We start from the raw sequence: 116,690 nt of genomic DNA on the forward strand, positions 1-116,690 counted from the left end.
TTCACCTTCTACATACTCTCCCGTTATTGACAAGAAGCTAAGACTTGGGGGAAGCACTAATTGTCAAGGGGAAGTAAAGAGGCTATAAGTCTGGCGTTGATAATGTCAGTAATAACTTAAAAATGAATTCTTACAAGCAGAGTTATTGATGAAAGAAGCTGAATATAATAATATATGCTATGCCTAGACTTAGATGCATACGAATAAGAGTTATATATACTTCTAACTGGAACATCCGAAAAAGTAATTTCAGGTTGCCCACTTTCACCATCTGCACGAATTGGTGTATATTTTGCAGCCAAGTAAAACCCAACAGCATCAAGCGGGATACGGAAAGCCTGAAGAAAGAAAACGAAAAACAAATGAAAGAAAGAAAATTTTCATCAGCTAGGAAATGCCAAATTACATGTGTTAGAAAGAGTAGCTATTCAGGATTCTTTGCTTTCCTTTCAGTGGTGGTCATGTGACCTTGGTGCACTTACATCTTCGTAATCTCTGATTCTATATACTTATCACACAGCACCTTTTTATGGAGAAAACAAAACACCAGATGCTATGCATATTTGTGTCTAGTTTTGCAGACCAAACCTTCGATATTTTCGATGTACTTATCGCTTCTAGGTTTGTATCATCTAGGAATTCATCTCGAATTTTGGTTTTGAACCATTGTACACGGCTAGCACTTTCCACTCCACCCGAAATGATAGCGCTGATCACAACTTTAGTACCTTCACATATGTCGCCCACAATTCTCAATTGAGAGACCTTTGGAGGGGCTGCCCTAGAAAACGTTATATCCATTTAGAAGATAGAAATGTACCGAAAATGCATAGGAAAGAGAGTAAATTATACCCAATGTAACTGGCATAGATATTGCTGAGGCAGTATCACCGTGATGCCCTAATGAGCAAGAAAAGAAAGCACTATTTTGTGAACTCTCTTATCATCGTGGTCACCGAAACCACAGCATATATTTATATTATGCACCTTCATGATTTACAGGAGTATATGTGAACATCATCCTCGAACCAGCATCCTCCTTGGATAAAGTGTACTCTTTAGTTCCTTCAGCCACAGAATTGAACTCCCTAATGAAGAAAAGAAGGAGATATACAAAAACCAATAAATCATCAGCACTTTGCAACATAGGAAAAGAAGAGATACAGATACTGAAGTGGCCAAACCACCATATTCTTGTGCACAAAACGATGAAGGTATCACATATTCCATCTAAAGGAGAATCGGTTTATAATAACATACCCTAACTTCTTGCCTTCACGTAGCCATTCAAATTTGCTCTGGCCCTCTTTACCTCCAAAATATGTTCCAACACCCTTGATAGTGTTACCTTCCACTACATCTCCAAGAATATACAGATTGCTAACAGAAGGACTGGCTGACAAAAAAAAGAGTAACACTATTCACTCTGGAGTTTTGAAATCAAAATATGCTTGAAGACCAGGAGTCTGAACTTTGGGAAGGTTGTAGGATTAGTTACATGTGGCTTGTTGCTACAATATGTTTGGACTACATAACGAAACATTCATATTCATCATGGTCATAATTTTACCACTACCTACAATATAATTAACTAGATACTTGCCCATGGAGCTAAAGAAAATACAAATGCATAATATCTTGAAAGTAAATCACCTCCATGTACCACCTCTGTCGTAGCAAAGTAAGTCTCTCCGTTTACACCTTCTTGAGTCACGGGTATGTACATCAAGAGTAGATTAGCTCCAACATCATCTAGTGAGAGTTGATATTCCAACTCCTCTGCTCCAACTACGACTGACGGGCTTTGATCATCATGTCGTCTCAGCCAACTGAATTATTAGAATTTTGTTAGCTCTAGTGAGTCTGTTTTCACACTACAAGGGAAGGAGAAATGATTTCATATAGATATCAATACCTTACAATCCCTTTACCAGGAGTTCCACCACACCATGCTATCTCCAGATGTCCTCTTATTACATGACCTTCTTCCAATTTACCATCCAACGTGAGGCTCAGAACTTTGGGGCAGCCACTACCTGGGTACCATTCTTGAACATCATGAGTGGTATTTACACATTAGAAACATTTGTCAGATTAGCATCAAGGAGTTGAAGAAAGTACCAGGTGACACGGGAAAAGAAACAACAAATATTGAAGGGTATTCTGTTTCTCCGAGCACAGGAGTACACTCCACCTTGAGGCAGAGGCCAACATCATCATGCTTTGGAATATAGACCTACCACAAACAAGACACATGCCGTACACCATTAATGTGACAATCAAGAATATACGAGTGTCTCCAACCAAAGACCAGAACAAGATGCTTGCATTGAGCAAAACTGTTATGGTGGAAAGTTCAGAAAACAAGAACAAATGGAAGCTCACCTCTTTTGTTGCATTTTCAATGGGTATAAAGTTTTCAGGTATTTTACCCCCGATAAACCACTGATATCTCAAAGTCAGTTCCTCCATCTCATTGTTTGTGTGCTTAACAAAAGTGAAGTGGCAACTACAAGGATATCCTTCAGATGGTTTTTCAATAAATGCTTGCTCAAAGTCATATCCAGGAGGGATCTTGTCAAACCATCGTGCTTTAAGGTATTTCATGGTTGATTCTAAATTCCATGGAACCAATTATAGGTGATAAAATCAACAAGTATAGTATTCATATCGCAGAAAAAACTATCAACATCGGCTCACCAAAAGCTTCATCGACATTGCTGAAAACCCATCCATCCCTAATGCATAATGCTGTATGTGCTGGATATAAACGAGCAAGCTCTACTTCCTCCAAAGGGAGATCTGTGAAAAAAGCAGATGTTTAAGTAGCCATCAATAACCAGGCATTGAGCCACATAGAAACGTTTGTATATTTCGTTATGTTATGATAAGCTGTATCAGCTATAAAAATGTTAACCGATTATAAATTTGACAATTTTTTTCATGTATTTATATAGGGCATTTTTTGTCAATTAAATGTTTGCGGTGATGATAGATCAAAGAAAGAGAACAGCTATAGCCCCCCAACTTCTCACCTTTATCATTAAACTTCTTTAAGGTTGGGCCGGCCAACAATATCACAGCTGCTTCCAGATGCTGCATTTCTGAAATGGGATTCTCTTCCAAACGCAAATGCTGTAAACAGCATTCATCAATCAAGAGCCTAAGTTTAGAATAGAACTTTATATGAATACACTTCGCAGGTTTCGTGAGGACCCTCAAATAAGGGTGAACACATTACATTAAATGATCATGCATTATTGTCTCCATGGCAAAAAAAAACTTTGAATGTGTATTAAGAACCTCAAGCGAAGGCAAATGAGGAAACCCTTTGAATGTTGAGACCTTGTTCTTGCTTGCAGTAAGAACCTTCATAGGAAATAGAAAAATAGAAGAAGAATAAAATCTATGCATTTTGTTTATGTTTACATGGTTCAAAAATTTCCTGCCATTGTGGTTACCTGGAGTCTAGGTTGCATTGCCATTGCTAATGATTTCAGCTTATTCTGGGAAACTGACAGAAACTGGGAAAAGCGATGAACAAACAATCCAATTCACTAAAAGAAGGGACATTAGAAAGAACATTCCCACACTTGCACCTGCACTTTGTTTTATACCTCTAGATTTGGAAGTTGTGGCAAGCCACTTAACGATGTGATCTGGTTACCAGCAAGGTAAAGTTGCTGCCAAAAAGAAACACGTATATTTTATATATAGTTATAAAAACAAAATATATAAGAAAATATAGCATCTTTTGCTTGTTTTGTTTTTTGAAGAAAAGAAAAGGAAACGCAAGATGAAAATCAATAACCTGAAAAAACAAAACACAAACTAACCTGGAGAGCTTTACAGTTTGCCAAAGGCTCTAACCCATAACCTTTCAGCTCATTGGAACTAAGATCCAAAACCTGTATGTAGAAGTCATGTTTCTTAGAAATATTTATCAATGAACTTTTTTTTGTTTAACATTCCTATTGTATTCACCCAATACGATATCAATGTTCACCTTGACATTCTTTAAAATCTCAATTCCTGCAAGGTTCGCAAGCTTGTTATCCCTGAGGTATACAAACTGCGAAGAACACACATTCAGATTTTTGCACCAGCTTGTTGCCTAGAGAAGTAATCAATCAGAAAATAAGAACACAAAACATTGTATGGAGATTGAATTCATCAATGGTCTCTGCGAATTAAGCTCAAACACCAAAGGAAGATGGATCTGAAATCACAAAGACATTGTCAACCTTCATCCCTAGCTAGACATCAAAATTCGACAAGGTAAACCTCATCACAATCATGAATTTTCTTTACTTTTTTGACCAGTTAACTCCATAATTTCCAAATTTATTGCACATATTTTTGAGCTTGCTGCATTAAAGACCTCCCATTCTTCTCTCATTGCAGCATCACAACACATATTGAAGTCGCTGTCCGATGAAAATGCCCTGACCAGCCATATTGACATAGCATTTGTCCTGGTTCTGGTTCTTGCCTCCAAAACAAACACTCCTCTTCCAATGGCAATATTAGAGGCAAAAATACCCACTAGCGATAAACTAAGGGTTTCACTGTAAATTCACCCAGCCAGCCATTTATCCCCTGCCAGGGACACTTCTTAACAGGGCCTCCCAAAACTTGGCAACTATGTCACCATGGAACCACATAGTTTACTAAGAGGCTCTGATCATGTTCTCTGAGACCGGAAAAACACAGTATCTAATTCGAAGAAATGGTGTTCCCAGTGGTTCCATAAAAATATGTCACCTATAGGGCAATCAAATTCGTACTCATCAAGCATGCACCAACTGTTTCAAGTTTTGGGTGTCTTTCCGTATTTATAAGGAAGGAAACATTCAGGAATATAGGCAGATTCATAAAAAAAGAAGAAGGGGAGAAGACTTTTATGAATAGGACGGTCCTCCCTATTTTGCTCTTTTTGTCTCAGTCACTTTGCCCATTCCCCCCCCATTTTTAAAGAGAGTAGTACATGGCCGTGGCCATCGCCTCTTGCATTTTCAAGAAACAACAAATCAGAGAGCTATTAGGAACGCATAATGATATATACCTCTAGCTTTGGAGTCAGATGTTCTAAGTTGAAATCCAAGCTCCGAATTTTCTGGCCGCGCAAATCCAATCTCTGCACCGCCAATTTAAAAGATGCACTAAAACTAAATGAATCATAATATTCGTTATGGAACTCAATGAGTATAGACTAAAAGGAATACACACTCTATTCTACTCTACTCTACTGAATGAAACACGCAGACAATGTAGTTAAATCCAGCTTCAAGGTCAGGGAACAAAAGTAGATATGCATGTATATATGTATTACCACCACATCATCCCCTGACGTCACATCTATGGGAGGAAGCTGTTCATCCTCGTCGTCAATAACCTCTGAATAACTGTTTTTTTCCGAATCGCTAGCATCTGACCATGTGGCCCGTGAGATTTTTAGAGCATTTGAGGGGCATCGAAGGTCTGATGCAGAAGAGATCGATTTTCTACTTAATATATGTTGATCGATGCCATTCACGTTTTCTGCCGAAGAGATTGATTTTCCACCTAACCTATATTGATTGATGCCATTCACGTTTTCTGCCAAAGAGCGCGATTTTCTACCTAGCATATTAGATCGATCGATGCCATTGGAGTTTTCTGCTGATCTGGATAGGTGTTGGGATCGAGTTATTACGACAGGGCGTATCACGCTCTTCGCCCAATTGGACGATGACATGGACAGAGTCATTGGGGAGGATGTCAATGTCGATCTTGAGCTAATCGGACGAGGTGGGATATGCCGTGATGACACAGTTTTGGGTTTCATGGAAGAATTCATTGGGGATGATGATGATGATGGGGATGGGGATGGGGATGATTCTCTTTTCAATCTTCCCACCATTGTGCTTGAATTACCTGCCGCAGTGCTTGAAAGAGATTTAGGATCTGAAGAGGAAGATTTGCCAAACCGAAACCCACGGATTGAAGCTGGTTTGGGCAAGACAGGTTTGCCTCGAGTTAACAAAGGAGGAGAGGGTAGTACTCTTCCAGAATTCGACTCTTTCGGATGAACATTGGGCGATGACGATGACGGCTTGGACTCCTGAGATGGAATGGAAGTAATCGGCCGGGTATATACAGTATCAGGGGGGGAAGTACATAATTCTTCTGCAGAAACACTACCCAAGCTATGACGGCGCTTTGACCTAAGTATTACCGAGGAAGGAGAAGGAGAAGGAGAAGGAGAAGGAGAGTGTTTTCTAGTTGTAATTGATCTGGCTATGGAAGCAGAGGGGGAAGACGACTTCTTCAAAAAGTTGTGGTGAATAACCATTGGATTGGGTGAGCTATGGCGGTGATCATGAGTAGGATGTAGAGAGCAAGGTATAAGGTGTCTGTTCGCAGGTGCAGATCTCAGCTTTCTGCTGACAGATGGTTTCAGAGATCGATTCCCGGGGATGGAGGCATTCGTACTATAATTATCTTTTCTTTTATCATTGTCATCTCCATCTCCATCTCCATCATTGCCATCATTAGCGTCGTCATCACCATCATCAATTGTGACAGTTCCGTCCCCTAATTCTGTGTTTCTTATGTGATCATAGTCTTCTTTATGCGTGTCATTATTGGTCAGGATCCTGATCGGATCGGAATGATCGCCATGGTCAGGGTTAATGAGTGAATTCCTATCTACATTGTTATATACGCTGGCTAGAGAATCCATGGCCAGAGACGAGTTTTTCCGAAATTTAAACAGGCACGTAAATGGAAAGAAAGAGCAGAGATTACACCATATGAATACAGGCAGCCATGTGACAGGAACTTAGAAGGAGAAGGAGATTAAAACTTCAGGATTTAAACAGATGATGCAACAGTCAGAGGTATGAGTGGATGGATTGGATTGGACGATGCAAATTATGGATTTGACGGGAAGAGATTGAAGAAGAGGATGCGCTGCTACAGTTTGTTGAATGCAGGGAAGTGGTCTTCTTATGCTGCGGATTAACGCAGGGGCGACGAAGCAGCCATTGCTAATTCAGGCAAATGGCTTTTCCTGAAGAAGAAGAAGAAGAAGAAAGAAGAAGAAGCCTGCAGACGAAGAAGAAGAAGACGACTATACAGAGAGAGCGAGCGAGAGAGAGAGAGAGGTCCCGCTGGCGTGGCGCTAATCAGCCGACGTGTCCGCCACGTCATCTGGCGTCGTCCTGCCACGTCATCAGGTGCCACGTCTCCTGCCACGTCGGCAGTTCCTGAAAGAGAGAGGGGTCCCGCTGGCGTGCCACTAATCAGCTGACGCTTCCGCCACTTCATCATGTGCCTGTCTTCCGCCACGTCAGAGTTCCCGGGAGAGAGAGGCCCCGCTGGCGTGCCACTAATCAACAGACGTGTCCGCTACGTCATCAGAGTTTAGGGAGCCGACGTGTCCGCCACGTCATCAGGTGCCCGTCTCCTGCCACGTCGGCAGTTCGTGAAAGAGAGAAAGAAAGAAAGAAAGATATATTAACGTCTTCTATGTCCAAAATTGGGCCATGCTAGCCAATTAATCAGCTGGCCTGCCACTAATCAGCTGACGTGTCCGCCACATCATCAGGTGCCTGCCTTCCGCCACGTCAGAGTTCCTGGGAGAGAGGCGCCACTAATATGCTCACGTGTCCGCCACGTCATCAGGCATCATCCTGCCACGTAATCAGGTGCCCGTCTTCTGCCACGGCAGTTCGTGAAAGAGGGAGAAAGAGAGGTTCCGCCGGGGTGCCACTAATCAGCTGACGTGTCTGGCACGTCTTCAGGTGCCTGTCTTCCGCCACGTAAGAGCTCCCGGGAGAGAGAGGTCCCGTTGGCGTGGCACTAATCAGCTGACGTGCCCGTCACGTCATCAGATCCCAGCCTTCTGCCACGTCGGCAGTTCCCGGGCCATACAAGAGAATATACATAAAATACATACGCAATGGAAGAAGAATAATAATATCATTATTTTATTTTATTTTTATTATGTGTTCGTGTGTTTTTGTTTTTAATTTAATTCTTGGTTTTGTTTTTTTGTTTTATTGATCATTTTTAATTGCTTTTTCTTTGAGCATCTATTCTTCCTTCCTTGTCCGGAAACGCAAACGCAAAAGCAAACTACTTACTACATAGTGCATAGTAGATACATAACATATTAGGTAGTAGGTACAATTAACTAACGAACACGAAATGATGCAATCTTTGGCCGGCCGGCTGGACACCGTCTGTTGTCCCCGATTCTCGACCGACACTCATTACTGTAGTCCCACATACCAGACACCCCCCGTGAATCGTGTTTGCCCTTCCAAGAACCTTTTGGACCTTTTGTTTTGTGCCCTTCCGAGGACGTAAAAAAAATCCACGCCCAAATGAAATTCTTTTAAAAATCCACGTCCAATGTAGTTATGCTATGTATGTATATGATATACCCCCCCACGGTGCTTTGCACGAGACGTCGATGATTGATTGTTCACCATTTTAAGTATTTGTTGAGTATTTACGTATTGATATTCCAACTTCCAAGTCTTCTTCTTCTCTTATGTGTGTCTTGAAGATGTCACTTCTTCGAGCTTTGAGTTATGAAATTCCTTTTGTACTAAGAGAACCCTCCGTTTTCATTGTTTTTCTTTTCTTTATGACCGCCCTAGAATTCCGTTTATGGAAATCAAACCCCTCTTATTTAAGAATGACAGATAAGATGCCCTGTACCATATATAGATAGCCCTTCTCTTATTTCCTCGATTCTCAAGGCGCAAGAGGAGATCAATATCGGGAGCCACGACCTCAATTATTTAAGGTTTATTATATCTTCAAACAACATTATAGAATGCTGTTTTTTATAGTCACCCTTGCTTATCGATCGAAGATTCCGTGGTCGCTCTCTAAAAAATCTTATTTTGTCATTTGATAAAACTTAGAGATATTATTTACATGCACGTCACTTTATGGTCACAACAGACCATTGGGTTTATAAGAAAATAGTTTTGCAATGCAAAGGTAGATGGGCAGTGCTGATTCAAGACTTTGATTTTATCAATCCTTAACATGGTTACGTGATTTACATTTTGATCTTGAGGAGAATATCTTGAAGAAAATTTCTTTAAAATATGTACATTGGACCAAATCTAAATGTAGTGAAGATACCATTAAAAACACCACACCCAAGAAAATCAACCTCTCACATTATTTAGTGGTCTACTATGCAAACACATGTATTGGAGAGGAACGTGTTAAAGCTCGCATTATATAAATGGATGGAGATACATTGTATTGAATGAAGTGATATCCCACTCGCTTTCCCCATCAATTTGTTTCGAGTCTAGACTTCTTTGCAAGTACACATAGAATGTATTATAAAAGCTATGGGCTCCCTTGTATCTTGTGTTGATTTATACTCAATATATAGTTAATCATTATTGGTTTGTTAAAATATGCCATACACAAGATTATTGACGCCTTATATATTAATATATTATCAATCCCTTAATAAAGTTTGCATACTCTATTGTAATGGGCGTTTCTATGTCTAGATATCCCAAAGGTCAAAAATTCGTTTGGAATACCATATGCACCTTTAGTTGGACACCTTGGAATATATTATATACTCATTCTAATCTCAAATGGTAAATTATGGCAATATTGTACAATATTGTGTAATCAAATGTTTTCAAGACCTCGTTGCCATAAGAACCAATCCTAATTGGATATACATGTAGCACATGATTTCAGAATTGTCCATGAAATTTAAGAATGTACACCGCATCCCTCCCGATATCCATGATGTCAACAGGAAGTGATCTAGTCTCAAGAGGAGCATGTGTTGTTCATGTATGTTAACGTTGAAGAAACTTCATAAAAAATAAGTTTTTTGTCCATCTATCCTCATGGACACATAGATGTTGTTATAACCCATGGTAAAGCATCGAAGACGCGCTATTTCTTGAGAATTTACCATTTCATTTCCCCTCCATTGCATATATTAGGATGAGCAAATTAAGAACTCTTTCACAGTTGGAAAAGGAGAGTCACATATTCATTCCATGCCCAATTGTTAGGAACCTTATGCATGTGGTATTTGAGGCTTTCTCACAATTGGCTCACTAATGTAAACCATGCATAATTTATCCTTATTAAGTGTCTTCACAACATGACATTAGTGTTAATGTTTTAGATAACACTAAGGATACAAAAGTTTACGAAGATTTTAATTGTGCAACTTTTAAAGATATCCTAAAAGCACCACATAATCTCTTAAAGATTTTCTTATTGTACGAACATGTCCACCATTTATTCTTGCTCAACACCAATAAAGCTAGAAAGAAGTTTGAAAATCTATTTCTCATACACATTGCAAAGCACATTCTCATAGATGTGAGAACTAACAAAGTATATATTTGATTGGTACTCCAAAGATGAACTTTGAAAATCTGTTTCTCATACACATATTGCAAAGCACATTCTCATAGATGTGAGAACTAATGAAGCATATATTTGATTGGTACTCCAAAGATGAAGTTTGAAAATCTGTTTCTCATACTCATATTGCAAAGCACATTCTCATAGATGTGAGAACTAACGAAGTCTATATTTGATTGGTACTCCAAAGATGCGCACGCACACAATATAGAAATATTTATTGAAGTCTAGGAAGCAACAATAAAAATACGCCTTTCAAATGACTTTTCTCCATAATGACTTGAAGATATATAACAATGTGATCGATGATTAACAATTGGCAACGGTTCGGTAGAAATTGTTTTTAAACAACTTTTCATTTTTAGACCTTATTCTCGCATTTTAGGAAAATCTTAAAATTTTTTAAAAAATGAAATATTATAAATTTTAAAAAATTAAAAATTTGACCTATGTTGAAAACTAAAACCGAACCACGAAACTGCGGTTTTACGATTTAATGGTTTGAAAAATGTTTAGCGATTCGGTTTAATGGTTTCGTGGTTCGGTTCGGTTCAGTTCAAGTTTCAAAAAAAATTTAATGGTTCGATTTGCTGCTGATTGTTATCTATAAATAATCAACAGATGGATTTTGTGCAGCGGAATAGATATGGACTGTGTGTGTGTATGAGAGAGAGAGTGTGTGTGTATGTGTGTGTGTGTGTGTGTGTGAGTGAGAGAGACAAGGAGTAAGACACAGAGAATACGCAAGGTAAAGTATATTAACAAAGGAGAAAGACTCAACACAATACAAGGTGGGAGGAGGGTGTTTTATATAGTCACCCTCTCTCTTCATTAACTACAAGACTCATGGAGCATGGGGAATGTGAAAGCTCATAAGTTATGTGTCATAGAATATGATTTTATGACTCATACTAAATGCTAGAATACAAAGTGGTGACATAATGGTGACTCTTGACCGTGGGAGTGTCTATTCACTCTCAAGGTGAGTTCACACACTAGACCAAGTTGAGCTTGATTCTCAACATTATCGATGATCTTATGATGGTTCCTAGAACCAACTCATCTACATGTTCTCTAATTTCCATTCTCTTCAACCCACAAACTTCGACTTGCTCCCATTACACATCCAAATAACTTTGTCATAAGAGGAAGTGCAACAAATGGAATGATACATCTTCTCCTAAGCCATGATACATTAGCGTTACAAAAAAGTCACATTCATAAATTAATTAATGTGTAAAACACCCAAATATGAATAGGTTTGGTGAGTCAGTTAGTTTAAAATTCGATTTATCTAAGATAAAAATAACTATTCTACATATTTTTACATGAGAACAAGATCTAACTTGATACATTTGGATTAGAAATGATGATGGTATGATGCTTGGCCAGAAAAAATACTTGCCATGGGGGCAAATGGTAGGGTACAATGTTAGTTCAGAAAGAGACTGGGAGAATTTCAAACGGAAAAGAACTGAGCGTCTAGTTGGTAGTCCTAGGTTTACTAACAGGCTGGAAAAGGTGATCCGTTTGATAGATAAGGTTGTTGATGGTCTAGCTAGGCTGAATGAAGAAGAGGGGGTCTGGTTTGGGTGGTTTGTAGGTGAGGGCGATGCACAAATTATCTGAGGCAGGTGCCCATCTAATGAGTATCATTTGTGGGGCAACCTAAGTGTTGTGGCAGACAATGGCCAATGGTTGGTAGTGTGAGTGGTAGTGTTGGAAGGTAAGAAGTGCCAAGTAAACCCGGACCCAGGGAAGTTGGAATCTTATTGTAAGCTTTGGATAGTTGACAACAAGCCCATATGTGATTTGGATTGGGATCCACTAGAGGTGTGGTGGCAGAAACCGGGAACGGACAAACTGGAACGGTTTTTCAAGTACACTACTAAGCTAGGAAGGCAAATCATTGGCTCCAAGTCGATGGGTGCTGCTCTAACTTGCAATAGTTGGAAGGATAAAGGCCTTTCTGATGACTTGTTGAAGTCGTTTTGGAGGAGGCTATGGGCGTTCGATATGCTAGAAAAAATAAAGCTTTGATTGTGGCTTCTTAGTCATAAAGCGGTACCGGTGGGGGAGTGGCTTAGGTGTTGTGGTGGTGAGGCTAGTTGCAAGATTTGTGGACACCCTTTTGAATCAATTCCTCATTTTTTTTGGAATTGCAGAGAGGCTATTAACATTTGGGGTAGAAGTCTCAGGATAGTGGCAGCATGCGGCGTGAATGGGAGAGTTGTATGGGGGTCCATACAAGGGCTAAAGTTAACAGGGGAAGGTTGGGTTGAACAGTTAAACACCCACGGTCATGGATTTATAGTGCAGGGTGGCAAGGTGTTTCAACGGGTTGGAGTTCAACCTGGCACTAACTCAGAATTTTTTGAAGAGATATGGACGATGGTGGCTTGTTTATCGGTCTGGCACATTTGTACCAGGCGTTGTAAGTTTGTTTTTCAACAACAAAAGATCCCTAGCGGTGAGGTGTTATTAAATATCTGGTTTGAGTTGGTATCTTGGATGCGGGGACGATACGACTCGATTAAGGGGGAATCAAATGCAACTGAAAGAACTTGATCAAAGTTCTTGTTGAAATGGGGTAGTTCTCCTATGGTGGGCAGATCATCATCAGGGCTTCAATGGAACTACCAAGCACCCCGATGGTTGTTTCCCCCAACGGTTTCCATCAGTGACTAGGTGATGTAAATATGTATAGATATGGTACAAATTACTAGGTTATAGGAGTTATTTGGATACTTTTGTTGAAAATGAGGTGGGGACTATGTCCACTTTGGTGGGAAGGCCAGAGTGAGGGTTGATGAGAGGAATTTTTGGTGATCTATGATGTAATTTGTTTGCTAACTAATGCGAAGTAGTGTTTTTTTTATAAAAAAAAACTTAATACATTTGAAATACAATCGAGTTTGTTTTGGGCACAAGATCATATTCCAACAAATAACTTACACATATGTGCTTTCTCCCTCATGTCACTTAAGAAGTCAAATGTGAAATAACTCCCCATTATATAGGATTTAATGTAGACTTTAGTATCTAAAAGGTTTATTATGTATATAATATATTATTGTACAAAGTTGAACTTTCATATGATTTTTAGGCCATTTGCCCATTTCACATGTCTATGTCATCTACTAGATCTTCTAATATGACGTGTTACACGCCACCTACAAGATCTTCTATTGTGTTAAATATTATGTTTCATGTTGCAAGAAAATTGACGTATTTACTCCATAGGAATCATACTCTCCATCTCCTCTCTCTATATCTATCACCAACACGTCATCATCAAGACAGTTCAAATTCCTCAAGTTATGTTGGTTAAATTTGTAGAATCCCATCCTTATTTATTGGTTCCATTGAAAAACATGTAAGAAAAGGAATGTTAAATAAAGTGAAATGCATTCCTAGGAATAAGGTACACATATCCACGAAGCCAAGTAGTAGGGAATTAGAGCAATTCTTATGGCAAATTTCACCCAAATATAGGGCAAACTTTGTATTTTGGTTCATTTGGCTTGATCCTTATAAAGTTTCATAAGATTTACATTCCAATTAGGTAGGTCACACATTCTTAAGGAGAGTTTCCATTCTTCACTCCCCATGAAACAAGAAGGTTGTTTAGCAAATACATGTTGGGGAGTAAGGTATATAATGGGAAACTTTTGTTGAGGTGGAAACATTTCTACTTTAACCAACAATAGCAATATGAAACTTTATTCATGATGGTTGTGTTGGTTTGCTATAAGTGTGACTATATATGTCCAATTTGGGAAATGATATAAAAACCTCTCTTTCTCTTTCTTTGGTTTTCTTTCTCTTATTTGTGTGCCATACTTTTTGCTTAGGAATGTAGTAAGTCTAAGCATGATATTTAAGGAGACAAGTGACAAACATGTGCATTCTCACATGTCTACCCAAGGTAATGAAACAAGCATGTATATTCCTTTTCCGCCTGACTTTTCGTTCTAAAGTCTAAGTTCATAAATTGCATGATTGTTTGGTGAAATCTGTTCGACCCTAGAAGTCCTATGTGTATTGTAAGTGTGAATTGATGTTTCTATCTTTTCTCATGAAATAGGGTAAATAGAAATGAAGGTCGCATGCATTGCAATCCTTAAAATATATGGAAACTAAATTAAAGGTATGTGTTTGTAAAAATAAATGAAGCCATACTAAATGAGAAAATGTTCAATATTGGTACCAAAGTTTGATGATAGGCCAAAGTAGTATAGGAAACTTGCAAACTAATTATTTTGTGTAAGGACGTATCTTACTAAGCAAGAGTGAAGTTGAAATGCTCATATTGGAGCATGTGTAGGAACAATCAATTTTATCCTAACAAGGAACGAGTCGTGCAATGCTTGTAAAAACTATTTGTGTCCTTCTCACCTGTTTCTAACGAAAAGTTATATTACACGATGATCCTCTCTTTATTCTGCGTTTACTTTCTCAACTATCCATTTGGATGAGAAATTGATCAAATAGAACCTATATAGGATTCTTTTCCTCCGAGAAGGTGCAGTAAATGATCATAGGTTGAGTCTAGATGAAAGACAAAAATGTTGATGCTTTCTCCAGCTAATGTTATTCAATAGTATAGTATTAGTATGGAGTAAGCTAAGCGATATTCATTGCAAGAGATGGATTGTTTTAGTGTGGGAGGCAATGAGGCATAAAAGAGAGAATTACATTGGCCATTAAATTTCTATCACAATATTGTAGCTTTGCATTTATAGAGAGGTTGTTCAGCACATGAGAGAGATTGCAACCAAGAAGAGAAACCATTATGCACTAAGAAAACCAATGTCTTAGCTTTTGTTGTGGCAAATATGTGTATGGTGAGCTTTTTTCTATACTTGATAATGCAAGTGAAATTTGTATTGGCTTGCACAAGAAAGGAAGTATTTCCCTTATAGCTAGGGTTGTTGGAAATGAACATGCGCCAAATTTTGAAGATCTAGACAAGAGGATATTGATGGAATTGATGAGGAACACAATGAAGCTAATGTTATTCCTAATGAGCTTAAGAAGTGGTGAGAGTTTTAGGGATGAAATATACAAAACCTATTTTGTTAAGTCTTGTCCTAAAATCTAAACCCTTAAATTTAAAATTTTGAATGTTATATGTTTCGTAATTTCATGTTCTTGTTCCCAAAACATTCTCCTTTCAAGTTAATGGGACCTACGCCACTCGTAAAAGCCACCTCTGATGAGGTATCCAGCCATTCCATAATTTCTTTGACTTTAACTACATCCAATTCAATATTGCAAATGGCTCAAAAAACATTTTCTCTTCAAAAAAATCACATATGGAAACGTTTCCACGCAATATGATGTGCCTAAAGCAAATCAAGGACGTTTTGAAGATGGTCCAAGAAGATATCTAGAAAGAACTATACACAAGAATATCCTCCTAAAACTTCTTTGGTGTCATAAAAATAGTTGGAGAATTAATGTCATATGGCATGACCAATAACTCTTAATGGCCAAAATGTATGTGTATACGAAACCTTATTTCAAGCGCATCTTCATCTTTTGTATAAATTTGTTTGTGGAGATAATTTTCCTAGTGTATGGTTATGGCATGATTGTTTCTTAAGTTTCATCATGTTTTGAGTTTATTGAAACAAATATTCAATGCACATAACTTTGATCTTTCTAATCAAACATACAGTTTCTACAAATGTCATGCAAGATTTAACAGCAATCATATCTGACCTTCTTAACATAAAAGATACCCACTATCTTCTTCAATCACATTCATGTAGTTAATTTTCCACTTATAATGTCAATATAATTGAACAGGCTCAAAGACCTTAGCTTGACAAAAAATCCAAACCAAGAAATATCTAAAATCTAGATTACGTTCCTAAATCTTGGGAGATGTTATGAGTTTGAGAAGGGACTTGAAAGCTAGGACCTTTTTCACCTTTTTCACCTTTTTGTATCATGCTACCTATTAGCGACACAACAGCAATGCTAGCCCGACAGTATTAACTATGTACTTCAAAAGTAATTTTCACAAACTCGGCAAATATTTAACTCGCTTTTGGGTGTCCATACAATTATCCATATTAGCATGAAGAGACATAATCGAAAATATGTAAAATAAATAGAAATTGAAACGAGTTTTTTATTTGTGGAAATAAAAGTTGGAGGATTTTGGAAATCATGAAATATGCCAAAATTGTACACATTCTCAATGAGAAAACATCTGTAATACATGGTGAACCACTCTCTTGAAATTCATTGCAGGAATTTCCAAATTAATATGAATGTTTCCAAAACTTTAAAACTTATTGATCGGGTTTTTTTCTTTGAACAAATTAAAATGCCTTCTTTTCGTATGAAACTAAATGGTGAACTCCCCCTTCCGCCTGAGCAGCACCAGTACGAACCTATACGTCCGGTTCATCAAGAAATCAATATATACAAAAACAAACAAACGCTCAAGAAACACACACATGCATTTATGTACCTCAAGCCTAATCTTGCCATTTGCAAGGGAGCTGTGCGCTTCATGTATAGACTTCACTCCAAGATCTTGGAATCCTTGTTTAACAGCATGCATTGTATATGGTAATATCTTGAGAATCGATCCTTTGTCAGCTACAGCACCTGAAACACCTTGGGCAATCTTGAGCTTCGACTTATCTCCCAAGTAACGAGAATCACTACCCTTTGTCATGGCCTCAAGAGACCCCATTCCTCTGTACTTCTTAACACGACACCCATTCTGTAACAGTTTTCAGGGCTTTTAATTGTGAGAATCATGTATGGTATCAACAATGAGTTTACCCAGAATTTGCTGAACACACACAATTTCAATATGCAATAGCACTGCTATTGCTTTAATTGGTTTTTTGGATTGCGGATCGCATATCCAACTTTCACATGGATTCCTCATTATAAAATGTCTCATAGTGGTTTGTGCTCATTACATACTAGATAATTAAAACTTGCAAAATCTTATCTCACCACATTAAATTTCATGAAATTCACAACAATAAATGCAAAGATGAAAGATGCCTGTAATCTGTTCACATGTATTGTTTCTCAAAGATTGGGGAGTCTTTCTTTCCAGTATGGGAAAGTGTCTATAAAACTCCTCATGAAACTTTACATAGGCTTTTCCGAGTGCATTAAGGCTCACCTGGTAAAAGTACTCACCGGGAGCTTCAGTTGTGCCAGCAAGGAAGCTTCCCATCATGACCGTCGATGCTCCTAGGACGAGGGCCTTAACAATATGCCCCGAGTAAGTGATGCCACCATCTGCAATGATTGGCACACCCAATTGCTTTGCAAGAGATGCTGTCTTGTACACAGCAGTAGCCTGGCGAAACAAATACAAAGGCTCTCCTTTCAAATCAATACATAAAAAGTATATAGCACATCATCTCTTCTCCTTTTCAAAGATGAATTAAAATGCATACAAAGGATTTTCCTTTCAAATCGATATTATAGAGCACATAACATTTCCACAAACCTAGCAGAAATGCAAGATCTATTATTCAAATTGTAGGATATGGCATACACATACATTCTTCACATCCCATTTCTCAATTCAAAACTAAATTAACATGAATAAAAGAACAATCCTGGCTAGAAAATGCATACATAGAACCTAAAAGGCATGGATACAACTAATGGAAAACACATGCAAGCTCTTCTTCAAAGGGTTAAAATTTAAGTAAAAATACATACAAACATATATGACACATTCTTTCGAATTAGACTTTAGCATTAATCACAATCACTAACCTGGCCTCTTCCGACAGCACAAACTTCTTGCGTGGTGCAAATAGATCCGGACCCCATGCCCACACGTAGAGCATCAGCACCTGCTTCAATAAGGTTTCTAGCTTGGTAGCTCGTGACAACATTTCCAGCTATGACATCTAACTGGGGGTAAGCTTTCTTTGAAAAGGCCAACATTTCCTTCTGATAGATAGAATCGCCTTGTGAACTATCAAGAACAACCACATCCACACCAGCTTCCACAAGCATGTGAAGTCTTTGTTTATCATTTTCTCGGGTCCCGATGGCCGCCCCAACAAGAGGCTTTCCATCAGACCCAAGTGAAGGTGGGCCTCCACATGGTGGGAAATCTCTTTGCTTCAAAAGATCATTTCTACACAGAAGACTTACTACTTCTCCACCCTCTGACACTATGGGCAATAAACTCTTTTTGCTTTGAATGAGTATTCTGGAAATTTCTTCAAAACTAGCCCCTTCCGGAGCCGTGACAAGATCAGTCACCATAACTTCTCGAAGTTCCGTGAATCTATCAGTTACAAAATCGATATCTCGATTCGTAACAATCCCCAAAAGTTTAGAATTAACATTCCCATCCTCGGTAATGAGAACCGAAGAGAACCCTCGATTCTTTTTTAGCACATCAATCTCAAATATTTTATCGCATGGCTTTAAGCAAACAGGGTCATTAACAAAGCCTACCTTTAAGGCCTTAGCTTTTTTCACCATGGAAGCTTGCTCATGGGGGCTGGTGTTGTAATGGAGAATGCCAATGCCACCAACATATGCCATGGATGAAGCCATAGAAGCTTCAGTAACAGTATCCATGGGAGAGGAGACACAAGGTGTTCTCAAGAGTATGTTTCTAGTCAAGCGGCTAGAGAGATCGACTGTGTCGACCGCAAAGTCGATGTGTTTAGGGTGGAAGATGATATCGTCGTAGGTGTAAGAGAAACCTTGGTTGAACATGGAGGAGGCTGTAAACCCATCATCCTCCTCTACTGATGCAGACAAGATGCCATAGCCATTCTCCATAGCCTCCTTCTCTAGGGGATTTATAGGAAGAAGAAGAAGAAGAAGAAGAAGAAGATTGGTATGGTCTGATTCTCTCTCACAAGGAAGGAAGGAAGGAAGGAAGGAGGTTTTACTGAATGACACAGAGCAGGGGATCTCTGGCTCTCCACTTTTCTACATATTTATATTTTTGTCTCCCCCCCCCCACAAGATTCCCTGCATATATGTATGTATTTAGGGTTTAACCTTATATCTTAGGGGTTTTTTTTTCCATTCTTCATTTGGATTCTCTTGAGTCTTAAATGTAATTATGTATGTATGTATGTGGGAGTTTCATCATGTGACATTAATCATGTGATCATGTGACAGAACACGATGTCATGCAACGAAACAGGATTATATAAAATCTTATGCCCCGCACACTCACCTCGATTTTAGACATTGCGTTCAATTGTTCACGTTCGTCCCATGTGTATGAATGTCTCATTGGATATAACTTTTCCTAGCCTAATGCCCCATAAATGACACTTGGAGAGAATTCGCACACTCGTATGATGGTGCTTTGCAAGGCTATTAGAATTAGAGATAGATAGACAAACTTTATTTTTTTCCTCATATATCATGTGTCATCCTATGGAACAATAGTGATACATTTTCAAGTAGTATACGGGGAGTGGAATAATGGCTCTCGATGCTCAAGAATTTTACTCAAGAATCTTGACATGAGGAAAGCAAACTCAAATGTACTTGAATGTGGAGTCACACAAAAACCTACTAATTTTTTTTTCATAACTAGGCTATCATGTATAATGTTGGCCATTTGGAAGCATCAATAATTGAGTTCCATGAATAACGAATCTTAAGTGGAAATTGGAAGACAGTCAAGAAGGCTATCATGTATAATGTTGGCCATTTGGAAGCATCAATAATTGAGTTCCATGAATAACGAATCTTAAGTGGAAATTGGAAGACAGTCAAGAAGGCTATCATGTATAATGTTGGCCATTTGGAAGCATCAATAATTGAGTTCCATGAATAACGAATCTTAAGTGGAAATTGGAAGACAGTCAAGAAGGCTATCATGTATAATGTTGGCCATTTGGAAGCATCAATAATTGAGTTCCATGAATAACGAATCTTAAGTGGAAATTGGAAGACAGTCAAGAAGGCTATCATGTATAATGTTGGCCATTTGGAAGCATCAATAATTGAGTTCCATGAATAACGAATCTTAAGTGGAAATTGGAAGACAGTCAAGAAGGCTATCATGTATAATGTTGGCCATTTGGAAGCATCAATAATTGAGTTCCATGAATAACGAATCTTAAGTGGAAATTGGAAGACAGTCAAGAAGGCTATCATGTATAATGTTGGCCATTTGGAAGCATCAATAATTGAGTTCCATGAATAACGAATCTTAAGTGGAAATTGGAAGATAGTCAAGAAGGGACATTGTGCAATGTTGAAGCATACACTAGGGTCCAATCTCTTCATAATCATTGTTGATGTTTCATTGAAGAACGATCAATGGCTTTGGAGAGGAGCCACATTAGTGTGATATTCTAGGTACCCATTGATGAGGACATTAGTTGCTCTATCTACATAAAAATAAGGGAAATCCTAACACATATCTTGAGGTCTTGACTGAATTGTAAAGGCAATTATATGCATTCTCCTGGATTTATATTATGGTTAAGTTTAGAAAATATGGCCACAAGCATTGTCAACTTTAAATGATCATGCATAGATGTTTATTACACAAAAAAATGGAGGCCTATGGGGAAATATGCTAAGAATTCAAGGATCTAGAACTAAATATGCTTTTTGGAAGGAGAATTTGAGGCATTGATGAGTAATTCTTTTTTAGATGAATTTGATCCATGGGGAGATATGCTAGAATTCAAGGATCTCGACCGAAATATGCTTTTTTTTCGAGGAGAATTTGAGGCCTTGATGAGTGACTCTCTTCGGGTTGTGTACATAATGGGCCTTCCTTACACTTCGACAACAGTGGATTGTTGTTTTTCATATTGCTGTTGCAATTCATATAACCTACTTTACGACAAATCAACATTGGCAATTAATATAAATCCACTTATTTATCACAAATAATGAGAAATGGCCAATTAATATATGACACACACTCATATATCAGGGGTTATATGCAAGATACATACCCTAGGTTTTCAGAATACTATTCTTTGGTTGGTTAACATGAAAAAGAATGATTGAACGATAAGCATGCTAAGTCATCTAAAAACCGAAAGACCTTGTCAGTTCTGCCAGCTAAAAAGGGCAAGCCATGAGACAAAATAAACAAACAAAATTTATAGTTGAATGGTCAGATAAATTGATAATTGTAACAAATCCAGGCATATATGCTCATTAAAGATTGCTTCCAAGGTGCCAAAAATTAACACCATTTGAGCTAGTAAACCTATGGTATGTGTACAATCAGGACATGTTTCACTGCTTGATATCAACCCCCAAAAAGACATTCAAATAGGCTTACAGTGCTTATTACTCATTGGAAGAGAGACAATACTTCTACTCATTGGATGAACACAGGATTGTCTGTATGCTTAGTTTATAAATTCAACATTAACAGAACAGGGCAAAACCTTTCTAAACACTTAGTTCACACGGAGATGCACTAAACAATGCAAAGTAAGGTTATCTGTTCACCCAGCTTTAGAACAGTTTTCACTTAACAACAGAAGACTCAAAGACAGCCCCTGTCAAAACCAAACACAGGTGTCAAGCATTTCTGAACTCATGGTTATCCAAGGGCAAGGGACATTCCTACAGTACTTCAAGGTACAACCCGGCAATGCCACAAAGCATGGAAGTTAAAGGTTAACCATAGACTCTTCAAATCATAAACAAATTTGCTATTTCATGAAGTATGGCTTCGCAGTAACAAACTAATCTAAAGGATGTAATGTTTGGGAAACTGTATCAGTGCACAAACTTAAGGTCCTCACTTTGTCATACTCAAATGTGGAGTGCATCAACATTTTCAGCATTAACATGAACGTACATGACAACACTGCTTTTGTGAAACCCAAATTACTGAAAAAATAGAAATAAAATATGGTGTTTTTAACACAGCCACAAATATTTGATGCATGTAGGTGTATTTACATGATTTTTATAAGGCAGAAATCCTCCAATTAAACCTATATTTTGTTCTCAAAATTGTACAACGGGTATTGGAATCTTAAACAGTTCAATTGTATGGAAATGGGCAAATAACATGACCTCGCAGATCTAATGAACTCTTTTGAATCTTTTATCCAACAAAAATGCATAAGAATCCCTGTTTTAAAGACAGCTTAAAACTAAGCTTGTTCAGGGTTTATGACTGCAAGTACCTGTATGATGTAGCAAAAGCAATAAAATGAATAAGTAGAAATTGTCTTATTATTGGATTTCCAATATAGGGAATTGCTAGCACAAAGTTCATTGTCACTATACAAGAGAAAAAACAGGGATCACAGACAGAAGCCAGATACCTTATCTCGAAATTCTCTAAACAATTCAACATCCAAGGCTTGGTTCAGATCCTGCACCATGTGATGATGAAAGAGTTAGCAGAATCAACAGAATAAAATAAGAAAGTACTGAACCAGTATTACTAACGAAATAAACCCATTTGCTCGTTTTGCATCATACATATGAGCATGATTGGTTAAAAAAATTCACATAACCTTCTCCGCATCCGATGAACTATCAATCATCCGAATGAGCTCTTGAAGTTTTGGTGCTTTCAACAATGTTCGAATCTCCTCTGATTCAGCTGTAGGAAAAGCCTCCAGTTCAATGTTCAAATATAACTATTCAGGGTGGTAAAGCCTCTTTGTATAGTCAATAATTACCAATAGATTCAAAATGACTTTGTTGTAACCTCCACTCATGTTCATCATCAATCTCGAAAGGCCTTGAAGGCTGCACATGCAGTAATGAAGACCCTGCAAAACCTTAATATCTCTTTGCACGTGCAATGATGTGAATAGTCACAACTGGTGTGAAACGCCCAGAGCACTTCAAAGACAAGAAACCTTTCAAACACCAACATGATTGACACCAAAATATGAAAATGGTACGACACAGGGCAATAATGCATAGAAGATCATCCGATGCTGTGGAAGTCAAGGATGCCTTGAGAATATCCTGAACTTGTCAACAAGAAGGGCAGGGTTTGGTGCAAGGAATCCATAGAACATCCTACAGCTTATGCTGCTGCCAAACCAGATCCCGATGAAATATATCCCATGTGCAAGCAAGCAATCCAGCAATAAAATCTACATGCTAAGCATGGGAACAAAACAAAGCAAGAGGAAGCGAGCCTGTGACTTTGACATAGAATCATTACATCAAGCACATGTGAGATCGTTACTCACACTGGTACCCACCGGTATTGCTTGAATACAGTGTGAATTGACCTAAAACATCCAGCTTGGTGACTGATGTCCAAAATGCAGAGATATGAGAAGAATCTACTGTGAAAGCAAAATTAATGGCACTACATAACCAGCATTATAGTTGTATTGAGGATAGCTGCTGGCCAATTTTGGATATGGATGTGTGGCCTGACCAAATACAATAGGAAAAAAAGGAGATGAAAGTATCATGCCATGTGTATAAAGGCCACATCCACTCATCTTTATTGAGACTAAGTAATGAAGCAAAAGGCCCCCGAAATCTGAAGTCACCAAAGAGATAATGCATGTGAAGTGACCTTTGGATCTACAGATTGCTGCTTCCTGAAGGAAGCTAATGCACAAATATGAATCCAAGATAGGATGATATCGTACTCTGAATGATCATCAGAGCTGAATGCACAAATATGAGTCCAAGATAGGATGATATCGTACTCTGAATGATCATTAGAGCTGTGAGAGAAGTGGATTCACATCTTGTTTCTAGCATCCACAATAAATATAAAATGTTGGGAACATGCTATCACATGATAAGGGCTTCGTAAAAAAATGTGTCATTATCCCAACGAGGAGTCTACAGGACAAAGGTTTGACTAAGTGCTTGGACACAAGGGAACAACACAGCATCTCAGGATTATCTTTCCCAAGAGACTAGGTAGATCATCACCAACTATAGATATGGGCCAGTCTCTGACCAAACATATCCATAAGCAGCAGTAACAAGTTGAAACCTTCATCAACACCAAATGTAGTGGTTCAGCAACACCAACAGAGAAACCAAAGCACTTGCCCAAGGCGTCCCAATTATATGCAGAGTGTCGTAGAAGAAATCCAGTTCCTGTCCACATCAGGCAGCTGACCCCAGATGGATGAATTCTGAATAGTGATATAGATTCCTCCATAAAAACAGGAGGAAGTAACGGGCTATAGTTGGGTGGCCTTGATGCACAGATCCTGTGAGAGGGATGCAGCACCCTACATGGCTACATATATGGTATTGGCACTCCATGTACAACGGTAAAGTTCCAATACACTAGTAATCCAAGGTTGGGGGAAGCTATAATGCATCTGAGAGCCGTCTAAGAAACCACAAATCACTCTTTCATACACATTATAAAGGCAAGATGCATGATCTCTATCGGATGGCCAATGTGTGTGCATGTTTCAATGCCCTCAATAATAGGAGATCATAATAAGATGCATCAAACAAGGCCTGGGGAGATGTTGCCACAACCTCTTGATGCAACCACCTTATAAAAGGTGGATGACAAAGTAATAACAGGAATTGTGACCCCAGTGGCAGGAAACACTCTTATGGGGAGGGACCAAACTGTCAAGAAATCCATCTCCGATATCAATGGTGATGGGTGTTTAAAACTATTATGCCCTAAGGCACTATAGTTGTCACATTAATCTATTGATTACCCTTGCCATGACAACCCATCATATACATTAGATAATAATGCGAAGAAAAAAAAGAGTAAGCAAATTATGTGATAATGAAAAACAAGCAGTTACCATCAGCTGGCATAGAAGACGGTTCTGATCTCGTACAGGGGGTTTCTGAAGAGCAACCAAATTCCTTCATTAATAAAATAAAAAGTAAAAGAAACCCAGCTTCTCCAATCCCACCAACACATAAAAAAAGAAAGTATTTAGAATAACTTAAACGTTTGTGGTAGTTCAGAAAGAAAATGTTATTATTACCTTTGTGTTGTTTATAACAAGGAATCGAGCAACTGCAGCAAAACAAAACAAACCAAAACAAAAACGAATGAGAGAAAGGTTTAGATCGTAATAGAAAGCTGGCTTCTATTACTTATATGTTTTTTGTGGTATGTTTCTCTTACTAAGGAAGGAAGCAGGAGGGGCACTTGTATTTGGAGGAGGCACTCTGACAGACCTTGCATTGCTGGGGCCCCACCATCTCTCTCTATCTGTTCTCTATCTCTGTACGTTTCTCTCTATCACTCTGCCTCTGTGTTTCAGTATATGTTAGTTAAGTTGATTGAAGCAAGTGGTGGAATAGGGAGGGAGCCTGTAATGATCGGCAACGGCTCGGTTCAAGCCTAAAACGAACCGCTAAACCGCTTAAACTGTTTGGCGGTTCGGTTCGGTTTAGGCTTGAGCTTCCTTAATCGGTTTGAAGTCGGCTTGGGATGGCTCAAGACGAACCGAACTGAGTTGGGCCAAACCAATTACCAAGCCGGTTAAGGCTTAATCAGCTTGGTTCCAATGGTTTAGGAACTGGTTTGGTTTAGGTTTGGAAACTCCCAAACTAGTTTAGGCTTAATAAGTTTGGTTTGGACAAGGCCAAACCAGGTTAAGCCTAACCTAACCGTTGCCGATTCCTAGAGGGAGGGAGGGAATGGTGAGAATGTGAAGAGGTGTTTGTGTGTGTGTGTGTGTGTATGTGTGTGTTAAGCAAGGCTCAAAAGTGTTGTAAAGAGGCAAGAGCTCACTAACAAGTTTCAGATTATCTCGTCCATAGACTTGCTCGAATACCACATACAATGACCCTTTGGGGAACTCATGAGAACCTAAAACCCCATGTATCAAGAAACTTATCTCCAATGGGGTTTTTTTGGAGCTTTTCCCTTTGGATCAATTTGTATACAATTTCACATGCAAAAATTACCCCTCGACAAAAAACTTCCATTATTTAGTGTTATAATCAGCTACGACTCTTGCCCAAGGTTATGATCACAAACAACATTGCTAGACATGTGCAGTTCAGTAGAAAATGCTTAGAGAGAAGAACTTGATGAAATAGTTGATTACACAATAGAAGATATAAACGATAGTTTTATTAGAGATTTGTAAAATTATTCCTTATAGCAAATAACTAAGTATATGCTACATCAATTCATAAAGAATTCATAACTTATAGAAATAGAGAAAACAACATAGTGTTTTACTTCTATAGAGAAAACAACATAGTGTTTTTACTTCTATAGAGAAAACAACATAGTGTTTTACTCAAAGTATTACCTTCGACGAGTAAAAGCCGCATTGGACGATATTTAGTAGGGGTTCTCTTATAAGAGACTAGTCAACAACCCAATTGTAAAGGATGTCATTATCTTCTTCTTCTTCTAGAATGTCAAGAGAATGCATTAAGAGTTTAGATGAGATAGATTGGGAAATGGAGATGGTGATAGCTCAAGGTTGTAAGGTGAGTCAAGCTCCTTAGAATGAAGTGTGACCTTAATTTCATGTCCCATTTCTTATGCTATCTCTCAAACACATTCAGCATTTATGATAATGATATCATATGATTGTTTATTTGAAACTTATTGGACTATTTCTATGTGATTGTAGTGCATATTTGTGGTTTTAAATATTTGTGATTTTGATAAGAGCTCATCTTGAAGGGGCCACATTACACCTTAACATGAGTTACCATACACTTATTTTGAACACACAAGGTGCAAGATAGGTGAGACATACCAACGCATGTAACTTCAACAAAATATGTACTAATTAATGAATGATCCGTTTCAATCATGTATGCATATGCTAATTGTGTTTTTTGAGGCAATTTTTGGATAAGATGAAATTAATGACATTGATCCTTTAGATGGCACTGATCAAATTCAATTAATTCCAGAGATATCAAATAATTCTAAAATTGATCCAGTTGCTGGTATCCGTAATATTGAAGATATTCTTGAATCTTCTCGAGTGAAATGTTAAAAATTGAAAGCTACAAGTTTTTTTCCAAGAAACTTTGTGATTATGTTCAGTTTTTTTCTATCCTCAAGAGAAGGTTAGATACTCTGTCATGCATGGCCAGTGCATTGAAGGTAATAGCAGCAGGAGCACATTAGCAATTAAATCCCATAATAATGGTGGTTTGATGAATCCATTAAGAAGCAATTTATTGCAGAGTAGTCATCAGGAGGTAATGAAAAGAAATTAAGAAGCAATTAACTATACAAATCGAGAGGATCAACAAGAAAGTAACTGAATATTAACAGAGGCAATTTCTTTACAAATGAATCAAGCTAATCACAGTTTCTATTTGTTGAGTTGTAATCCATGTCGCTTCCAGAGCTTGGACGGAGGCTAGCCTCCCCCTGTACACCGAGCCAAATCCTCCTTCCCCAAGCTTGCTCTCTTCACTGACAAAACGTTTAATTTTCTCTATGTTGTTTGTGGTTGAGGTCAATGGCAGTGAAATCTTCCCATCTCTTATGAGAGACTGGGCATGCACATCTCCAGATAATTAATTTATATCCAGAGTTGGGGTTTAATCTTCTCATTGTGCTCATTGCCTTTCACATGAACGGGTTTCAGAAGATGTTTCCTAGCAACTTACCATAGCTGTAATTTGAGAAGCTCTTGAGAGGCATAACTGAACCATGCAGGACTTGAGAAGCCATTCAAGGTATATGGGAAATGCTCTGCATTGTAATTGGATCATGTAGTTGAGGTTAACACCATTGATAAATGTCTTTGCTGATAATTTGATAATGTACATGCAAGACACAGAAACACTATGAGAAAATGTCTTCCCTTGCAGCAACAAAAACTGATGCAACAGAGTACCTTAGTAAGACGTTAGCAGCTTGCACCCTCAAAAAGTACCTTTGACAATTTGATAATGTACATGCAAGACACAGAAACAATATGAGAAAATGCCTTCCCTTGCAGCAACAAAAACTGATGCAACAGAGTACCTTTGGTAAGACGTTAGCAGCTTGCACCCTCAAAAAGTACCTTTGAAGCAATTGCTTGAAGGAGAATCATGGAATCACTCGAAAGGAAACAATGTAAAATTGACATTCCAAAAGAAGTTATTATTGCGGAAACTTGCAAAACACAACATATTATGAACATTATGCATTTTACTTCATAATTCTTGGCTCAGCTAGGGTGCCAATAGCAATAGCATTATTAAATGAAAAAAACATTTCCCCTGCCCTTTATTTGACCAAACTGAAAAGGCAGATGAATCACCGAATTTTAAATTGTGGATCAACTTCTAAATTACATGCGTTTGTTCCTTCCGAATCATGACATTTAGCATGTGTAAATTCCATATCTAATATAAAACCCAGAAAATGGAACTTTCAAATGCATATAAACAGATACAGCCTGAAACTTGTCTTGCAGTACACAATCATAGAAACTTACAAAAGTTTTACTGATTTATCCGAAACTTATCCACAGATTTTGAGCTGGTATATTAGCAGTAGAGAAGACTCCACTAATGAAACAAATTATCCTTCATGTGGAAAAGCATGAAGAATTTATCATGGTAATTAATTTGGAAGTGATTTCACATTGTGGTTCTAATATACAGTAAAGTTTAATGTACAAAGGAGGACATTTTATAACATCATGGACGATATAGATGAACAGATTTAGTGACAAGTTTCCGGCAAAATGGGCACCTGGTAACTGCAGAAGAGCAATTCTGGCACAAAACATGGCCACAAGGTAATAATAAGCTACTAACTTCCAAGTTCAAACATACACGACAAATCCATGAGGCCCGGGCAGCCTCTGCTTCTTTTGCTGCCTGATCTGCTCTTTCCTGCCAATCGAAGACATTGAAAAAAAAACCAATAATTACAAGCGGATGTTTCTAGACGCTAGGGCAGCAGAAAGAAAGAAAGATATATTAACGTCTTTTAAGAGGCCAAAATGGCCTATAAGACCAAACAAAAGATTACATCTTAAGTGTTGTCTTGCCTTTCAGAAAAACAAATCAAATTAAAATAAGTATTACTCCAGAAATATAAGAGTATGTAAGAATTTTATTTTATTTAAAACAGATGAGGGAATTTGGTTTTCAGCACATGTGAGATTTTTAAAGAAAATATTTATTATTTGAAAGTATAAACCTTCAATAGAATGCTGTCAGTGACAACTGTGAGCTCTGTGATCTAAGTAGAAAAATGACTGATTACATATCAAATATACTGACCTTTCGAACAGACAATAAATTCTTGACAGGGAAAGACATCAATATTGAACGTCATGTTTATTCATATACAGTAAAATGACATTACGTTAATTCTATAATAAGCATTTGTTTTATCAATGATGATTACAACACACATTCATTAATTGAAACCAAAAACACTAATTGGTCAAGTATCAACAGACCTTTTCCAAAGATAAGGCTGAATGTGCAACTGCCAAATCCTCCTGAAGTACGAGGGCTCTATTAAGAAGAGCTTGTTGATCAAATCCCATGGGAAGTCCAACCGAAGCCATCATATCATTTACTGCCTGCACCACAGCTGCTGCTTGCACATTCGTTGGGAATCTTTTTAAGCTTCCATTCTACAATTGTGGAACAAATCAATCACAGAAAGAGAAGCAAACCTTTAACTTTAAGCATGTCAATTTCGTCCTAAACCAGTGCTACTAAAAATGTGGATAATGCATCACATACTAGGTTTTCATTGCGTGAACTTTCTGATGATTTCCCATCCAGAGAAGAGTAATCGCTTTGAGATGATGACAAAGATAGCTTAGTTTGTGAGGAATTTAGCTCCTTCCCAAATATTATATTTTTAAAAGCAAAGACATTTGATGATAGAAGATGTTGAAGCTGACCAGGACCAGTCTCCACTTGAATATAATATAATGCCTGCCCTGAGGGAGCACGAACATCCTCCTTCACTATACCATATCTCATCTTAGTATTAGGTGAATAATCTACACACCAGGCTACAATCTCTTCTGCATAGTACGGCCTCAAAGGATGGACTTGCACTAGCGAAGAGTCAAGTGTCGAAAGCTCATTTCCAGGAACTATGCCTTGATCATGTTCATGTCTGCCTCTCTGAATTTGAGGGTAGGTAGCTCTTATTCGCAATCTTTCAACTTCATTGCCTTCAGAACCAACTGGTCCACCAAATAAACTAGCAATTGGAAGGCACACAGGACTGTTGAGGATCTTGCTGACAATAACAGACAATACACCTAACCCAGACACATAATCTGGAGGTTCTGCCAACAGTACTTTTCCACATTTCTTATCTATATATTCATAAACCTTGTTCCCATCATTCCCGATACTCCTTTTTGTAATGTCAATATTTCCTTCTACTAAGATGAACCTAGTGTAAATATGCTGAACACATTGTAAATGGTCAGCTGCTAAACGAAGCTTTTCTTCTATCTCAAATCTCGTCCATGCCTTCAAGTGAGGCATTTCCTGTGAAAAGTCTTGGACCAAAACCCAGGTAGCCAGTTGGAAAGAGCTACTCTGTAGTCTTTCAACAATATCAGTTTTGGTTATACTGCCAAAATTGTCAGTGTATTCCAAAGGCAGAGCATCACTAACAATCTGCAATACCAGAAAGTCAAACAGTGTCAGTCCTCACAAGATAATTAAACACATACAAAATTATTTAGTTATTACCTCCTCAACAATGTCTGAAAGTTTCCTTATTCCAAGCAAGATGCAATTGTTCTCCTTTAGAAGAGGATGAGCAAACCGCAATCTTGAAGTGTCAATCTTCTCCACCATTCGACTTCCAGCTCCATCTATATATACACAAGAGTGTGCATGCACTAATCTCCCAGCATCATCAGGAACAATTGAACTTTCAGCCAGATGATTAGACTGCTTATATGTATCAACCTCACACAGAAAATCCAAGATTTTGAACACAGCACGTAGCTCATTTGGATTTAGACGTTGATATCCACAGGCATTTTGCATCTCAAACAGTAGTTTTTGCATCCTTGAAAACGTTGGAGACTCTTGCATTCCAAGGTCAGTGAGAAGCTGAACAAAAGGAAGGTAAGAACTTGGAAGCTGGAAGGCAAAAGGTGCAAGGTTCATTTCAAGTCGTACAAAAATCCTTTTTGCAGAGCAAAGACGGGTACCATTGGAGACAGGAATGAAGGAAATCTTCTGAAGAGAGTTCTTGTCTGAAACCAGTGTCAAAATTCTGTTATATTAAAATTTCAACGAATACGCATTTCATTTATGCACACAGATAGACATTTGTTATTGTGACCTATTAACCTCATATCAATAAGATCCAACCATTAGCTACAGTGAGAAGAAACATACTAACCAGAGCTGGAGACATTTCCCCAGTTTCTGTCCAAGTATCTAAGCACTTCCAAGAAAGCATACTCAACTGTAACTGTACCATGTGCAGAAGGCCATCTTGCCAAGATATCCTCTCCATCATCATGTGCTACAATCTACAATAAAACACTAATTGAATGCATTCTTCAACACAGATTTCTTTATGTTTCTAAATAAGAAATAGAAAGAAGTATGACCTCAAGATGCTTAAGAACAGTTTGAAATTGGGGAGGACTCTGCAAGTGTAGCAAGCGCCATGAAAATTCGGGGGGTACCAAGCTGTTATTAGTAAGTATAGGAGAGCATGTCCATGCTAGAGGCCAATCCTTCATCAGAACTACCTCTTTGTAGGAGGCAAGTACTTTTCTTCGAGTACTTCCATTTGCAATAGGAAGTCCCATTTCAGCAGGCACAAAAGCGATATCACTCAAAGGTTGAAAAAAACTGCTTCCATAAATTGATGCAAAATTTGCTAAAATAGATTCTACTACCCTGCATGCAATGAGGAACACATCTTCTGAAACATTTCCCTCACCGTGTAAGTTTTCAGATGCATTCACATGCCTCATACTCTCTCTTCCCATCTCTTCTACTTCCTTTGCAACTTCTAATAGAGCTTTTGCATCCAATGTGCATTGTAGCCCAGCTTTCCTGAGTATGTCAAGCCACTTATCAGCAGTGAATCTCTCAGATGGAAATTTGAACAATTTATTCCTGTAAACTTCCCTAAAAACTGGCACTTTTGGGTCTAGAAGTTCTTGAGGCTGAAAAAATGTGTTTGGCATGCCATTCTCACTTGTTACAAATTTTGTCATTGCCAAGGAAGTTATTAGACGTTCATCAAGCTGCAAAGTCTCCCAATTTGAGTATATATAAAGTAATATGTGTTCTTGATCTTGTGCACATGAACTATTAAAGAACGGGAGACAAAATTGTAGGAGTATTTCTATATTAGATAACTCTGGGATACCAAGAACTTTGTAGTAAGTCCCACCCATTTGAGGTGGAAAAAACACTAAACACCGCTCAGTCTTAGGTTGGAAAAAGGCTTCTGGTGTAACAGTATAATGCGATGATAAACCAATGGATGTATAAGACCCAAGAGTAGTCTTGTATATGGGTAGGGATCTCAAAAGTTCCAGGTCTGTAGTACTATAAGCAGAATCCATTGAGGAATTTGCATGAAACTCGAGTGCGAAAAGTGAAAATAAAGCATCACAATCCAAGGATCTCAAACTAGTTTCCGGTGCAATCGCATGCCCACATTGTTGCGCTCTCAACAACTTCGACCTAATAAGTTCTCCAAGGGTTTCTCCTTGGGAAGGAAGACAGCATTTGACAACTTCACAGTCTAGAAAACTCTGATCAAACACAGGAACATTGCACTGGTTAAGAAATGGAAACAACCAGGGATAATATTCCTGGACATACGAAAAATCCTTATCATAACCATTGAACATATCATGAAGATCATCATCGTGGTAAGACCTATCCTCAATAACTGCTGCCTCACTGTGTGCTACAACCTCGTGTGTTGATTGTGCCAGTCTGGGAGGAAAAAATATAAGATCCCGACTTTGTACTTTCACCAGTACCGTTGAATAACCTACAGCAGGAACTAAAGGCCACTGCTTAAAGAAAGAAAGATTTTCATCCGACACTTCTACATTCCTCCAAAACATCCTCAGCCACTCAGATTCCATGTTTCTTGATTCAGTATTATCCCATGGTATCCAAGCAGCTGAATTTATTCTAATTAGCCATTGTTTAGGCAAAACAAATGAGAGATTTTGAGATAGAAGCTGTGATGTGAACGGCTTTATCTGCAGTGTTTGCTGCACAGAATGATCTTTAAATACTTTAGAAAGAACGGGTCTATCTAGACAGGTTGCGTGAATAAATCGTGCAGCTATTGGCATCAAAAGCTTTTGATGTTCAATACTTCCAACCCATAATTCTGTCTTTCCCAATTTAACAATATCAGCAGTTGCAGTTGGACATGGCAATCCTTTAAGCTCAAGGACCCATCTTTCAAAGTTCATAGCCTCTGAGCTTCTTCCAGATGAACTGGACTCTGTAATCTTCCAGCTTGCATCGGTGGCTAGGTCTCCTACAACGCCCTTTCCAAGCTGCACCAGAGTTCTTCCGATGTTCGTAACAATATCCAATGCATCCCCTGTAGCAGCTGGATATCCAACAGATATTTTTTCCTTTAAAGATTTCACTTCTTGCCTAGAATGAACATGCACACTAGAACTTCCAGTTGCATTTCCTTCATGTATCAAAGAGGCAGTTGTAGAATTGCTAGTTCCCTTAAAATCTGCATCAATTAGACTTTCATAGTCTGAGCAACTATATTCAAGCAATTCAACATATCCTTCCACGACAGGAATCTTAGGTGCCTTTACTAACATGCGCAGAAGGTTTCTGACCATTGATGGTGTTATGACTTTAATGCCAACTCCAGCATCTTCTAGCTCTTTCACAAGTTGAGAAGGCACTGCGAAAACTTTGTAATGCTGTTTAAGAAACTCACAAACTGCATCTGGTGGGTAATGGTTCTTTTCTCCTGTTCTTGGACTTGAAAGAAACATTCCGTCCATTGCCTTAGCAAGCAACCCCCCATGTAATTTCCACAGGGGAAGTTCTGCAAGTCTCAGGAACATTGGTTTGATTAATAACTCCACTAGCCATTTTCTATCTGACGCCCCATTATTTGACTCTTCAGCTGAAGTTTGTAGCAGCTTTTCTGAGATAGGCCACAGAGAGTAAAATTGATCGCAGAGCATTTTCCATGTTCCTTTTGGTATCGCAGAGTTGAAAGGCTGAGAGCTCTTAGAGGAAGAGTCCGCCCGTACAAGCATAGCTTCACATAGGAGATGTATATATGATTCCTGCACACAAGACATCAGCTCTTGGTTCCATGCCATGTGTGGCAAGAATTTTATTTCTTGTACATCCGAAGTGGAAGATCCTTGCATTGCCAAATCATTCACATGGGAGCCTGGAAACAGGTGACGAAAACCATCATTGGAGACAATGAAGCAGCCTAGTATTGAAACTGGAAGCTTAGAGCTGAAGGACAATGGCAATGGGCACAAAATGCTGCTTTCAATGAGCATTGAAGGAATGGAGCCATTACGTGATACATGTGTTGCTATACCAGCAATTGGGCTCAGGTTATACGACAAAAATTTCCTGCCAAATATTCCACAGTTTAAATATAAATATTTCTTACTGCCCAGCATGGTATGAAAGCAAACAGAATAAAAAGTAAGACTGCTGAACTGGCTATGGATTTGATTCAGAAAACGGTTGGCTAAAATAGCAGCATGGTGGAATTGCATTTTACTCTTTTAACCTTTAGTTCAGAAACCATGATTCAAAAAACATTCCTGCCAAATATTCCACAGTTTAAATATAAATATTTCTTACAGCCAAGCATGGTATGAAAGCAAACAGAATAAAAAGTAAGACTGCTGAACTGGCTACGGATTTTATTCAGAAAACAGTTGGCTAAAATAGCAACATGGTGGAATTGCATTTTACTCTTTTAACCTTTCGTTCAGAAAACATGATTAAAAAAAAAGGGGGAAATATGCATTACCTACTCGCTGTGTTCATAACCCCTACATGATAATCAAGCTCCTCCTTCACAGAACTAATACAAGGACTCAGAGAAGAGCCCTACTAAAAATTTATGTAATTTTATATCGATAAATGGAATAATTTCAAATGTTTGCTTCACAATCAAACATTTCCGAATACAAGGGCATAGTACAGATACCTAGTCACCACATTTCCAAATATACATGATATAGGTTTACTGAAGGAATCTATAGGTTGTTTGTTGTCCATAGGCAGGAGAATAAACATAAAGGTACAATAACTTTATTTGCTGAAGGAATCTATAGGTTGTTTGTTATCCATAGGCAGGAGAAAAAACATAAAGTTCCAACATACCTTGCTTGACAAAGCATTAAGCATAGGTCTTTGGAGAGAAGAAATTACCTATCAAGTGCAATATTCTTTGTTTGACCACAACCAAAGCTTAAGACGACGATCCATTTATCTATTATGCAGTTGCCTTCTTCATTAATAAAAACATCGACAGTATTAATCTTTGTCATATTAGTTGAACCATTGAAAATTGTTGAAAGCTGAAATTTCTTTGAGCTCTTCCCTTGAAATGGATTACGGGAAACAACACATGCTGGGTCTACTTTAACTGAGAAATACTCTCTTGATTTCTCTTCACTGGCTTGCCATGTTAACAGATTCACCTGAGTAAGAAAGGTGTTAAAAACTCTTTCAAAATATCTAATGTGCAAAAATAAAGGTTACTAACATTCACCATAGATGCGTACAGATTTGTCTCAAGCAGTGTCATCTACAGGGACATATAATATCACCACTACACTCAATTCTAACTCTGGGATTGAACCATATAGTTTAGCCAAGTAATGACCAATCATGAGAGTCCGATAATTTCTAGGTGGGATCTACTCTTGAAGATCCGTACACTGGTATGTTCAGTCCAGGTAGCGGCGAAAATCTACATATAGCTCTATAAGAGAAGAATATAGTTATCCAAACCAATTAAAAAGGATGTTACCTATCCAGAAGATGTTTCAATTATACTATATGAAACACAAAGGAATATTCATGACAGCAATGCACACAAATGGAGAAGACCACGTATCTTACAGCTTCAACTGAATTCAAGAACAATAGTGCTGTGGATGCATGTTTGATGAAGTTCTTGAGCGTGTTCTCAACAGCAACTTCACTTGATTGACTTCTGAATATTGTTTTCGTGTCATCAGAAGATGATTTTATGGCTAATGGCATGCGCAATATAGTTGTGTTTGATTTTTTCCACGAGAGATTTTGATTAATGGAAAATGGAAGAAACTGATCAGCAAACCTTTGAGGTATATCAGTACCTGTAGATGTGAAAGAATACAAACAAAAATAAAAATTGAACCGTATAATGGAAAAAAAATAGCCCTACAAAAAAAACTAGGAACTTCAAAACATGAAACCATTTATCGTCTCTCAAACTTCTAGCAAGACCAATTCTTGTGTCATATTTTAAACACTCTCATTCACATAAATGTTTTCTGTTAGTGGTCTCATTGTATGTAGAGAAAATGGAAGTACTCTATGGTAGACAAACCAAGCAATAAAAATCACAGCATACAGGAAAAGTAAGTTAGAGAAAGAGACCACATGGCAATTCTGGTTTTTCCATATATAAAGCATTGTTTTACAAAAAAAAAAGACAAGAAAGTTTCAGCCAGATGTTCCCACACCTAGTTTCAGAGCCTGAAGTATGATAGTTTAGGCAATGCATTATTTGGAGGATATTATATTGTTGCCTTCTGAATGATAGCAACACATTCAATAGAATCTCTGGAGAGTGAATTTACTAGATAATACAGGAAAAAGATGGTTCATAGATGGTTCATAGATGGTGAAGCATGCATCTAAAATTTTCAAAGTTTGTGTTAGGTTAATGACATTAGGTTGGCTTTCTAGTCGTAGATGGTTTTTATAAACGATATCTAATGTGAACCTCCACAACAAGGGTAATAGCATGCTCTCACTTGACACTAGAAGACCATATGGAGGTAGTTGTCCCATAAATGGCCACAAATTTGGTAAAAAACATTTGCGTATGATCCATTTTTGTGAATGCATGCCAATATGTGTCAACTCAGCATTTCATTTTCAGCATTTCAGCTGTATCATGTTTCACCTATAATTTATTAATTTCATGTTCAGCCGTTTCACTGTTTCACATTTCAGTTGTTTCGTGTTTCACTTGGACTGGTCAATTTGAGAAATGCTCCATGCTATTGAATGTTTCACATTTGAACTTACCCTGGAATGTATATGCTTTTCCTTTTGGTGATTTCATTGATGAAGAATCTTTGCCATTGCTGAAAGATGGTGCCAAAATCTCACCGGAAGGGTCAAAAAGATACAAGCATTCACTAGATATCAGGAACAGAACATCTGCAATATTGTAGCAGCTTAACAGGCCTCCTCCATAATTGCTGTTTTGTCCCCTGCGACTCCATGATGGAGACATCTGCAAATTACAGACTTCCTCTGTAGTGAGATCTGCCCCCTCCAGTACTATTGTCAATGCAGCTCCTTGGAATTGACCTGAGAGTTGTGAAAAGAAAAAATGTAGCATTCACATTCTTAACAAAAAAAGCAGTTTAAATGCATTTGTACTCACCTAAATTTGGCTGAAGAATAGAAGTTTGTGGATGAGTTCGCTTGTCATATATAACATGTACAGTGTGCGCTTTGCATTTATCAGCAATCTCAAGAATATCAAATAATACAGACTCTCCTTCCCCGTAATTTGCAATAATGTGGGAGATGTCATTCAATGAGAGACAGGGCAAGTCCTTGGTCATCTCTTTATCCACAAATGATAAATAACGCAATGACTTTGCTCCAAGTCTATCTGCGAGATCATTCTGCACACTTGGATGAACAAAATGTTTCATTTCTGCAAGCCCTGGTATGCTCTTTGCAAGCCAGGGAGCGTCGTTGTAGACAAGATCTTTGGCAGGAACAAGGACCGAATTTGCATCTGGAACCAGAATTGTCCTTAATAAATTCTCATCCAGCATGCGTTTATTAGAAACCAAAAACTCATCGATGGCTTCCAGCAGTCGAACAACAAAATCTAGTAGCTCATTGCTTAATGATTGCCCCCTCATGTCCATTGACACACGTTTCAGTGCATAAACAAAGTCCATGACATCAAATGACTCCCTAACTCCCAATGCTAAAAGTAAACTTCTATTTCCAGATAGATCTGAAGGAACCATGTGCAAATATGGCTGAAAATGTGACGGTGAAACAAAAGCTGCCTGTTTAGGATCCACAAAACCATCTCCCACCCACACCCAAGGAGCACTTTCAAGCATACTCTGCAACCTCGGTATATCCTCTGAATTAAGAGAATCTTCAATAAGGCTGTAGATTGCTGAAATTTTGTTACCAATAATTTGGTTAAAGTTCATATGTTTATCTGTAACATGTGATTTTGAACATAGTAGAGCATGGTGCTCTGATAGGTTGATTAGCTGCATAGCGAGTATGCTTAAATTTGGCTTTTCTAGCCAACCAAGCTTAGACATCATAAGCATTGAGTTGAAATCACCATCAAGAATGCGCATGGTAGCAGACACATGCCACATCTGAGATTGTGGCCTAACAATCTTCGGAGGAACTACCAATTGTTTCAACCCCTTTGGCCATGGAAGTTCTGGAATTGGAGCATTAAGCAAAGCTGGACACCAACTGATGCCATTTAATTCAATCCAAAATGGAGTATTGTCACTAAAAATAAAGGCATCGTCAACTGATGCAGAATTTTCCAAATAATTTGAATCTTTGGAATCAATTATAATATCTTTTTCCAACGTAACAGTGGTTTCATCCAGCAGCATTCTATTGTCAGAAGCTTTCATCTCCATCTCAAGACCCAATTTGTCAATGTGAGCTAGTAAGCATTTCCCCATATCAAAGGCTCTCTGCTCATTTTCTACAGCCACAGTTGCAATAGAATTTGCACTGTCAATCAGATCTTTTAGGCCCAATGATGATTTCAGACCAAAATGAATCAGAGAATCCAGCAAAATATCCTCTGAAAATGTTTGTGCAGGAAAAAATCGTCCATCTAATAATGAATGTAATTCATGTATGCGAGGATCATACAAACTGCCAAAAATAGGAAGCCAATGTATTGGTTTAAACATGACAATAACTTATCAAGAAACCCAAACACAAACAATGAATGTTGGATTATTATTTTAATGCACTAATTATTTGCTAATCATTGTCAGGTATGCTGCGTACTGTATCAAGAGATATTGGCTACATTTTTAGCTAGTAAAGAATGCAGAATAACAAGTTGAAAACTGTGAATCTTATGTGAAAACCAAAGAACACAGGGTTGAACACATCCTCCGTGAAAAATGCAACAATGGATATATCAACAGACAACAAACATTCAGACAAGAGGGCATACATATGCTCCTCAAAATCTTTTTGACACAGCATGAAACTGATAAGCGTAATAATCGCCTAAGCATTCAATATGTGTCAGAAATAGGTTGGCATAATGGATCTGGAAGTGAGATACCCATATGATCCACAAATGGGTATATGCATTTGAAATAGGTGGACATCATAGAGCTGGTGTCGCACCATGAGTATAAGTGCATGTATCTCATGGGACACATTTCAGGAATGGGGATGAGACCAAATAGGCATCCCTGCTAGGGTCAGAGCAGACTCAAGAAAAACACACAATAGGGAATGGTTTAGCCCTGTGGCTATGGTGTACAAGCAAGCACACAAGTGTATATCACATGCATGGGAATTGGTACATTGTCAAACATTTTCCTTGAGGCAAACTACGACAAGCATTTTCCCTATGGTCTCACAAGCCAATTTGTCCTCTTAAAATATGTTAGCATATTTTTCTTTCTTTCATCCGAAGCAATCTTTAACCCCATCTTCACAGCACATTGAAGAACATATTCTTCTTTGACGCTATAGCATTTTGTTCCAAGTATAGCATGGCCTTCATGTTAAAGTTCTCCACCACCAATTACATATAACCAAAAAAAAGGTTAGTTGGATAATGTAATGGTCACTTTCGGATAAATGAGAGGCCCAAAATTAGATATTTCATCAACTTTTCTTCAACTCTCTTTATTTGACCAAAGTTTCTCTATCTATATGGCAATAAGGCAATACATGATTGTTAACTTCCATCATTTCCAATGCAGAACATTGTGGAATCTATTCTTATAGACATGATTGTTGGATTGCTTTATAAAACTAATGCTACAATCTCTTAAAGTTTCACTTTCATTGGTTTTGATGCACTGATGGAACTACAGTTAACCCAGAACAAGTCATTCTCATCACTTGCAACCATTCTCCTTGCAGAAGTTCTTTTGCCTATTTGATTGCATGGACAACACTCTGCAATCACTAGATTTCTGTTCATTTTCCTCTTTGGCACAAAAATAGGGGTTATGATGACTGTATGTAAAGTTCATTAGAATCATTGTGTGGCCTGATTTTGAACCTAGCAACCTAGAAAACTCTAAAACGCAACCCAGAAAAAAACAGTTCCCAAAAGGGTTCAACCGTAAAAGAACAATTGGCAGAGGGTGAGGAGGGGCAGCTTAGAGGACCCATCAGAACTACATCTGGGCAAAAACAGATGCAATCATTTATCACAGATCAGATTTTTTGGATATACAAACATCATGGATGTTATACAACCATAATCCCTAGAGATCGATGCACTTACCAGACTCATATCCAACCTCAAAAGTTTAGTATACTGAAGGGCATATTTATGCAAATTGCTTTAATTGCTTTTGGTCAGAATTGTCATTGACCATATTGGTCATTGCAATGATTTTTGAGGGTTTTCAACTTTTATAATCGTATTATAATTGCAGTAATTCAAATAAAATATGACAAAAACAGAGAAGTATTTGTATTGTGTGTGTGTATGTGTGTGTTAGAATGCAAGGGACACATACTCTTTAGGTGCTTTCAATCTGCTGTCTGCATTCGGAATTATTGGCGCCTCAGATAGAATGCTTTTCAACGATGGAACTTCATTTTCCATGGGAAGGAAATTCTTAATTAAATTTAAAATTATCCTTTCATGCACAACCAGAGGAATTTTGTGCAAGTTCTTGAATGCAAAATGTTCATAATATTCTTGTTTTCCTATTTTCTTAACACCTAGAAACTCTGTGAGAATGCTTTCTTCCTTTTCTGACTCTGGCTGAACGAAGTCGTTGCCGAGGAGCTCTACATCTACATCATTCGGTGGTAAGATGAGAACATTATCAGATAAATTGACAAAAGAAGATTTTCTGAAGGACTTGAAGATTGAGAGATGCTTTAAAATTTCAATATGAACATCTTGTAAACAGCCATTTGCAAACCACTTTTTCTGAAGAAGAAAGCCCCTGAGTTCTTGCATTTCCATTCCTGTGATATCTTTTAATATTTTTGGCACATTTTTTAAACCACCAGCTGCTGAAAGGAAAGTCTCTAGAAGACCAGAAGCAGTTGCATCATGAACATACTCTCCCAACTGAGCATGTTCAATAATAAAGGATGAGCTAAGAATAAAACAATTAGCTTTTTGAAGCACGTTGACTAGGTTCTCACTCCATCTGTCACCCACTATTATACTTGAATCTTTAGTTAACTGAAATAAATGGTTCTCATCTGAGGTGGGGAGAAGAGGCCAACCTAAAAACAGAGATAAATCAGCTGAATTTATATTAAAGAAACTCCATAACAGGTCCATCCATTCTCGAGTAGGATGCACATTTTGGGCAGCATTCCAGTTAACTAGATGTTTTCCATGCCAATCTGAAGGAAGAATGGTGGGAAGAAGATCTCTTAACAGGATGGCAGAGAGAGGATAAATGTTTATGCTACCAATTTTGGCGATATCATGCAGATCCTTTAATAGATCAGGCTCAATTGTTGGATCCACAATTCTGTCTAATAATTTGTCTTTTAATAGCTTGAATCCAATTTCATCTGCAACAAAAATCTTCTCTGCTGTTCTGGATCCAGAGAAAGTTCCAAACTTTCCATTTGCAAGAGGGACCAGAGGCAATCCCTCCAGTTTTTCCACAGCTTCAGTCTTTTCAATGTCACTTAAACAGTATTTCAAAGCTGCAAGCATGGCGGTCCGATTGTTCAAAGCATGATTTCTCCTGGCCAAAGAGTTTCTCAACATCTGCGGTCGCATGAATCTTAACGATGGACAATTCTCCTCGAATTTTGATACTACAGATTTCGGTGCATTGATTATAGTTAATCCTGCATCAGCTAGTGCATGTCCAAGTTCAACAGCTTGCAAATAAGAGTAATCTGGAAAAACTGCTTTCTTTGGTGATATCCAGAGACCACCTCTTGCAGTAGTATAAAGAAGTGGAATATCCATTTCCACCGCTGACAAATAAACATTGTGCAAAAGGATGTTCCAAGGCTCAGGAGGTGAGCCTGTTGGCCAGAGTGAGAAATACTCCTCATATGGACCTAGCTCACAAGCCATTTTGGCAAGCAGATGAACATATGCACAAGAAGACACCTCTTTTAGGAGACAGCAGTTCCATTCAGAACGTAACTTACCTCCACCAGCCATATCATCACCATACCAAATATCTCTACGATTGGATGAGAGCTCAAAGTAAGCATTCACGTGAACTGGAAGACCCGTTTTGACAGGTAATGGTAGAAAACAAAAGGCACGCCCCTCCAATGATACACATTTCCCACCATAAACATCAGCACGCCTCAAGTTATTATCCATGTTAGCTTCATATTCTTCTCCTATTTTTGCGGCCACACCTGCCCATGGAACAAAACCATGTGTCTGATTTTCTTTTTTTGCAGCCATTTCTATGGCATGTTTTCCTCCAAGGTATTCACTAACCATCCAACGCTGGGAAAACTCTTTTTCAAATTCGTGTCTGGTGATACTAATCAGTTGGCAATCAGACGGTAACATTTTGTCTGGTGTATTTTGCAGTCGTTTGTAAAATTCATCTTTATCTTTCGCCTGAGTCTTAAGGCCACTAACAAATTTATATACTGATTGATCATGTGAACCATCTCTCTCAACTCGATAGATCATTTTCATGTCTTTATCCATCCCTTCACGGAAATACAAATTTATGCAAGTAACATTGTGCAAAAACAAAAGCACCTCAGAAGCAATATTCTGGAAATTCTTGAACAAGTTTAACACCATGTCAGGACTGTAGGCAGTCTGCTTGATCTGACTATAAGCTGCAGTTATATTATTTCTGAGAGGGAATCGAAAAAGTGTGCCATTGTAATTGTGTTGTAAGTCACACCCAAATAGGAAATATGGATAAAATTGATCAGGGAACTGCAAGGCTATGCCTTTACCTACAAACTTTATTTTCAAACCAGGATGAGATGGTGATATTCCTGGCAGATGACTGGCATGCGGATCGAATATCACAAAATTATCCCCAGATACAAAACTGGGCACATCTGTAAAATGGTAGACAGAATTAAAACCAAGCCCAAAACGACCAACAGAATGAGGTTTCTCAAGCTTGCTGTCTTGTCCAATCCTTGAAATAGCATGCAAATCCTTTGACGAGAAGACAGAGTTATTGTAACAGTACAAAGCTGGACCCTGCCACTCTGACATTTTAGGAGAAAGTATAGATGAGGCCCCATACTGGCTTTGATCAAGAAGAAAGCTGACTTCTGAAGCACCAGCATCATCTGAATTCTGTAAAAGCTCGCACAGAATTCCTGGACCATCAGCATACATATCCACAATGTGTTTCAGTCTAGTTGTCAATGCTTCATGTTGACCAAATGCTTCAGCTGATCCATGCAAAGTCATGTTCATAGAATCAGCACTTTCTGCAAGAAGTAATCTGCGCAATGATTTGACACCAAGCCTTTCTGCAACATCATTAGATATATTTGCATGCACAAATTTTGGCATGATCAAGTTACTGAACACTCCATTGAGAGAGACGGTTCCAGGTTCTGAATCACCTAAAAGCCAGGGAGCATCACCATAAGCAAGTTCTGAAGCTGATACAAGGATACCACGCACATCTGGAAGGAAAATTTCGCCACTAAAAGTTGAATCTGCTAAATGCTGGAGAATCCAAATGGTTGTTTTTAATTCATGAGAATCTAGGGGCATACCACCCTTTTGTTTGGAGATTTTTGACAAGATAGAGACAAAGTCTTGAATTGTTAAAGACTCCTTCACACCCAACTCTACCAGAAGTTCTTTAAAGACAGCAACATCTGCTGGTATGACCCACAAGTATGGAGCAAGATGAAGTGGCCCATCCAAAACAACATCCTGTACAGTCACAAATCTATCACCAACCCAGACCCACTGACATCCCTCTAAAATGGTCTTAACAACATCAAGGTCTTCAGTACCAATCTTTTCAGTCAAAATTGTGTACATTTTGGGAATGATGGTTGCAAGAGCTTGCTTTAATCCCTTACTCTCAGCATTCATTGTGTTCTTACCCAGTTCAAGAAGCTGTGCTGCAATTATATTTCCCCCTAATGGTTCAGTCCAGCCCAATTTCTGTGATAAAAATGTAGAACGGCAGTCCCCATTCAAAATGCGCATGCTGGCTGAGGCCAACCACAAATCTGAGGGTAGACGCACCAATCTTGGAGGAGCAACTGAAGTCGTTACTAATGGCCAAGGTAGGCCGGGATGAGTTGGTTTCACCAAAACAGGGCACCAACAAATGGAACACAACTCATTCCAGAACTTTTTGGAAATGTTTGTGTCAGACCTCTGATTCTGAAAGAAGTCAGACACTTTGAGAAACATGTTGATTCCATCACCTATAGTCGTTGGAAATAGTTTTGCTGCATTGTTCTCCAAATATGTTAAGAGTAAAAATCCACGAATGTTGGCTTCATCAGGGATTTGTTCCTGCAACATCTCAACCTGACGAGCACTTCGAAGAACAGTCTCAGGTGAAACCACTGTCTGCAGGCCGAGGGTTTGCAATGCATCGAGAATCTCGTCACTTCTAAATTCTTCTGATGGAAATGATTCTTCTTTATCCAGAAGAGATTTAAACTCCTCTATGCGAGGATCATATAGATTTTTTGGAAATTGAAGGTCACCATTTGATGTTGGAATAAAAGCTAGGTTCCTCAAAAGGTCTTTGAGAGAGGAATCTTGCAAGCACAAAAGAGGAAGTTCCTTCAAAATAGTTTTCATGGATTTGTTTCTAATATCTGACTTTAGCTCCCCAATCCGATTGATTACCCTGAATCTGAAAAAAGTGGCTCTTTTCATCTTTTCTACATTCAGAATCCTGGCTAGTATTTCAATTTCTTCAGTGGATTGAGTATAAAGAAAGTATTCTCCAATCAGAGATTCATCAACATTAGAGGGTGGAATAAACCACTTCCTGCTAACAAGGTCAACAAATGTTTTATCATTGCAACCAGACGGATCAAATAATTCAAAAATCGGCAGACTTTTAAGAATCTGCAAATTATTTTCTCGTAAGTGATGGCTTTCTCTGTACCACTTCATATCAAGAAAAAAATCATGAAGTTCAGACCTTTGCTTATTGCTGATATTTGAAAACATTTTATCATATGTATGACCTGAATAAACAGACAAAGATGAAATTGCCTCCAAGATGCCTTGTAGATTTGGCAAATGTACACAGTTTGGCAAGAATTCATGATTAATTTGAAGATCAGATCTCATAACACGGCAGCCAACTTCAACCAGAATCTTTTCTAAGGTTTGTGGCAAATTTCCATCACTTTTTACAATCCCCAAACTTTTTTTCGCTCTGCACATAAAGCCGCCAATGGTTGGAATAATGGGCCAATCATCAAATAAAGAAAATTCTGCAAAAGAATCTCTTAAATAATCCCAAAAAGTAGCCATCCAAACCTCCCTTGGATGAGCCTCAATAATTCCTGGCAACCACTTTACTTCATCCTGACCTTTCCATTCTACAGGTAGAATCTCAACTAGAAGCATCAGAAAGTCGGTATTACTCAAGAATTTTATGTTTGTACTGGAGACATCAGCAATCTGAGATAGCCTTTGGAAGAGGACAGGGGGGATTTTTCGCTCAATGAGCCTACTTTTAACCTTGTCCAGCAGGTAATGCTGTTTCTCAGAGCAAATAAAGTAAGATACCTTCGCACTTTTGTCTCCAAATACTCCATATCTTCCATTTGATAAGGGAATGAGCGCCAATTCAGAGAGACTGGCCAATGCTTCGCTATCAATAACATCACCGAGGCAATAGTCCAATAAATTGAATCCCAAATCCTGGGTTAAATGAAGACAATTGATGTCGACCTTTTGGAGGTATTGCCTTAGAAAACTTGGAGAAACCATTCTGAAGGTGTGGTTATCAGATATCATATCGAGTAAAGCCTTCGGAAGGCGCACAATTGGAAGCCCCACAGCAATAAGTGCAGAAGCTAAATCTTCCGAGTTCTGAGTATCTTCATCATGGATGACTGCTTGTGAAGGTGTAATCCATTTTCCCCCATCAAGATGTGAGTAGAGAAGAGGATATTCTGATATGCAATTGTATAATTGTGCCACCATACCCTGCCATGGCTCCATAAAAGTTCCAGTAGGCCAAAACGAGTAGCAAGCTCGATACACCTCAGGAGCACTTGAAAGCAGATGGCAATAAGCTGATGTCACAACATCATTTAAAAGAAGAGTATTCCAATCAGATCGTATCTTTCCCATCCCTTCCATATCACTTCCATGCCAAATATCCCTACGGTTGGAAGAGAGCTCAAAAAACCCATTGACATGCACTGGGAGATTAGTTTTAACAGGAAGAGGAAGAAAGCAGAAGGCCCTTCCATCATTGAAATGTAGATCTTCAACCTAAACATGAGAAAACCAGCTACTGGAACATAAGTTAGTGACTCAAAAACAAACTGTTAAAGATTAAACACATTAATGGAGGAACATATTGCACATCTACAAAATTTCCATACCAAAAAGACAGACAAAAATAATTGCAAAGAATGCATAGACCCTCATAAAATTTGTGTAAGTAAAATTTGACAGGCCCCTTAATAAGGTTATGAACACTTGAGATTTTCCTCACCAACGATATGAAATGGTGTGAATTACATCACACTTAATATAGATAAAAAGAAAATTTATAAGAGACTGATGTAGCCTGCGTTAATTGCTATTTTTTCAGCCATAGGAATCGTACACCACATATTTCTTCTTAATAGGTGCTGCCAATCAATTTGTGTTGTATGATACGACTATGGACACGTCCATTGCTTCACAGTATTGATTTGCTACATTGGTATAGTTCTGAGGACAAGAGCATTTTCAGCTGATTCATTATTGGTAGAAAGTTTACAGGTTTTGCTGCTATTAGAAATTCTGAATTGGTGTCTCGACGTGCAAATCAGCTCCAATAAAAAGTTTGATCTGTCTGCCAGAAGCTAGTTCTTCAAACTGTATATTAATATTATAGAATTTTTTGTCACTGAGGTTAACAGATACTCATATGCAGGCGTGAAGCTTTGGGGAAAACAATATTGGTATGTCAGACAGTTTCTTGCTCAAGGATTGAGTGCTATATTTGTGTTTTTTTATTGCTGTTGATCACACTGCAAGCATGAACTGCTGATTAGTTAAAACTGCCTACATCTGTCATATACATGGGAATAACATCTCATAGAAAAGCCCTGTTGTGAAACCAAAAAATTATAAGTATAAATCTCGAGCTGCCATAAGACCGAGACCTATAGAAATGAGGCCTATGCACCCGCCACAGATGAATCATCATCAAATCAAGGAAAATTGGAGAAATGTAAAGAGCTTATTATAATAATCGAGGTTTCAACATAGGCATGATAAACTAGAAACTAAGATTACACGGAAAACTAAAAGTTCAGCTTATCAAGTAAAGGAAACCAAAGAAGCAAAACTGAACTTTATACCTCTGTATTATTTTCTGAGACTTTTGCAGCCACTGCGGCCCAAGGTAGCAAGCAAACACCATGTCTTTTTGCAACAGATGATGACATCATCCCAATCTTGCTTGTTGATGCCTCCAAACATTGAACAATCAAAAAAGATTCGAGTTTTACTTCCACTTGTGCTGCTTTTGCATATCTCTTAGTTTCAAAATGTAATGTGAAGGAGTCCATGTGCTTTGGGATTGAAGAAATACCACTCCAAGCAGAAGTCCAAGCACCTGAAAGCCTTTTCAAGGCATCTCGATGCTGCTTCCTCCCAGCATTAGACGATTTCAATGAGCATGAATGCATCAAATCAGGACTGTTCGAGTCCGGTTTCCAATCATATATATTTATCATTTCCATATTCTTTAGGAATAGCATACATGAACTTGATTCCAAATGAATCTCATCAAGCAAGTGCATAATATCATCTTCAGAGTAGTATTGCTTTGAGAGTTGGCTTTCAGTAGCCTGACTGGCAGTCCGCAATGGAAGTCGGAATATAGTGCCGTTATAAGCAGTCTTCATGTCACAGCCAAAAACACAATATGGCTGGAATTGGTCTTTGTAATGAGTTAGGACATCTGCAGTAACAAAATCAATACGTTTTCCAGGATTGACTGCTGAAATATTTGGAAGGAACTTGCAATGAGGATCGAAGAAAACAATATAGCTGCCACTGACAAATGAGGGCAAATCCGACAGGTGGTATACTGAGTTGAATCCAACACTGAAAATCACAGATGCCACCAAAATTTAAAGTTATCATTGTCTGGGATGGGTGAAATGATTCAACACCTTGTTTCTTTCCATCAAAATCAGAGTCATGAATCCTCACAATGAGGATCTGAAAATCTATTGCAATTTGTGCCCTCCAAATCAACAACTTACCAATTGAAAACCAAAATGCAATTCTACCTCTGAACCATGCAAGGAGAAACATGAAAAAGCTATTCCACTCTATGTTCTTCAAAACAGGATCCTTAAACACATTAATTATCTACACTTGATAATGCCCATATGGATCAAAATAATTCAAAAAATAACGCACATAAATAGTAATGCTTCCAAATGTGAACCTAAAAAAGATAATCCATTTTTTACGCACCCAAACCGACCGGTTTTCCAAGGCTCCCCTTGCTTCTGGCTGCCACCCAGCTTCGAGATACTCTCAAAATCCTGAATAGAGAATTGCGCATTGTTGTAGGCCAAGAGAGCAGGCCCTTGAAAAGCCGACAGACCTTTGAAGAGAAGCGAATCTTTCCCATGTCTTCTCCGATCCAGACAGAAGCAAATCTGTGTGGCTCCCGCATCATCTGCGTTCTGGATGAGTTCTTTGAGCAAGGTGGTGCCTTCAGGGTAGTTAGCAAGGATCTCCCTGATCCTCCTGGTCAAATCAACGCTCTGTCCGAAATCCTCTGCTATGGTGTCGAGCAGGGGATGGGGATGGGCTCCTGAGGCGGCCATGGCTGGCGCTTGGTCGATCTCTGCTGTCTGTCGCTCTGCATCTCTCGTCGTCTTCAACGTGAAGCCATGGAATCCAAATCGAAGTCGGCGTATGGTCTGTGGTCAGCCGGTCATTCCTTCGGACGCCCGAAAGAAGAAAAGTCTGAGAGACCATGACGACCATGACCATGTCAAGGAATTGGAGCTGCCGGAGAAGAGTCCGGAGACCCCGCCCCGCCTGCCCCCTCTGTCCATGTCCCAGGCTCGCGTTCTCCAGAGGCCTGCATTCGCACCCGAGCCGGCGTCCATTGCATGCAAACAGCTTGGGTAGTCGGCCGGTCATTCCAACACCAGGAGAAGAAGAAGAATAGTCTCCAGAGAGTTGAGACCATGTCAAGGAGTTGGCGTTGCCAGATACGAGTCCAGAGACCACCCTCTCCAGGTTTGAATTCTTCTAGAGGCTTGCATTCGCACTCGAGCCCGTGTCCATTCCAATGCAACAGGTAGGCAGTCGACCGGCCATTCCAACACCAAGAGAAGAATAGTCTGAGAGACCATGTCGAGCAATTGGAGTCGTCTGAAGACCACTTCTCCAGACTTGCATTTTCTAAAGGCCTACATTTGCACCAAGTCGGTGGCCATTGCATGCAGAGGTGGAATGACCCTCGAGACATCAGGCGACACATGTTTCTACGGTTCGCACACCCCTATAGATCAGAACGACAAGTTCAGGATGCGCGCAGATTTGTGGTTTAATGCCTCGTTGGGTGCTGATATAATATATGTGATTGACACCATTGTAGATGATGCATGGGGAACTTTGCTAGAAGCTACAAAAAAAAAAAAAATAATAATCAACTGGAAAGTCCTCTTATATTGGTAGGATGCATGACATCCAATAAATTACCGCGAGGCATGGAGCATGGACAAGCTTCTAGAACTAACTACAACATGTGAGATATTTAATAACCCTCATAAGAACGGTAGCCAAGACCTAGTGATTGAATGTAGAAACACCCTTGACAGAGAGAATCACTCACACAAATTTCGCACATGCGCTTTCTCTTTTGCTTGAACAAATTGTTGAGTAAGTTCCCATGTTCTTCTCTTTCTCTGAATGAGTCTTCTATACTCGTGCAAATGCTTTTAGTAATTTCCTTATCCTTGACTACATCCAAACTCAAACCATTTGTTCTTTAAACTAAATTTCGTGGTGCTTTTGTAAGGTATGTGCTTTGGCCGAAAAGCATTTGTTTGTGCATGAGAAAACAATTTCCTTCAAAACTTTCCAGTTGCATTCTAGCCATCACATTCCCATTATTGTCATTTGTAACATATCTTGGACCATCATGGAATACATGGGTGATTGTTTAAGGTTTATGTTCAAAAAAAATTTATCATCTTCATTAACCTTCTTGCACGCAAGCATTTTTCATACATTTGAGGTCATTGCATAAAGTGCTACTCGTATTATGTATATATTGAGAGAAAGAGAGAACACAATATTCACCAATATATTGTATTAAACAAATCGGTGGATGGTTATATAATGAATCTACATGCAATATCGAGAGTATTGATAAACATTAGTCAAGGGTAACCAACACTTTTTTCAAAGGGGGGCTTGGTTTTTATAAGACTTCTATGCAAATACGTGTAGAACTTGTGATCAATCTAGCTAGTAGCAATAATGGGAACATGGGCAGGGTATCTAAGGTAACCACATTATTCAATGCAAAGGCATCCAACATTCATAAGATCAATGATGGACTTAAGCACACACAAGGAGCATGGATGAGCTTGTTATAGATTATGTTCCTTGGTCTTTCATGTACACAAAGCTACGAGTATACCTATATTTTTAGGGATGTTAGGTGGTTGTCTTTGATTTGGTAATCAAATTCGCTCATTTAGTCGAGGAAACAAATCCTAACCATATGTCGAGAGATTTGCTCTTAATGTATGCAAGTGAAGGTTTCTATATGTTAGTTTACATTGCCTTCACCTAGGTTGAAATAAATCCCCTAAGATTGCATAGAATATTATGGGAATGCAAAACTCAAGACCCCGATGGCTCCTTCTGTGGACGAAGCAATTGGTTTCCATTTATTCCAAGGATTATACAAATTATCTTTATTATTGAAAAGCAATTTCTTTAGAAAGTCCACCCGACAACCCCATGATCTATCCCGCATGACATTTGTTTGTTGAATTGGTGTTACCTCCTCCACTTATACATTATCGCCTCCATTCTTAATAAAATTCTTCATCTTTCCAAAAACAGGCCATTGGCCTTCGTTCTTTAGAGCCTTTCCATCGTTGTCATTCAACAACCCCTTGTTCCTTTATTTGCTTTGCGATTGTTAAATTTTGAATTTGAACATAATGGTTTGTAGGCTCTTCATGTACACCTACCGCAACTTTATTTATTTACTAACGACACTAAGCCACTGAATGCCCTAGAACATCACAATGGAGCCTAAAATACATAGGAGGCATATGAAAGCATGCAATTTGCAAACATTAACATATGTATTCCAAATAATACAAATTCAATATCAAATTTGTGCATTAGCTATGGGAGGTGCCAAGATCTTTCCCAACTTTTCCATTGATAATCATAAATTTGGCTACACCAATGAATACATGCAGTCTACCTCAACCTATACAATACACGATTGCTTCAAGATATCTTGGTATACCATTAGTGGAATTTGAGGAACAATATGAACTAAAGTTATTCCATAAAAATTTGGCGATTCATTGAGTAATTTTTCTTTATGCTTTTGCACTACGAAAACAACCTCATAATACCCAAGAGGATTGGCATAAACATCTTGAACACAATCAACATATAAAATCCCACGTAACCATTAATTGGCCCTCTAAAGAAAATGTATCTTCCCCAGGAAAAACAATATGACCTCTCCAACAAAAAGACTAACAAATGTCCAAAAACTCCTTATTGTCTATTTCTACCTCAGCCACTTCATCATCAACAAACTCCTTGACAACTTTTACATCCTCCCTTACACAATCTTCTATTAGGATATTTGTCATGCATAGTAAATGTTCCTAGTGATTATCATCCCTCTCAACATCATATTGCTACTTTGCATCAACATAAAATATATCATTACAATCACCTCAAATACATCGCTGTCTTTTACCATCCCTTATGAAACTCGCTACTGACTCAACCACAAGTGTATCCTTTAACGAATTCAGAGACACATCCATACGCATAACAACACTAACATCCATATAGCAAAATATATACGAGATTCCTAATTTACAAACAACGATGTTGAAGAAGGAAACAAAACAAGCGACCATGGGATGTATACAAACAAATGGTGAATTTTTCTCATAACGTTATGCAGAAGGGCACCAAATGAGGTGCATAACTATTCTTTAGAAAGCTCATTGCGCAAGCTTCGAGTCGAAGAATGAAGGAAACGGATATTGGAGTAGGAAGATACACACACAAAAGCACTGTTTGTGCTCCAACATCTCTCTCTCCTTCTCTTTCTACGCCCCTCTCTCCATCACACACATGCGCACATATGCACATACACACACAAACACATGCACACACGCATACGCACACACAAACGCAAACACAAAACACATGCACATACGTACACTCACGCATGCATGTACACATGAGACTCCTGAGCTTTTGCATGGTTCTAAGAGGGGGGGGGGGGGGTTCTCATTTTTTATAATGGGGTGAGGGATGGCAGGGGTATTCTAGTAAAATAATCAAAAGTTATTATTCATTTCAATATAATGCATATAATTTCATATATATATACATATATATACACACATTTTTGGAGGGTTTCTCGAAAGTTCCACTATATAATCGAAGACAGGCAGAAATTAGGGTTTGCGCCTTCATCGTTTTCTGCAGGAAAGGATAAAAAGAAAAAACAACAGGAACAGACAGACAGAGCGAGCAGCAGACGCCAATTCACAGCAGAAGCTCGAGCGAGACTTGCGAAACTATGGCCCTCGTAATCCCCCCCCCCCCTCCTAACTCTCTCCTTCTACGTCTCTCTGTTTTTGTTTCTCTTTCTTGCTTTGTCCCTTCCTGTCTATGGCTTCGATTTTTCGTCTCCACGACCTCAGGGCACTGCTTTCTTGCTCCTCCTCTCCTCCTAGCGATTCTGATTTTTAAGTGCTGCTTAATAATAGTTCTCAAGCCCAATGTCAGATATGTAGTAGCGTCATTATGCAAATTGTTTTTGATTATGGCAATCATATATTCGTGATGCCAAGACAGTGCTGAGATTAGAAATCAGACTGTAATTGGTGCTCATGAGTAGTGGCGGGTTAAAGGACGCCAAAGCCAGTGAATGCTTAGCTCTCATGTCAAGTAGAGTATGTCAATTCGTGTTGATTCTGTTCTGTGAAGAGAACTCATGCGCCTAGTCTTGTCTGCGGCACATGTTCCCTTTAGGCTGAAAATATTCTGGTTCTTTTGCTGTAAATATCAGTCATGTAATAAGTGTAACGCGAGATTAACAATTGCATTTGGTGCATGCTACCTTATGTGTGTTTGTATCATGTTATACATGCCTCAAGTCATAGTTTAAAGATCCAATCCAATCATGAATAGTACTAGCTGTGTGGGATTGAAAAACAGAATAAGAAGTGCTATAGCCTATTACATATATGATGTCATGTAATGCACAAGTTTTTTCTTGACCCCACAAGTCAATAGATCTAACATTCTGTGTGCAGAAGTACACCTTCATTGTGATGTTTGTTTTCCATGTGATACTCAGACTTGATTGATATTTTGTTTCGTTCATTCTCATATTAGCTGTCTGTTCCAGGTTATCCATTCCACGCCAAATAAGAATGTGTACAAAACTCTCATTGCAGCTGACTATGTTGGCGTGAAAGTAGAACTTCTTGAAAACTTTGTGTTTGGGGAGACCAATAAGAGTGAGCCGTTTCTTAAGCTGAACCCTTTCGGGAAGGTATTTAAGTCTCTATCCTTTTCAGCTTTCTAACAGATTATTTTAGTGCAGAAAATTTGATAGTTTCGGTTTGTATATCTAGGTGCCTGCACTACAGACACCTGAGGGCCCTCTTTTTGAAAGCAATGCTATTGCAAAATATGGTACATTTTGTGTCACCTTATAGCTTGTCGTCCTTTCCTTATCATAATTTATTCGAATTCTTCAAGGGGTTCCCCTTTTATCTTGAGTTGTTTCTGAACGATTGAATTTACTATATGCTAAGATGGGCAAAGACATTACTATGCATTATGTTAAAAGCTTTTTTTCCCTGAACTTATCGTAAAATCTGAATCGGTTTCATGAATGTCTCTCAATTGCTTAATTTTAACAGTTGCGAGGTTGGATAAAGATGGATCTCTTCTTGGAAGCACTCCATATGAATTGGTAAAAAGTGATGTTTGTTTTTCCTAAAATGGCTTGATATTCTTTACATGAATGGGTGGAAAGTGATATTTGTTTTTCCTAAAATGGGTTGATATTCATTGCCTTTCAATGTTTCTATTAGGTGTTCATGTTTGTTTTCAAAAGTACCTTTCTATTGATGTGCAAATACTTAAATTGAGTAGCCACTTCTTTATTATTTGTGTTTACAGTCTCTCATTGATCAGTGGATTGATGTGGCTACTACTGAGATTGATGCAAATCTGAGCAAATGGCTATATCCTTTGCTAGGTTATCGGCCTTACATTGCTGAGGTTGGTTGAAGAGCCTTGTCTTCAGATGGCTGTTTTTCGAAATTAATTGAGACAAACTAGTTGGCTTTGCAAATGAATTCAATTTCCTCTTTCTTGGCTAATTCCCAGGTGTCAGATCTAGCTTTGGCAGATTTGAAGAAGTCTTTTGGTGTATTGAATTCTTATCTGGCTTCTCATACGTACTTTGTTGGTGATTCAATAACACTTGCAGACATCATCATCTCGTGTAATCTGTTCCAAGGATTTAAGTTTGGGTTTACCACAGAATTTTTGGCTGAGTTTCCACATATCGTCAGGTATTTTCGAACCATTGAGAATCAGCCGATTGTGAAGAAATATTTTGGAGATTTGCCACCACTGGAGAAGTTTCCTTCTCCTCCTACAAAGCAAGCCACTGAAGCTCCCAAGAAACAAGAGGAAAAGAAACCCAAAGAGGTCGTGCAGAAACCAAAGGAGCCAGTGCAGAAACCAAAGGAGCCAGCTCCTCCTTTAGATGACGAGGAAGAAGAGAAACCAAAGCCAAAGCCTAAAAATCCCCTTGATCTATTGCCACCGAGTACCATGGTTTTGGATGAGTGGAAGCGATTATATTCCAATACAAAGGCAAAGGACTTCAGGGAGGTAGCAATTGCAGGTATGCCTTTGTTTAGATTAAAATTCTGTTTCTGTGGTTTGAGATATGTTCATTGTGTATGTGTGTTGTCTTCGATTCATCTGGAACAGTTGAGGGTATTGCTGAAACAGTTATCAGTTGTCGAAATGATGTGTGTTTTGTTGTAGACTCTTGCTGAAACAGTATTTATGTCTGTTACCCAAATGATGAACATGTTTTGTTGTAGGCACTTGCTGAAACAGTTTATGTGAACTTCTTGTCCAGGATTCTGGAAGATGTTTGATCCGGAAGGGTACTCTCTTTGGTTCTGTGATTACAAATACAATGATGAGAATACTGTTACATTTGTGACAATGAACAAGGTCAGCGGATTCTTGCAGCGCATGGACTTGGTAAGGAAGTATGGGTTTGCGAAAATATGCATCTTTGGTGAGACTGCTCCCTACAAGATCAGAGGGGTGTGGCTTTTCCGTGGTCAAGACATCCCACAGATGGTCTTGGAAGAATGCTATGATGCTGAGCTATATGAGTGGACCAAGGTTGATATCTCGGATGAGGTTCAGAAGGAGAGAGTTAATGCTTATTTTGAAGAGCCTGATGTGATCGATGGTGAGAAATTGCTAGAGGCTAAATGCTTCAAGTGATTTTTCCTTGGTGCGGTTTGTCATATGATGATCCATATGATTTTTGCATTAAGAACCAATTTTTTCTTGGGATTAAAAGTACTTTGTCGGTGTGCTCTTTAATTCGGTTTTTTTGTAATGAACAATTTTTACTGAGCTTGCTTAATGAGAAACATTTTATTATGTGTTTTAGGGAACTTATTATTTGATTATAGAATATGAATATAAAAACATGTTATACCAGTAAAAGGCATGGAAGTCTATAGATATTGGTGCAAGATCCTAGCGTCAATGTTTGCATTTTTGCCTTTTGTGTGATTTACAACACGATGCTGTTGAATGATGTGGTTTTCACAACTTATATATGACCAAACATGAGATGAAATTATCACGTCATATGTTCATAATGTAATACATTACTCATGGACATGGTCAATGTTGATGGGAGTAACATGAGTATCATCTGTGTCGTGAAATACTGCAGTATCATCTGAGACTCTCATAAGTAGAGTTAAATGTAAATTTGTTGGGAGTGACTCCCAAACTGCAGAAGTAACTGTTACAATCAATTGAGTAAATTGAAGTAGTATTATCACATCTTATCACTTAAACTTGATTGTGTGTTGTATGCCCAACAATCAACTTGAAGACCCAAATTAGGATTTATTTTTCTTCTACGTTTTGTTGATAGCATCACAATTTTGGATTAGTAAGCAATGTGCATGTATGCCCTCTACTTAAGTCACTTGGTTGTAAACCCTAATAACACTCACTAGCTCAATGGGTCTCAACCCTTTCTCGAGGAGCGTCGTTGGGTATGGTGTGGTCGCCTTATCTATGGTTGAAGGAATGTGTTTTGTTGCTTCTCAAAGGTGTCCAATTGTTTGTCTAAGGTTGTCCCAAAAGCAACTTGAAAGTCCAAAGAGAGATATTTTATTATCATCATCCTAGAGTAAAATATGAACTGAGGAACCAAACTGGATCATTTTCTTGATGTTCAAGAATTGTAGTAGTGAACCAAAACTAAGGGAATGGGCAAAGGTCATGTATAAGTAAGTGAATGCTTTCTGTTTGTTCGGAGAAGAAGACGCTTCTTTTTGCTTGAACTATGTATAGAGTTGAATCTCGATATATATATATATATACCTTTGAAGTGAGTGATGAAACAATGTAGTTGCAAAACCAGCTTCCATTCAACGAGGAATCGATTGAGCGAGGCTATAATGAAGTGAGTAGAATGAATGGAGTGTGATTTGATGCATATCTAATTTACCATCCATATGGAACTCAATGGTGTTGGCTTTTGTGTTGTCTTTTTGATCCATACATATTTATTGTGTTTGTTCTAGTTTTAATTCTAATTCTAAGAACAGATGAAGAGCCCCCCCATTTTGTGTTCCTTGTCTAAAATCATAAAAAAGAAGAGAACAGAGGCTATGGCAATGGCAAGGAGAAGAAGGCCCTTTCCCCTGCCCCTGCCCCTGCTTCTGCTTCCTCCTCGTTCCATCATCGTCGACACAGACACACGCGGGCCTCTGCACTCTCCACAGATCCTCCTCCATGGATCCTCCAGCAGCATCAGCAGCAGCAGCCGAGGAGGAGGAGGAGGAGGAGGAGGAGGAGGAGGAGGAAGAGCTGCAGTAAAGGGCATGGCTCTTCGTGACCCAGGGGACTGGAGATTCTCCCCTGAGTGGTGGGGCACTCAAGGTCGTGGATGGGGCCGCGATGAAGGCTCCACCCTCTTCCGGCGCCCCTCTCACAAGAGCAACGGAATCGTTACCGTCACTTCTCACCCCGCCTCCTCATCTGTATGTCCCCCATGTCGTGCTGTGCCATGCCATTCTTGGATTTCATTCCCTGCCACATTGCCATTTTTCGGATTCCATTTCTTGCTCTGTAATCCCCGCTTCTGGGATCTGCCTGATCTAACCTTCATGCCTGATCTAGACCATGTTGTTTCCTTTGTTTCTTTCGCAGTAGGGCCTGCAAGACTGGCCGGAAGCAGCCGGAATCCTGCGAGAGAGGCCAGAAGTTTCGGTGTCTTGCGAATGGAGAGTTCTTAGATTCAACAGTGAAACGAGGCAGAGTGTGGCAAAGGTGCTCGTCCTCCAAGACCAGAATGCTGGAGAACCATTGGTCATGCAGATTCCTGATTGTTTGGCCTTTGACTGTAAGTATGCAGATCTTCCTCTGGGACTTACATTCGATGATATTGCCCAGAAACATTATGAACATCCTGAAATATATGTTCAGATATTGCTAGCACATTTTGTGGTGTGGTGGTAAAGGACCAATATTTGATTTAGCAACACCCAATGAATGTCACCATGAAATGCAGAGGCTATAAATTGCGTTAGGGGGGAGAGAGAGTGAGAGGGAGGAAAAGAACAAAGAGGTACGGGGACAGGTTGGATATAGGATTATCGGGTAATAAAATGTTTCAGTTGAATGAGCAATCTTTCTTTCTCTGAATTTATTTTAAAATTGTCAACTATCTAAATCTGGCGATGATTTGTGTGAGCAGGTTTAAAGAGCATGATATCTGTTGGATTAGCAAGCGTGAATTGTGGTGGGCTAGATCTGGAGTATGTTGCCCGAGGGATGAAACAAATGAGATGCCTTTGTATTGGACTGGGTGGTGGAAGCCTCCCTCTTTTCTTGGCAAATAAGCTTCAAGGTTTTGTGGGCATTTAGAAATGATGAAGACTAGTCATAAACATTTGTTTCTTACGGGGCATTCAATTTTTTTTCAGGCTGTAATATAGATGTCATTGAGATTGATAAGACGGTCATATCAGCAGCCACAGGATTCATGGGATTTCCCAAATATGCCTTCAAAGCCTCGAAACGTGATGATAATACATCACTGGGGGAAAATATATTTGGTGGATCAAATATATGTGGATTATTCTGGGGAAACATGCGAGAAAAGATCAATGGTATTGAAGCAGATGGTGTGGCCTATATCAACGACCTTCACAACAGAATTTTATCTTCACCAAGTTATTATGATATTGTCTTTATTGATGCTTTTGATGGGAATGATCAAGTTCCATCTTGCTTCTGGAGTGAGGATGGATCTTTTCTGAGTGATCTTAACAGTCTTTTGCATCCTAGTCATGGCACCGTTGTGGTATGGAAAGCCCCCACATAAGTTGATTGCTATAAGAAACAATAGAATAAATATCACATGTAAATTGAAGATTACTTACTCTATTATGTTCACATAGATGAACCTTCATACAGACGCACCACCTCCATCTCTGGTTGAGAGAATGAGAGGGGAATTTGGACCAGGTTTCGATCCTCTTTTACCTGGTGGAAAGCAATTGCTCAAGATTTCTCGTCTTTACAGGTCTGAAGCTTGATGGTGTTATGGAGCTTTTGTTTGATTTCAATGTTGCATCAAGAATCTTTGCATCCTGATATAGAATTTTAATTGGATTGCAATGTTGAACTTTATATAACTTGTTTTGAGAGAGCTTTTTATTGCATTGCAATGTTGCATCTACATATACCTTGAAATTGGATGTAGAGCATCTACTGTATTGCAATGTTGCATCTCCATACACATTGTGATATAAGCATTCTATATGGATTGCAATGTTGTATCTGCATTTTGCATATATCTTGACATTTGTGATATATATCTTTTGCTTTATTGCAATGCTGCATCTACATTGTGATAAGGAGCTTTTATTGGATTGCATTATTGTGTCTCAATTTACCTTGCATTATTGTCAAGATGCATTGCATCTCCAGATTCACTTATTTTGATGTTTCTATTTTTGGACAGGAATAGCTTGTTAGGAGATAAGGTTGGACATGTGGGAGGAACCGCCTTTACTAATGTTGTTCCTAGGCAACAAAATATATGTTTGACTATAGCTCGGGGCATTGAAGGCACCACGGCATTGGTTGCTGATTGCCTCAAGAGGGCAGCTTGTCGCCTTGAGCATGTACTCAGAATCCCATTTGAAATGTCCACAAGAACCTTAAGAGGTTTCCATTTTGTCAAATGATTAGTTTTTTGGGTAATGGCACATAAATGGTACAGAGGTCATGGTTTATGGCCCAATGGTTTCTAGCTGTTCCCTGAAAAAATTTAGTTACTATTTCTCCATTCATAAACTATATTCATGATAGATGGAGTCATAATGATGAATTACTGTATAAACAACATGATAATGATGTCTTTGATTTCTTTTCCCCAAAATCTATATGAGATTATGATATCTCTACTTCTAGAGACATGCCGTTTTATACCAGTTATCCATATCATAACACTTTTTTCTGATTATGATCCGGAAGAACTGTTAATCTTAATGTAGCTAGCTAGCAGTTCATTGGTTATTATAGCTTTTTTCTCATTTTTTATGATGTTGATGAGGTGGGCTCAATTTTGTGCTTGGTTTTACTTAACCTACTTCATTGTTAGTTGCCTGAAGGAAAATATTCACTCATGAATCAATAAGGCTTATTTCCTGTAATTAGTTTATTATGATGCATTGTCTACTTACACATGATCCTAGCTGCTGACATTGATGTTTTGCTTTTGGGTTTATTGACTGCCTTCATTCTCATGCATTCTAGAAGCCTACTAATAACTAGATAAGAAATCAATGTAGATTTCTAGCTAAAAAATTTGGTAACATGTCATCACATGAGCACATCGGAATCTGCTTGTAAGCAAAGTTTTGTTGTGTTGTGTTTAACAAACTTGGTTTACCTATCATCATTGACGAGTATACATCAACTCATTCAAAATATCCTATCTGTAACATTATTGTAAACACATTGTGGTTCCAAGGTGAACTGTATACGATGATCTCTTGGGGATTAATATATTTTGGCGAGTTTTTGGAGTATTATGTACACAAGTTATATGGCTTCAAATCAATACACTATAAATGGGAGTAGGGCTATGGACCTATCATGGTATAAGGAGACAAATACAATAACAATGGTGAAGTTTGCTGTTTGTACAAGAATTGCTCATCGTAGATCATGAACATAATTCCTCTATATGTGTTGGGAATTTAAACTTCTGAACAATCTAAAAAGTTGTCATTGCATGTACATATAGAATCCATTTATATCTTTCATGACTTGACATGCATAAGATTGTAATGCTACATTCAAAATATATAGCATGACAACAATGTCTTGATCTTATAGAAATAGAAACATGATTGTATCTTTACCAATCTTTTAATATTGGATGAAATTGTTTTTTAGTGGACATGTCCTCTTCAATTATCATTTGAACACAAAAAATGGGAGCTATTTGTTGGAACTTGGAAGAGAGACTCCCTTTCAACATTTAAAGAGTTTCTCCTCTATGTTAGTGTAAAGTTTATGTGCCACTTTAGTTACACTTCAAAATCCTTCATTGGCATTGCCAATGTTTATGTTTATGGAGGAAGTTGTAGAGTCCATTCCTCTATAGGAGCTATGGTGCCTCTAAGAGCAAGTGGCAACGAATCATGGGTTAGTTTTATATTGGTCAATTGTGTTAGTTATTATTATTTGGTTTCAGAATACCATGTCAAAAAATTCACGAAGAAGAAATGACATCGCGCACAATTTGGAAAAGGACCATCCAAAAATATCACGAGTGATGGCTATGAGCTAAAGATAAAGGACAATTTACCATTTTCATCTTATCTTACATACAAACAAGTTTTAGAGAGTAAAGTCGACATATCTAATAAGATTTGTGATGGTACTTCACAAGCAAGAAAAGATTCAAAGATATAAGTTTGCGAGAGAGTAACCTACACTATGTCTCTCGGGTTGACGTCTTCCTCCTTTCACATTCAAAGAGTGCCCAACAAATCACAAAGCACGGGCTTGCATTCATAGAGTGCTAATGATGGGTCGGGCCCTTTTTGTTCACATTGCAAGGTTCAAACTTCAGTTTTGGAGTCTCTTGATGTTTGCAACTGCCCCTCGGTGACGACGGGAAACCAAGGAAACTAGCGATCCACACACTATACAAGTACATTTGGAATGTCTTATTAGGGTTTACAGATCTAAAGGTCTGATGCGACAGCTTTTCTATAACTTTCCGGCCTTGAATCGTAGGTGGGCAATGATGGGTCGGATCGATGGCGGACACATGGTGGTAGGGCAGACACATTATCCTATCATTATGTATGTATGTATGTATGTATGTATGTAAAGATTTGGGTGAAGCCAAAGTGAAGGGAATGGGCAATTTAGGTATTATGCTAGAAACCCTCCAAAACCTCTGCTTCTGCTTCTTCAGAAAGAAGAAGAAGAAGAAGCAGAGGAAGAAGTAGGAGAAGGTTTCATGGAGCCTCAAGGCACCTCCCCTCCCCATCCTGCTTCTGCTTCTTCTTCTCCTCCTCCTGGAGATGTGGATGAGTTGGTTGAAGCTCCTCCCTCTTCTTCTATGGAGGTCATGGCTACACTTGACAGCCATGTGGAGCAAGATCAGGCGGCTTCTGTACCCTCCGTACAGATCGTTTTGGACGGCTCCGACATCCTCGATGCTGCCATTGGGGATGAGGGGCTAGAAATCTCCATCAAATTTGAGAAGAACAACAGGGGAGAAGAAGAAGACGTGAGAGATGAGGGTCCCCAGACTGATTTTGTGAATCAGTTGGATGGAGTCGAAGTTAAGGTTTACTTGGATGGAACGCAGACAGTTGATGTGGAGGTTATTCCACCTCATAACGATGATAATGGTGAAGATGAGCGGATCTTGGCCAACGTAGAGGCACCACAGCTTAGTTTAGAGGAGGTTTTAGTTAGAGGAGAAACAGCAACATCAGTTCAAACAGATACTGAATATAATCCTAATCTGATAGAGCTGACAAGTGCAAGAGAGGTGGAATATGAATGTGAGCATAATAGCCATAGAGATGGAGAAAAGAAGAGGATTAGAGAGGAAGAGGAGGATGATCCCGTCAGAAAATTGAAATCGAAATCAGATCAGAGTGGTACAATTGATATGGAAACAGAGGATCACAAGGAGAAGAATGCAGTGAAGATTGCTGATTCAAATGAGCTCGAAGTAGAAGGCGAAAACAGTGCGCAACTCATGATTGAAGACGAAATAAAAACTTCCGATCAAAACAAACAAGAGGAATTTCACGAAGGGAAATTAGATACAAATAAAGATGTAAAAATCAACAATTTTGCTCGGCGAAAAAGGAGGAAGATTGCAATGCTCTTAGCTTATTGTGGGGCAGGTTATCAAGGTATGCAAAAGAACCCTGGTGCAGTTACAATAGAGGGTGAGCTAGAAAAAGCCCTCGTACAAGCAGAAGCAATGCCAGAGAATTTCAATGGAAACCATAGAACGGTGGATTGGATGAGAGCTGCAAGAACAGATAAAGGTGTTAGTGCTGTTGGCCAGATTGTATCTGGCCTTTTCTATGTAGATCCACCTGGATTTGTTGAGAGAGTGAATAGCCATTTGCCTAAGCAGATTCGGGTTTTTGGTTTTACGAGAGTTACCCCATCTTTTGGTGCAAAGAAGTTTTGTGATAGAAGAAGGTACGAATATGTGATTCCAATCTTTGCGTTGGACCCCACCACTCATAGAGATACAGAGTTTGTGGTACCAACAGAAGGAAAAGAAGAGGCATATAGCAAATGTTTGGAACACTGTCAGAGAGGAAGGCACATTGACAAACAATGTGAGACCCTAGGCACTGAAGAGTTGGGAACTTCTACAGATAATGATGTTGATATACCAAAGGATGTCATAGAAACAGTCTCCATGCATGCAGAAACCAATGAAACTCTTGTGTTCTCTTCAGGAGAACAACAGCTATCCTCCAAAGAAGTGGGGAAAGATTTGGTTCAAATCCAGTCGAATGTAGGTATTGAGTCAACAAACAGCTTGGTGGTGGAAGAAAAAGTAAATACCTTTCATTTTGGGGAGCCTGAGCGGACAAAATTGAATCGTATTTTAAAGAAGTTTGTGGGTACTCACAATTTTCACAACTTCACTTCAAAAATGAAGGCAGAAGATCCAAGCGCAAAGCGATACATTGTCTCTTTTGAGGCTGGAAATGTATTCACTGTAAGAGATACAGAATTGATGAGGTGTTCTATAGTCGGACAGAGCTTCGTGCTTCATCAAATAAGGAAAATGATTGGACTTGCCATCGCTGTCTTCAGAGGCTGTGCTCCAGAGTCTATAATTGATTTGTCATTGAGAAGGTTGGTTTAAACTCCCTCTATTTCTTTCTGCCACTGGTTTGGAAAATAGGAGACAATTTTGAATAAGGGTGGGAACTAGGAGGGAGTTGAAATAGTTGAACTTAGAGAGATTTATTCATGAAAAGATAGTCTAAGAAGAAGTGTTTATGTATGAAGTTTCCATAAAGGACTTGAAAGACTAGCCTAAAGAACTTGTAAGTCTAGGTTTAGGATATAAGTTAGTTTATTGAGGCCATATCTCTTCATGGAAAATCTTCAATGTCATGTATGTTCAAGCTTAAGTAAATTCCCCTCTTTGCAATTTCCTTTTCAGCATTTATACAAGCCCATCGTGCTAGGTATATTTGTGTGCATTCAAGGGTGGAACCATGTTTTCAAAGTAATATAGCTTCGTTTTTAGCAAAACAAATCCATCAGTTAAGCATATCCTTTTCTATTCAATCTAGAAATACTCCCTTTATATTGTACTCCATACACAAAGCTTGATCGTCTTTGCTCACTATCAGAATATAAAGTGAAGATAATTCTGTTTGTACTTTTTATCAGTATTATTCTCATAACCGATTGTTAATTTATGTATGTAAAATCCTCACCTATTTGGCTCAAGTCATGTAGAAGAATTCAATAATACTTGTGAATGTGGATGGGTAGTGTCTAATTATCTTTGGAAACTCCCTTATCAAAGGCCCATTTCTCTATTGAGAAAAACTCTTTTATATGGAGACAACCTAGGCACCGTTTAAAATTTTTTGTGAGCGATCATGTTTGTGTGAATCAGCCTCAGATTGGAGTTGAGTTGAGGGTCAACAAGAAATTTAGTGAAACATCCTTAGCATTCACTTGAAGGAAAGTATCTTTGCACTGATTGGTGCAGTTGAGTTCCCATGGTTGAAAGATCAGTGATAGTATCAAAAACTCAGGTCCTGATTCATCCACAGAAGAAAATAATGATAGTCAGTAGGAAGAAATTCTATTATAGCAAGCTAATCATTCCGATTTTATCAGGGCCTCATGCATAAATGTGTAAGGAAATGATATTGAAAGTCTTAAGCCCCATGCCAAAACGTTCATTTATTGATAGGCTAATTCTACTACCTCGGAGTTAATTCAAGGCATGGTCTTGATTTCACATTGCAATCACAATTATCCAGCCTGTTCTCAAAGTCCAGATGTCTTGTTCAACATGCCCAAACTTGTCCAGGACCCAATCCATCTGAATAAATATTGTCGAAACCTTTTTGAGGTTCTTTAGAGTCTTGAAATAAATCTAGTCTCACATTCTAGTGACATACTGTCTCGACAGTTGTTGACTTCTACCAAGAGAATTTGTCAACATAGACTAAGATGAGGCAACCATTGCTGCTTGACTGGAGATTGCTGTTTAAAACTATTGTTTTCAAATTTAGAATCAACAAACCTGAATCAAATGATAGAATCTGACAACTTCAATTTTCCAGTGCTCAATTGTGTTGCAAAAAACTTGTCCTCTATCATTGCGAGTTCTTGCCATTGTACTGATCTTCATGAGTGGGGATCCCATGATATCTAACAGTTATAGAGTACTGTCATGGTTGGCCATTACTTGACTAAACTATATGATTTCGGGAGAGAACGGCCAGCTGTTCAACCGGACATGCAACTGCTCTACATGAATCTGTGTTGGGGAAAGTTTGCACTCCTGGTTTTCGGGAGTTGTGGTTATCATGATTGGAGTAAAAAAAGGATGGCCACTGTCAACCACTCTCTTTGTGCTTTATATAGATGAGATATCTAATTACATCAAGGGCTGTGGGGGTTCAGGAGTGCACTTAGCATGGGTAGCCATTCTGATATCACTGTATGCTGATGACATTGTGTTGATCTCCATTTCTAAGGAGGGCCTACAAACATTTAAATGCTATGAACTAATTTTGTACAAAGAAGGATTTGTTACCATGATAGAACTAAAGAGATAGTGTTCAACACCATTCAAGCATGGGTAAGAAGATCTCAATCAGAATTTTTCACATGATCCCACATATATCTATGGGTGACGTTCATATGGCTTTGGTTCTCCCAATAGAAGGCTGCCTGGATATGCAACCTTTGGTACCCGTGAAAGACAAACTAAATGTTGTATGTTTGATACACTTGTAACACTAGCTCTTCTGTAAGGAGTAGAAATTTGAGGACTGAGCCTTTGATTGGGGTCATAAGTTGCTTGAGTTAGAGAAATGATTGCTCACATGATAAGAAGTAAAGAATCGGTACCTCATGGTAAAATCTCGGCAGAGACAAGAGCAACCCCGAACTGATCAATGACCAGTATTCAAACAGATGGGAGCTCCCTAAGAGAAGGTACTCTAAGTTTAGCACATAGGTCATCAAAACAGCTGGCTTTAAATGGAGACAATTATTGATGGTATGCTTGAATGCAAGAATGGTTTCAGCCGTATGGCGTAAGTATAAACACACTACTCTCATTCTAGTATAGCTGGATTGTCCACACTTGAAAATGACTACTAAAGTGGTAATGTCTCTCATGTATATCCATTTCCACAGTTTGTACCTTTGAAACACAGGACATACCACTGCCTCTGGCTCTGGTCCAAATGAAATGCACAAAATACCTGGGTCTGTATGTCCAGTCAGCATACTGACATATGCTTACCTGATAGAACGTGCAAGAATGGTGGTTACACACACTAAAACGCTAAAACGTACAATTATCTTAAACTTGGGATGGTAATTTAACTAATCTCCCACAACAAATAATAGTTATGAGTCCTAGTGTTCCTACTAATACCTAGTTTGGGCTTTTTGCAGATTGTTTTGATCTTGAACACTCAACATGATTGAGTGTAAAAAGTTTTTCTGAATTTCAGTGCCAAGTTTCTTTCAATGTGATACAATTTCTTAACAATGGATTTAATTTAGTTTTTCTCATTTATGGTTTCTTGGTGTTTTCATATAAACATGTTTATCTTTTCTAATAATGGTTCCATGGGTAGGGATAATGGTGGTCAATCATCAGGTATTACGGACACTTTAAATAATACATTTCCATTATATACATAAGCTTGCGGAATTTGCATTGTACTTGTTCAGTATATAACTTTGCCGTTGGTTGTTTACGTTATATGTGAACCAGGGATATGAACATCACCATTCCAACAGCGCCAGAGTTGGGATTATTTCTGGATGAATGCATGTTTCCAGCATACAACAAGAAATGGTATGGTACTCATGAAGAAATTTCACAAAAGGGATATGAGAAGGAAATAAGTCACTTCAAGCATGAGATTATCTACCCACATATCACCGAAACAGAACGCAAAGAGGGTCAAATGGCACTTTTTCTTCATTCATTAAATAGTCGCAATTATGCAGATTTTGCGACTGCTGGAGACACTGAAACACAATGATATGGTAGCAGAGATCAGATATTCCTTTCCCAAATTCTAATAGAATAATGTAGCAAAAATGGAAATAGCAAGGCTAGATATTTTTGGTCTTTTTAAATGGCATTAAGTTTTTAATTTTGTGTCCTGGTCAGGTTCAATGTAATACTGGAAATAACTGTGATACATCTGAGCTTGGACTGATGCTGTCCAAAAATTCTACTTCTGAGCTGGTTCTAATGTGCCCTAGCACATAGATAATGATTATTTTGTCCCCACGTTATAACTCAATGCAAAATAAATCTATCATGTGACTTGAACAACCTCCCTTATTTTGTTTCATAGCAAATGATTCTTGAAGCTTTGTAATTTCATATTCACTTTTCGGAAATGACAGTTTGATTTACCTGTTCATGTATATTTCAATTATGTGGACTATGCGCCTTGAGTATGGAACTCCCCACTGGAACCTGAGGCATTAAAAAACTAACCGTTGGGACATTAATTCTTGCATGACATGACTCTTCTTTTCATTAGCCTATACAGTTCTTTTTTTGTAGGAATTAATATCAAATTATTCTAATGCACAAATTTACTATTATTGTATGTGTGTCTCTTTTGATCCTATGTTTGTGATCTCTTGTCATATGATTATTGCTTCTAGTATTATAATATCTAATCCAATCTAATTAGGAGCTGTTCAAATTTTAGGTTGCGGTTCAAGAAAATTGTACAAAATGCATTTGTTCAGTACGATTGTTAGACCGATCCCAAGAACTATTTGTTGGTTCAGGGTCAATGCAATAGGAGCCAGAATAATAAAACTGAGATAGAGAATGGCATTTTAATAAGAAGATTGAAGCTCTTTTGTGCATATATGGACTTGCAATCAATCCAAATATGATGTTAATGACAATACGTTTGACTCAAAACAAATAGTGAAGAGGATTGTATGTATTGTTTTCTCATTGTTATAGGTTCTATGTGTTAACAATGCCTTTCTTAGAGAGAAAAAATATGGAAAGCCACAATTTTTGTGAGAAGTAATTATTGTGCACAACGTCAAACTAAAAGCATTTACAATTGCAATCAAACACAACATCAAATTGTGATACTTTGAACCCACAACATCAAGTTGTGGTTGACTATGACACTCACATTTTATGTGTCACCATTTCAATGTAATTTATAACAATCGAGCACTTTGAAAGTAATAATGAACTCGATCGAAATATAGGTATTGTCATATTACCTCATCGAAGTGTACATCAACTTCTAGACCTCGTTTGACACATATTGAGGATTGGGATGGAGAAACCTAAGAAGCATCAAGTTGTCGTCATGGGCGACGTGTCAATAACTAACTACTTAAAAAGAAAACCAGGCGGAACATCCGTCCCGATTTTCATCAGTTTGTTTGTACACACACACACGAACACATGCACCCACTCACAAAATACTATGGAGCTGTCTATTTGTTAGTTTATTCATGTCCAAAACAGAGGAAAGGAAAGCCTAAAAGACTACTAGGCTCTATGATCTATCTATCTATCTCTGTATATCCAGCCTAATACATACATACTTTTGCTTGAATCCACCATCACTCCCTCCTCTTTCTTTCTTTCTTTTTCTTTTCTCTTCACAAGAGAAGGCAGGGGAAGGGGAAGGGGCGCACGCTGTCTTCGTATGAAAAGGTAACCCACATCCCTGTTCTTTCAGCATCCATAGCCCCCGTGATGGTGGAGATGAGGATGATGTAAATTTGCTCTTTTTTAGTTTGTATTTAGTTGTTGATTTTTTTTTTTGTTTTGAGAGAGAAAGAAAAAGAGAGAGATCAACGTCTCCTAGAGAGCTAGAATGGGGCTGTAAAGACAAATAATGATTACAAATACGCATCCATAGCCCACGTGATGGTGGTGTTGTAGAGAGCCTAAATGGGGCTGTAAAGACAAATCATGATTACAAATACGAGTTAATTTCATGTCATCCGCTCTGATACAAAAGTAATAGCTTTATGTCTCCTGAAGCACCATAATCATTATCTGAATTCATGTGGTGGAATGATTTTTGAGATTCTTCACCAGCGTGAAGTGCATAACTAATATGTGGTGATGACTACACATCATTCATATCTAGGTTGGTTGGCGCAGTGGAATGAGACTATGAAAAAGTAACATGGTTTTGAATAATCTCTATGATCTGGAGTATATTCTGGTACTCACAGCCTCTGCTGTGATCAGCATTCTTTTATGATCACTATATGGTTACTGCAGTACCTTGCTTTCTTCATCATTCTGGAGCAGTATACAATATTGGAAGGGTGGCAATTTCTTGATGTTGAGGGGTGCTGCCGATTATGCACAGATGATCTCATGTGGGGTGGACGCTCTATTTCCAAATGTACATCAGGATGCCTAGAGCCCATATGGCTGCAATGTAGATGAGGGTGATGGTGTCTATTGTGTCGAATAACCATACTTTGGTATGAGTAGTGGCATTGTATTTCTAACATGGCTGGAGCTGTTTATTCTTGAGTGAGTCGTTCCTGTGCTTGGGTCAGAAAGGAGCATCCATTTGCTTGTAAATGTAACTCTATATCTACATAGGAATCCACTACTTCAACTTGCAAATCCAATACAGCTTATCGATGAGTTGGTGTGAATGTGTGTAAGATCATGGCCATTGTTCTCCCTAGGTTTACGATGGGTGATAGGTGTAATCTGTTGTAGAGACTTCTCTCTTAAAGCCTGTTTTCCTGGGGCTCAAATCTCTTTGACCTCGAGTAAATTTTTCAATTCTGTTTCAAGTATCGCTCCATGAAGTTTGGCAAGTGTGTAGCCAATCGTGATAGTTTGATAGTTCCTTGTGTGGATCGGACATGGACAGAAAGAAAGATACCCAAAATGGCCTATAAGACCAAACAAGACATTACATCTTAAGTGTTGTCTTGTCTTTAAGAAGCACTTGCGATGTCGAGAGACAATGGTCTTTATCTATCAATTACAAGGGTGGTGAGATCATGGTCCATCAGGCTGGGGTCTACATCCACAGCAAACTGCTATAGGTCAATCTATCGTAACCCCTTTGCAATGTCCTGCTCAGGAGCCCATGATTGACTTGTAGCATGAGTAGGAGTGATGGAGCTAAAGAAAGTTGTGATTGTTCTATGTAGATGAGCTTGTGTGGCTGTACTGTTGTCTTTCGAGCAAGAAAAGTCCTAAGCACCATGGGTCTGCATATTCCATTACCTTGAGTAATGGACTGAAGCTTTTGCTTAAAGAGGCAATGGTATCTCCCTCTTATTTCATAAAAAATACTAATGACAAATATAGTGTTCTTCAGATTCCACTCCCTAATGACACAGTTCGCAAATTCTTCCTCCTATAGGTATTTGTACATATATTCCTATCTCAATCTCGAACTGATATGATGAAGTTTGCAGCTTCCCTATCACACTGTGCAGTGCATAGGATAGATGTGTGTGCATATAAGATGGACTGATGATGAATCTGTCCCCTGTGTGTAAAAAATGTCTAATAGCGGGCCATCTTCCTACCAAGTGATATCTTGAAGCTGATCCATGTTATCTTGTTTTCCAAGTTCATAATATCAGTTCAGATAAGTCTAGTCTCTTTCATTTTGGTCATGTTTAGATGGGGACAATCCAGGATATTTTGGAACGGGAGTAGCACATTTTTAATAATTCCATGTGACTCAAACCTTTGTTGGGTTTCAGCATACCATGGATGAATATCTCCATCTTCAGCAAGTTCTTTTGATGACATAAGTGCCAACCTTGAGTAATGTGATGCCTCATCCATATAATCTGACACAATCTCTCTATATGATGTGATAATTGATCTATGTAGAGAGAGAGAGAGGAGAGGAGAGGAGAGAGAAGGAGAAGAAGAAGAAGAAAGAAAGAAAGAAAGAAAGAAATATTAATGTCTTGCCTGTAGATCAATTTTTGCATGTTGCGGTTTACTTACACACATGCTTCTCATCTCCAAATTCATGTTCGCTTTCAACACCAGGTGTGGATGTTTCTTTTACCTTCATGTTAGTCGGCAGAAACTTCAGGGAAATAATTTGATCTGAGTAGGTCTTTATTTTCCTTTGTAAGTTGGCAATCTCAACTCCATTTTAATTATTGACCTTGCCGGAAAGAAGAGATTGGATTCCATGCATTGTTTTTTATTTTCATTCATTCTTTTTCAGTCAGTTTCATTTATAAGTTGATAATCTCGTTTCCATTTTGATTATAGACATTGCTGGAAAGAAAGTATTAAATTCGACACATTGTTTTCGCATTTGGTTTTAGTCAGCTTCATTTTGGCTCCTAGTCCTTAGGATTTTGCAGCAAGGGTGTGAATCTGAATCCCTTTATTTTCCTTTTAAGGTGGCAATCTCAACTCCATTTTGATTCCAGACTGTGCTAGGAAACTTTTAAATCTCACACACCATTTTTTTATTTTCATCAATTTTAGATTTCAGTCAGTTTCATTTCTTCATCTTGGATCCTAATCCTTCAAATTTTGTAGCAAGGGTCTGAATTTGAATCTCATCTCAATAGAACATTTCTTTTCGGCACCTGGACGAATTAAAGAAAGAGGTACTTATATTCTCTTTCTCATCTTACATGTTTTTATTATGTTTTATACTGCAGAAGGCAAATATGATCAAATCAGCTGCCTGGAAACCTGTATTTGCTCCCATTGAGGATTCATCAAGAAGTATTCTCACTACTGAAAATGGTAGGTTGAAATTACATAATTACCACTGAAAGAGAAGACTGCAGGTAACTTATAGTTTATTCTTAACTTGATTGGATTCATCTTCCAGTGAATCCTATTAGGCTTGTTTCTTACAACATCCTCGCTCAGGTAACGCCTTGTCGAAACCTCCTTTTATGCATAGGTTTCTTTTCAATTGTAATAGCTGATCATGTTTGTTTTCATTGTCTTTATAAAATAGGCATATGTCAAAAGTGCTCTTTTCCCACATTCACCCCCAGGTTGTCTTCGGTTAGTGAACTTTCATTCATTGCTCCCTCTTTTTCTAGTAAATGTGAATTCAACACTTTTGTGTTGTTTCAAGTAATAATTGTTTCTCTCCTTCTCTTAGATGGAAGGCACGTTCTCAAGCTTTATTGAACCGCCTCCTAAGTTTTGAGGCAGATATTCTTTGCTTACAGGTGATGGTCTTCTGCTATATACATTTAGTTATGGGTGTTGAACTAATAGAAAGCACAATGTGAATTAAAGAATCCTTTTATGTCAGCAAGGTATATTATACAGAAAAATTAAGAACATTGGTTTCCTGTTCTGATACCGAGATTACACTCATGAGTTTTAGGAGGTCGATGAGTTTGAAAGCTTTTACAAGGGGCAGCTTAGTAAGCATGGCTATTCAAGTATATACCTGAAACGGCCAGGCAAGAAAAGGGATGGATGTGGCATATTTTACCAACGGGAACGGTAAATGTTTGAAAGTAGATACATTTTAAATGGTTTCATTGCATTTAATTGATCAATTCATTTATATCTACAAAACAATAGAAAACAAAATACTAATTATTATAAAAGACTAGAGTAAGAAGATTGAGTGATGGTTCTTGCAATTTTATTGTTGCAGTCTTGAATTGATTGAACAGAAATTCATCCACTATAATGATCTGGTTCCTAAAACGGACGAAGGAAAAGAGGCTGAAAATGGCGCAACTTCTGACAATGAATCAGGTTGATCTCTCACTTTTTAAAAGTCTGTGTCACTAATCAATTAACTATTGGTTTTGATGTGAACACAGAAAGGGGTGACCCAAACGATCCAAAAGTGCGTCTGAAAAGAGATTGTATTGGGATCATGGCAGCTTTTAGAGTGCCTCATGCATTGGATAACATATTTCTTTTAGCAAACACACACATTTATTGGTAATGTCATTGATACCTCTTCTGAGGCCTATGTTGTTGGATGGTGAACACTATCATGTCATTAAGGTAATTGGTTCCTACTATACATATTTTTCTCCACATCATTAATTCTCTTTCACTTTGTTCAGGGATCCAGAGTGGGTGGATGTGAAACTGGCACAGGCAAATTATCTCATAAAATGTGTCTTGGACTTCCAAAGCAAGCTAGAAAACAACCTGAATGTCAAGATCCCTGTGATTATATGCGGCGATTTTAACTCAACACCTGGAGATAAGGTAGAGAGAGATACAGTTTGTATAGTTTGGATTGTGATGCTGACACACACACACACATCTAATACGTATGCATGTATGCTGACGGCCGTAATTATCTGTAGGTGTATACCCACCTTATATCTGGTAGTACCATTGATAATATGCTCTCAAAATTAGCGGTAGAGGATGAAAACTGTGAAATTGATGAAAAGAATGCAGCGTCTATGCTACCACTTCATAGTATATATGCATCTGTACAAGGAGAGCCTGCTTTTACGAATTGCACGCCTGATTTTACTGGAACTCTGGATTATATTTTTGTTTCTTGTTTGGAGCGTATAAAAGCTATTAGCCTTCTTGAACTTCCTACACAAGAATCAGTCGAGGTGGTTGGTGGACTTCCAAACAACACTCATCCCAGTGATCACTTGCCCATTGGAATGGACTTTGCCATTCATAGTAGAAAATGAAATTGTTGTCGAAAACTTTTTATCTTTGTCATGCCTCATCTCTTTTGAACCAGTGCACTGGAATAACTACGTCTTTAGCACTGCTGCATCATTGTTTGCAAGTTCTAGTATCTAGGATATCTGATGATAATTATACTTCTTCCTCTGAAGAGAGCAGAGACAGGGTGCAGGTCGATCTAAAGTTTTGTAATGACAAGTTGATATTCTGTATCTCACATATTCAATGAGTTTTGTTTCTAGATCCATCTGCATCAATTTAGTTCATCTTATGGTCTTATGGTTAATGCGGACTTTCAAAGTTTCATGAAACAATCTGTATGGTGCCTCTATGCCAAAGTGCCATCCCTAACGATAAATGAGTGAAATGTCCCAGGTATTTTAATCCTTTGTCAAATGTAGGTTAAATTGATCAAGTGAATGCGTCATCAATTTGATGAATGTTGTAGACCCAATTGATTGAGAAAATGCAGAAAAATGACATTGCACATAGTAAGGGAAGACCTTGGGAAATTTCTTACTAAATTAGAATAAATGGCAAAGAGAAGTGATTGAGATTGAAAGGAATGTGGTATGATCATCTAATGATCAACAATCTAAATGCTTGTTATGATAAATAGGTTGCAGTTATATGGTGCAATTCATGGAAGAGGTATGAAAAGACCTACAATGGTTTTCTCAATGGCACATTCAGTAATCATTTTAAGACTCCAGCACTATTTCAATCTCAAATCTGGAACATAGTCATTGCTATCATTCAGTAATTTACATAGCTTGGGCCCTGGACTGCTTGAATGAGGCAAGTGCATTGGTTAGTATCAAAAGTACAACTCTTGTCTAGAGGATTTAGCATGTTTGAGCGCAAAAGGGTGATTGATTGATTGAGTGATAAAATCCCACATTTTGTCTTCTTGATGAAATTCTCAAGTTTGTATCAAAGAATATATTACAAGTTTACGAGTCACGTTTTATTGTAATGATGCCATCATGTGTTTTTTTAGATTGTCGTGATTATTACCAAATAATATTGAGAAGTAATGTGCTTTTCATGTCACTCTTAAGTAATGATTTATAAACAAGTTCTTAATAGGATGACAAAATAACATCACCAAAGCATGATAGGTTGACTAACATGTCTTGATGGGGATAACTTGAATACAAGACCTATAAATGAAAACCATAAGATTGACATGTCATAATACATAGTTTTTGTTTGGAAAATGTGACAAATAGAAACCACACTAAGTCGCTATAACTCCAATCCAAGGTAATAACTTGGGTGTTGATCAATAGTTCCAGGAGATTGATTGACCATGCACAATAGTGCTTGAACGCGTGAGATACTTGGATCGTGACATTGATGATAGAAAGGCGACGATGTAATGAGCCATCCATTGAAAATTTATCCTACTTGTTTGAACTATGGGGGGAAGATGCAAACTGATGATGAGCGGGTGGTGTGATGCTCAATACCTTGGAAAATGTTCTTTTTGGGTGTAGTAGTAGTAGTAGTAGTAGTAGTAGTAGTAGTAGTAGTAGTAGTGCTAAGTACGAATTGGCAACAACTCGGCTTAACCAATTTGGTAGTTTTCAAACTTGAAACAAACCAGTTTGGACAAACCATTTAGCCTTAACCGTTTTTCCCAAACCGAACTCAAGACCAAGTTGAGCCGAACAGTCAAATCGTTTTAAACAATTTAATGACTTCGTTTAGGCTTGAACCGAGCCGTTGAAACTCCTAAGTGCTATGAGTGTAGTGAAATGGGTTTATTTTAGTTACCTTCTCTTCTCTTGTAGTGATCAAACAATCTCATGTGGTGCTAGCAACATTGTACATCGGGAAGTTGAGGTGTTGCAAGCAAAATCCTACATAATAAAAGATGGCGAGGTTTTAATGAGGTCAATTCACAATCAATGTTCATTGTATTTTGTAAGAAATTAAAATTGCTATATATAATGGGTACTACAAGATGGAGATTGCTAATGAAATGAATGAATAAATGAAAAGATGGATATGGATAAAAAGTATCATTCAGTGAGTTAGCTTGTGTGATGCCCCACTTTGACTAAATCAATACTGGAGGGACTCATCATTACAATGAGGTTTGATAGGAATGACTACACATTTTACTTTATGCCCAATTAGCTATAATAGCCAACATATGCCTCATTTGGCTTTTACATTGTTTCGACGTTTCGTGATGACCATATAATTGACTCGTTTTAAGCATCAATCGAAATCATGGGAGCTAGAAATGTCGATTATAGATACAATATCGATCCACATGCAACGAAGATATCAAAGCTAAGATGTAAAATAATTAAATGTTATGCTAGTAACTGCATTGTGCCACGATGTACCATGACCATCAGCCTAGTGTGCTAATAATTAGCAACAAAATGGTACCAAGATAATATTAACCACCTTTAGTAGATTGCAATTTCTCCTCGAATCATTCTCTCTATTTGTCATGCACTAGTTGATATCCACCTAGAAATTCATCTATTGCAAACAATGAACGTCTTCTTCTTCTTTCTTCACGACATTGTATGGCTATGCTCTTACACAACATCCCTCTTTTAATTGTCACATGCATGTGATGAGAATCAACGCTTCGATTCACCTTCTTCACTCGGCCACAACCGAGTAATCGCGGATCAATGGAGCAGAAAATAGGAACCACACGAGAAACAAAAGAAACGCGAGTACACAGGGATTAACGTGGAAAACCCGGACGGGAAAAAACCACGGGAGTACAAGACTCCAAACAACACTATACAGAGAAGTATACAATGACGAGCTCCAAGGCGACGACCTTGAGCTCGCTGTCCTCGCCACAGGCGGCGGAAATACACAGAGGCGTCTACCTCTTCTCTCTCTCGCGCTCTATCTCTCTCTCTCTCTCACGGCTGCTCTCTCTTCACTTCTCTAAAGTGGAAAAACAGAAAAAATAAGAAGCAACAGTAAAACTGTTTGCCCTAAGTCATATTTATACTTATATGACTTTGGGCTATTTACAACTGTAGCCACATGGGCCCATAGGGAACATATTCACGGATATGTCCCTGCATCCGGATCGCTCTCCGGGTACATTCGTCATCCGGTACCGAAACCGAAACCGGGACCGTCCCATCCGGATCCGACCATCCCATCCGAAGGGACCGTAATCCCAACAAACTCCCCCTTCACTTCGGCATGGGATGTCTCTCCAATCCGATCCTCTTCCGGCATGCTTCCAGCTTGTCGGGTGTGAGCACCTTGGTCAGCATATCCGACCCGTTCTCGTCCGTGTGGATCTTCGTCAGCACGAACTCCTTGTCTTCTATCCTTTCCCGGATCCAGTGATATCTTCGCTGGATGTGCTTCGTCCGGGAGTGATAGGCCGCGTTCTTTGCAAGGTGGATTGCACTCTGACTGTCGCAGTAGAGTCGGTACTCCTTCTGCCGGATACCGAGCTCTCCAATGAAGTCCTTCATCCATATTATTTCCTTGCCGGCTTCAACAGCCGCCATGTACTCCGCCTCCGTGGTTGACAGCGCAACCGTCTTCTGCAGCCTCGACTGCCATGAAACAGCTCCCCCTGCATACGTCATCACATACCCTGATGTGGACCGGCTGGTATCTGCATCAGCCGACATATCCGAATCGGTAAAGCCGTCGAGTTCGGGCTTTCCGGAGCCGAATCGGAGGCACACGTTTGCTGTGCCCTTCAGGTATCGGAGTATCCACTTGGCCGCGTTCCAATGCTCTTTACCGGGATTGCTCATGTACCGGCTCACCACTCCGACTGCATATCCGATGTCCGGTCTCGTACACACCATGGCGTACATCAAGCTCCCGACGGCTGAGGCATACGGCACTTTCTTCATATCCTCCTTTTCAGCCTTTGTCTTGGGACTTTGCTTGCTGGACAGCTTGCAGTTTGTCGGGAGGGACGATCCGACCGGTCTCGCTTCCGACATGTTGAACCGTTGAAGCACCTTTGTCACGTACTTCTCCTGTGACAGCCACAACTGCTTCTTCTTCCGGTCCCGGATGATGTGCATCCCTAGTATTTGCCTCGCCGGACCCAGGTCCTTCATTGAGAAGGTTCGGTGAAGAGCCTTCTTCAGCATCCGTATCTTGACCTGGTCCCGTCCGACGATCAACATGTCGTCCACGTACAGGAGGAGTATTAGAGAGTCTCCTCCTTCGAACTTCTTCACAAACACGCAGTGGTCGGACTGCGTTTTGAGGTACCCTTCGTCGGTCATGAAGGAGTCGAACTTCCGGTACCATTGCCAGGGAGCCTGCTTCAGTCCGTAAAGGCTCTTCTTCAACCGGCATACCAGGTGCTCCTTCCCTTTCTTCTCGAATCCTTCCGGTTGCTGCATGTAGATCTCTTCTTCGAGGTCACCGTGAAGGAATGCCGTCTTCACGTCCATCTGTTCTACCTCGAGGTCCATGCTTGCCGCTATGCTCAGCACCGTCCGGATTGAGGTCATCTTCACTACCGGGGCAAATATCTCGTCGAAGTCGACGCCCTTCTTCTGCTGAAACCCCTTCACCACGATCCTGGCTTTGTATCTCGGGGGGTTTCCGGCATCTCCCGGTTTCAGCTTGAACACCCACTTGTTACGGAGTGCCCGTTTTCCTTTCGGCAACTCCACAAGTTCATATGTGTGGTTCTCATGCAGGGAATCCATCTCGTCCTGCATGGCACTCAACCACCTGCGGCTCTGGGTGTCATGCTTTGCTTCTTCAAAGCTCTCCGGCTCCCCCTCGTCGGTTAGCAGCACGTGCTCTGGTTCCGGAAATCTCCGGGGGGCCCTTCTCTCTCTTAGAGGATATCTCCGTTCCGGAGCTTCGGTAACCGGTTCTTCCGATTCTTCTTCTTCATCCGAATCCATTTCGGGATCGGGAACGGTTCCGGTATCATTTTCATCTTCCTCGGCCGGTTCTCTTTCTTCACCGTCTTCGGCCGGATCCTCGAGTGCTAACCGGTCCCTTGCCGGTCGGGACTGCTCCTCGTAGAGTTGATCCTCACCGGTCGACTTGGAGCTCTTCACCTTCTTCTCCGACTCCCAGTCGGCGAGTGTCTTGTTCTCCATGAAGATGATATCACGACTCCGGAATATCTTCTTGTCAACCGGGTCCCATACTCGGTAGCCGAACTCGTCGTCGCCGTAACCGAGGAATATGCATGGCCGGGTCTTTGGATCTAGCTTTCCTCTCCGGTCCTTTGCCACATGCACGTATGCGAGACACCCGAACACCTTCAGATGCCGGTAGGATACTTCCCTACCGGTCCACACTCTCTGCGGCGTGTCTCCGTCCAAAGGTACTGAGGGTGATCTGTTTATCACATATGTCGCCGTCGACATTGCCTCAGCCCAAAATCCCTTAGGTAATTTCGCATGCGCCAGCATACTCCGGACCCTCTCCATTATGGTCCGGTTCATCCTCTCGGCCAGCCCGTTCAGTTCCGGCGTCTTCGGCACAGTAAACTCGAGCCGGATTCCCTTCGAGCGACAGTACTCCTGGAACTGCCCCCGGTATTCCCCTCCGTTATCCGCTCGTATCGCTTTCAGCTTCTTGCCGGATTCCCTTTCCACTCTCGCGTGGAGATCTTTGAAGACGCACAACACTTGGTCCTTTGTCTTCATCGGTGCCGTCCACAGTTTTCGGCTATGATCATCGATGAATGTTACGAAGTACTGGGCTCCGCCATGTGACTTCGTTTCTACCTGACACACATCAGTGTGCACCAACTCCAATGGTGCGCTACGTCTCGTCGGTGGCCTTGAGTGGAAGGAGGTCCGGTTTTGCTTACCGGCCAGACAGTCGGTGCACCTCTCCAGGTGCACATGCTTCACTGGAATAAGGTTGTCTTCTGCAAGCCTCTTCATCCCCTTCTCACTCATATGGCACAGTCTCTTGTGCCACAGCTCACCGGCAGTGTCGGCTGCCACATTCAGCTCTTCCGGACATAACCGGGCATTCATCAGGTACAGTGTGTTGTCTTTCCGGGCCCGAGCCACTATCAGGCTCCCCTTGCTGAACTTCATTACGCCGTTCTGGATGCTACCCGTGTAGCCTTCGTCATCTAGCCTCCCGGCCGAAATCAGGTTCAGTCGGACCTCCGGAACGTGTCGGACATTCTTCAGCAGCATTTTACATCCGGTCGGGGTTGTCAACCACACATCTCCTATGCCGGCAATCCGGCACGTACCTTCGTTTCCCATCCGAACACAGCCATGCTCACCGGCTGTGTAGGATGAGAAGTATCTTCTCTCCGGGGTCAGGTGGAACGATGCTCCGGAATCGACCACCCAGGTCGTCTCATCGCCGGCAATGTTTAGCTCATCTTCTTCGGTGATGAGCATGATTTCTTCCTCACTTGCCGCGAGTGCCGTCGTTCCTTTCCGGTCCTGCCCTCGCCGATCCGAACCTCTCCGGTCCGTGGCTCCCCGGTATGCACCGTTTCTCTCCGGTGACTTCTTCGAATCGGTGTTGTCGGTTCCATTGTCTTTTCGGTAATGCCGACAATTCTTTCGGAAGTGCCCCGGTTTCCCACAGTGGAAGCATGTGGGCCTTCCTCTTGACTGCGACCGGGTCCCCGACTTCTCCCGTCTTTGCGGACTCCGGTTCCATTGTCTTCCCCGATCCGATTCGGTAAGCAGCGCCTTCGGGTCGGAGGCCGGTTCTTTATCTCTCCGACGCGCTTCTTCGTTCAAAATACTTGTCTTTACCGTTTGCAAGGACAAGTTATCTTCTGTGCAGGAGGTGCTGAGAGTCACCACCAAGTTCTCCCAGCTTTCCGGCAATGTACACATCAGGATGATGGCTTGCATTGCATCCTCCAACGGGAACTTGATCGCCGCAAGCTGATTCACGAATCCCATGAACGTGCTTACGTGTTCCACCATACTCTCGCCGTCCCGGTACTTGAGATTCACTATCTTCCTCATCAGGGAGGTCCGGTTCAACGCATTCTTCCTCTCGTAGAGGCCCGACAGCTTCTTCCACATCTCATATGCGTTGGTGTCGTTCGCCACATGTTGTAGGACGCTTACATCGACATATTGTCGGATCGTCGCTACGGCTTTCCGGTTCAGGAGCTTCCACTCCGACTCAAGTACCCCCTTCGGTATTTCCGACCTGTCGATCGGTTCGTACAGGTCCCGAACAATCAGAAGATCCTCCATCTTGATCTTCCAGTCGGCGTAATTCTGTGCATTCAGCACCATCATCCCCGGCTGCCCGCTGCCGCCGCCTTCCATTTTCTGCAACAGTCGCTCTGATACCAGATTGATGAGAATCAACGCTTCGATTCACCTTCTTCACTCGGCCACAACCGAGTAATCGCGGATCAATGGAGCAGAAAATAGGAACCACACGAGAAACAAAAGAAACGCGAGTACACAGGGATTAACGTGGAAAACCCGGACGGGAAAAAACCACGGGAGTACAAGACTCCAAACAACACTATACAGAGAAGTATACAATGACGAGCTCCAAGGCGACGACCTTGAGCTCGCTGTCCTCGCCACAGGCGGCGGAAATACACAGAGGCGTCTACCTCTTCTCTCTCTCGCGCTCTATCTCTCTCTCTCTCTCACGGCTGCTCTCTCTTCACTTCTCTAAAGTGGAAAAACAGAAAAAATAAGAAGCAACAGTAAAACTGTTTGCCCTAAGTCATATTTATACTTATATGACTTTGGGCTATTTACAACTGTAGCCACATGGGCCCATAGGGAACATATTCACGGATATGTCCCTGCATCCGGATCGCTCTCCGGGTACATTCGTCATCCGGTACCGAAACCGAAACCGGGACCGTCCCATCCGGATCCGACCATCCCATCCGAAGGGACCGTAATCCCAACAGCATGCATGTTCAAAACCCTTTTTTCTCCAACACATGTAGATACACAATTTATCATTCCATATTCACACGTTTTTAATGAAGCAAACCTCGTGTTTTCAATTAACATTGACGTTCACTTTCGGCAACAATATGCCTTATTGTCACAAAGAGGGCATCGTAACCTATCACTAATGCCTTACCATTACATTCAAAATTTAAATATTGTGCCCATTGGTGTTTTTACTTGAATTGCCATGCTTTCACGAACCAAGCATAATATGCCAAACATTCTCCACAATTTATTTTTTTGAACGTTCTATTCAATTCTCATTCCATTAATGTAAGGATCAATGAAGAATTCACTCAAATTACGATCAAAGTGAATTTCAATGTTGGTGCACTCAAAGAATACATATGGTGATAATTGATAACTTGGGGTTGATCATTGATTATATCTAACAATCGTTTCTTGACTAAATGATCACCCTCTTCCATTTCATTTACATGGTCCAAGAATATATAATGCAGATTGAACCAAGTGATGAAACTCTAATGCAAATTGGCCCACTTCCATTCCACGATCTCGAGTGGTTGCCTTTCTATACAAACAAAGTTGACGACAAGTTCGTTCATCTCCACCTTATGCCAACCAACCAACCACCTTAATCTAAAGGTTTCTAAGAAGATCTAAGAAAGGAAGGAGGGATGCAACTTGGGGCACGGAGCAAACCGAATCTAGTACCGGTTTATGGTTGTGAGTGTCCCATGTTGATTTGTGGAGGGAGTGGGTGAGTCCATAAATTGCGCAGCTAGAGCTGGATTCGGTACTTGCGCGCCTTGGAGGCTGCTGGGAATCGGGTACGGGGGATATAGGGCCAAAGAGACGCCTCTCAGGTGGTCAAGTCAGGTCTACGAGAGCAGAGATAGATATTATGTGTAGTTAGGCCATGAGCCGCGAAAGTATCGACTGGAACCCTAAATCCTAAACCCTAAAAAAACCAGCGGACGGACGGCCGGAGAATTATGTACATATACATATGTATTATAGGGGGCACCTTGACTCTCTTAAACCCTAACGCTAAGTCTAAATTCTAAAACCCTCCAGTGGACTCTTCTAAACCCTAACCCTAAGTCTTTAGGGCCGTACCGAAGGACGAATTCTGTTCTCCTCCTGTGGCCTCCTCCTTTTGTTGTTAGGGTTTGGAAATTGATCATCTTTGTTAGGGTTTGGAAATTGATCGTCTCACGCAGACAACTAACGCCCCGGAGACACAGTGAGAAGCTCCTCCTCATGGACCCTTATTCGCTCCTCCCCCGTCACGAGATTGAACGCTACTTCTCCATCGAAAACGCCAGGGATAAAGTCGCCGCAGAATGCTCACGCGCTCCACTCAATGCAGAGGTATGTATGTATCTCTCTTCCTCAGTGTTGCGAAGACCATAAAACCCCAAGCTTGAAAACCGGAATCCTAATTATACCAATACATTGATCGATATCTGACCCTATGGTTTCGGTTTAAACTCCTTAACGATTTCTTGAGTTTAGGGTTTATGGCTTCAGGTGCAGTTCTTGAGTTATTACTAATACTCTTAACCATAGCCTTAATTTTGATTGACAAATCTACTAGTTAGGGGTTTAGGGTTTTATCCCCATTTTTTTGTTTGGTACAACGAACCTGGCATTCATTTTGTTTTTTGGCTAGCCAGTTGGTTTGGTTATAGCACCATTCATCGAAAATTATATGTTCTAATGGTTTAAGCTTTAATAATATAATTTTCGTACAACCGTTTGCTCGAAAAATTATATTATTAAAGCTCAAACCATTAGATTGATCAATAAAAAAGGTTAGGGTTAGGAATTTAGCAAGAAAACAAACTGGCTGGCCAAAAAACAAAATGAATGTCAGGGTCGTTGTACCAAACAAAAAAAGGGACTAAAACCTAAATCCCTAACCTGTAGATTTGTCAATCAAAATTAAGGCTATGGTTAGAGTATCAGTAATAGCTTAAGAACCGTTCCTGAAGCCATAAACCCTAAACTCAAGAAACTGTTAAGGTAAAAATACTGTGAAACTGAAATTGTTGTGTTTTGCTATGATGCTTGACTATGTATTTTTGCAGAATTTAACAAAGTGGGGGGCTTTGCTGTTGGAGCTAGCCCAGCTAAGGAAAGGTCAAGCAGCCCTGGACATGGTGGAAGGTTAGCAGTCTTTATTTTTTACCTTCAAATTACTTTGTGTTTCCCATTTAAAAATGAGTAAGGTGCAGCATTTATTAACTTAATTCATTTGAACTAAAACATCGTGAGATAAATAAAGAGGCTTTGTTATCATTATCGAATGTCAGCATGACCCATGAGAGACCAAAAAGAATGAAGAAAAAGTCCCCAGGAGGACAATAAGTGCTCAAGCTGGATTGACAATAGCAATGTTTGGGCCATTTCTAGTGAAGAAGTTGTTATCTCTAGAGGATTTTGGTAGTTTTATTTAAGAATTTGAAGCACGGTTTCGAGATACTGATAGGGTGAGGATGACAACCAATAAGATTCAAAGATTGCAGCAAGGAGATCTTCTTTCCCTGGCTTAATCCACATATTTTTGCTTTCTTCCATGCAATATTACTTGGGATACCGAGGCATTAATGAATCAATTCCAGGCATGGTCTCTGCAATGGTGTGACGAACGTTTTACTTTTCATGAAAATCAAAATTCACTTACAGAGACTAATAGTCAAGCAGTGCAACTGATAATATATTATTTGAATGACATTTCGAATACAAACAAATGCCGCATCTCAGTTTAAACTGCTGGAAGGTGAAACTACTTCATTATGCCATTTACTACATCATTTTTCTTCTCCAGTACTCGAATACTTATAACTCATTATGCTCCTAGAAATATTTTATTCCATTTTGGTAAATGCATCTATTACAAACGCCACTCTCATTTTTGTATTTAAAGGCTTTGAGCCTTACTAAGAAATATAGTTCTTGCTTAGTTTATATTTTTTTGCTGCTACTAGCCTCTTTTGCACCGTACTACAGCTCATAACAGTTTTCTCACAAAAACCCCACCTTCAAGGCTTGCTTAGGTACCCAATCTCACGCTTATGATTGTCTTAATTCCAATGCGAAATTATGTGGCACATTGTCAAAGACCTTTGTTTGAAAATGTCATTGGAATTAATGTGGTGCATTGTCGAAGAACTTTGTTTGAAAATAAAAAGCAGTGACGTTGAGCAAACCTTCTATGCTGACCCAAGATATATGGTCATGATTTGTCCACATATACCAATACACCAAATGCTAGTGATAAACATGATTCCAGTTCTTCAATGAGATCTAGCAAGCCTAGTAGATTTGCTCAGTCCAATAGATTCAAATAGAAGATCACTATATGATTAACCCTAGCTAAAATTGGAGCCATTTAGTTGGACAATCTAGCATATGGAAAGTTATCCCCTAGTGCTGGTTCTTTTGGTCGAACCATCTTAGTGATTGGACTCGGAACCTATAGTGAATATCATCAATGTCCCAGAGTTTGTAGTAGATTTTCATGATTGGTATCTTCACATGATAATTATTGTAGCATTTCCTATGACAGTTATTGTAGCATCTCGGACAATAGCCAAATTGCTAACATTTACGCTTGCTAAGCAGTGATCAGGCATGAAACGTTGGGTATTATCTATAGGGAAGTTCCAGTACTACAGAAACAATATAGAGGGAAGTTCCAGTACTACAGAAACAATATAGAGGGAAATTCCAGTACTACAAAAACAATATATAGGGAACCTCCAATACTACTAAAACAATATATAGGGAAGCTCTAGGATTACAAAACCATTTTGGCTCAACACCCATATATTAAGAAATCCAGGAACCACTCTTGTCATCTTGTAAATAAATAAAGATTCAAATTTCTTTTACTTTCCAGGTTTAATACTGGCTTTGGCTTTGGTCCTGAAACTTCGCATATTATAAGGATATACAGTTGTCAAGAATAGGGTGCTAAAATGAAGAACCTTAGGAACCATATCAACAACTTTAAAGTTGATAAACTTTTCAAAGATAAAATTCATAAGAATTCTGTCATCATGTGAAAGAAAAACGCAATTAAACCATTGAACATTCATAACAATTCAGATAATTTGGCACTCTTGTCCAAACTTTAAATAACTTTCATATTGCCTGAGAAACAAAAAAACCTGTGGTATTGGCAAGTGAAAAGTACTTGTTGCACCCAAGCCAAAGTAAAACGATCAAAGCAAAATTTACCAAAACTGGATAAAGCCAAGGTGATGTTCCAAGTTCTTACTCATAAACCTGCACTTCAATTTGCTGTGTTCTGCTGAGGAAATTTCTGGGAATAGATTTGATGCCGTCATAAATCATTAAGGCTTAAGAAAGCTAGTATGCACATATTTTTGGAAACATTTCATGGAGGTAGACTAAGTGAATGTAGGTTTGGTTTATTGAATCAATGCTTGCGTTTGACTTAAGATGCAAGATAATTGGCATCTTCTTTGCAGGGCGGATTTAAGAACATTCGGTATTAGCAGGAACTGTGACATAATAAATATATCATATGCATTAACAATAGATTGAAAATACAATGCATTTTTGTTTAGGAGATGGATATACTGCAAGTATTTTATTAAGATGGGTTACATACCTTTGATTTGTTCAAGAAGATCAAATTTACAATAGTATTGAGAAGTGATCTAGTGGAGTGAAATAGCAGCACAACATTGTATTCCGTTTATGATCAAGGAAATTTAGAACCTATCTATATATTTTTAAGGTTTATTACATTTAAGATGGGCCATGTTAATGGAAGAACTGGTGACGTTAAGATCAGGTTGTTGCAGAGGTATCATCTGATGTTAAGGTGAGATTAGATCATTTTAAAACTCGTTCATCAATAATGATTGTCCCATTGTGTAAGAGGATGTATCACTAGAAGATGGATTGTCACTGTCATGATTAGATTCAACTGCAAGCACCAAAACCTCAGTTCCAATGATGTGATAGAAGTGACCAATTTTTTGTGTTTATTCATTTTTATTTTGCTTCCCTTTTTAGTTGTGCATGCATAGTCAATAAGATCAGTGCATATATTCTGTATTATTTTGCTTCCCTTTATTCATTGTTATTTTGTAGAATTACGTTTTCTCTACAATATTCATTGATGTAATATATCTATTGATTGCAGAGGCAACATCAAAGTTTGAGGAAGCCTTAAAACTTGAGCCTAAAAGGCATTACACTAGATGGTGCTTGGGAAATGCATATACTTCGGAAGGGTTCCTTGAGACAGATGGCACAATAGCATATTCTCTTTTCAAACAGGCGACTCAATGCTTTCAACAAGCACTTGATCAAGTAATTTGAACTGTAGTTTTACTTATAGATTTTATGTACTTAATATGATAAAAAGGCCAGTTAGCACTATGATACTTCAGTTTAGTGGAGATGTCATAACGTTTCAAAATTTTATTAATATTTCACAATTGGAAGATTTATATCATTAATACTCAGTAGAACAAGGGTTTTGTAGTTGGTTTCTTCTTATACCTTAAACAAAGGCATCTGTCCAATGACCTTTTTCTTACTTTGAAACTGTAACAGGATCTGGACAATATCCAATATTTAAGATCACTTGAGATGTCCTTGAAGGTATATGATTTTTTGATATACATTTATATTATCTAGAATGTTTGACCAAGTTTACTTTCTGTATGTGTATCTTTTGGCCTAAATAACTCCCTTCAGAAATGATTGCTATGTATGAATGCTCCATATTAAGTTCAGAATTGAATCAAGGTAACTTCATGAGGAGTCTCAACTGTCATTGGACTTTTACCTGATCATGGCTGTTATGTAAGCAATGTGGAGTTTTTATCAAGCCTACAAATTGTTCATTCTGGAAAAACTGAAGGCAAACATTTTTTTATTTTATTCATGATCAGAGTGATTGAAGGAAACCAAGTAGTTTTTACTGGAAAATCCGTTATTAATCTTTCAGGTTAATGTATTTGACATTAGCTATATATGAACATATAAACAAAATTTTCAATAGAGTCCGTTCTGAGAGGTTTTTTTGCATTATCGTAGAGTGAATGCTGGAGACATGTTCTGGCAAATTCCATTTCATCAGCTCATTATTGCCATATTAATAAACATAGGGATTAAGAAAGTTGTACTCAGGCTACATACAAAATGATGCAAAGAGGAAGCTAGAATTCAGTCCACCTCATTTCCGTCAAACTCCGTTTGTTGCTAGGGCTTTCAACATTGTATTTGGATTCCGCAAAAATATGGTGCAAAGTTTGACGATGTCAACACACCATCTCGTCATTATCCCTTGGATTTTTGTTTTTAAAGACACAACCATGGCTTGAGATATTCTATATATTGGTGATTTGTGTTTATAATATGATTTTGTAGAGTCCATCGAGTCAACTATGTCTGTCTCATATTTCTGTGCTAAAAGTGAGGAATGAAGAGTAGTTATTGTCTGCTTTTTCTAGGCACCGTCTTTGTATCATGAGTTCCAGAAACAGCAAAGACAAGCAGCTTCTCAAAAGGGTGTGAATGCTGGAGCTAAACCTTTAAATGGGGGATCAGCAAAGAAGGTGATATTTGGTTTATTTTTTTGTTGCATTGAGTTCTCTGTTGTTGAACTGTGACTAACATCTGTCAGTTTTGCCCAAAGTTTTAGTTTAGGAAGCTAGATTAGCACATCATTTTTCCCTCTATTGTTACTCACTTTGACAAGAAGTCAGCTGCAATTGTAATCTTTCATTAGGTGGGCCGCAGGCCCTAAGGCCTTTCAGAGACGTCCCTCTAGGATTTTTTCTGCTGTCTAGAAACTATATTTGCGTTCAAACCTCTCACTTATTTTGTTCAACTGCTTTTATCCCAGGGTAAGAGAAAGATGATTCCAAGCAGTTTCAAGTATGACCTCTTCGGATGGGTGGCGCTGGCCTTCGGGATCACACTATGTGTTCGAATGTTTAGGAATGGTTTCCCAGCACCTGTCCGATAGATGCACAAGGAATCCAATCCAAGCAAAGCTTATGAATGAAATTCAATCAATGTAGTGAGGGATAGGACATCATATCCATGAGAGGATGTATTGTATGACGGCATTTTGGGGTAGTATATCTGGTTTACCTTGTTCATTAAATCCTTAATTCTGAAATTTGTACTGATAGAGAAGACATTACATGGGTGGTCTTACTCCCAGTCTACATATTGAAATATATCCACATAGATATCACATAATCCATCTACCTCCTAGAATCTATTGATCACTGGATGTGATGTGCTCCAAATGTTCTGTGTATATTTTTTTACACGAGTTTGTATCTATGAACTAAAACTACATCTTGGGGCATCTTTACGTGACAGCTTCTTTTTGCTCACATTGTTATATTTCTTTGTGAAGCGAACATAAACCACAGCTTTGTGGTGTTATATATGTAGCTGCACTCCAAAGGCCATCGTGGTAATATCTTAATGTTCTGATATGAATAGCCATTGATTTACTGTATGGATTTTGGGTATGTTAAAGTTGCATCTACCACTTTGCCATTGGACATCTTTATTTTTTCCCTCTATTAACTTCAATACACAAATGCATTATGTGGTGTTTCCATAGTCAATGTCATAGGCATTATCCCATCATGTGTAAAAACCTTATGTATGTATTGTTCAGCGGTAAAAACATGTGATTGGAGTGTAAGCATTTGTTTTTTCTTCCTTTCTTGCATTTGATGAGCTAAATTGTATATATATGGTAGTCTGAGTAAGAATTTGTCAATGTAGCAACTGCCAAGGATTATTACCTTTTGCAAATTTATGAATTGTAGCTTGGAAAGAGTTGCTTCCAAAGAAGTTGGTAATAATCTGGGTTGTATGATCAAAGTCTCAATCACCTACTTGATTACATTATTTACTTCATGTGGAAAATACACACAAGTTCTGTGTGCCATCATTCATCCAGAATACTGAATGCAGGTACACATGCTGATATTTCAAATGTCCATAGCAGTTGAATCATAATAATTATTATGCTGACAATAATTAAAGTCTGATTATTATGCTCACAATAATCAAAGTCTAATTATTATGCTCACAATAATAACAATCTGTGAACTTATACAACTTCCTATAAACCAAAAGTTGAAAATGATAGCTAGCTAACAAGAACTGTGTGATGCAACTAATTCATTCCCGTAACCGATTCTCCCAATTTATACAATGTTGTACAAGGTGACATCTTACTAAAATGAACAGATGAGAGAATTTGAGGCAAGCAAGGAGATGATGCACTTCGCCCATCATTCACCTTGGACAGAAATAAAAAGAAAACGCAATAAACTAACTAGAGTCACCACCCAGATCTTAGACAAAGTGAATATAGATAAAGTTTTCATTTGTTGTACATATAATGAACCATGCCTACCAACTCCAAATTTCAAAATCTTTATTTAGACTCTTCCATCTTCATGCAGAAATGCTTTCAATGCTACTAATCAAAATTTTCCCATTATCCATTCACATTACTTAATACTCCCTTAACATAGATGGGCTTCCCTCCAAATGCATACATACTCCAGCGACTTGGCTAAAATCCGTACCAACCAAAGAACAAAGTATCTTCTCCCAGACTGTCTACAGATTGAGGATGCAGAAAAGCGCAACTGGTCGGACAAGACAAATATGCATATTTATGACGTGAAAACATTGAAATAGCGAACATGATATGGCAAATATCTAACATTGATCAAACATAAGGTACCTACCACTGTGTTCAGTGATGGATTTAGTTCACTGAGCAGGTGAATAATTCATAATTAGAAGAAACTTTTTCATGTAGCTACATCACCATGGAGAATATATTGCATATATTGACTACAATCCTGTCACAGATCATGAGTTTCTTCACACATGACCCTCCGCAAGTATGCCATTTATATCAACCAAGCATGTTCATTATTTGAGAGAGAGAGAGAGAGCACATAGGAGGAATTCATGCATCAACATCTGGACATTTCTTCTCCATAATTCTCTCCTTCAATGATTACTGTGAATGAAATGATTCATTGGTCACATCACATTCAGTTGAGATTCATTGATATAGTCCGTATGTTTTCCTTGTAGAATATTCACAAGAGGCATTTCTAAATCTGGATGTATATCGTTCTTCTCCACAACTTTCTCTTCTTCCATTGTCACTACAATAACCTTTGTCCTCCTTGTCAAGAGTTCATTGGCCACCACTGCATGAACTCCATATTTCTTTTGTGCATCCTTAGCCTTTTGAATCAGGATTGTTAGGTCTGTTTCAAGCTGCAAAATCAAAGGACATCTATAAAAATATGCTATATATGTTCAATATAATGAATAAAAAATGCTACAAATATTGTTGGCATATAGTTGATAGTAAAAATATTTTTGGTTTATTACATCTACACATGTTAAGGATTTCATGCGAAACAGAATGTGGAATAAGGTATTGTAGGAATTAATGCCATTGTGTTCTACATGGAAGATAATGTGACAGAACAGGGTAGTGGGATGTTTAAAAAAAATGTTTTTGTATGCTCTCGCCTATCCTAAGACATCTCCATTCTTTCTATCTGGTTTGATAATACAACTATATCTTGAACCTAAATAGTGTCATTAATCACTGGACTCATAATGGCTTATCACCTTAAAAGACACACAAAAAGCTGAAGGAGCCCACTCTTCCCTCAATTTTTTAATCATTTTGGGAACGCTTGCAAGCTGCATTGCTAAAGGTCCCACAGAAGACTGTATTTTATGTTCATCCTGCTTATGGCACAGCAACAAAATTATTTATTTGAGAACTTATTAGTAAATAGTAACCGATATTCTCAAATTGTAAATCCACTGTTCTCACCATGGCTTCCCATGGAACATAAAAATCTGATACAGCGGCAGCAAGGTAGAACATTCCATTCCTCTTAAGGGTGTTCATACTTGTTGCAATGATGCGCAAACACTATTTCACATCACCATATTAAGAACCAGTTAGGACGAAGAACACAAGAATTATTTCATAGCTGTAAACGGAAAAAATACATAGGCAACCACCTGTAGATATTCAAAAAGTGTTGAAAAAGGAACTTTCAAGAGCTTTCCTCCAAACATGGCCTGTCATAGACATATATAATGTTACTATAAAATTTGACATAGATATGAAATTTTAAAAAGTACTTGACACCTGACCTCATGGTGGGATCTAACAGCAACCTCCACAACCGTCTGATATTCTCTTTGGACTGTAGTTTATCAAGAAAATTGTTCTTGAATTTTATTTGCAATGAATAAATAATAGCAACTCAGACAACTATATGGCACAAAAGTTTATCGTAAATTTGAACTGTTATATCTGGTTTCGTTGCTAGGAAAAATGCTCAGAAAATTCTCATAGACTATAGCTAGGAGGTCAAGGCTCCTAAGAATATTTAGCACCAACTGTGAAATATTAACAACGCAAGTTAGGTGGCATATTAAATATTTTTTCAATATCAACTTAGCAATATAATAGGAAATGAAGAGGACAAGTTTACAACACTGGAAACCAAATGGAAACGCTACACCTTACCATATGTATAAAAAACATATCTAACATGATACATATAAAGCATATGAAAGTTAAATAAATTCAAAATAATCAAGATGTAACTGGAAAGCAAACATATAAAACATGTCAATTAAATACAAGGAAACTAATACATCCAATACAAACAGAGTAATAAAGCTGCTCAATTATCATCATCATTAAGATATTGATTGCGCACATCTGCAACTATGATCTTCCAAATGTGTTTACCTTGAATGCCTGCACTATCCGATGGTTCAAAACATGTGAAGAGAGCATTTTCTGGAAGATGTCTGGAGAATGGTTGAATTGTCTCTCTGTGTGAAAGTCCAAAGAAACAAGCTTTTGCATCAAGTTTGATCTAGGGCATAAGTGGTTCAGTCTATGTATGCATGGATGTGTATGATACATCTATTTATGTATATACTCAGAAAATCTATACCTTCTATATAGAAAGATCACTGCATATCCTGCCTTCAAGAAGTATCTGCCAACATAGATACAAGAGTTAGTATTGATTGATCTTAAACCAGATCAGATGCGTGTACCATTTGGCTCCTACAACAAGCCTTCTACTTTGTTCTACGAATGCGCACGCAGACACACGCACACACATGTTTTCATTGCATGCTAATATTGCCTAAAAGAGTATGAATTTATCATCGATATGTTTTAAAAGAGTATATCCTAATCCTTAAACACTTTCAGCAAGTATGACGCAAACTTACTCTGTGGATGCAGCTCCTCGGTTTCCTGAGCTGAAATTATCAATAAAACGAACACACCGGCGCTCCAAAGGAACTGTTGTGCCCCCAGATGTCACACAAACAAGACGAGCTTTTATTTCACCTGTAGAAAGAGAAGTGTATCTTACAAAAACTCCATAGCCCACATACTAAAAATGTTTCCAAGATAGCATAAGATTGTGTAAAGAGTTCAATGAGACTAACAGATATAATCAATGAATGTTTTAACTTTCTCTTGTATAAGACTTTCATCTTTGAGTCTTGGTGCGGATCTGAAAAACATATCCACATCTGACAACTTGTTGGCCATATTGTTCTCTTTTCAAAACCTACAAAAAAATATCTTTGAAAAGATGGAACTTTCTCAGTGAAGCAATACAAATCCATTGAAAGGGTTTTGCTAAATAAAATGTAACTCCATCGAATAGAAGTTTGTTGGGGGTTTCGAATACATGTGTTCTAAGTGCGTTTGAACCTCCCATTGAGGAGCAAACACTAGGCACGTGCTTGACTAATTTTCATACAAGATTCCTTGAAATAAACAATGTGACCTCACTTATATTCCATTACCTGAATAAGATTAGAATTTAGTAATTCCATCCAGCATCCCACTGATCATAATCATCATTCGAATTGACATACACTGCACGAGATGAGAACAAAGCAAATCGTTGCCTTCAACATCATTTAGACAATCCTACTCAAGTGTGTAAAGTGGATTATGATTTGTTTTCTGAGAGTTATCTTTGAGATCACGTCACCTACCGTAGTAATAATAAGGGGAAGGAATTCGAAGAAAGGGGGTGATGTGTTGCTGATGTTGTGGAGATGGAGCAGCAAAGCACTGACAGAAGGGATAGGCAGAGAGGCAGAGGAGGAGAAGAGGTGTAGAGAGTAGTAATACAATTGTGATTTTTTATAGTGTACTTTTTCTTCATAGAATGTGCAAAATCTCAAGCATATGCCAAGAAGTATGTAGTAGTAATCTTCAATGTATGTATTCATGCAACATCCATAAGTTTTTTCTTCATCCAAGCTTATCAATGATCAATCAAGTTCCAGGGTATGTATGTATGTATGTATGTATGTATGTATGTATGTATGTGTATGTGTATGTGTATGTGTATGTGTATGTGTATGTGTATGTGTATGTGTATGTGTATGTATGTATGTATGTATGTATAGATATCGTCTATTTGCTTTGCATTAACCATACAAAAAGCATGTCTTTCGTCGCATGATCTTACCTGTTACCTTTGCTTGTCCGTTACTAGGATGACCTGGAGGTTGGGACCAACAGTTGTACAAGAAACATTTCTTCACTCATGTATATACCCCGGATGTCCTTGTCACCTGCTTGCATCATAGAGACTCTCAAATGCAAATGCTTCCTCCACCTACGATTGGGAGAGAGAAATTTGCACGCCGATGTCATGTACCAAAATATCTAAATTATGTCATTTAATACTTCATACAGATCAAGCTCATTTAGGCCCTGGATAAGGCTATGACATACTAGTAACATGGCATACATACATTGACTTCTTCCTTAAGGTGATCTTTGACTTTGAGAAAACTATTTGCTGGAACTTGTATCACATGCACCATCTTCTTATTTTCAATATTGGTCTTGTCCAATTCACAATGAGCAATTGCCAAATGACACACTTTTTTGTGTGGAAATGAACCCTATAAAATCGTGACATATATGCGCATTTCAACAAGTTGTCCATGCTCTCATGGAGTAAGATGTTTAAATAATTTGAATTTGGTTCTTATATTGTATGAGTTTAACCTCAAGGTCGTACAATGTTTGCTTGAGAGACAATCCTTCCCTTTAAGATGAGATGTCTCATGCATATCACGTGATCAAATATTTGAGCACACTTGTTGGCATTTTCCAATGTCTTTGGGTATAGATGGTGGACCTTCACATCATAATCTCGATCTAAACTATAAATAAACCCACATAATCTCTAGGCATAATCAAGATGCTCAAGCCTTAGTATGATGACATGTATATATAATAACCGAGTGAAATCTAACATATGGTGGTGTCAAAGGAGGGAGATATACATTTTATTATCATCTTTAGAAGTCAAATATGACCTATGAGACAAAAAATGTAACGTTGGTAGCTCATTTTGTAAGGTTCTTTTGTGGAGAGCAAAAGGTCATTGCCAATTGCATCTAGTAAATTGAGAAAATAGGTACAGTGTAACATAAAGGCATAAAAGTCTAGCATTGAGCCCAAAAGCCTTCTGTGGTAATCTAACATTGTAATTACAATAAAAAAGAGTTATGGGAGAGTTCCAAAACAAATTTGTCGTGTTGTTTAGTGTTATAACATCTAATTGCAACATCGTGTGTTATAACATTAAAAAGAAAAGGCCAAAGGTTCTATTGAAAAAGAATTCCCCTTCCTAAAAGCATTATACATCTAATCCCATAATTATGGTCAATTGCTAATCTAAACTACAAAATGACATGACCATGATTCTCCATTGAACCATACAACATACAACCATCCTTCCTCAAGAATCCCCTTCCTAAAAGCATTATAGCTCTAATACCATAATTACATGGTCAATTGCCAATCTAAACTACAAAATGACATACCCATGATTCAACTTGAACCATCCAATATACAATCATCCTTCCTCATCCCCGCCATTGTTCATTGGTTCCACATACAAGGGCTACATATATGACTCCTAAGTTTGCGTGCCAATGTACTATTGGCATGTAGACGACTACCTTAAGTCCATACAACAATGTTATATTCTATTCCTGTTTTGAGACTTGAATATAAATTGCAAGTAGATTTGAGGTACATATCTGAATATGCGCATTCATTAACCACTATGGTCTCCTCATATAGTTTGATTACTCTACAACATTGAGGTAATTCCTATTGTTCAATGGTATACCATCTTTCCCCTCCTTACAACTCGAACTTATTCTCAAACATGTGAAAATCATTTGGAGGTAACTCGCATTTATAATGTTTGAAGGTTGCAACTCACTCACGTTGTAGAACCTTGTGTTTGGCTATTTTGTTTTATGGCATGCATTAGTGGTGAAGATATCCAAAAATCTTGCATATTGGTACATTGTGTTATGTATTCTATGATAGGGCAATATTATAAACTCTCCTAATTTTATTTATGGTTCATTAATTCTATTCGAAAGTTGACATCTCTAGGGTTGTCTTGAATTCAAACTCACGTAAGTGGAGCCACCGTTATAGACATTAGTTTCATTTGCCCCAATATGATGAAAGGTTACCAAATAATGATTAGACAACAAAATACATGTTGACTAGAACTTGTTGGGTATTATGGCACATCCTCGATCATCCCCTTTCTTTTTATGGGAATATCACACATTTTTGTAGTGAAATTCTTAGATTTCTTAATCCATTAGTTGTGATTCGTGTTGATTGACCACTTTTTGTTTATTGCATTGGTCATTTGAAAGCAAGTTCACCTTCAAGCCATGCTCTATTTTCATGGGTAACACCTAGTGTATAGTCTATCTACCATGACATGTCTATTTGTCTTTTTCAATGCACTATCTCCTCTCTTAACATGAACACCCAACCAAAACAGGAAAGCGTCGAATTTTCCACTAGGAGTAGAAATATTCTTCGATCGATTGCACCATGGGGGCATGAATGAATCAGGGTGGGGCTAGAATGGGTACTCAAAGTATGAAGCTTCGATAAGACAAGCGAGTCCTAGCTAGTAGCGCGAACTATGGTTAGGGTAAGCACTAGCATACGACGGAGCTTTATCCGCATCTATATGGCAGGATGCGGAGCGAACGAAGCCAAGCCAGGGGGACGAAATGGGCACTCGAAAAGGGCGCCAATGGTCCTGCTTGTGGCACTATCTTTGGCAGGTGGTATGGTATGGGTTTGAAAGAGGAAAGAAGAGAAGGTAGTGAGTGCACCCAATCAAATGGGGAAATGCATCTTCTTCTTATCTCAAGCAAACACAACAACAACATCAACATCAACAGTATAGTATGTAATATTTAAGAAATAACACACAAAAAAACAGAGCAGCAACACTCCAAGAAGAAGAAATATCCACAAAAATATTGAACCTTCAGATATGGTTGCTCTGTTCTCTACTTTGCCATCTTCTCTCTCCTCCTCCTCCTCCTCCTCCTCATCTTCTTCTTCTTCTGTGCTTCTTCCCTCCTCAACCATCTCTTTCCTTCCAGGTACTTATTATATATGTATATATATGTATGTATGTATGTATGTATGTATGTATGTATGTATTTCTCCTCCCCTCTCTAATTCCATCTGTTGCTTATTTAGTTCTAGAAGAAGCTAATTGAATCATTTTACGAAACCCCCTGTTGTGGTCTAGTTTTGCAGGTACAGAAGTCAGTAAAGTGTATTGGAAAGCCATGCCTTCATCTCAAGTATGTAAAAAGAAGATGGTGTGTGGTCAAGGCACAGAAAGTTCAGGACCTAGTTGATTCAGCTCAGCAACTTGAGGTAGTTCTGTATGTCTTTTTTCCATCCTTGCTTTATTTCAATATGACCATATATGCTTCTTCTTCTTTATATGTTACATTTATATGTGTATGATTATGATTATGTCCTTGTAGCTTGTAGAGGATGTTAAAAGGAAGCTAGAAAGTATGCATCCAGATTTGCCAGTAGGAAGAAATGGAAGGGATGATGAAGAGCTCCTCCTTTGGTTTCTGAAAGACAGGAAATATGATGTGGATGCTGCGGTAGGAAAACTGGTTAAGGCCCTTGTATCCCACACACACAAACATACATATATGTATTCACAATATCTCCCTAGTATGTATGTGTGAATGCTTATGTACGTGTGTATGTAGGAATGTGTGTGTGTGTGTATGGATGTAGGTATATGTATGTATATGTGTGTGTATATATTTGTGTGTGAATGTGTGTATGTATGTACGTATGTACATACGAATTTATGTGTGTGCAATGTGTATGATATGTACATATGCATGTTTCTGTCTGCAGATATCTATGGATGTCTGCACAATGAATGGATGTCAGAGGCAGTGATTGCAGCCCTTTGGAACAGAATAAACTAGCCTTTATGTATGGACAGATAGATACATGGATAGATGCATCATGAATGGATGGATGGGTGGATTAATGAATATACTTGGAGTGAAATGTCCCTCCAAAACAGACACATATTAGATATTAACATAATGTGTTGTATATGTGTTTGTATGCACACATGGATATTGCTGTTTATGTATACACACAGCCATACAATGGCTAATAGTATGAAATCTATAAGATTGATGCTACATAATATGATTTATGTCTGTGTGATGATGCTGATGGCTCCCATACAAGTATCAATGTATGGATGTGCCCATCTACAGTACTCTAATTTCCTTGTTAAGGTGTGATTATCAATGGAGTGAAGGCCCTTGTGTCCTTAACAACGAAGTGTGCAAGACCTGGCGTCGAGACTTTGGAGTTGATAGTCTAACAGAAGAATCAGTCCGAGAGATTGCAGGCACAGGCCAAGCTTATCTACATTCATGTCCTGATGTTGAAGGGAGGCCAGTGGTGGTAGTGGTGGCAGCAAATCACATACCAGCTGTAAGTTGTCCGTGAATATCGCTACATTTTTCTACAGTTCTTCCTTCCAGGATCGGATCTGGACTCTTGACCTACGGGTTATAGGACTATGACTGAACCTGTAGAGCAACCCACTTCAAATTTACACATTTCATTGTCTCTACAAGACCTTTACTTACCTTTCTTATTTATTGACATATCACCAGAGAGATGATCTTATCGAAAGCGAAAAGCTCTGTATCTATCTCATAGAGAAGGCTTTAAGCCAACTACCACCTGACAAAGAGAGAATTCTCGGGATTTTCGACTTGAGAGGCTTCACTTCAAGGAATGGGGACTTGCAATTCGTCAAGTTCTTGGTGAGCTCCTTTGGGTCAAGAATACCTAGTTTAACAAAGTTCACAAGTAGAAATAAAGATTGACCAATTGAGCTACATTTCTAGGTAGATGTGTTTTTTAACTATTATCCGAAGAGATTAGACCAAGTGTTGTTTGTCGAGGCTCCATTCATTTTTCAGCCCGGATGGAATATGGTCAAACCATGGCTTAAGTCTTATGCTAGATTGGTAAGTTAACAAACATTTAAATGAGAGATGATAGAATTGTAGAATTCCTTTGTTTATTTTGTTTTTGTCATCTTAAAGGCCAATATCATCGCGTCTATTGACAGGTAAGATTTTGCACAGCGGATGTGGTTCGACAAGAGTACTTTACACCAAAGACAGTGCCGCCTGGCTTCAGGGCTTCTAGTACCTCCGATTAATACCAAGTTGAAGAGACTTAAAAACATTTTACTCTATATTTTTGTCCAATTTTGTAACTTACACCCCTCATAATTGTTGTATCTTGTATTCACTTTTGCACCCATCAAAAGATGCCCATAGAACTGTAGCTATTAAAAAGTACGTGTTTTTTTAGTAACTAGTAACTACCATGGAAGAATTTCCACCCAATGACTTCATCATGTAAAGAATGCCATCTGATGTCAACAAGGCTTATTCATTCTTGGTGCATGAGAGATTGTCATTCATTGCCTTTTATTGAAAAGGTTAATTCTGTTGATCTTTCACTCTTCCTATAAAGGAAATGTGACATCAACAGTGTTGTAAAGCCATATTTTCATAATTAACACATCATGAAACCGACAATAATGTAATCTCTTGAAAGGTTGGAGCTTTCCTCTAGCAAGCAATAATATGATATGTAGTGATCTGAGAACTTTATTCTATGGAGGAGTCTTCATCTTGTTAGGCATGTGCTTTGTGGTCATAAGTGTATAGAAGGTGATCTCCAAAATTTGGCAGGCCTTATATTTCTATTGACATGGATTGCTGTCACTTTGGTTCACAAACATTTCATTAACAAACATTGATATCCATTGAAAGTTCTATATGATATATTGATGGGTGGATTAAAGGTTAAAGTTTGTACGAAGTAAACATTGTAACACACATTTCGAACACCTTTATGTACAAAAGCATGCATTTGTGAAGTGGATAGAATGCTTAACATAAATTTTAAATAGCATTGGGAAGGGGAAAATGATAGTGCCTGTCCAAAGAAACTGAAGTCATACTAAATAAATATGAAGGCTTTCCAACTTGTGGTGTATTACAACCTCTCATAACATGCTCATGCGCCTGAAAACGATAACTTTTTGTAAGCTACATGTGGAATAGAAATACAAGACCAAACTATTAGCATATAATATGGTGGGGAATCCATCTCTCTAAGCACGTCATGTGATAGGCGAACTTAAAAGAGCAAACTATTTAACGAAGCATACGGTGGGAAATTGATCTATCTCAGCATGTCACTCTAATAGTGTTTTATTACACAATGTTTTCGAGCGTTTTTCTTGAACAAACTGCAGAACACGGATGAGAGAGTGGCTAAGTCTAATGAGAAGGGCATTTTTCCAATGGGAAGGAAGGAATATATACATAATAAATAGAAGGGAAACAGAGGAGGGCATCTCGGGAATTAAAGGAAACTAACTACCTCACACCATCTCTCTCTCTCTCTCTCTTGCATCTCTCTTTGTTCTACTCTTCTTCCCTCACTTGTCTCCTCCTCTGCCTCTCCTCTGCTGCTGCCATGGCTCTTCAACGCTCTCAGACGATTCTCGACTTCTCTCCCATCGCATCTTTCCCTTGCATCACCTCGACACCGTCTCTTCACACAGCCAGGTCAGGGTTCTCTTTATCAGTTTCTTCTTTCATCTCTATCTCATTTTGATCTTTCCTTTCCTCTTTTTTTTTTCGTTCGTTAGTTTAGTTAGAATATATATATGTGTGTGTGTGTGTGTGTGTGTGTAAATTCAACGTTTTGAATAGAGTGATACGCGAATAGGGCAAAACCAAATCTAGACAATGATTTGTATCTGTATATTTCATTATCTTTGTGTTGTGAGTTAGAATTAGAATTAGAATTAGAATTTTTATCGTCCATAAATAGGCCAATTTTGACCTATGGGACCAGAGTATACATGTGTTCTTGATATGTGTCTCCTTCCTAAGAAGGGGTATTCATACATTGAAGCACAAAGTCTCTATGTATGAATAAAGCATACACATATGAGCTCAACCTTCTCGGTGGTTCATCGAAAGAAAGAAGAGGGAGATAGAGAGAGGTGGAGTAGTCGAGATGACATGTGAGAATGGTTTGTATCTGTATATCCAGAGATATAAAGGAAGGAAGGAAAGAAGAAAGATATATCAATGTCTACTAGAGGCCAAAAACAGCCTATTAGACAAATTGTGATTACAAAAACTAGTGAACTCATTTTATTCATACTAAAACTAAAATAAAAACTCTTCATTATCTTAGTGCATGGCTTATATATACGAGAGTAATGGTGACTGGGTTTCGTATCCAACATTGGTTGATGCAGTGAAATGCCATTATGAATTTTTTTAACAAGTGCCTGGATTTCCTTGTGTGGATTGGATACGGTGGATTCTACATAGAGGGTAGCATACATCTCTCTGATGTGGTTAAAATCTGACATCTGTACAAAAATGTTCCTCACTTTCGATCTCTGCTTCATATAATTTGCAAAATCTTTCAGTTCTAGGTATGCGAAGTGTTTGTGTTGCCTCAATCTCTAGTTGATGGAAGAGAACTCTGAGTTGGTTTATTGCTTTGCGAGCACTTTGGCGCACGTAGATGTCCATGTACCTCAGTTCTTGTATGAATCCATCCTCTGAAATGATCTTCATAATAACCTGTCTTTGAGGGAAGTGGCTCTTTTTGTGAGCCAAGTCTTTTGTATGTAGATTTCCATAGGCCTTACCACCATACCTTGTTCTTTTCATAATTTTGGAGAGGTGTGCAATATTGAGAAGGTGGCAACTTCTCACTGTTAAGGCCATTGTTATTGAATTACTTTCTCACATGTAAGTACCATGATCCTTCTGTGTGCTCTGTTGTTACCATTTGCCTCAATGCTTCAAACGCCTCATTTGTAATTCTTTGAGGTGGCATGGTTCCAATTCATGTTGGTGGTGTTCACTGTCTGAAATGATCTTTGGTGCTTTGGATGCTTTGTTATGTATAATCTGTGACAACTTCATGATTTAGTTCGAAGATGCATGGGGTGAATGCGTTTATTTGTGGAGGTTTATGAGAAGATCATCTCATCAATGAGCCCAGTTTGCATAGGGGCATCACTCAGCTTTTCAGGTGTAATGTGTAATTCTTTGAGGTGGCATGGTCCGAATCCAGTTGATGAGGTTCACTGTTTAGAATGATCTCTTGTTCTATGGATGTTTTATTATTTATCATCTGTGGCAACACAATGATGTATGAAGATGCATGTGGTGAATGTGTTTATTTTTGGAGATTTATGAGAAGATAATTTTATTAAGGAGATCAGTTTGCATAGGAGCTTTGCTCAGCTTTTCCCTTGATGGTTGAGATCCAAAATCCTAATTGTTTTGAAGAAACAAGAATGCTTTGTCAAGTTTAAGATTGATGGATACGGTTTGTATATATTATATCCTACTGATATGTCAGCGTATCTCTTGGAGTATTGTGTGGACCCTGTTTACTATACCTATAGCCCATTCAAACTCTATTTTTTTTGGATACTACACGCTACGCAGGAGTTGATGTGAGGCCAATGTGAAAGAGCCTCTTGATTGCGCTGAATCGTTTTTGGCTTTGAATCTTTCTAACTATGGTATTGCACCGATATTGTAAGTTAGTCAATCTCAAAGTTTTGTTGGTATTTTGAAGTGGGTTTTCAAGCTCTCTGTTTTAAAGAGAAGAGCATATGTCTTTTCCTTGTATGTTTAGGACCTTGGGGTCACCACTCTTGAAATTAAAATAATTAAATATTTTTCAACTCCATTTGTCTCAATAGGGGTCTATCTTAATTTATGCTATATTTTCTGATAATCACTGTCTTAATTTTACATTTTTGATGTTTGAATCCGTTTATAAAATGCAAGCCAAATGTAAAACTTTGAAGCTTTATGCTTTAGGCAGGCCATAAACCAGATTGGGAGAAAACACATCGAAAGCTAATATATATTTTTATTGACTATTAGAGCAAGCTGTTTGCGAACTTAATATTTTTGTTATGAAAGTTAGGTAATGTACAATGACTTGATATGCTTTTATGTATTAAAATAATAACAATAAAAGGCTATTGTTTGGTTTTCCTTAAACAGACTAAACAGTGATTGTTGCAATTGGTCATTTGGAGGTTTGGTTGCCTCCAGGACATTCAGAATCTCAATCAGTAAGAAACCGACGTCAAAGAGTCGGAACTCAAGGCTGGTTGTTCGAGCAGATTCTGTATGGATACGACTATTCCTTTTCATTCATCAACTACATTCTCAGTGCTTTTCTCATGGGTGAGCTTCAAAAAAGCTTATATTATTATTTTTAGGACTATTACAACATTCTTGGTGTGTCAAAAACTGCAAGCAAATCAGAAATCAAAAGCTGTAAGTATTGGAAGTCTTAATTGTCTCTTGGCAAATATTTGGAAGGCTTAATTGACCTGTAAAAGTGACACAGTTTTATTGATTTGTTTTCCAGCTTATCGGAAATTGGCGAGGCAATATCATCCAGATGTCAACAAGTGAGTCTATTTTAGTCAATTATTCAGTCATGGTTGAGTCTATTTCAAATCATGCGGCACATATGTGAAGCCTATCCTGACCAAAGGTTGTGGGGATTGTAGTAAAAGTATGGAGTGGTATGAAGAAGTTAACATGTCCGGAACGCATGGGCTCACTTCACCTCACATTCATCTACTTTATAGATCTAATAAGATTTAGAAACTTGGAAGATGTATGGATGTAACTTTGAATCAACATTTGGTGAAAGAAAACAATATCAGTTGAGGAAACTTGATTTTCAACCAGTAGCTTTGTTACACTTTACATGTATCCTATGAAAGCTTCGCTGTGAACACTAGTTAGGTGACTGTTGGGTTTCCAACTACCTGTATATATTGTCATATAAACCATTCTACATCTTTGTAATAATAAGCTCGTTTTTCCTAATCTACCGAGTTTTCTTTAAGTCTTCTAAGTGATCTTGCTATGTGAGAGTTAGTCTAAGATCCCTGCATTTTCGACAAGCTTGTGGATCCAGAGTTACAATGAAGTGAATCCTTTGCACAGACAATAAATCAATTTGACTCTATAGGCTCTAAAGTATGAGGTTTAGGCATTGTTTGGAATGGATCAATGAAAATGGCTTCACTTCTTAGAGCTATCAGAAGCAATATACCCTGATCTTTGTTTTACTGTAAGAGTCGATTCTCCAGAGGATATAGGGGTCTTGTTTAGTATACTCTTTGAAGAATAACAGAGAACTTACATTTAAATGGGGTATCCCATAGCACCACACTAATAGGGGTGGTTCCCAAATTGCAGTCAAATTCTTTCAATGACATGTGCCCGAAATAGAAGCAAGAAAATGCAAGAAATATGCAGGAATTCTGTCTCTCTTTCTTCTTGGTACACACATCTACTTCTAATTCTAGCCAACTCTTTACACCATGGGATGCTCTTATTTCTGCAAATTATGAAACTTTATGATAATGCATAAATATATTATTTAGTTTGGTCACTTCTGTAGACACATGCTGTATTGGTGTCACACTTTCTAACATTCAGAAGATCATTAGTCGGTAGTTGTGCCAACTCTGCCTGGCAAAATGGCACCCATATGTATGAATGCCGCCATTACTTATGCATCGCATTAATTTGACATCAGATTTTCTGTCGCTTTGCAGAGATGCAGGGGCCGAGGAAAAATTCAAAGAAATAAGTAATGCTTATGAGGTAAGAGGCAAACCAGTTTCACTTATCTTTTCCAAGAGAATGAGCATTTTTTCTTTGTCTAACCATAAATGATGTAATAGGTGTTGTCGGATGACGAAAAGCGATCAATATATGATAAATTTGGAGAAGCTGGGTTGAAAGGAGCAGGTTCTGGTGGTGCATCAGTAGGGTCCTGCTTTCACTTCAAACCATTTGATTTTGAAACTTATTTCATAATAATAAGGTTGCATTGTTGTTCTTAGGGATCTATGTTATTCCTTGCAGGGATTTTCAAATCCATTTGATTTGTTTGAAACATTCTTTGGAGGCATGGGTGGTATGGGAGGAGGCAGAGCAGCTCGTAACCAACCAATACAAGGCGATGATGAAAGGCACGATTTGTTGCTTAACTTCAAAGATGCTGTGTTTGGAACTGAGAAGGAGATAGAGATCACAAGGCTCGAAAGCTGTTCTACTTGCAATGGAACAGGTGCAAAGCCGGGAACAACACCGACAACATGTGAAACTTGTGGTGGTCAAGGACAAGTAGCTACAACTACAAATACCCCATTGGGCCAGATAAGGCAAATATCGACCTGTCCTGCATGTGGAGGAACAGGGGAGTCTTTCATTCCATGTAATACTTGTAAAGGGGATGGCCGGATTAGAAAAACTAAGAAAATCAGCCTCAAGGTACCTGCCGGAGTTGACTCTGGAAGTCGCTTGAGGGTCCGATCGGAAGGTAATGCTGGAAAGCGTGGTGGACCCCCTGGTGACCTCTATGTGTTTATAAGTGTTAGAGCTGATCCAGAGATGAAGCGAGATGGCAATGATATTTTGGTGACCTGTAAGATTACCTATATTGATGCAATTTTAGGGACAAGTGTGAAGGTTCCCACGGTTGATGGTATGGTTGATTTGAAGATTCCTTCAGGTACTCAACCGGGGACCACTCTAATGATGGCAAAACGGGGTGTTCCTGTCCTTGGAAAGAACAACATGAGAGGTAATCAATTAGTGAAAGTGCAAGTTGAAATACCCAAAAGGCTGACATCAGAAGAGAAGAAATTAGTTGAAGAACTGGCTAATTTGACTAAAGCCAAACCAGCTGGTTCAAGGTAGCGAAATGATAGTTTTTGTGTATCATCTCATAATTAATATACGTATGGTGCTTAATATATCTTCACGGAAACATTTGCAAATATCATGTTCCATAAAAAACAGGTTATAGAGGGTTGATCTGATCTTGGAAGATAACCCAGATATACGAGCATAAATGTAGGAGCTCTGTTTCTTGTTGTCTTTTGCCTATTTTACTATTTTACTATTTTCTGTGAACTGCTTCATCATGCAAGTAAATACCAGTCACATGTAAAAAGATGAACCTTTACATGCAGAAAATTGGTTTGAATTCCATAAAAGAATATGTGGGGGACACATGGATTCAAGTTTGAAATTAAAGCATAAGCTGTGCACTATAGTATCTATTGTATGTTTATGCTTTTTGGTCCCAAAAATCATTATAGCCATACAATGTTCTTCCATTGGAATAGGGGTATTAAGTATGGTAAGCATATTGCTAGCCATACTTAATACCCCTTCAATGGAGTAGCTGAAGAAAGAAGAAATTAGGAAAACAAAAATCATCTTTACTCATACAACTCAAAGAGAATAATTACTAATCAATGTCTCAATTTACCCTTAAGAAAAGTGTATCCGTCTCAACTCAAAGAAATCACTTACAATGTCACAGACTCTACTTCAGAAGAGTATATTTAGTTCTAGATCCTGGAAATATCCCCAGGCGTCTAGAAATTTCCATGTAGTGCACATCTATTTATGATCAAATCTTAATTCAAATATGCTAGTAGCTATATCTCCTGAATTTGACCGTAATTTGAATCCTTAAGAAAAGATACTTCATTTTAGTTATTACAATTGAATCAAGACCTCTATAGATGTTCAACAAGATAAGAGAGGCTAATCAAACTTGGAGTAAATCTGATTGTTCTCACCAATGGTCTAGCTAGAATAACATACTAATGTGACTATTCTTCAAACCTATAAGGTTGTGCTATCTTAACTGGCAATACACTTCTTCTTCATAGACTGTTCTTCAATGAAACATCAGCAATGATCTGAAGAGATTGCACACTCCAGTAAGCTTTCATGTTGTGCAGTTCTTCCGTGACCATCTCTGTATTTCCATTTAGGACTAGTAATTAAGGGGCAACTCATAATACATCTTTCCACATTACCAACATTATACATGATAGCCAAATTACTGAAAGACGTTTGTGAGTTTTGAGTATCAGCAAGGCTATCAGAGATACAATTGTCCCGGGATGTTATACACAATAGCCCAATTACTGACAGAAGTTTGCAAGGTTTGAGTATCAGCCAGGCTATCAGAAATAAGATAGACTTAACTATTGTCCTGCAATGTCATATGTGACCCAATTTATTTGACAAAATGGAAACCCCTTGATATTCTTTTGGACAATGCAAAGGGGGTTTTGAGTATATGTTCAAGCTGACAAGCTGCTCTCTTGAGGTTATCAACAACCGACTCCTTGGTGCCATTTATGCCTCGAGCTATAGTCAAACATATATTTTGTTGCCTGGGCACAGCAACAGTGAAAGCTATTCCATCAGCATATCCAACCTTACCTCGTAACAAGCTGCTTCTGCGCCAACATAGAACATCAAATAACTGAGTCACAAGACAATTGAGCAATGCATGTAAGGTATATGGAAAGAGTATAGTTGCACTAGCTCTATAACTTTGCAATCCACTCAAACCTTGACAGTACAATGTCAAAGGAGAGTAGATACAACAATGCAATTCAATAAAACCTCTATCACACAATATCATAGGTATGTAGATGACACGTTGCAGTCCAATGAAAGCTCTATATTACAATGACTAAGGTATGTAGATTCAGCGTTTCAATACAATGAAATCTCTATGTCATAATGTGGAAGGTATATAGATGCAACATTGGAATTTAATGAAAGCTCTGAATCACAATGCAACATTGGAACTCCATAAAAGTGATATGATAATATTATTCTGCATACCTATAAAGATGAGAAATCTCGAGTAATTGCTCTCCACCAGGTAAATGAGGATCGAAACCTGGTCCAAACTCTCCTCTGATTCTCTCAAACAGGGATGGAGGTGGTGCATCTGTATGGAGGTTCATCTACGTGAACATAATAGAGCAAGAAATATTCAATTTGCTTGTAAGCGAGCAATATTTGCTTCAAAGCAGATATTTGATTAGCTTACGATGCAATTTCCCATACCACAACAGTACCGTGTTGGGGATGCAAGAGGTCATAAAGGTCACTAAGAAAAGACCCACTCTTACTCCAGAAGCAAGATGGGACTTGATCATTCCCATCAAAAGCATCGATAAAAACAATGTCGTAGTAATTTAGTGGAGTTAAAAAGCTCTTGTGAAGGCCATTGATATAACCCACAGCATCCGCTTCAATACCATTGATTTTTTCCAGCAAGCTTCCCCATAATAAGCTATACTTATTTGATCCACCAGTGATATCCTCTCCTATTGATGCATTATCATCTAGTTCCCTGCCTTTGAAGGCATATTTGGGAAACCCCATGAAACCTGTGGCTGCTGAGATCACTGTCTTATCAATCTCAACAACATCCACGTTACAGCCTGAAAAAAGTCAGATGCCTCTTAAGAAAGAATGTCTATGACTAATGTTCCTCATTTTCTAAGAGATTATTTCTAAATATTTACACAACCTTGAACCTTATTTGCCAGGAAAAGAGGGAGGCTTCCACCACCCAGTCCTATGCAAAGACATCTCATTTGTTTCATTCCTTGAGCAACATATTCCAGGTCTAGCCCACCACAGTTGACACTTGTCAATCCAATAGATATCATACTCTTTAAATCTGCACACAAATTATAAGCACCTTTGTATAGCTACCTGTTTGAAAATATTCATTCTTAAATGTGGAGAAAGAAATTAGTTCATTTCAAATTGTGCAGTGTATTATGAGAATTCTCATTTCCTCTTTTCTTCCTCTGTTGCTCTTCTTTTTCATTGCTATAGGCTTTAATTGGAAGTTCAAAGTCCCATGACAACCCTCAAATGTTGCCTGATAAAGTGTTCATGATATTATTGTCAATTGTGAGTTTAATGGATTTATAGATAATTTGTTTAGAATATAAGAACTAATTTAAATGTAACTTCACTGATGTACTTTTACATTATTTTAACGACCAAATGTTAAGTGACAATTTATACAGTGATGGCAATGGTTGCGCTTTTAACGACAAACTGCGTTGTCTTTGATTGTGAATGCAAATGAGAATTAATGGCAAAACCATTTTTTGGTTCCAATTGGGACATAAAATGTTGTTATACAACCATTGGATCTCAATCTGTGCTGATAGTAAGCAGTTCTCACTAGAGTTCAAAATATAATTTTGGATGGTCATGATGTTCATAGCCACACAATTGTTTCCAAATGCCAAATGTCTGAAAAGTACTATCCAGCTGAATGATAATTTTATTTATTTATTTATTTTTGAATAAAAGATTCACCTTGGTATTAATGGAAAGATGTCCAAAGGCTACAACGAACTCATACAGGAAAACGTAACCATCATACCCTCCTCATCAACCAACATGTCCTCAAAATATAAGAGCCAAATTTTTTGAAAATTTTAAAAATGTCCTCAAATTTTGAAATTTTTATAAGCCTAGCCACTTAACTACATGATGTGAAGAACAGAAATCCCTAGTTTTTGGCACCAATAATGTTTATCTTTTTTTTCTACCACGTCTTTTGTGCAACTATTTCTTCTTTTCATTGTCCTCATTCTTCTTCTGTAAGGCTCATTGTAACTTTGAAGTTCACAACTCTCTTCCTATTTCTTGTCTCTTTCTCCTCTGATTTTTTCTATTTTTCTATTTTCCCTCATTCTAATTTGCACTCGCAACTTTCCCCCTCCTTTTCTCCTCTCTAAATCTTCATTTTGAAGGAGAAAAACCCAACATGAAAGGATCACACGTCTCAGTTTGGACTTTAACAAGGTCTTCCATTGGACTTGCAAATATCACGGCAAGAACTATATGAGTTGATTTACAATATTAGAGCAGCTTTTGCATCAACATTCACTTTTAAAACAATTTTGTGTTTTACAAAGTTCCTTTTTATGATGGGAATCTTTTGGACATGGCCATCCTCATCTTCAAAGAGTGGCATTCAACCTTTCTTCCAGCTCAACATTTCTCATAGAAGGAATTGGGTACATTTTCTATTATTCACACAAAGATCCGCAATGGATTGACCTCTAAGCAACTGCAGTGATTGATGTATTGACACTCTAATAGGCACTTATATTGGAAGCACGGGAAGGGCCAGACACCTAAAGTGGGCAAACAAGCAGATAGATGAAGAAAAGTTAAAATAGATTCAATTGTATATGGATCTTGAGGAAAATTTATGACAGGTATCTCAAACACAGGGTACTAGTTAAGTGTGGGTAATTTTGTGTTTAATACAAACACCAAGGGGGCGTATGATAGTAATGATGTTAGAATCCAAAAAGGATTCTGACAGTGATGATGATGTCATGTCATGTTTGATCATTCATCAGATGAAGATAACTATTAACACATATTGTAGAGTAAGAGGCATTTGAGGGATTTCCAGATATTCTAGTAGGATCATGGACAGTTTACAATTAACAACTATTACTTTCTAAATTCTATGATCTTGTCATTGTTAGTCTGTTGAGTCTTAATGGTCGTTATAATTTTGCACCTAAATTTAGTACTTGAAATTGTGTTTTCTCCACACATATCGTTTTTACTATATAAGCCTTTAAAATACAATAAATACACTGTGTTTCTGCACACTGTACAGAATTCGTATTGCATACCTTAACAACTCAGCATGGCCAATGACACCAAATATAAAACCCCAGAGGAAAATCAGTGTGCTTACACTCAAAGGCCAAGCAATTGGGAATTTGCATGAGTAATGGTTCTTTGGCCTTGTCCTCTTGAAGGAGGAGCACCTTTGCCACACTCTGTCTTGTTTCGTTGTTGAATCTTAGAACTCTCCATTCGCAGGACACAGAGATTTCTGGTTGCTCTTCTAAGACTTTAGATACTTCTGGCCAATCTTCCACGCCCTACTGAAAAAGAAACAAAAAAGGAGCACATTCTCGATTAGATTAGATATGAAGGTTCATGTGGAAAGAGCGCAAAAGTAGGGTTTCACAGAACGAGATGAGATGAAAACATGAATTGAGACACACTATCTGAATGAAATCAAAATAATGACATAACAAGGAATGATAAGGACATACGGATGTGGAGGCGGGGTGAGATGTGACGGTAACAATCCCGTTGCTCTTGCAGGAGGCATGGCTGAAGAGAGTGGAGCCTTCGTTGTGACCCCAGCCATGGCCCTGGCTGCCCCACCACTCAGGGGAGAATCTCCAGTCCCCTGGGTCAGCAGAAGGAGGCGGAGTGGACATCGCTACCCGTCTTCTTCCTCTGCTGGAGGAGGAGCATCCATGGATGAGCTGAGGGGAGTGGAAACGCCCACATCTGTCTCTATTGATGGTGATGAAGTGGTGATGGTGATGGTGATGGTGATGAAGCAGAGGGAGGAGGAGCCTCTGCGCCATAGCCCAATCAATCCCTTGCTTGCTTTCACAGTCTTGGTCTTCGGTTCAAGCCATACACATACCACGGTTCGGTTTCGACCTAACCGGTTTGGAAGTTTTCCTGAACCGAATCGATTCCTAAACCGGTTAAGGACAATCCGTTTTGCCTTAACCATATTGTCAAGCGATTTGTCCAAAAAAAAATCCGGTTCGGTTCGGCTTGAGCCTTTCCAAATCGAGCTCAAACCGGTTTACAAAGCACAAGCCTGAACATACCCAAACCGAATCGCCAAACCTTTCAAAAATGGTATAACGGCTCGGTTTAGGATTGAGCCTTTCCAAATTGAGCTCAAACAGGTGTACGAAGCGCAAGCCTGAACAGACCCAAACTGAATCGCCAAACCTTTTTTAAATGGTATAATGGCTCGGTTTAGGCTTGAACTGAGCCAGTGCCGCTCCTATATATGCATACGCTATGGTATAACCTACACAGGTGTTTGTGGTTATGATGGCATGTTTCTTTCGGGGTTTGTTCATTGATACATACATACATACATACATACACATACATACATATGTATGTATGTACAACTTCACATTTGTCCCATGGAACCACCAACGTACACATGTGTCTGTGGTTATGATGGCGTGTATGCTCCAACAGACCTCCTCCCAACATGTGTAGGGCCTAGGAGAATATGTAGACCAGGGTTGAATGATCAAGCCACGGCCTAGTCTTAAGCACTTGAGAATGCGTGAGATTTAAGGGAATCCTTGTACCAAAGGTTGAACGAGCTAGCATGGGAAAACAATTTCTACCCAACTTTGTGGATTGAAATTCTAGATGTGTATATTGCAAGAGTCAAATAAAAACATAATGACTGCACTAAAGTTCTTCTTTTGTTTAACTCAAAAGGTTTTGATATTTCATTGTCAATGAGAAGGATTGGGCGTTTATCATTGTTAAGTAATTAGGTAATTAACTAGGGTTAATTAGAGATTAATTATATGGTTACGTTAAGCAGCGGAAGATTATTATGATATGCGCATGAGAGTGTGTGAGAGGAAGAGAGAGAGAGAGGAAGTTACACTTGAACACAAAGATAAATGGGGGATGATTGACTATATTGAAAAGTGTCATCAACTACAAAAATACCCACAATGAGGTATATATACAACCCCTGTGCAAAGGTGCACATGTGTGGGTAGAACATAGGTACTTATGTGTAAGTCCTACATTAAATGTACTAAGGAGTGGAGGATCTAGAATATCTCACTTAAGTACAATGTCCTATTTAAAGGCTTAAGGTCAACATATTAACTAGATTCGATCTAGGTAACTACTAAGTTACATGTGTCGACTAACTAGATTAAACTAGTTGAGCTTGATATATCTCAACAATCATAATTGGGTCTTTGAAGTTTTCTCGTTCATGAGAAATCTATACTAGTTTTTTTTTTGGTGTCTGTGAATGTTTGGTGTCAATTTCATCCTCTTGAATCCATCCTTGAATTAACATTGTGCTACCTTAGTCAAGTCTAGTGTAGCTCACAATGAGAATTACGTACGGTACAAGCTCTACACTTTTCTATCCCAATTATAGTTAAAAAAGTCATATGCAATAAAGACAGCTGAATATTGGGAACTAGTTTCTACCAAATATTATAATCTGATTTATGTTAAGAATCACACGTAAGATATGCTCGTATTTGTCTTTTCTGTTGGTATTTCACTATAAAATGAACTTCGAAGGCTATGAACTTTATTGACCAAGTTATAAAACCAAGTACTTTACGTCAAGATTGAATAATGCACAAATGCTTTATAGTGAATAAGGAAATAAGTGGTTATGAATTGTGTCTATAAATAATGGTAATGTTTTGAATGCTTAAAAGTCTCACATCATAGGATATAACATCAAGTTATATTTATGATATGTCCTTGTGTAGAGTGCTCACATGCAGTAAAATCAATACAACACGCTTTGTGGGACTGCCCAACATCCCATCGAATATGGGGGGGGTTGGCTGCTTGTTGCAATTATGCCAGGTGCAAGGCTCAATCAAGTGGGGAAATATATGTTGGCTATCATGGTAGGCCGCAATTGACAGATACGAGCATCAGGAGGAGGGGATGACTTTGGTGATAAAAGCACAAGAGGTATTTTTCTCCTCCAGCGGCAATGTCCAATCCACTCCTCTTAATGACAAATCTCAAGAGGTGTTGGAATTGGTCAACCCAATAACTCTTTGGATTCTATGGAAACAACGATGTAGGCGAGCCTTCTCCAACCAAACCGCACATCCAACAAGGTTACTGCAAGAGATATGGAGTGAAATTGTAGCCACTCTGAAGAGCCAATATGATGGCCTTAAGGGCGGCTCCGAGGGAGTTGAAAGACAACAAATAGCCTTCATCCAACAATGGTCGTCCTCTCCCTCTCTTGAGTCAGTGGGCAACCACATAAGATGGAACTATCGCGTCCCTTCATGGATTTGTACATAATCGTCTCATTTGTAAATTTTTATAACTAATGGAAGGAATTCTTTTTTTGGGAAAAAAAAACACCATACAACATGTAAATATTTTGGAGCCTTGACTATCCACATAGCCATTTGGTATAGCATTTATGCATCATGTTTTACTTTCTGCTAATTTCATTCGAGGACCATGGCAGTCAGAATGTAGAATATTTGTATAACTATGCATGTGCAATAATATTAGCCTACCAATCGAGCTGCATTTGGGAAAGCAGAGTATTAGATGATTGGGACAACTTCGAAGGTGAATTTGTGTCATACTCTCCCTCATGTACATGTGGCTATGTTGATGACAATATTGATGGGTATGTACCGTGGTAAATTTTCAAAATAATGTTGATAAATTTTCAAAATAATGGGGTGATAAGTAAAACCTTATTCCTCAAAGGAAGTCCGAAGGATCCTTCAAATGTATTTTAATCACTATAACTCAATTCCTACCACGAGATTGTGTTATTTCAACTATGCTTTTCCTTTATATAATAAATTTTTTATCTCAAATTTTGGAATTGGGTTTGGATAGCTCAACATGTCAGAAGAATGGGGACATCAAACACAACCACATATGAATAATTGAAGAATAAACTAAAAATAATGTGGTGTCATTATCCAATAAGCATTCAATTCAAAGTTGTACAAACTTACTTGCTAAGAAAGGAAGAATGTAAAGTCACCTTACATCTAGATTAAGTGTTCGACCCTCAACCTTGACCTTGGTCGACTAATGTGTGAACAAGTTCATTGGAGACTACCTTTTGATTGCATTGAAGGCAAGTACCACACATCCTACCATATGTCTAGAGCTATTTAGTTTGGGATTTAGCAATCCCTTCCAATTTACCAATGTTGAAGCACTAGTGGATGTATTTCTCTTTCTGGTTGACTCCTTCTTGGGTAATGGAAATTTCCACCCATTTACCAAAGGCAACAATATTAATTTTCATAGTAAGGGAGAAATAGTCATAGGTTGATTGATTCTCATAATTGTTATCGTGGTCTAACTCATGTTGTTGCACTTGGGTAGAAAGGTATACATTAGCATTTATTGTTGGTGCCTTTTCTCAGTTTTAGTAGATTCCAACCATAGGGTCAAGTGATCCATCATCAATTGACTCCATTTCCACATACTTGACTATACATCTACACATCTCTTGAATTTTTCCATGTCCTTATTATCCTTTTCTAATTATTGTAATTTTTTCCTTAGTGAGCTTTTGACATGTGCCATTGCATTCCACTCATGTTTTCGAGGGATATTAGTTACATTATCTTTTAATTAGTCCTCCATTTTGTTCCGTACTTTCAATGTTAGCTTAAACCATCCTGATGTTAAACCATAAGTGAAGGCTCCGATAGATCAATTGTTTTATTTGGCCATGATGTTGCATTCACATAAATCGACAATGACATGCCTCCACAAA

At 38.6% G+C, this 116,690-nt stretch overlaps 13 protein-coding genes across 18 annotated transcripts in view; 7 read left to right on the forward strand and 6 right to left on the reverse strand.

Moving 5' to 3' along the window:
- The window catches only part of LOC147850232 (187-kDa microtubule-associated protein AIR9-like), a 10,238-nt gene extending 3,514 nt beyond the window's left edge, over nucleotides 1–6,724 (reverse strand). The window contains exons 1-19 of the mRNA XM_087336766.1: nucleotides 5,333–6,724; nucleotides 5,066–5,137; nucleotides 4,007–4,072; nucleotides 3,837–3,908; nucleotides 3,618–3,683; nucleotides 3,462–3,524; nucleotides 3,304–3,369; nucleotides 3,036–3,135; nucleotides 2,701–2,802; nucleotides 2,386–2,615; nucleotides 2,122–2,236; nucleotides 1,916–2,036; nucleotides 1,654–1,829; nucleotides 1,261–1,396; nucleotides 988–1,088; nucleotides 853–900; nucleotides 589–776; nucleotides 221–338; nucleotides 1–56 (exon numbers count right to left, since the gene is read on the reverse strand). The exon at nucleotides 1–56 is cut by the window's left edge and continues 72 nt beyond it. Coding sequence (XP_087192892.1) covers nucleotides 1–56; nucleotides 221–338; nucleotides 589–776; nucleotides 853–900; nucleotides 988–1,088; nucleotides 1,261–1,396; nucleotides 1,654–1,829; nucleotides 1,916–2,036; nucleotides 2,122–2,236; nucleotides 2,386–2,615; nucleotides 2,701–2,802; nucleotides 3,036–3,135; nucleotides 3,304–3,369; nucleotides 3,462–3,524; nucleotides 3,618–3,683; nucleotides 3,837–3,908; nucleotides 4,007–4,072; nucleotides 5,066–5,137; nucleotides 5,333–6,724 — 3,288 coding nt within the window. The remainder of the gene's footprint in view (nucleotides 57–220; nucleotides 339–588; nucleotides 777–852; nucleotides 901–987; nucleotides 1,089–1,260; nucleotides 1,397–1,653; nucleotides 1,830–1,915; nucleotides 2,037–2,121; nucleotides 2,237–2,385; nucleotides 2,616–2,700; nucleotides 2,803–3,035; nucleotides 3,136–3,303; nucleotides 3,370–3,461; nucleotides 3,525–3,617; nucleotides 3,684–3,836; nucleotides 3,909–4,006; nucleotides 4,073–5,065; nucleotides 5,138–5,332) is intronic.
- A 9,720-nt stretch (nucleotides 6,725–16,444) lies between these two features.
- LOC147850233 (inosine-5'-monophosphate dehydrogenase-like) lies at nucleotides 16,445–19,249 on the reverse strand. Its single transcript, XM_087336643.1, has 4 exons — nucleotides 18,190–19,249; nucleotides 17,582–17,761; nucleotides 16,907–17,164; nucleotides 16,445–16,826 (listed from the first exon to the last, which is right to left on the reverse strand). The coding sequence occupies exons 1-4, from the start codon at nucleotides 19,216–19,218 to the stop codon at nucleotides 16,755–16,757; spliced, it is 1,539 nt and encodes a 512-aa protein (XP_087192769.1). The 5' UTR covers nucleotides 19,219–19,249; the 3' UTR covers nucleotides 16,445–16,754.
- Nucleotides 19,250–22,280: 3,031 nt separating this feature from the next.
- LOC147850234 (HIT-type Zinc finger family protein) lies at nucleotides 22,281–25,647 on the reverse strand. The gene is made up of 7 exons (XM_087336846.1): nucleotides 25,490–25,647; nucleotides 25,347–25,378; nucleotides 25,158–25,202; nucleotides 23,076–23,168; nucleotides 22,908–22,996; nucleotides 22,713–22,763; nucleotides 22,281–22,571 (listed from the first exon to the last, which is right to left on the reverse strand). Exons 1-7 carry the CDS (start codon nucleotides 25,564–25,566, stop codon nucleotides 22,539–22,541), a joined length of 420 nt encoding a protein of 139 aa, XP_087192972.1. The 5' UTR covers nucleotides 25,567–25,647; the 3' UTR covers nucleotides 22,281–22,538.
- A 3,120-nt stretch (nucleotides 25,648–28,767) lies between these two features.
- On the reverse strand, nucleotides 28,768–49,855 carry LOC147850235 (Zinc finger, C3HC4 type (RING finger) family protein). The gene is made up of 13 exons (XM_087336358.1): nucleotides 49,415–49,855; nucleotides 48,286–49,036; nucleotides 41,301–47,203; nucleotides 37,955–39,453; nucleotides 37,591–37,878; nucleotides 36,412–36,650; nucleotides 35,716–35,987; nucleotides 31,902–34,902; nucleotides 31,688–31,820; nucleotides 31,024–31,538; nucleotides 30,049–30,948; nucleotides 29,757–29,936; nucleotides 28,768–29,181 (listed from the first exon to the last, which is right to left on the reverse strand). Exons 1-13 carry the CDS (start codon nucleotides 49,771–49,773, stop codon nucleotides 28,984–28,986), a joined length of 14,238 nt encoding a protein of 4,745 aa, XP_087192484.1. The 5' UTR covers nucleotides 49,774–49,855; the 3' UTR covers nucleotides 28,768–28,983.
- A 3,787-nt stretch (nucleotides 49,856–53,642) lies between these two features.
- Nucleotides 53,643–56,983, forward strand: LOC147850236 (elongation factor 1-gamma 3-like). The gene is made up of 7 exons (XM_087336473.1): nucleotides 53,643–53,771; nucleotides 54,597–54,743; nucleotides 54,826–54,886; nucleotides 55,117–55,169; nucleotides 55,379–55,480; nucleotides 55,589–56,114; nucleotides 56,358–56,983. The coding sequence occupies exons 1-7, from the start codon at nucleotides 53,763–53,765 to the stop codon at nucleotides 56,735–56,737; spliced, it is 1,278 nt and encodes a 425-aa protein (XP_087192599.1). The 5' UTR covers nucleotides 53,643–53,762; the 3' UTR covers nucleotides 56,738–56,983.
- Nucleotides 56,984–58,133: 1,150 nt separating this feature from the next.
- LOC147850237 (uncharacterized) lies at nucleotides 58,134–60,924 on the forward strand. Its single transcript, XM_087336819.1, has 6 exons — nucleotides 58,134–58,524; nucleotides 58,697–58,886; nucleotides 59,241–59,393; nucleotides 59,470–59,849; nucleotides 59,947–60,071; nucleotides 60,513–60,924. Exons 1-6 carry the CDS (start codon nucleotides 58,153–58,155, stop codon nucleotides 60,736–60,738), a joined length of 1,446 nt encoding a protein of 481 aa, XP_087192945.1. The 5' UTR covers nucleotides 58,134–58,152; the 3' UTR covers nucleotides 60,739–60,924.
- A 2,012-nt stretch (nucleotides 60,925–62,936) lies between these two features.
- LOC147850238 (tRNA pseudouridine synthase 1-like) lies at nucleotides 62,937–68,433 on the forward strand. The gene is made up of 2 exons (XM_087336434.1): nucleotides 62,937–64,915; nucleotides 68,046–68,433. The coding sequence occupies exons 1-2, from the start codon at nucleotides 63,033–63,035 to the stop codon at nucleotides 68,317–68,319; spliced, it is 2,157 nt and encodes a 718-aa protein (XP_087192560.1). The 5' UTR covers nucleotides 62,937–63,032; the 3' UTR covers nucleotides 68,320–68,433.
- A 1,446-nt stretch (nucleotides 68,434–69,879) lies between these two features.
- Nucleotides 69,880–75,188, forward strand: LOC147850239 (carbon catabolite repressor protein 4 homolog 4-like). The gene is made up of 11 exons (XM_087336361.1): nucleotides 69,880–69,989; nucleotides 72,255–72,329; nucleotides 72,962–73,049; nucleotides 73,138–73,178; nucleotides 73,270–73,319; nucleotides 73,420–73,489; nucleotides 73,651–73,772; nucleotides 73,930–74,033; nucleotides 74,102–74,225; nucleotides 74,354–74,501; nucleotides 74,603–75,188. The coding sequence occupies exons 2-11, from the start codon at nucleotides 72,267–72,269 to the stop codon at nucleotides 74,948–74,950; spliced, it is 1,158 nt and encodes a 385-aa protein (XP_087192487.1). The 5' UTR covers nucleotides 69,880–69,989; nucleotides 72,255–72,266; the 3' UTR covers nucleotides 74,951–75,188.
- An 8,756-nt stretch (nucleotides 75,189–83,944) lies between these two features.
- Nucleotides 83,945–90,223, forward strand: LOC147850240 (mitochondrial import receptor subunit TOM20-3-like). Its single transcript, XM_087336833.1, has 6 exons — nucleotides 83,945–84,199; nucleotides 84,919–84,997; nucleotides 88,011–88,180; nucleotides 88,427–88,474; nucleotides 89,329–89,433; nucleotides 89,724–90,223. Exons 1-6 carry the CDS (start codon nucleotides 84,089–84,091, stop codon nucleotides 89,844–89,846), a joined length of 636 nt encoding a protein of 211 aa, XP_087192959.1. The 5' UTR covers nucleotides 83,945–84,088; the 3' UTR covers nucleotides 89,847–90,223.
- A 1,332-nt stretch (nucleotides 90,224–91,555) lies between these two features.
- LOC147850241 (phosphopantothenate--cysteine ligase 1-like) lies at nucleotides 91,556–94,636 on the reverse strand. The gene is made up of 9 exons (XM_087336702.1): nucleotides 94,385–94,636; nucleotides 94,163–94,283; nucleotides 93,877–93,921; nucleotides 93,666–93,751; nucleotides 93,059–93,111; nucleotides 92,924–92,983; nucleotides 92,730–92,831; nucleotides 92,519–92,638; nucleotides 91,556–92,155 (listed from the first exon to the last, which is right to left on the reverse strand). The coding sequence occupies exons 1-9, from the start codon at nucleotides 94,488–94,490 to the stop codon at nucleotides 91,913–91,915; spliced, it is 936 nt and encodes a 311-aa protein (XP_087192828.1). The 5' UTR covers nucleotides 94,491–94,636; the 3' UTR covers nucleotides 91,556–91,912.
- Nucleotides 94,637–98,225: 3,589 nt separating this feature from the next.
- On the forward strand, nucleotides 98,226–100,930 carry LOC147850242 (Sec14p-like phosphatidylinositol transfer family protein). Of its 2 annotated transcripts, none has more exons than XR_015531696.1 (7): nucleotides 98,226–98,410; nucleotides 98,563–98,693; nucleotides 98,807–98,959; nucleotides 99,654–99,800; nucleotides 99,986–100,138; nucleotides 100,227–100,345; nucleotides 100,450–100,930. XR_015531696.1 is itself a non-coding variant. In XM_087336672.1 (7 exons), the coding sequence occupies exons 1-7, from the start codon at nucleotides 98,299–98,301 to the stop codon at nucleotides 100,540–100,542; spliced, it is 912 nt and encodes a 303-aa protein (XP_087192798.1). In that variant the 5' UTR covers nucleotides 98,228–98,298; the 3' UTR covers nucleotides 100,543–100,930. The 2 variants fall into 2 exon arrangements, 1 of the variants encoding a protein (XP_087192798.1); XM_087336672.1 differs by having other exon boundaries at nucleotides 98,228–98,410; nucleotides 100,223–100,345.
- An 859-nt stretch (nucleotides 100,931–101,789) lies between these two features.
- Nucleotides 101,790–107,364, forward strand: LOC147850243 (chaperone protein dnaJ A7A, chloroplastic-like). The gene is made up of 7 exons (XM_087336669.1): nucleotides 101,790–101,968; nucleotides 104,456–104,582; nucleotides 104,677–104,734; nucleotides 104,829–104,871; nucleotides 106,036–106,084; nucleotides 106,165–106,248; nucleotides 106,349–107,364. The coding sequence occupies exons 1-7, from the start codon at nucleotides 101,877–101,879 to the stop codon at nucleotides 107,183–107,185; spliced, it is 1,290 nt and encodes a 429-aa protein (XP_087192795.1). The 5' UTR covers nucleotides 101,790–101,876; the 3' UTR covers nucleotides 107,186–107,364.
- A 921-nt stretch (nucleotides 107,365–108,285) lies between these two features.
- LOC147850244 (uncharacterized) lies at nucleotides 108,286–112,778 on the reverse strand. 5 transcript variants are annotated; one of them, XM_087336665.1, is made up of 6 exons: nucleotides 112,426–112,778; nucleotides 112,059–112,248; nucleotides 109,842–109,940; nucleotides 109,373–109,752; nucleotides 109,145–109,269; nucleotides 108,286–108,750 (listed from the first exon to the last, which is right to left on the reverse strand). In XM_087336665.1, exons 1-6 carry the CDS (start codon nucleotides 112,747–112,749, stop codon nucleotides 108,525–108,527), a joined length of 1,344 nt encoding a protein of 447 aa, XP_087192791.1. In that variant the 5' UTR covers nucleotides 112,750–112,778; the 3' UTR covers nucleotides 108,286–108,524. The 5 variants fall into 5 exon arrangements, with proteins under 5 accessions (XP_087192791.1, XP_087192790.1, XP_087192794.1 ...); XM_087336664.1 differs by having other exon boundaries at nucleotides 109,842–109,994; XM_087336668.1 differs by having other exon boundaries at nucleotides 109,842–109,994; nucleotides 112,059–112,251; nucleotides 112,426–112,556.
- Nucleotides 112,779–116,690: the final 3,912 nt, after the last annotated feature.

The sequence above is a fragment of the Azolla caroliniana genome, unplaced genomic scaffold (assembly GCF_043228905.1).
Source record: "Azolla caroliniana isolate FFs.n. ecotype wild unplaced genomic scaffold, voAzoCaro1.0.p SCAF_21, whole genome shotgun sequence".
NCBI classification, from domain to species: Eukaryota; Viridiplantae; Streptophyta; class Polypodiopsida; order Salviniales; family Salviniaceae; genus Azolla; species Azolla caroliniana.

Bases quoted from the DNA above. Each gene is read 5' to 3' on its own strand.
- LOC147850233 (XM_087336643.1), bottom strand. From the start codon at position 19,218: ATGGAGAATGGCTATGGCATCTTGTCTGCATCAGTAGAGGAGGATGAT. The intron at 17,165-17,581 runs GTGAGCCTTAAT...AAACTGTTACAG, and splicing joins CCGGTGAGTACTTTTACCAG to AATGGGTGTCGTGTTAAGAA. The intron at 16,827-16,906 runs GTACATAAATGC...CCGGACGTATAG, and splicing joins ATGGCAAGATTAGGCTTGAG to GTTCGTACTGGTGCTGCTCA.
- LOC147850234 (XM_087336846.1), bottom strand. From the start codon at position 25,566: ATGGTGGGGCCCCAGCAATGCAAGGTCTGTCAGAGTGCCTCCTCCAAA. The intron at 22,764-22,907 runs GTTATGTGAATT...CACATGGTGCAG, and splicing joins GTTCATCGGATGCGGAGAAG to GATCTGAACCAAGCCTTGGA. The intron at 22,572-22,712 runs GTATCTGGCTTC...TACATCATACAG, and splicing joins TTAGAGAATTTCGAGATAAG to GTACTTGCAGTCATAAACCC.
- LOC147850235 (XM_087336358.1), bottom strand. From the start codon at position 49,773: ATGGCCGCCTCAGGAGCCCATCCCCATCCCCTGCTCGACACCATAGCA. The intron at 47,204-48,285 runs GTATAAAGTTCA...TCTCATGTTTAG, and splicing joins TCTCAGAAAATAATACAGAG to GTTGAAGATCTACATTTCAA. The intron at 35,988-36,411 runs GTAAGATACGTG...TTTCTTACTCAG, and splicing joins TCTTGAATTCAGTTGAAGCT to GTGAATCTGTTAACATGGCA.
- LOC147850236 (XM_087336473.1), top strand. The intron at 54,744-54,825 runs GTATTTAAGTCT...TTGTATATCTAG, and splicing joins AGCTGAACCCTTTCGGGAAG to GTGCCTGCACTACAGACACC. The intron at 56,115-56,357 runs GTATGCCTTTGT...CTTCTTGTCCAG, and splicing joins CAGGGAGGTAGCAATTGCAG to GATTCTGGAAGATGTTTGAT.
- LOC147850237 (XM_087336819.1), top strand. From the start codon at position 58,153: ATGGCAATGGCAAGGAGAAGAAGGCCCTTTCCCCTGCCCCTGCCCCTG. The intron at 59,394-59,469 runs GTTTTGTGGGCA...ATTTTTTTTCAG, and splicing joins CTTGGCAAATAAGCTTCAAG to GCTGTAATATAGATGTCATT. The intron at 60,072-60,512 runs GTCTGAAGCTTG...ATTTTTGGACAG, and splicing joins AAGATTTCTCGTCTTTACAG to GAATAGCTTGTTAGGAGATA.
- LOC147850238 (XM_087336434.1), top strand. From the start codon at position 63,033: ATGGAGCCTCAAGGCACCTCCCCTCCCCATCCTGCTTCTGCTTCTTCT. The intron at 64,916-68,045 runs GTTGGTTTAAAC...TATGTGAACCAG, and splicing joins ATTGATTTGTCATTGAGAAG to GGATATGAACATCACCATTC.
- LOC147850239 (XM_087336361.1), top strand. From the start codon at position 72,267: ATGTTGCGGTTTACTTACACACATGCTTCTCATCTCCAAATTCATGTT. The intron at 73,050-73,137 runs GTAGGTTGAAAT...TTCATCTTCCAG, and splicing joins TATTCTCACTACTGAAAATG to TGAATCCTATTAGGCTTGTT. The intron at 73,320-73,419 runs GTTAGTGAACTT...TCCTTCTCTTAG, and splicing joins TCACCCCCAGGTTGTCTTCG to ATGGAAGGCACGTTCTCAAG.
- LOC147850240 (XM_087336833.1), top strand. From the start codon at position 84,089: ATGGACCCTTATTCGCTCCTCCCCCGTCACGAGATTGAACGCTACTTC. The intron at 84,998-88,010 runs GTTAGCAGTCTT...TATTGATTGCAG, and splicing joins AGCCCTGGACATGGTGGAAG to AGGCAACATCAAAGTTTGAG. The intron at 88,181-88,426 runs GTAATTTGAACT...AAACTGTAACAG, and splicing joins TTCAACAAGCACTTGATCAA to GATCTGGACAATATCCAATA.
- LOC147850241 (XM_087336702.1), bottom strand. From the start codon at position 94,490: ATGGCCAACAAGTTGTCAGATGTGGATATGTTTTTCAGATCCGCACCA. The intron at 92,984-93,058 runs GTCAGGTGTCAA...TGTCTATGACAG, and splicing joins CTGTTAGATCCCACCATGAG to GCCATGTTTGGAGGAAAGCT. The intron at 92,639-92,729 runs GTGAGAACAGTG...TGCCATAAGCAG, and splicing joins ATGTTCCATGGGAAGCCATG to GATGAACATAAAATACAGTC.
- LOC147850242 (XM_087336672.1), top strand. From the start codon at position 98,299: ATGGTTGCTCTGTTCTCTACTTTGCCATCTTCTCTCTCCTCCTCCTCC. The intron at 98,411-98,562 runs GTACTTATTATA...GTTGTGGTCTAG, and splicing joins AACCATCTCTTTCCTTCCAG to TTTTGCAGGTACAGAAGTCA. The intron at 98,960-99,653 runs GTATCCCACACA...GAAGTGTGCAAG, and splicing joins GAAAACTGGTTAAGGCCCTT to ACCTGGCGTCGAGACTTTGG.
- LOC147850243 (XM_087336669.1), top strand. From the start codon at position 101,877: ATGGCTCTTCAACGCTCTCAGACGATTCTCGACTTCTCTCCCATCGCA. The intron at 101,969-104,455 runs GTCAGGGTTCTC...TTCCTTAAACAG, and splicing joins CCGTCTCTTCACACAGCCAG to ACTAAACAGTGATTGTTGCA. The intron at 104,583-104,676 runs GTATGGATACGA...TATTATTTTTAG, and splicing joins TGGTTGTTCGAGCAGATTCT to GACTATTACAACATTCTTGG.
- LOC147850244 (XM_087336664.1), bottom strand. From the start codon at position 112,749: ATGGCGCAGAGGCTCCTCCTCCCTCTGCTTCATCACCATCACCATCAC. The intron at 109,753-109,841 runs GTTGTGTAAATA...GACTTTTTTCAG, and splicing joins CCTGGCAAATAAGGTTCAAG to GCTGTAACGTGGATGTTGTT. The intron at 108,751-109,144 runs GTATGCAGAATA...ATGTTGGCGCAG, and splicing joins GAGATTTCTCATCTTTATAG to AAGCAGCTTGTTACGAGGTA.